The following is a 133,410-nucleotide window of genomic DNA, read 5'->3' on the forward strand; positions in this document are numbered from 1 at the left end:
AATTCCTGCCCTTCCCCTCACCCCTTACTTCCTGATACTGAGCCTTACTATTTCTGAAATTCTACTCTCCATGGGGCATGTCCAGCTGTTCTTACTCTAGCTACCCTTCCTCAGAGCTTAGCACTGGCCCCCTTCACACACCTCTGTGGTCTAACTGTTCTCTATGAGACCTGTTCACCAATATACTTTCTATACCCCACTGGTTTGTATCTATCACAGAGAAACTATTGTGAACTCAGACATGTGGACAACAGTTTCTGTAGAACTTTCAAAACAGAGTAATTGCTTCTTCATATGGTCAGCCCCAGCACCAATCAAATTCTCATGTCCTTACCCATTTTCAAAATAAATAAGATGGGAACCACTATACAAGCTCCCCAAGTACAAGGTCATCGGTGTATCCAAGGAGTCCAGCAGTTCTTAACAGAATCCTAAGACATTCCATCTTAGTTTGCCACACGATGAAAGCAAAGTTAAATTCCTGTTACACAGGCTCATAGTACAGAAGATTTCATTTTTCCCTCCCTTAACCCTCTAAGTCTCTCCTCTGGCAAACACAAGTATCTCCACTAGGTCAACCATACTCCTTTTTCCCAATCTATTTCTCCTGTTCCAGGCAACTGGCATGGTTTGAGTAAGTCGACATCAAAGTATGTGAGTTAAGTTTTCTGAATTAATTACAAATTTGGAGGGGCGCCTGGGTGGCGCAGTCGTTAAGCATCTGCCTTCAGCTCAGGGCGTGATCCCGGTGTTCTGGGATCGAGCCCCACATCAGGCTTCTCCACTGGGAGCCTGCTTCTTCCTCTCCCACTCCCCCTGCTTGTGTTCCCTCTCTCGCTGGCTGTCTCTGTCAAATAAATAAATAAAATCTTTTAAAAAAATAATTACAAATTTGGAGGCTACTCTGGCTCTAGTAAAAGCAATGATAACTTTGAATTACCCTCTCTGATTTTGGTGGCTGTGATTTGCTGGTTAGAAGCACAGGTCTAAAGATAAAGGGCTGGAAAGAAAGAACAAAGCTTGTAGTCATCTGGCTACTTGAACCTTTGGACCAATCACTACTAAAAATCAGATAAAGACCCATTTTTCTCCATTCTGGTCGGGTATCTGGCAGCCCCAGTCTCTTCAAGAACATACCATGACCCATAAATAAAAGTGTCTTTAAGAAAACAGTTGTCACAATGCCCATATGCTTGACACCATGTAAGAAACACCATATAAGAAACAGTAGGTCATTGGCCAGACAAATAAGACAGTAGCATAGTATAACTCAGGATACACTAATAATGGAAGGAAGAAGTGGCAGCTGACAGAGGAGTCCAAGCTATAATACAAACTAGTTTATCTCTGCTTTCTGATTCCATGAGAACAGTAACCTGCAACCCTTCAAATCTGGGTAAAAAGATCATAATTCAAGACCAAATTAATGAGTTTGTTTGTAGTGATGGCAGTGATTCAACAAGACTACATTTGATTCACAATGCCATTTAATAAAGATGTCCTAGAATCAAAGAATTTTGGCATTAGAAATTACTTCGGAGGTCTCCTTATTCCACCTTCTACCCAATACCAAAATCTTTCACAATATTGCTAGGAAATGACCATCCCACCTTTCACATCCAGTGAAAGAAAATTTAGAGACAATTCATTTAATTGTGTTAAATAATTGTACCTTGATACCACTCTGAGCCTTAGCACCATAAACAATACTACCTTCTTTGCAGGAGTTAGCATACTCCCCGGTTTACAGTAGATGCTTCCCTCCAATTGAGCCAGGATATGTATGCCTCTCTGCAACCTCCACCTACTGAAAATGCTTGCCTTCTGGTGCCAGAAAGAACCATTTCTCTTTTCTAGATGGTCCACAAATTGTATACATGTCTCTACCTTACGAATGACAACTATATACAGAGTCCTCAATACTTTTATATTCCTTAACTAAAACACCTATATCATCTTCACATAAACTTTTGTTAATTCAAGCTCTCCCCCACTGTGCAAGAGCAATAGGTTTTTAAAAAATGAAAGTCAGAATGTACTTTTTAACTCTTTTAAAACTTAATTTTCTTTATTTCATTCTATGAAGATGATCATGAATCTTGATTCAGTTACTCATTGTTTAAGAGTCAGGTTGGGTAAGTCTTTTTAATGTTTTATATTTATTTTTTTATTTTAAATATTTTAAAAAAGAGTTTATTTGAGAGAGAGAAAGAAAGAGATCGCGTACGCACACAAGTGGGGAGAGGGGCGGAAGGAGAAGCAGACTCCTCACTGAGCGTGGAACCTGATGCAGGGCTGGATCCCAGGACCCTGAGATCATGACCTGAGCCGAAGTCAGATACTTAACTGACTGAGCCACCCAGGCACCCCCAATTTTTTATATTTAGAATAAATGGACAAAAAAAGACAGAAAATCTTTTGAGGTGGAATGGCAGTATCATCTGAGTACCAGTAGAACTGTAATTCTAGATTGTGATAACCATTGTGATAGCTAAAGAATGTTTCCTGTTGGCATTTTAATCACACTGTTTCAATATTAAAATATTAATACTTAAAAGGTAAGTTTCTACCATCTATAAAATGCATTTATTTGAAATTTCATTTAGACAATGGCTTTAACTATATATTAAGGCTCATTCAATAATACTTCCCCTTCTGAAACCTGTCCTATTTGTTTGAACTAAATAAATATGTCCCTTTCTAGAAAAGGGAATATTTTTCTAGAAAAATATTCTCTAACACACAGCTGACCCACCATAAAAGATTGTTCTCATATACTGTTCAATCTTTAAGGGACTACCATATGCCAACAACTTTACATTTGATACTGTGTAGCAAGTACTATCATCACATCTGTTTTACAGACTACAAAACCAAGCTCAGAGAGGTTCACTAATATGCCCAAGGACATACAGTCAGTAAGAAATTGCTGAAGGACCAGTAGCAATGGAAGGAATGAGGACCTCAAAGCCTTGCTTTCAGAGGACCCAATGAGAGAAACTGATGCAGTTAGGCTGTGCCTGGGTTCCCTCACCTTCCAGGGGCCCTGACACAAAGACTTTGTCAGACAAGCACACAGAGGGGAAGGTTTTACTTTATTGTTACATCAATCTCACAAATAAACCCAACACAGCCAGAAACACTGAGCAGGTAAAAGTGCCAATGTAGAGGCCTGGCAACAGAAGGAGGAAAGAATCCAGTTCATCTCCTCCATGTCTCCAGCCTGGAAAGATATTTCTATTAAACAAAAGTCAGGGCAGCTGACACAATAAGCAATCCATTCTACAGACACTTTGAGCTAAGGAATAGAAAATCTTACCAGGTGGGTCTAGTCAGGGCAAGGAAATAGAAAAGTCAGAAAACATTTGTTTCTCATATAACTCAGGCACAGATATACCAAATAACAAAAACAATATTTTTCAGACTTCCTGTATTTGAGATGGACATCTAATAAGGAATGAGAGGGCTACTAGTTCTACAGGGTTACTTCCTGCTACTGCCTGTATTCAGAACACAGCATGGGTAGACACTTTCTTCCCACATCCTGAATCAGAGGTGCTGGAGAGAATTTTCTAAGATTCTGGGAAGAACTAACCTTACCTTTTCACCTCGCCAGCCCCTGAAAAGTAGATCACGTACTCCCTCATGAACATCAAGGAGATATGGGCTGTCAGAATAATCAACTTGGCAGCATTTAGAGATTAATGAAGCTCAAGACTTCCCATCCTTGTCTTCAGACATTTTTAGGTACCTCTATCAAGCCTGGGGTTTAAAGCACAATTATTTGCCTAGTGAACTCAAATGATCTGATTGCACTGAGTGAGATTATGATACCTTAAGCTCAGATCAACCCAACTGTTTCTATTCCAAAATTGGAAAGTCAGTGACTGATTCTCAGAGGCCAGAAAGATCACTAAAGGCCATCTGATCATCCCTCTGATGCCACAGAATCCTGAACTCAAAGGGCCAGAGCTGGTCACATCTTTTCAACACCTAAGAATTCCTGGCCTCACCTGGTCCACAGGGAATCCAAATAAGGATAAGCCAGGCCAAGGAACTTCCCACATGCCTCACTTGTGGCCTAGAGTCAAGGCTTGGAGTGGAATTTTCAACCCGGGGAGAAGGGGTGAAGTATTTTAGCTCAGTCTTAGGATAAGGAGCAGGCCAAAGTGGTGCCATGAAAGGTAGGGTAGGAGAGTGGAGAGGCCTCAATGGAAAGGCACAGATCCCCCCTGACCCACCCAGGCAAAAATGGGGTGCATTTGGAGGGGGCGCTGAAGGCTGATAAGCTGGGATCACCCCGCTAAAGTATAGACATGGCCTTTCCTGCTGTGGCTGTGCTTAGTTTTCCACCTTGCTTCCTCTAGAGAGGCTGATAAGGGGCTCTGGGGGCGACCCAGACTGCAGTATGGCTGCCTAGCTGTTCAAATGAGGGTCACTAAGTCCCTAGTCTTTAGGAAGTTTCTGTAAGCCTAAAAACATTCAGAGTTTTTGAGTTGTTTAATAGAGGTGGTAGCTGAACACTTGACGAGATTGTTGGTGGGACCTGGCAAAACTCAAAGTGGCATCTATTAAATGCTCTGGAAACTACTGCTATGAACCAAGGGTAGACTTGGATATCTCTTGAAAAGATATCCACAGCTGATTATTTTTCTGACTTCTCCATGTACTTCTATGACCAAATTGAAGGGGAGATTTCATTACAGGCATCTGCGTGCCTAGACTGATAGCCCAACAAAAAAGCTTCGAGACACCCCTGTGATCTCCAATATTTTCAGAAGGGTCGGGAGACATTATTGGGCAGCGGGAAGAAGCTGTCCTTAACACTGTCATCTCCTGTCCTGCCTCTTTCCTTGAAGCAGAACAAGGCTGAAGATTTCCCAACCTTCAGTTCCCTGTCTGGAAATTTCATTCCTGACCTCAACCCCAGAAAGGTTTCCATAGGTAGGACTTCCCACCAACTGATTCTACCCAGTACTTCCTTCTATTCTGGATCTGCTTGGATTTTTTTCATCTCCTTTCCCTATTTCTGATCCCTGCTACTTGAGTCCGCGGCGGACAAATAACAGGCTGGGCAGAAACACTGACTAGATCTTGGGGGTATTAATGTCTAATAATGATCCCTAGATTATTTACCAAAGCCTTCAATTCCATCTCAGAAAGTGATTAATGTTCTTCTGTCTGTTGTTCCTTCCCTCTTCTCCCCTCCAAGAAGTTCAAGGTGAGAGTCCATCTCACTCGTTTTTGTACCCTCATCTTTTAGGCACCAAAATAAGGTCCTAAGTGTGACGATTTGAGGCAGACACTTTTAGTAGACTTAGCACACGGGAGGAAGAGCTACCCAGATCCTCCTGGAATCCATCCCCAAAGCAGATTCTTCCCCTACCTTGCCTTTTTAAAACCCTTACCTCTTCATCCTCCTCTCAAGGCCTGAAGACAAAAGAACCAGCATGGGAGAATAAACATAGCCTTGGCTTCTCAAGTGTGAGTTCTAGGTTCCTCTGCCACTGACTTAGTATAACAGCTTAGACAATTCACTTGCCTCTCTGGACCTATAAATGAAAAAGTTGGACTAGATGATCTCTCTGGGTTCTTTCAGGTACACTTATTCTTGAGAAATCAATGAATGAATTAGAAGAAATTCTAATTCTGAGACATAGGTATCCTGCACCTCTTTGAAACAGCTGAAAGGAGGTAAAGGTCAGGTTCCTGTTTTTTATACATTTTAGCTATAGGAAAAGAAGCAAGTGTATCTATGGAGAAACAAACTTGACAGCCCCTATACTTGACTAATAAAAGCAAATTCCTGAAAGCAGCAGAGAAGTAGGCCACAGGTGAGACCTGGCAGTGTCAAAAGGTCTATAAATTAAGTGATCGGAAGAGTAAAAAACAATGGCTATAACCAGATAAGATCTCTAAGCACAGACTAAAGTCTAGAGAGGTCTGGGCTGGAAGGAGCCCCTGGAGCTTCTATTAGAGGGAAGGACTTGGTCCACAGCAAGTTGCTACTGCATTTGGTTCAAACCCAGTTTTCTCAATCTGTCAACCTGGTATGTGTGCATATGTGCAGACATGCTGCAGTCTGTAGTTATGCTTCTGAAGTGCTGAAATGAGAAAGAAATAGAAGAAATGATACCAAATTCAAAGAAGTTAGATTGAAGGCAAGTCCAATTTTAGTTTAAAAGCTTATTTTTCCCACCACTCTGTGCAGTATTATCACTTCTTATTCTGGAATGTGGGCTAGAGAGTTTTGTGGGATGGTGAACTCTAGGGGTTGGGGATGGGTGTACTTGTGGTAAGACTGAAGGATGAAGGCAGGACACAACCCAATATCCTGTGTGAGAACCCCTCCACTTAGAGACAAATGGATTTTACTTGACCTGACCCATTTGGGCACTTACTTGTCTTCATTCAAGGAAACTGTCTCCACAAAAGGGATTTCTTCTTTGTCTGTCTTCCCCATGATCAGCCGGTGCTTATCCAAATTTATGATGCACTAAAAACAAAGGAGAATCACTGGTCACTGTCAGTGACCCCAGTGTCAATGGTCCATGTAAGAGGACCTTGCCTCAGAGAATAAGAATCAAAGGGAAAGTAGAATCAATCCTACCTTAAGGGATCGGAGAGTCTGGAGACCAAGGGACAAGTTTTTCTCATTGTCCTCTAAAAAAAAATTAAGATCCAACTATTGCTATGCTGATTTATAAGTCAGCCATATCACCATCTAACCAACCTTCCTTCCTTCCTTCCTTCCTTCCTTCCTTCCATCCATCCATCCATCCATCCAATAAACATTTGTTGAGCATCTATTATATTAAGTAATTTTCCCAGATCATTATAGTTAAAAGGTAATAGAGCCAAGATTCAAACCTAGGTCTTTTAAACTCTAAAGAACAAAAGGCCTTTAGACAAAACCCAGGAATCTTGAGTAGTCCAGAGTAGTGTACATAAGGGAAAATATAGGAGATGGGGGGAAGTTATCAAGCGATTTATGGCAAAGGAATAAGGGGATCTTGCCCTCTATCTCCAACTAGCTCAGGGAAAGCTCTCAGGAGCCACTTTCACTGGCACACAGAAATGTTTCTTACCCCTTACTTTTTTTTTTTTTATCCTGAATTACATACTCCTTTGTTTTAGTGATTCTCAACAGGTCTTGAATCTAGTACTTCAGAGAGTAAAAATTGGGACAAGTCTATAGTACATAAAATGGAAACCTGGAATTTTGAAAAAGTATATATTTACAGGCATGAGATCTTATGAGGGTTTGGTGGAAGTAGGGAGGGGGTTTACAATAGGGGTCCATAGGGCCAGTTCTCAATTCTACTCACCAACCACAGCTGCTGGACAGTCCAGGCGGAGTGAGCCCAATGTGATCACCAGGTGCTCAATCTGGCCCACTACTTTCAGATGCCGGGGTAGAGAAAGCTTCTCTCCTTCATGCTTGTGAGATCTGACATGCTCCTTGAGTCTGCACCAGAGAGGGAGATATCAGAATCCCCTTGGCAGAGGTTTCTGATGTAATCTGACAATGTCTACCTTATGACCCCCTGTTGGACTTCTCCAGGGATTTCCTGGGATTAATTTACCAAAAAACGTGCTAGGCAGCCTACACTGCTTGTTTCAGAATTTTGTCCTGCATATGCCAGAGGATATAAAAAACGAAAGATTCAGCTCCTGTTCTCAAAAAGCTATGTCACTATCTGTACTGTTGAAAAATGAAAGTTGATACACTCAGAAAATCCTTTTCTGAATCCTAACATCCCCACCTATATGCAAGGCAATTTAGTTAACATGTCTTTTTACCCATCTGTGGGTAAAAGATGTCAAAAAAGGGCAGGAGTTTGTCCTAATTTTAGAAGATGCTTTTTGTTCAGCGTCTAATTTTCTCTTTGCCTTTCTTATTTCTATTTATCCTCATCAGTCTTCAGCTATAAGGTTCATGGAGGCTGGTACTTATTTGCTAGGTACATTGATATTGATATTGATATTGATATTGATATTGATATTGATATCATCAAGGAATATCATGGGGAAAGTCCTGATTAATTGAACTTTCTCTGCAGGGGAGAAAGGAAAGGAATAGCACCCAGGTTTCACACAGTTATATAAGTAGATTGGAACAGCCAGCACCCAAGCTATCATGGGTTGTTGGATAAAAACTTAATTATGGACTTTCTGTGCCAATACTTCTGCTTTACTCCATTGCCTCTCTTTTGGTGTTATAACTCATCCAAAAGCAAAATAATTGCAGTTGTACAGATGGTTATTAATTCTTCTGGAACTATGGCAGACTGCTGCCTAATTATGCACCAGGACATTATTAGTCTTTCTAGAACCATCATGTTACACTACATCTCGTCTCTTCACCACATAAAAAAGCTCAGGATTCTTCCCACAAGAGCACTTGTGTCCTGGACTCCTCCCACAAGCCTAAACAGCAGTGTACAAAACCCAGAGAGCCAGTGTCAAAGAGTCACAGCAGTGGTGAGGGGTGAGAACAGGGTAGAGATAAGAAGGAACAGATCAGGCAGCAGAGGTCACTAATTATACAAATCAAGCCTTGTTCAAGTCCTACCTAAAAGTATGAACATCTTGAAAGCAGCCTAGAATGAACCATTATATCTACCCTAGTGATTGTTTCAATACAGATATTAAACTAAGGAATGATTTGTTGTTCTTAGGGCTAGAAAAGTGGAAAAGGACATTGGGTTGATCCTTCCAATTCTGGGCTAGACCTTGGAGCCCATCTAGTACTTAGGAGAGAAGAGAAGGAAGAAGACATAAAAGTACCAATTGACTGAAAAGGAGGAAAAATACAAAATGGCTTTCTCTTACTAAAAGGGGAAGAACCCAATTCTAGCTGTTAAAGAACCAAAGACATTCAATATCTGCTTCACACCCAATCCCCAGCAGGGGCAGCGGTAAGATTTGATTTTACATGTTCTTTACAGAGAGGAAAGGCACTAAGAAACTATTAGTTACTCACACCTATGATGGTTCAGGCCCAGCAGCAATAGCAGTCCTATTCTAAGTTCTGACAGATGCTTCTTGGGACAGGCAGTGTGGCCTCCAGAAGGACCCTGAGTAAGCTGAGACCAACCACATCCCTGCTTTTACTCATCGGGGGTATACCAACAGGAGTGCTCCTTCTAATTTGTTGTCTTTGCAGGGCATGGCTAACAATGAGCCAAGGACCTCACACTCTCTCATTCCAGAGCCCAAAGGTCTTTGCTCAGAACTTAATAGGTGGGAGTTAATGGAAAATCCGATGCTTTCCTGGCTTGCTGATTTCTCCCAGGTGCCTGAGAATCCAGCTGATACTTGAACTCTGCATACTTCTCTTGGAACCTTGGTAGAGACCCTCACCATCTCTAACCTCAAATAGATTTAGGCAAAGAGTGCATTAGCACCTGACTCCCACCCGGCACAAGTGGCTACTTACCCCAGTCTATCCACACAGGCTGAAGAGATGAGATTATATTGACAACCTGTGTCAACCAAGGCTTTCACATCCTTTCCAGCACACTGTGTAAAGGAAACATACTGATCAGCAGGAACCAGAGAAGCAAAAGGGAAGGGAGCAAGCAGCAGATGTCATATGAAAGGCAGGGCTGGAGAGCGTCTCACAATTATGGGTTGGTCATGTCTCATCTTTAACCACTGCTGAGTCTCCTTTTAGGAGCCTTTTTCCGACTGAATCTAGAGCTGACAGAGGATCCCAAAGGACTTTCAGTATTTAATTCTACATACTAAGTAGCTCTTAATCGTGTGTGTGTGTGTGTGTGTGTGTGTGTGTATTACACACCCTTCTCCAAATCTGATGAAAGCTTTGGTCTTTATCTCCCATAAAGATGCACATGCATAAAAATATTACATATACTTCCTGTAAAATTCACTTATGAATTCTATGATAAGACCCATGCTCTATACACTTTGGAGGAGAGGGCCCCACTATGAGAATCACAATGGGCCCACATCCTACTCTCCAGAAAACCCTGGAAAAACTATTCTCAGAACATTACCTGGCAAGAAACCAAAATCATGTCATCATCGTCAGACTTCTTTAATCCCTCAAACTTAGCCTGATTCAGTTTGTTGGTCTTGGAGGACCAAGGGACACGACTACTTCGAAGTTTAGACAGGTTGGTTTCCATGAGGCGCCTCTGCAGAATGTTATGAGGTTGCTTGAGGAATAGAAAGCAGAAGATTCTTAGTGACAGGTCATTTCCCCCTTTTCCCATTGTCCCCCAGGTACTGCAGAAATAATAAAGAAGCCTCACATAACTGAGCTCTACCTTTGCTTCTTATTTATTTTTCCTTCAAGCAGAGACTTCATTGGTATTATCAGAACAGGTACTATAAATCAATTTGTAATAGGCCACCGTGAATGAAAGAAACAGCAAGGTGGGACACCGGAAAATGTGGCTAGGGCCAGTGAATATTCTATGGCTAAAGAGAACTGAGGAACCCCTGGGATTTGGATTACCTAGGCCTGCTGTCTTTCCTCCCCTTACAATGGCATTTCAGGAGAAAAGTGACCCTAGTCTAAGTGGAATAAATGTATCCTCCCAGGTAACTTATAGAAGAAGCAGTTTGTTCTCACAGGCCAAAGAAACCTACCCAGTACTGGCTGTCAGAAGCTCTGCCTACTTATATTTCAAGTTTTCCTCCCTTACAGCCTCATGTTTTGGACCTAGTCTGCATATACCTTGGTAGCCTGACTCTCCCGTGGGCTGAGTAACCCATGGGTTGGGGTGGGAAGAGAGGAATTCATACCTGCTGAGCAATCCTCTCAGGAGACATACTTTAGAACCTGGCAGAACCCACAGGAATAATCCCTACTAACATCCCCTGGACTTCAAGAAGCATAGTGCAACTCTTGCCATAGTCTTGTTATCCATTCTCCCTCTCTCCAATGGGCTAAAAAGTGGGAGTATAAATGGGGCAGAAACTGATCAAGAAACAGGAGACTTAATTAGACCTTATATCTACGTCAGGATACCTAATGTTAGGAGGCAGAATGAGGAATGTGAATTCAAGTCTGCTCTTTGACAGAACTTAGAGAGTTCATAAGGCAGCCATATCCATGCTCTGCTCTTTCTACCCAAAGTGGCCTCTAGAAAATATGTTACCTCATAATAAGGACTTATTTGATCCACAGAATTTCTATACACAGCATCTTATTCTCAGTTTACAATAATATTTAAAATCTCTCAAAGGAAAGACTCCAAGTTTCTATATAACACATACCAGATGCCTTTCAATTTTAGGGGGAAGAAAATCACTCTTAGAAGGTCAGAGCCTAGAATTTTCCCAGGAAAGGGGACAGAACTGGGTAAGGCCTTCATTATCCACCACCTTACAATTTCTGAGGAAGAATGGAGTCAGAGCCATGACTCACTGTAACCCTGGTAAGGCGAAGAAATGGATTCCCAAAATACACAGGTTCTTGGCAAAGCAGATTCTAAATTAGTATCCTTGAGAAAAGGAGAGAGAGAGGCACTTAAAATGAGAGCTTCTTAACTTGATAAGGAGCTAGAGGAAGTGCTAACTCTGTCAGATTTCCTTTGAGAATGATTTGCTCCTCAAAAGAAACAAAGTCTTCATTCTTACTCTCTCACTAATAAGCCTGAATTTCTAGATCAAGTCATATGAAAGCAGGGTGTTTGCTTCTGTCAAGTCCACACTCAGCAGAACCAACTGAATTTGTACAACTGTAAGCTGAATTTGTAGAACTGAAGATCAGAAAGGACTTCAAAGGCCAATAAAGGAAAGCCCTCCTCACTGAAAATTTGGGGCTTTCCTTCTACATCAGTCTTGCTGAACACAGCTTTATCTCACTACTCCTAATCTTTCAAAGGAGTCTAATCATCACTTGACAAATGAGGAAAAATCTGAAATTATTTTCCTCGAAGTCATCTCTCTTCTGAATTTTCCTCCTTCCCTCCTCCTCAGGTTATAAAACATGTTCAAAGTTCTCATACATTAGGGAGAAAACACATAACCTCAGATCCTTTCTCCTCAGCTCTACATCCTCCTCTAATTACACCCTTGTCTTAAATGGTCTATTTTTAAAGAAGCCAAAAACTTCCTGATATCCTTCACTGAGATTACTTCTGATCCCACAACATCAATAAAAATCTCCTCATTTCCAAATCTGGTGATATTTTTCAGCCTTCATTTTCCTTGACTTCTCTAGGGCATTTGACCCTGCTGACAATTCCTGTATTTGTTCTTTTCTTTAGTAACCAAAAAAGTTTCAAACATAATACATGCTCAGTGAAAAAATTCAAATATCTGAAGTATATAAAGTCAAAAGGGAAAGCCTCCCAACCTCTCAACCTTTTCTCAGTCCCACTCCCTACAAATAACCACCCTTAAATTTAGAAGAATATCCTTCCAAAACTTTTAGTACATTTACAAACATACATAAAAACAGGATCATACTATAACACTGTTCTAAAATTTTCTATTTTTGTTTAATATATGAAAGACATTTTTCTATGTCAGCACATGTAAGTCTCTTTGTTCATTTTCACAACTAAAAGTATTGATGGTATAGTTCAGGAATTGAAAATTCACAGCTGATAAATCCCTATGAACCTCAGGAATATTTTTCTGTGGTCATTTTATTATGCCTACATGTTTTAAATGACAGTGTAACTGCACATTTGCCTCTGCTCCCAACCAAGGTTTCACTAAAATCATAATCAAGGAACAAGAAAGACCTAAACATACAAGAGCAAAAAGAACAATAAAGGAAACAACAATAACAAAAAAGGAGAGACAAAAAGAGACAACATTTTGGAATCTGAGAAGCAAAAAGAAAAGTGGTAACTGACCTAAGAGTATAGAAAGCTAAGTGCTTCACACCATTCCACTTCACACAATGCTAGAGTGGCAAAGACTGCCAGTTGTTTACCAAATCCATGTTCTCCTATTCTTACTGTATAGATAACTAGATTGTTTCCCAGCCTTCTTTGCGGTTAGGCATGACCAGAGGACTGAGTTCTAGCATAGAGAATGTGAGGAGAAGTGACATACACCACTTCTAAACCTGACCCACAAAAATGTCCTGTGCACACTCCTCCATTCTTTTACTCTTCTCACTGGTTAGAATGGAGACGACCCTTGGGGTAACCTTCTTGGAGGTCACATGTTGAAGACAGAAAAGCCACTGTCAGCCTGGGTCCCTAAGTGACTCCGTGGAAGAGGGCTGTCTTGCTGACCTTTCTACTAGTAGTGTTACTTAAGAAAAAATAAACTATCATGTTTGAGCTATTATATATTTTGGGGTCTAGCTGTAAAAGCAGTTTTCCTATTCAAACTAAAACTCTGAAAAGGCTGAGAAGTTAGAGGTATTAGAACTTCTACGATTAGAGGGTGGGAAATACATTAGTATAAAGCCTGCATAAAACTCCCACTTGACCCACACAACTGGGAAGTACGCCAAAAGTTTATTCTTTTTGAAATAGTAACTCAAAAGACTCTGGTTGGTTAATAGTTTGTCTAAGCTTAGAAATTATGTACTGTCGGATTTCTAGAACAGCTAAGGGTGAGGATAGAGTGCCATACTAAGCCAGAGCTGAAGGATGTGGGTTTAAGGATTGAAAAAAACCCACATAGGTCCTCATATAATGAAAGAAAAAAGATCTACAACAAGATTTCACATCACTATGAATTTTTGGAATATTATGAGTGACACAGATTCCAAAAGCTTCCAAGAAGAAAAAGATGATCCAAATACAAAGGATTTGGACCCAGAATGGCATAGGACAATTCAACGGTAATAATGGAAGCTAAAAGACAATGTAATAATACTTTTTAAAAACCTGACAGTGCATAATTTCTTAACCAGCCAAACTATAAATCAAGACTTGGGAAAGTTAATTCCCAATCATCCTCAAGAAGCTACTGAAGGATATGCTCCACTGAAATGAGGGAAACCAATGAACAAGGAAAAAATCATAGGGTTCAAGAATAGAGGATCCAATAGAAAAGAGAGGCAAAGGACATTCTGAGAATGGCCCTGAAGGAAAAGTCTAGAATACAGGATATGTAGCAGGCCTTGAGAGCAACCAGTCCAAAACGAAAATTGGAGGATGGAGGGCTCCAGGAAGGACGTCTCCAAGAAAAAAGAGATGGACCTGCTAGATCATCTACAGTTTTAAGGTTCTTGGAGATTTAAATTTTACATAGAAAATAAAATGGGCAATTGGTAATTTTGAGAAAAAGAAATACTTGCATGAGAAAGGAAATATATAGTACATTATTTGACCCAGTTGCAAATAAAATGAACATAGTCACAATAACATAAGCAGTAAATGCTGATTGGACCCCAAACAGTTATTTAACAGAATATTAGTATAATAGAGAGGACATGACAAAGAGGTGTAAGAGAATTAAAGCCTTACCTATTTAGTAGAAAATCCGTAGATAACGGTAAAATCAATAGGTCAAGAAATAGTAGTTTCACCATTTACCTAGCTATATGGAGACCCCTAGCACAAGGAATAGTCTAAATTTTTTTAAAGTTTTAAATTACATACATGCATTTTTTATAAAAATAAACAATAAATGAAAAAATACACCCCATATATTAGGAAAGTATTCAGCCACAAGAAAAATCAACCTACAATGGCTTAAAATGGAGGTATATTTTTTCTCATATAACAAGAAGTCTGGAGGTAGGCAGATGCTGGCAATAATTCAGCAGTTTAATAGTTTCAGGGCTACCGTCTCTGTACTCTTGGATATCCCCTCATGATCATATGATGGCTGCCCCAGCTCCTAGTATTAAATCTACATATAGGAGGAAAGAGGAAGGGACTATGTGCCATCTATCCCTTTTATCAGGAAAGCAAAAACTTTCCCAGAAATTCCCTCAGTATTTTCCCTGTATCTTTCTTGGTCAGAATTCTCAAGGCCAGTCTTAAGTAAAAGGGGGTTGGGAGAGAATCCAGCTTTTCTAATCTCTATAGAGGAGTCAGGCAGGTAGAAAAGGGCTGAGAATGGGTGATGATTTAGCTATCCAACAGTGTCGGCCAAATCATGCAAAGACCAAAGTGTGTGTGTGTGTGTGTGTGTGTGTGTGTGTGTGTGTGTGAACATACAATGTAACTTAGGCAGGTATAATTCCAGCTCACTCTATAACTACCTTGGCACCTATTTTCTTACATCTGCCCTACTTTCTGCATTTTATTTTATTATCAAGTTTTTATTTAAATTCTAGTTACTTAACATATATGGTAAGATTGCTTTCAGGTGTAGAATTTAGTGATTCGTCACTTACATGTAACATACAAAGTTCATCACAACAGGTGCCCTCCTTAATACCTATCACCCATTTAGCCCCCTACTTTCTGCATTTTAAAACAGAACATCCTTACTGTATGGTGACTAACATAATAAAAAATTATTATAAAAAAATAAAAATAAGAAAAATAAAACAGCACATCCTCTGCAGACATTTGAGTTTGTGGTACAGTTACACCTCAACTTAACTATTTAACTACTAATGGACATTTAGATTGTTTCCACATGTCTGTCATTAGAAACAATGCTACAGTAAAACTCAACATTCCATTTTTCTAGACACTCTCCTCCACTGGCTTCTAAAAGCACTTTTCTGTCTATTCACCATCTTTTTTACTGGTTCCTTTAAATCATCACTCTGTCTTTTGTCCTTTTCTCACTGTACATATCCTTTCAAGGCAACCTTATCTACTTTCATTGCATAAATTACTACCTTTATGATGATGACTCTATCTCATGCCCAGACCTCACTGTTGAGTTTCAGTTGCAGATTCAACTGCCACTTTGAAATTCTACTTAGACATTCCACAGGTACTTTGAAACTTAACTTGTCCCACTGATCTTTCCCACAAAACCTGCACTTTCTCCCTTATTTCCTATCTCGGTGAATGAAAACTCCGCCTCTTTAACACCTTGTATTTCTCTCTCCATTTCTACTGTAATTGCTAAATTCAAGCAATCTCCTAAAAGATTTTCATGGTCTCCTTACCCTACAGTGGTTCTCTTGACAGCTATAACAAATACAAAATCTTCAACTTAACATTTAAGATCTTCCACTACCACTCATCTTCCTTCCCAATCTTATCTTTATTCCTCCATGAAGTCTTTCTACTTTTTTTTTTTAAGATTTTATTTATTTATTTGACAAAGAGAGAGAGAGCACACAAGCAGGAGAGAGGCAGAGGGAGAAGCATTCTCCCCACTGAGAGGGAGCCCGAAGTCTCTCTCCTTTCAGCAAAATGACCAGTTGTCACATATTACCTTGGGCAAATCGCTAATCTTGCTAGGCATTACTTTTCTCAAGCCTTGCTTTCTTCATCAGTAATCAAAGAAGTTTGAGCTCCAAGGTCCTGTTCACTTTTAATATTCTGGATCATTTCCTTCCCACCACCTTGTAAAATTACACCACCATACACACATCCGTTCTTTTTTTTTTTTTAAATAAGATTTTATTTATTTGTCAGAGAGAGAGAGAAAGCAAGTACAAGCAGGGGGAACAGCAGGCAGAGGGAGAAGCAGGCTCCCTGCTGAGCACGGAACCCGATGCCAGACTTGATCCCAGGACCCTGGGATCATGACCTGAGCTGAAGGCAGACCTTTAACCAACTGAGCCACCCAGGTGTCCCAACACCCATCCATTCTTGATTCTTTTCTTTCCCTAACCCTCCCTCCCAAAGTACTGTTGTTGCTTCCTCTAAAACGTATCTAGAATTGATCTTCTTCTCCCCATCTTTACCTCCAGTCTGATTGAAACCACCATCACTTTTTTCTTGTATACTTACAGAAGTTGTATACTTGTATACTTACAGAAGTTGTTAGACCTTAAAAATGCAATGTAGGGACCCCTGGGGGGCTCGCTTGGTTAAGCGGCTGCCTTCAGTTCAGGTCATGAACCCAGGACCTCCTGGGATCAAGTTCTGTGTCGGGCTCCCTGCTGGTCAGGGAGCCTGCTTCTTCCTCTCCCCACCGCCCCCCCAACGTGCTTTCTCTCAAATAAATAAATAAATAAAATCTTTAAAAAAATGCAATGTAACTTTAATTGTCCTCATCCTCTAAGTTTTATTTTAAATAATGCAATTTAAAAAAAAATTGAGGTATAATTACATTATACATACATTATATTAGTTATAGGTATATGACATAATAATTTCATATTTACATACACTGAAAAATGTTCACAATAAGTCTAGTTAACATCCATAACCATATATAGTTATAATTTTTTCTTTTTTTCTTATAATAAGGACTTTTAAGATCCACCCTCTTAGCAACTTTCAAATATGCAATACACTATAATTAACAATAGTCATCATGCTGTTTATGATATCCCCATGACTTATATTTTTATAACTAGATGTTTGTACAATTTGACCACCTTCCTCCATTCCACCCCCCTGCCCTCCAGCAACCACCAATCTGTTCTCCATATCAATGAGCTTGGTTGTTTTGTTTGTTTTGTTTTTTAGATTCCACATATAAATTAGATCATATGGTATTTGTCTTTCTCTGTCTGACTTATTTCACTTAGCTTATACCCTCATAGTCATCCATGTTGTCACAAATGGCAAGATTTAATTTTTTTATGGCTATATATATATATATCACATTTTCTTTGTCCGTTCATCCACAGATGGACACCTAGGTTGCTTCCATATATATACATATATTTCTTGGCTCATCATTTCTTATCTGAACTGCAAAAAACTCCTAACTTGTCTTCTGCCTCTTTTCACCCTTCTTCCAATTCATTCTCTACATAGCAACGAGGGTGAGTTTTTAAAAATATAAGTTAGATAATACATTCCCTTCAATGGCTTCCTATTGTTCTTTGAACAAAATTCAAACTTCTCACCACGGTCTATATGGTTCTGCATCATCTGATCCCTGTCCATTTCTCCAACCTCTATCTATATACCATATACATGCCACACTCCCTTTATTCATCCACACCTCCTTGCTCAAAAACTCCTTCCCATTCCAAAGCCTTTGCACTTGCTATTCCCTCTGTCTGAAATGTTCTCCCACTAACATTTCAAATAGTTAGCTTGCTCTCATCTTTCAAGTCTCAGCTCAAATGTCATTCCATCAAAGATATCCTCCCTGCCTGTACTATTTAAAGTGGATACCCCACCACTATAGTTATTAACACATTCCACTATTTCTTTCATAGTAATTATAAATTATTTTGCTTATTCACTTGTTTACTATTTCACTCCCCCACTAGATTGTTAATTCCACAAGGGCAGGGACCTTAATTTTCTAGATCACAGCTATATCCTTAGCTCTTGATATAGTACCGAACGAACAAATTTCTACTCTTTACTTCTTCAAAAAGCCTTTCTTAACATCATCTAGTTCTTTCTTTCAGAATCCCTTCAATACTTACACATTATGTAATTTGTACTACTTACTTTCCTACTCCTTGACTACTGCTTTGTAAATTTACTTAAGCGGTTTATTTTTATGTTTATTGAAATACTGGCTTTTCAAGAACTGTATCCTACTTTCCTGATGTCCGTCAAAATACACACTAGTAATTAACTAGAAAGGTGCTACAGGCACTCTGGTAACCTTCTGGACATAATTCTCTAGTCATCCTCCTGACATGGATCTTGCTTTATGCTTTACCTCAATAAGGTTAACTACTAATCTAAGCAGTCCCTCGTTCTCTACTGTTCTTGAAATGTGTTTGCTAAACCCTTACCAGGGTTTAGGCATCTAAACCTTAGCAGCAAGCTCAGATGTGCTGCCTTCATTAACATCAAGAGTTTCCGAAGGAAATGGGCTCTGTGGGCAGTGCTGTATTCTGGGAAGAAAGAGCTGAGGTTCCTCAATCTGGCACCCAATATGCTTAAATATCTCTTCTAATCAGGCTGTAGCGTGGGAAGATAAGTGAGGTGAGAGGAAGTAGATTATAATGCGAGAATGCCACAAAATCATGATTTGAGCAAGAACTTCTAAGGCCACTTTCTCAATCCCTTTACCTATCTGCACTGAACCCAGACAGAATCAAACTAATGGAATTTCGTGGTTCACAGAATAGACCAGACTGGAAAATAGGGGAAATGACATAAGTCTACCTTTTTTGTAGCATTTACTCCCAAGGTTTCTAACTAGAAATACAACCACAGCTAGAACCACTCAGAAATAGGGGTTAGCAAATACAGTCCACAAGCCAAATCCAGCCTGATGCCTATTTTTATATATAAAAGTTTATTGAAACACAACCAACTCCACTCATTTACTATCTATGGCTGCTTTTGCAGTACGATAGCAGAGCTAAGTAGCTGAAACAGAGACTGTTTGGACTGAAAAGCTGAAAATAGTTACTCTCTGGTCCTTTACAGAATAAGTTTGCCAATCCTTGCTTAGAGTAGTGTTTAAAATATATGCTTTACAACTAACATAACATAATAAAAAATTATTATAAAAATAAAATAAAATATATGCTTTACAGAATTAGACCTATAAATACAGAGAGCAAACTGATGGTTGCCAGAGGGAAGGGGGTGGGAGAGGTGTGAAAATTGGGTGAAGGGAAGTGAGAGATACAGACTTCCAGGTATGGAATGAATATGTCATGGGAAGAAAAGACAAAAAAAAATGATATTGGGGCATTTGTATGGTGACAGATGGTAGCTACACTTGTGGTCAGCATAGCATAACCTATAGAGAAGCTGAACCACTATGTTGTACACCTGATACCAATGTAACAATAGTGTCAACTATATTCAAATAAAAAATTAAAATTAAATAAGAAAAAAATAAAAATAAACTGTTGAGAGAAAAATCCACCAAACTCAAAATCTGTATCTGCCAAATTATCTGTCAAAAGTGAAGAAATAAAGACTGTCTCAGAAAAACAAAAATTGAGGAAATTTGTTGCTAGTGATGTGCCTTGCAAGAAATATTAGAGAAGCTTTTTAGAGAGAAGGCAAATAATATAAGTATGAAACCTGGATCTCTATAAAGACAGGAAGACCACTGTAAAATCAATAAGTGAAACTAAAATAAAACCTTTCCTTTTTCTTATTCTTAATTACTGTAACACAGAACAGTTTTTTCAAAATTATAACATCACTAATATACTTGATTACATATGCTTTTATATAATGCTTTTATACAGTATATGCTGATATATTCTTATGTATAGGTGAAATGAAATTAATAACAGCAATGACACAAGGGATGGGAGAAAGGAATTAGGATTATTTTGTTATTATAAAATGTTGAGGAAGATCATGGAAAAGACATGACCACTGGTTGACCCATAAGTTGGGACTGTACCATCCAAGACTTACCCCCACCCCTGTTCTTGGAATGTGAATTCCATTTGGATTTCCCACTCCCAGAGGCTGCTCCAGAACACAGCCTTGAGATAGTGCTATGGTGTTGAGAACACCTGCATGGTATGCGTAAGTGAACCTAGTCAGGCCTTCCAATAAACTTTTAAAATTTCGTGGGCAGGTGCAGAGATCAACTCATCTTAGTGATACCCAAGACAGGCCTCATATGTAAGTTCCCTTTGCTTATTTAACCTGTCACCTACCAATAAAATAAAATAAAATAAAAATAAAATAAAATAAAAATAAAAAAATGAAATATATTCTTTAGAGTCAGACAAAGTTGAGTTCAAGTTAGTAAGAACTTTGTAGTGCATCTGTAAGGATTAAATGAGATGTCCATATGGAGCACTTAACCCTGTGTCAGGTATACAGTAAGCACTCAAATGGTGCTAAGCATATGTTTGTGTATATGTGTATTTAAAATTCTCAAGCTCAGCCTAAAATTGAAGCTGATTACCATTCATCTTTTTTTTTCTAAAAGGGCATGAAATCATCCTATCCTATTTTAGTCTTTATTTAAAGTTTGTAGATAAACATGGACTCCTGACTGACTCTCATTTCAAGTCTAATATATGTCTATCAGGTCTTGGAAATCTAAAAAGCACCAGTATCTGTGCCTTCTCTTCTTTGTGTACTAGTTGAACATATAATATGTGACCCATTCTACCCCATGGGAACACAGACAGGTTGTTTTTGGGTTTACAGTTGCTCACAAGCACATGAGGATCTATCTAAGGCAGGCTGTCATATTGCCCTAGACCTTCTGTATGACCCCAAAACATGTAATTTCAAAGAGAAGAGCCTTATTCCTAATTGTTATCTGCTTTGTGGACTGGTCTGAGACAGTGGTTTCTCAGGTGCCCGTGGTGGACTGCATTTTTGTTAGGAAGGATTCACACATAGGCAGGGATTGGACCAGATAAACTGTAAAGTTCTTACTCTGAGGTTCTATAAGGCACACTCTGGCAGCAGCCTTCTCCCCATAACATCTCATAGTCAGTTGACTTACCATGAAATGATGAAACTGTAAGCAAATATTGATCTCCATCACTATTGTCACCTCAGGCCAGAGTAATCACTTCTTCCACTGAACTCCTCTAGTGCTTATTGACTGTAACACCTTGGCAACTAACATAGCTTCCTGGTGGTGTTATCTTCTTGTGAAACTGTCTACTCAACAGCTACACTTGATTAACTAAGAGCTATTCCAAACTTAAGTCATTCAAAAATTAAATTCCTGGTTCTTATTCCTTATCCCTAATCTGCTCTTCCTGTAGTCTTTACTCATTTCGGTAAATGGCAACTTTATTCTTCCAATTGCTAGATCAAAAACCTTAAGGTCATTTCTGACTACTCTTTCTTTCAGATCCTTAATCTCATCTATCAACTAAATTTGTCAGCTCTACCTCCAAAATACATCCAGGACCTGATGTTTCCTTGTCCCTTTCACAGCTATCACACTGCCCTGAGCCACCTTCATCTTTCACCTCGATTACCATATAACAGCCTCCAAATCAACCTCCTTGCTTCTACTCTTGCCCCTCTTCAGCCTAATCTACACAGTAGTCTGAGTAATCTTTTTATAAAATAAGTCATGTCATGTTACCCCTCTGCACAAAGTCTTCTACTGGTTTCCCATAACAGATTAAAAGCCAAATATATGTACAATGACCTATACGGTCCTGAGTAGTCTGACCTCCAACTACTTCTCTGGTGTTATCTCCTATCACCCTCCCACTTGCTCATTCTGCTCTGGCCACAATGACCTTCTTACAGTTTTTCAATCATATCAAGTACACTGACACTTCAGGCTTTTGCACTTTCGGTTCCTTCTGTCTAGAACATTCCTTCCCAAGATATTTGCTCTCTGACCTCCTTCAGTATCTCCTAAAATGTAATCTTATCAGACAGGCCTTCCCTGACCGTCTTATATAAAGTACAAGTTTCCACTCCTCTCTACCCTGGCCATGGTACTCTCTCTTCACCTTACCATGGTTCACCTTCTCCATAGCACTTATTGCTACTTGATATATTACATATTTACTTGTTTTTATTTTCTGCCTTCTCCCCCTCACAACAACAAGCTCCATTAGGACAGAAACTCCATTTTGGTTCACTATCATATCTTTAATGCCTAGAGTATTGACTGACATGTAATAATCATTCAATAAATATTTGTGGAATAAATTAATTAATCTATCCTGTCCCCCTGTCCCCCCTGTCCCCCTAACCTATATAAACTTCTTGTAGAAAGAAACTTTGCTATCTTCTTCGTGGTCTGAGCACCTAGCACTGCGTCCTGAACACAGCAAGTGTTCAAATAATGTCTCCTATGATTAGGATACAATCATGGCTCTGAAAATCTTCAGTTTGCACCAACTCCTGGTATTATATTGGTATTTCTTGCTCCTCTTCTAATGCTCCAAAGCTCTCTGATTCAAAACCTGTAGCATTATGGGTGTCTTGTGGCATTCTGATCAGGTAGATCAGATACTCAGAATATAGGGCTAGTCATTTCACGGTCAGTTTGCTTTGCTGTGTTCCACCATCCTTGCTCTGGCCTCTATTCCTAATTCTAGTGAGTATTTTAAAGAATTTGGCTATAAGCAGAATCAATCATAGATAGGAAAGAAAACACTCTTTCTATTGCTGGACAACTAAGGATACGGCTGGATGGTCAGTAACATTATCATATAGGAAAGACAGCATGTATTACCCCATGACAGGATGGGTTTATTTTTTGCTTTGTTTTTTGGTTTTTTTGGACAGGACTGTTGTTTTTTTTTTTTATAGCAGAAATACCATTTTTCACTTTTGCAAAACTTTTTCAATAATACTGTTCGATATTTATGAGGTAGAGGTGAAACCAGGAAGTGAGCCTCTCATGTTGCTGCTGGTGGGATATAAATTGACCCAATTCTATAGGAAAGCAGTTTGACAATGTTTCCAAAGTGATGGGACTGTTTTTAAAAATTAAAAAGTCCTTACCTCAATGAAAAGAACATTTATGAAACTAGTAGCTAAGACAAAGAAAAGACAAAGGGCAAAACTCTAAGAGTGGAGATTTTTTTTTTCTCCAGCTTCATCAACTTTTAAAAAAAATAGTAAATCACATAACATATTACTCATATCTCCGATTTTGGTTTTTAATATAATACATAAAAAATCACAAAATGAAAGGATGAACAAAATAAGATAACCAGACATAAGAAATAAGATTAATATCCACACTACACTTTGTAGCAGCCAACTACACACAAACAGGAATGGGACAAAGGCACTTCCCTGGGGCCAACAGAAGACCACACCTGATTGCCTATGGGTCACAGGCTGGTATCAAATAGTGAATGTTACGGAAACAACATGGTAAAAGGTAGATAATGCATAAAATTCAAAATTCATAGAAGTGTAATTCTAATATAGGTCACTAGTGTGAGGAAAACAACCCACAGTCTCCTCTACTGAGACTCAATTAAAACTAATTTGTCCTCTATTTCTGTACCATCAGCAACAACAAAAACCTAATTTGTCCTTTCCCCCATCTCCCTCTGGTGCCATCCCCTCCTTTTTTCCTCTTCTATTTAGTTTGTACTATAGACCTATTCAATCAGAATTTCACTTCAGTGAGAGAAAATTGAGTCAACACTGGTCTATACTACCAGATGTATCCATGAAGTGAAGTGATAGGGTACTTATAAGGTTATTTCTTAGATTGAACTGAGGCAGCAACATCAGTTCTAAGAGAGCTTAATCCTGCTACCTCACCCCAGTACCACAGCTTTCCTTTCCCTACCTCAATCCGCCTTGGTTTCTGTGACCTGTTCTAGATCTTCTGTGCAATCATTTGCACATTAAGGGTGTGAGAACAGTGAAAGTGGGATATCAAGTCCATGGCAAAGGTGGGGATGGAGGTAGGGGGCAGAGAAAGTGTGAACCCTAATTCACGGTCTCACAGTAAACTGCTGGGCATCATATCTATGGCAATAACTTACTTCTTAAGGATGCTTCCTTCCTACTGCCTATGTTTTATGTTATCAGCTCCTGTGTGGCTCAACTCACACGGACTGGAGTCAGAAAAGCAGATGGAATTCTTCCTACACAGGATTAAGTAATATAAGGAATGCTAAGCAGAGGGATAGAGTGGTAGTTTCTCAGGGACAGGGAATTCCGACAGCCCAGGACAACCAAATGTCAATCATTTTCTTAAATCCAGCATATGGGGAAGAAAAACATTCCACATTTTACTTCTTTTCCTAAATACTCTCTCTTTATTCATTCCTGAGGCTTCTAGGAACTAGGATTATTTTGGCCTAAAGGTAAGAAAGCTTAGACCTGGTTTGCTAAATGAATCTAGACTGCTTTAAATTGAAAGAAGAAAGAGAGTTCTCTTTTCTAGGAATGTATTTCAGTCACTCACCACTCTGAGTGAGCATAAATTAGATTGACTATTCTGTGGCTTTTGCAAGAAAACTATCTTAGAGGAAAAAAAAGAGCAAAATAACTGGGTAGTCATCCCCTGCTCAAAAATAACTAAAATTACTTTTTATCACAATGGGGGAGGGCAAATCGGATATTAGTATCTGTGTGTCATTAGAGATGTTTAAAAAAAAAAAGGAAGTGGATTCAGAAGTTCTTCATAGTCATCTGGGGCTTGAAATGGCAATTTCCGTGGACCAGCTGACTCTTTTCCTTCCCTGCCAAATTAATACTCCAAAATCTCAAAAAATACTTAAAAAATTGTACAGAGCACCTACCTCATTTAAAAGACATTTAACTAATGCTTCACAAGTTATTGCCCAGATGAATAAAGTGATTGTGAAATTCAAGAAAACATGTAAACTACAAGACTCCAAATAGGAGCACGTGGGTGGCTCAGGTGGTCAAGCAGCTGCCTCTTAATTTCAGCTCAGGTCATGATCTCAGGGTCCTGGAATGAAGCCTGTGTTGGGCTCCATGCTCAGCAGGGAGTCCGCTTGAGGATTCTCCCCCCCAGCCCCTACCCCCTGCTCTCGTGTGTGCTCTCTCTCTCTCTCTCTCAAATAAATAAATCTTTTTAAAAAAGAAAGAAAAAGAAAAGAAAACTTCAGATAAAACCACAAAGCTAAACATATATTTGGGCCAATACCACTATAGTGACTGAAGGATGAGAGTCAATACAGTTCTTTAAATTAGTGACCCTGAACCATCCACTCCCTCCTGTAGAGGACAGCATGGTCTTTGAACCCAGACCTCCAGTCCTGGAGTTTCTCCTTCTTAAGGCGAAGAACAACCCTGCCAGAAAAAGCCTGCACCAGCTCCAGCTCCAGCTCCAGACGTTAGCTGGTCAGTGAGATGGAGCAGCCTGGCTTCCTCTCTCCATCCACTCTTTGGGGGTAGGGGGAGCGTAGGGGGAGAGATGAGATTGACGAAGAGATGTCTGGGGTTCAAGAACCCTCCTTCACATTCGACCCTTTCTCTCTCTCCCCACTCAGGATGGAAGGTTAAGGTAGATAAGCCCAAAATCAAAAGGAGGAGATTTTGCACAGGGGGAAATGTATTTAACAAAATCATCTGGGTATGGTGACTGCCAAGAACCCCCTCGCACTTCTTCCTCTCCTTCCACTAGGAGTCACCTCTGTCCGGGTCACTGGACCGGCCAAGCAGCCCCGCCAGGCCAGGCTCAATCATGCAGCCAAATCAGGTACTAGGAGTAAGACTAACGGGAAGGAAAAGGCGACCAGAGGGCAGAAGGCAGGGCAGGGTCTCCGACGCGAGAGGAGAGAGGCACGAAGGGAAGAGGGCGAGCGGAAGGCAGCGCGAGCTGGTAAAGCCACGACGGAACCCCGAGGGAAAGCCGAGCAGGGAGATGCTGGATGAGAGGAGTTGGAAACAGCAAGAGCGAGACCGCGGACCGCGGCAGGAGGGGCGGGAGCGGGGGCCTGGCCGGTGACTCAGTGAAAGCGGCCAAGGCTGGGCCCCGGGAGCCGCGCGGCGCGAAGGTGACCGGCCGCCGCGCGCGGACATCCCGAGGCGGGCGCGGCCGCGGGGGCTCACCGTGTCCTTGGACGAGCCCAGCTTCTTGAGGCCGTCCAAGGGCAGCAGGTCGGCGGAGTCCTTATGAATGAACTGCACGGCCTGTTTCATCCGGCGCTGCTGCCGCAGCGACGCCGCCTCCCTCATGTCCGTCTCCTTGCGGCCGCCCTCGCTGAGGAGCCCTGAGTAAAACATCGCTGAGGCGCTCGCGGCCCAGCGTCCCCGGTCGCTCCCCGCTTCCCGGCCGCCCTCAGCCTCGAGCTCCTACACCGCCGCGAGAGCCGCGCGCCGAGCGTTTTATAGCCGAGCGTGACGTCACGGGGGAGCAGCCAGTGCGCGCGCGGAGGGGCGGGGCCAGCACGACACCCCCACCTAGCGCTCGGCTCCCCGGCGTCCGCGGCCGCTGTGGGCCTCCGCGCCGCCTCGGTGAAGGGAAGGACCCGCGAGGAAGGGTGACGCCGGCCGGACTGACTCACAGCGCCGAGGGTCTACCAGGACCGCTTTACCCAACCGCCCTTTCCCGCTGTGGGTGCCCTGCCTCCCCTGGAGCGGGATAGAGTGTAGGCGGCCCCAGGGTGCAGCAGCCTCTCCCACACCAGCCGCCGCCGTCCCCGACTCACGCTCACCTGGCCACGCCGTGGCCGACCCCGGGATTACCGCCAGCTGTGCCATGCCCCAAATCCCTCCGCCCGCGCAGCTGCTGGGCTGTGCAAAGTCCCACGTCCGCGCCCCTCCGGGAGCCCCAGCGTCCACAGCGCACTTCAGAGTTGGGAAGGCTCAGGATTTCTGCAACTTTAGGTCGGTCCCCACCCACCAGGCCACGTGACTGGGGAGGGGGCAGCCCCTGCGGGCTGGCTGGAGCCGGCTTTCCGCGGACAACCCCCCCCCCCCCCCCACTATTCTGGCTCTTGGCACCCTGTGTTCGGGGTCCTTGCATCCGCAGGTGCCAGCCGGGGCCGCAGGGGCGGCTGGATACCTGCGGGTCAGCCTAGCGCTGAGGAACGGCGATGATCCCCGCCTCCGTGCGACTGCACAGGACTGCGTGCCTCACACCTGCTCTTCGGAACACTGGGCAGAAAAGCACCTTTTTCTCAGCCGACACTTCGGGGTTGCCGTTGGGGAGGGTCTTTCTCTGTCCCCTCCAGCATGTTTCCAGGAGCGATGGGAACCCGGTTTTCTTTGAGTCTTTCCTACTCACTCTCAAGCCATTCTTTCTTCTTTTTCTTTTTTTTAATAATAACAATAGACTTTATTTTTTTCACTTTTTATTTAAATTCAATTTAAAAAATTTTTAAAAATTTTATTTATTTGAGAGAGAGAGGGAGAGAACAGAGGGAGAGTGAGAGGGAGAAGCACACTCCCTGCTGAGCAGGGAGCAGGATGTGGGACTTGATGCCAGGACACTGAGATCTTGACCTTGAGTTGAAGCCTGGCAGCCTAACCGACTGAGCCACCCTGCCGCTCTATTTAAATTCAGTTTAGTTAGCATAGAGTATAGTATTAGTTTCAGGGGTAGGATTTAGTGATTCATCAGTTGTATATAATACCCAGTGGTCATTACATCAAGTGCCATCCTTAATGCCTATCACCCGTTACCCCATTACCCCATCCTCCCACCCACTTTCCCTCCGGTAGCCCTGTTTTTTTTTCCTGTAGTTAAGAGTCTCTTATGGTTTGCCTCTCTCTTTGTTTTCATCTTATTTTATTTTTCCTTCCCTTCCTCTATGTTCATCTGTTTTGTTTCTTAAATTTCACATAAGTAAAATCATACGGTATTTGTCTTCCTCTGACTGACTTATTTCATTTAGCTTAATACTCTCTAGTTCCCTTAACGTGGTTGCAAATGGCAAGATTTCATTCTTTTCAATGGCTGAGTAATATTTCATTGTATATAAACACCATATCTTCTTTATCCATTCATCTGTGGGTGGACATCTGGGCTCTTTCCATATTTTGGCTGTTGTGGACATTGTTACTATAAACATTGGGGTGCATGTGCCCCTTTGAATCACTATTCTTGTATTCTTTGGATAAATACCTAGGAGTGCAATTGCTGGGTCTAGTGTAGCCCTATTTTTAACTTTTTGAGGGACCTCTATACTGTTTTCCAGAGTTTCTGTACCATTTTGCATTTAAGCCATTCTAATGGGTCCTTCAGGCTTCCTGGCTTCTGGCCTGTGTATTGTGACTTAATACAAACCACATTTCCACCACCACTGCCCTCTCCCACCCTGTCTCACAGGAGGAGACAGGAAGCAGAAAGATCCACTCTCTAAAGAGAACCAACAAAACTAACAATAACAACATTTACTGAGCCTTTACTATGTATCACATCCCGGCATAAACACTTAAAATGCCATATTTCATTGAATCCTGGCAATAGCTTATGAGACAGTATTATCCAAAAACCCTGTTTTACCCGCAAATACCTGAGACTTCCTAACTGGTCTCCTGAATGTTCCTTGGTTCCCTTCCAATCCATTGTTCTTTGCTGCCAAAGCAACCTTTTCAAACTACAAGTGTGATCATCTCACCTCTCAGTTTAGAGCACCACATATTGCTCTTAAGACCCACATTCTTGCATGGTCTACCCCACTTGGCTCTCCAATCTGTACTTCAGCCTCATGAGGCTTCTTCCAGTTCCTTGGAGGAGCCGTTCTTGCCAAATGGCCTACCTTGAATATCCTGTTCTCTCTGCATGGAATGTCCCTTCTACCTTGTTCACTAAACAGACCTCAGCTCCATTATAATTTATTAGGAAAGCCTTCTCTGACCTCCCAGAATGGGTGAATTTTCCCTAAATATATGCTCTGCAACTCTTCTGGACTTTTCACCATTTTTTTGGTGGTAATGGTGAGGGTGTTATCAGTTGATTAATATTTATCTCCTTCACTAACTGTAGCTCTAAGAAGGCATCTGAGTCTTATTTTTTGCTTACCATTAAATCCTTAGCACAGCACATACAAGGTGGTCAATAAATTCTAGTGTAAGGATGACAAGAAGTTAAGGTCTTGCCCAAGGAAGGCAAGTGGTACAGCTGGAATTTTAAAACCAGACTATCTGCCCCCAGAACCGGTGCTGGACTTCCCAGACCTGGAAGGACTGGGTTTCACCTCATGAACCTGCTCCTTGCCCTCCATTCCTGTCTTCAAGGCTTGCCCTAGATTCACAGCTCACAGACTGCTTGTGGGAAAATAAATCCAGAAGGCTGCTCACCTGGCTTCAAGAAAGCCCCCACCCAGCCCCATTCATGGAGGGCAGGATCTCTTAGAGGGGTCAAGAAGGAGGTGGGATTGCAGCTCACCTTCCAGTCCCTTGGCACGCTTCCAGCAGTGAACAGCAGTGGCTGCCCTGGCCCCTTCTGTCCTCTTGCCTGGATTCCTGCCTGGTCACTCCTCCAGGCATGAATCGCCCAGGGAACAGTGAAAGACAGCCTTGCCTTGTTTCTGTAGGACGGGTACCTCTGAGCTTGGAGGCTCCAGCAGCCAGAGCCCCTGGGGCTTACGCTGGGACAGCACTTTCCTCTGGGAGGAAGCCAGGCAGGCAGATTCCAGTTCCCCACTCCTCAGACAATTCAGCTCAGGCTCGCAGCCTTTTTTGCTGAGGATGACCCAATGGAAGAAAGGGGCTCTTTTTATAACAAGATTCCCCTCCCTCCGGGAACACCAGAACGCTGAATGTCTCTGATTGAACTGAATTCATCCGTATCAAGTGTGGCTGAAAAGTGAACAGGGCTTTGGCTGGAGCTATCTTTCTGTGGATGCAGGGCTCTTCGCTGTAGTGGGATTTGTGTTCTGCAGTTGGCTCTGCAGCCAAATGACAATTGGTTCCCTTATCTCTTAGAGATCTTTGTCAGCCAGACTGATGCCATCACTGCTCTCAAGCGGGGGCCAGTGTGGTGAGAGTAGCCTGCACATACACTGTGAGTTTTTGCAAACTCCAGCCTGGCCGCTCCGTTTAAGGAGCGTCACCTCTGCTCAGTTTATCCAGTTTGCCCAAATAACATGAGAAAGTCACTTCCTGCCTCTAAGCCTCAGCTGCCATATCTATAAAATGGATGCAGGGAGATTGCATATAAAATTGGGCTTTGTGAACTCTGGAGGGCTTTGCCATCGGAAAAGATCATTATTAATTCTCCATATAGCCAACCTTCCCTGCCCTATTGACCTATCTTGGAAGAAGCATAATATAGTTGTTAAAAGCACAGGCTTTGGAGTTTGACACATTAGGCCTGAGTCCCTGCGCTGCCACTTACCAGCTATGTGACTAGGAAGTTTCCTTTGCTACTGTGTTTTCGTTCCTCATCTAGGAAATGATGCCAGTAACATATGTACCTCTCAGGGTTGCTGTGAGGATTAAATAAAATGATACACGTAACACACGGCACAAGGTAGCTACCCTCTTCTCGCTTGAGACAGACTCGGGAGAACCTGTAGGTTGCTGAGTCTCAGAGCGGGCCCTGGCCTATGCCTGCTCCAAGCCTTTCTACAAAATTCCAGGCAATGCGAGTCAGACCTGAGCATCTTACCCCATCTCTGGAGCCAAGGCCTCCCGAGGCAGGGGCTGGCCAGCTCTCCTCCTGTCCCTGGTGCCTCTGGATTCTGAATGTACCATGTCATGTGGTTTCTATACTGAAGTTCTCTACATCCTTGGCTGTTATAGATGATCAGTCCTTGAAAATTGTTCTAGACAAGCTGATGCTGTTACAATCAGAATTTTATTTGTGTTGTTCTTATGATAAGTGACAGAAGCCCTGTTGCAAATGTCTTAAGCAGAAGTGTAAACTTTTTGGTCCTCTTATTTAAAAGTGCTCGGACTTCAGGCATGGCTGGATCCAAGGGCTCAAATGACATTATCACTGTAGGCACTGAGGTGATGCCGCTGTAGGCAGGCTCTTCCCGTCTCTTGGCTGTCAGCAGCTCCCAGCTTACAATCTCTTCTCCCAGGACTCCACCTTTCGGTCTTCAGCTAACAGGGAGACCTTTGAGAATGGGATATAGGATGAGTGCTGGGGCCAGGAGGCCAGGTGATTAGATGAGAAGAGCAGAGGGGAAGAGAGATGGCCAAGGAGTTTTTAATCCCCCTCCTCTCCTTTCCACCCACACATATTTTGTTCTGACTTTGCCCTTGGGCACCCTTGGAAGTAATGGCCCTGCCCCGATCCCCCTTTGCTCACCACCCCCATCCTTATAGCTGCAGAGTCTGCTTTCTCCTCTGGTGCCCTCCGTACCACGCCATCTCCCTCTGTCAGGAGGATTGTTCAAACAGCTGTCCCCTGCAGGTACCATATGTGTGCCGGGGTCTCTGGCTACACAGAGCCCATGACTTGGCACCCAGCCCTGAAGATTGTGTCTACTTTGGCAGGTCAAAGCAAAGACGAGATATTTCTATCTTCTTCCTTCGGAGTGATTCCCAGCGTCACCGAAGTCTCATAAAACAGGGCTGATGGCAGCCCTGCTGGTGTTTTCCAAAGTTGGCTGGGTCTTTTGGATTCATTCCTGTTAGCAATGATTTTGTTTCATTTCTTGGGATAAGGACAGGCTGTGACCTCAAATCAGAGAGCAAAGAGGAGAGAAAGAGGTGGGGGGAAATCATGGTATCTGAAGCAAGAGTACCTGGGGGAGAGAGGGGAGTCTAGGCTTGGCTTTGAATCTGGCTCTGCCCCTTGGTTGCTGTGGGACCTTGGCCAAATTACTGCAGCTCTCAGAGCCTCAGTTTACCCGCCTGGCAGGGCTCTGTGTGGTTTAAATAAAATGACGTAAAGCACAGTTCCTGGCACAAAGTGAGCCCTCAATAAATACGTGTCCTCTTCCCATCTCATTCCCCTCTCCAAGATAGCAGAGAACCTGGAGAAAGACCAGCCTTCCAGAGGCCAGGGGAGAGCTCTGCAGTCTGGAAACAGATCTCTGAAGATGGCAAGCCTCTCAGAACGCACTAGGCCTGAACATCCCGCTCCCAGCCAAAGGCAAGAAAGCTGCAGGGCAGCTCGCGCTGGTTACCTCTGTCTGCCTCCGGCACCCGGAGGGCTCCACCGCCTTTCCCCGCGGTGACTAAGCATGCCGCTTGGGTGTGACAGCGCGAGGTCAGCGGCCCCTGCTGGGCAAGCCTTTGGCCAAATGGGGCAAATAGCCACCTAGAGGCGAAGCGCCCTGTGAAACATGTGTGGGCACTTGGGTGTGCAGACGTCTATACACCACACACACTCACACCACATTCTCTCTGACCTATTTTCACACAGCTCTGCACTGCCCAGAGAGAAAAGTCATTTGTGATTATTTGCAAATTTTTATTTGGAAACAATTTCAAACTTACAAAAAGTTGCAAAGCCAAAAACAATCCAAAGAACAGCTGTCTACCCTTCAACCGGATTATTAACGTTTTACTCCCTCTGCTGTGTCATCTGCTTTTCCCCAACACAAACACATACACACACATTTTTTTCTGAACCATCTGAGGATGAGCTCCCTATATTGTGACGCTTTACCACTAATACTTCATTGTGTATTTTCTAAGAACAGGGAGCTTTCTCTTATGTAACCAGTGTATAGATAAAAACTCCATAAATTTACATTGATAAAAAACTTTAAACTACTGTTCATGTTTCAGTTTTGTCAGTTGACCCAATAATGTCCTTTGTGACGTATTCCTCCAACATAGGACCCAGGCTAGGGTCAGGTATTGCGTTTGGTTGTTGTGTTTCTTTAGCCTCCTTTCATCTGGAACATTTCCCCAGCTTTGTCTTTCATGACATCGATATTTTTGAAGAATATAGCCTTCCATATTTTAGAAAAAACTGTTTTATTGAGGTATAATTCGCATACCATACAATTCACCCACTTAAAAGTGCACAATTCGAAGATTTTTAATGTATTCACAGAACTGTGGAAACATCACTATGTCAAATTTTAGAACATTTTCATCCCTCCAAAAGACACTTTGTATCCTTTAGAAGTCATTGCCCGTTTCCTCCCAAATTCTCCCACCCCAGGCAGCCTGTACTCTAGGTTCTGTCTCTATGGATTGGCCCATTCCGACCCTTTCAGATAACCAGGATCATACAACATATGATCTTCTACGACTGGCTTTTTTCACTTAGCATGAGGTTTTCAAGGTTCATGTGTGCTGTAGACTTCATTTCTCCTCATGGCCAAATCATATTCCATTATTTGGAATAATAGTATTTCCAAAATTATCACATTTTGTTCACCCATTCATCCATTGATAGACTTTTGAGTATTTTAACTTTTGGCTATCATGATTACTGCTGCTCTGAGCTTTCGTTTAACAAATTTTTTGTGAGGACATATGTTTTCATTTCTCTTGGAGTAGAACTGCTGGGTCATATGGTAACTCTGTGTTTAACCTTTTGAGGAATGAACAGACTTCCAAAGTGGCTGCACCATTTTACATCCCTACCGGCCGTGTGTGAGGGGTCCAGTGTCTCCACATCCTGGCCAGCTGGCTACCTGACTCTTCAACCACAGCTCTCTCAGTGGGGGTGAAATGGCGTCTCATTGTGGTTCTGATTTGCATTTCCCTGATGGCTGATGACTGTGAGCATCTTGTCTTATGCTTCTTGGCCATTTGCTTATCTTCTTTAGAAAAATATCTGTTCATATCCTTTAGCTCACTTTTAAGTTATTCGTCTTTTTATTATTGAGCTGCAAGAGTTCTTTAAATATTCTAGCTACAAGTCTCTTGTAAGATAAACGATTTGCAAATTTTTTTCCCATTCTATGGGTTGCCTTTTCACTTTCCTGATTGTGATCTTTGAAAAGTTTTAAATTCTGTTGGTGTGCCAGTTATTTTTCAACTCCCCTCCCTTTTAAAAAGTAAAATATTCCTCACTTTGTTCGTATCTGAAGTTTCCTTATATTGAGATTGAGGCTTTGCCTTCTTGGCCTGAGTACCATATAGTTGATGTTATGTTCTTTCAGGGTATTTAGAGCCATGGGCTGTCCTTATGTCCTTTCCTGGAGATGATAATTCTGATAATCTGATCAAGGTATTGGCTGCTTTCTCTTCTGTATAATTACTAGATTTTTTTCTCCCCCATTCATGATTTTTGAAAAGATGAAATTCTCTCTTTTCTAGGCTATCTATACTCTATCAGCACATTTGAGTTCAGTGCTCTTCGAGGCACATGCTACATGGTGGGCCGACTCTGTGTCCTCATGTCTCATCAGGGACTTGGTCCCACTGACCATGAGGGCTTACGCAGTTTCCTCACTGTTTCCTTTTGGGCCCCAAGTTCACATCCTGGCTAAGCGAGTCTCTTTGTAGGCTTTTTTTGCCTGCAACCCTGAGTATTGCCTCTCTGGAGTCAGAAGATGGACCTCGCCATGTCGGAAACATCAAACTTGAGATAAACATTTCTGGGGAATGTGTTATTCTGGAGTCAGCAAGATGTGCTGATGTCCTCACACATCAGGGGCTGAAGGTTGGAAATAAGGAAAGATGAAGGATTGACAGGCCTCTGTGTGTGCGTGTGTGCGTGTGTGCACTACTCCTGAACTGAAACAGGCTTAAGAGATTGGAAAAGTGCATTTCACTTTCCCTTCTCAGGAACATAAGGGTTTTCAGAGGTCTTGTGTGAGAACCCAAATCAGGTATTATGACCTTTCTTTTCTGCTTCAAGCTCTACTTGCTCTGCTCCTAGAACACATCTCACCAGAAAGCCCGTGACTAAAGGACTTTCTGTGTCAGTGAAATGCGAGACACCAGCAGAGTATGAACTCATTTAAAAATATATCTTGAATTTAGGCTGACCCCTGGGGTGGCTGCAAGGCCCAGGACAACCTCAGTCAGGTGACCAACAGCAGACATCCCCACCCATCATGTCTCCTGAGGTGGGTGAGGCCCCTGGCCAGAGATTTGCTTGCGGACTCGACGTAAGTCTCTTTCTGCTGGCACTGACATGGCCAGAGCTCTAGGGCCCCGGCTCCCTCTGTGCACCCACTGAGCTGAGTGTCTCCTGGCTCTGGGAGGCACTCAGAGCTCCGACTGTCATGTCCATCCTCTCTCCTGTCAGTGTTTCTTGCCTTATCTTCTGAATATTAAAATAAACCCAGGAGATGTAAAAAAAAATGTATCTTGGATTTAACTTCTCAAGTCTGATGAAGTGGAAGAGAATAATGGTGATGATAATAGTTAACATTTATTGAGCGCTTACTGCATGCCAGACAGTGTTCCAAGAGTTTTCTATGAGAAACTCATTTAATCCTCACAACAACCCTATCCAGTTTATGTACCATATGAGGAAACTGAGGCACAGAGAGGTAAAGTGACTTGTGCAAGGTCACACAACTATGACGTGGCAGAGCTGGGATACAAATCCAGGTACCACAGAGGACATAAGGGGGGGTCTTGGAGAAGATGAGCATTATGAAACATACTCGTAGAGAAATCTTTCACTAAGACAAACAGAGAGAAGGTACATTAGGAATTTTGGCAGGTGGATATTGGATGACTGATGCTGCTTGAGTCGCCCCAGCTCCTCGTTGGAAAACCTGAGTGAGGGTTTACCAAGCCTCTGATACTTGCACCCACATCACCTCAAACTCCAGCTTTGGTACCTGTGTGGCTGCCGAAGGCTGCCTTCCTCAAGCCAAGTCACCTGGTCCTAACATCAGGGTTCCGGGCACATGTTCTTGCTTTATCACTGTTACCGTCTTGCTGCGTCATCCCGGCTGATATGATGGACAGGTGCCGTGCACACGCATTGGCAGTGTGTGCCGATGACCGGTGTGTGGTCACACAGCGAGCTGGCCACAGGCTGCAGAGGGCTGAGCACAGCAGGCCTGGCCAGAGCTCACCACAAACGCACACTCCAACTGCCATGCTGCCCCGCTGGCTGTGGTCACATCAGTCACACACTGCGGGGCTCTGTCCTGCCTGTGGCACAGGTCAGTTGCATTTCCTGCTCAATTTTCCTGCTTCATTTTTCTTCAACCACCAGGTGTGTATAATAAGGCAAAGCCAGCACCAAAGCTCAGATTTGAGGTAGGTTTGTGTGTCTGCTTTTTGCACTGTGTAGGGAAAAGGCAGAAAACTCCAAACTGCCTCCAAGTTATCCTTCAGTCGTAGAATAAACTGTAGGATCAGAGGATGGTCCGAGTCGGGGGTGTGGTAGCTCGTGGAGCTACACGTGCTGAAACATTTCACAAGATTACAGTTTGGGGACTCTCCCCTCATTCTTTCAACTCCTTTCCCCTCCTGTCTCAGCAATATAGAGCCAACCTAACAGGATGCCTAGACCATTACAATTACAATGAATGAATGAATGTACACGGTGTGTGGGGGGGATGTGTGGGTGTGTTTGGACATGATTCAGAGAACCGTTGATAATTTGAAAAGACCCAAATCAAGGACTTCCTGCCTGGTCATTAGTCATTAGGCCAGGCAGAGAGAAGGAAAAGATCTAAACATCCATTCTGAGGGCTGTCCTAAACAACATGCAATCAGTGTGTTGTCAAACCACAGCCCTGGTCCACCAATCTCACTGGTAACATTTCGCCTTGAATTGTGGCCATTTAAGCTCCAAAGCCGGGGGTGGGGGTGGGGGGGGTGGGGGGGGGTGGGGGGGGGTGGGGGGTGGGGGGGTGGGGTGGGGGGGTGGGGGGGAATATGTGACAGAGACACACGTCTATTTCATTTTACAACCACTAGGTGGCGCCTGTTCCAAGAACCGCAAAATGGCTTGTTCACAGCTTGGACCTCTGGTCAGCCTCGGGTGAGATGAAATGTCAAGTGCTAGCTGGGTGGGTAGAGGAGCTGGCCAAGGCCAGTGCTGCCAGGGTAGGTTTGAGGAGCCAGTGCCCCGGGAGAGGCCTGGATTCATGACTGTAACGATGAGCTCACCCTACCTAAAATAGCAACTCCCTCTCACCACTTCCTACTCATCCTCTATCATTTTGCCCTTTACTTTCTCTAAACAGGTATCACACTTGACTTTACAATTTCTGTTTATTTGTGGTTTTTTTTCCTGTCTCCCTCCATAAGAATCTATGCTCCACAAGAGCAAAGACTTTATTTTGCCCACTACAGCACCACTCACTCCTACAGTACCTAGCGCTTAGTAAGCCCTCAAGAAATATGTTGGATAAATGAATGAGTGAGCGAACACATAACAAAGAACTATTAGTAACCAAGATCTGTGGTTGCATTCCCCTAATGAGATACTCTGAAAACCCCGTAATGCTACGTTATTGTCATTGTTTGCAGTAGGTGAATTTGTGTCCCTTTCACTCAGCTAACACAACCTGCCTGAGAATTAGAGTGGTTTCATTTTCTGAATCTATTTGGATTCCGCTATGTTCTCTGGAAAGTGATCCCTGCTGAGTAGTTAGGTTTTTGTGGCTGTCTATCACAGGAGCAGCCTTGCTGGGCCATCAGACCCCTGAGGGTGGTCTCCTGCAGGCTGGTCAGGGTGGCCTGGAGAGAGAAGGAAGCAGGGAACCACAAATACTCAGGAAACTCAAGCTGGGTTCACAGTGCCCTGGAGTAGAAGATGCCACAGAAAGGACGCCTCACCAAGGCTTCTGATTGCCTATGGATGGGCCCCCAGTGGCTACGTCTAGGACCTGGATTCAGAGGATGGCTTGCCTAGCAAGAAGGCCATAGATAACAAGCCTCCCTGAACCTGGTGAGGAACCGCTTTACTCTTCATCTAATCCATTGGCCTCCCAAATACTGGCTAAGAGTTATGTGGACTTGGGTACGGCTCTCAGGACCCATGCTGCTGTGAGAAAGGAAGCAGAGATGCTCACAGCCCTAGTAAGAGGCATCCCTTCTAGACTGAGGAGAGGATCGAGGCTGGGCTTGGTGTGGGTGCCTGGGTTTCCCAGCGCGCAGGCCCCCCCAGCTGTCTAGCCTGCAGCAGGCAACACCCCTGGTGATGTCCCCATAAAGATCTGCCCGAGGGCAAGTGAGTCCTTGCTTTGTGCTGTTGCAGACACGATCTTTCCCAAATTACCACATGACAATTTTGAAGTCACCTGCAAACCTAAATCCAGCAAATGCCTACAGACAACACACTTAACAGCTCAGAGAATGATTCAGAGGAAGCAATTTTCCACAGTGAAGATAATCATCTGGTAGTGTGAAAAGGCAAACACTCTTTTATTAGCATTGGAAACTCAAGGGAAACGTTGCTAAATCCATAAACGCAGCACTTGAGTAAACGGCTCGAGAACAATCTCCACAGCTGGAGAGCAGGACTTGTACCGACTCCAGTTCCGCTCAGAGTCCTCCCACGGAACAAGCTCCCTTGGCGGGCAGGGGAAACTCAGCTCCGACCTCTTCCTGTTGACTTAACAATCCGCTCCTCGCGGGCTGGGCCCGTGCCGCACAGGGAATCCCAGGATCCAGAGCTCCCTGGGCGCTTTATGTGCCTACTGTGCCCGGGGGACCTCAGCTTTATGTCTCATGATTTTATTCTGTGACATTAAAATTCATATTCTAGCGCTGACCTCTTCTGGGACTTCATAAAATCAACTGCCTACCTGAACTCAGAGTTCGGATTCCCAAGCAGGTACCTCATACTTGAAACGGCCCGTCTCCTCCAGTGACCAGTTGGTCAGGCAACTAGGAGGCCTCCTCGGTGGCTGCTTTTCCTTCCCCTCCATCCAGTCCTCATGCAAGTGCTGGACTCTGCCCTAAAACAGGTCCAGAAACTTTCTGTTCTCTCGTCTCCACTCCACAACCTTAACCCAGACCACCTCATCTCCCACCTGGATGGCTGCTGGGTTGGTTGCCATAGTTAGCTAATGGCTCTCTGCCTCCATGCCTTTTTCTAAAATCTATTCATACAGTGACCAGAACTATCTCTTAAAAGCATAAATCAGACCATCCCACTCCTCTGCCTCAACCCTTCTGAAAGCTTTACAACATACTTACAATGAAACCCGAACCTCTCGTTCTCCATTCCAAAGCCTGATGTGCTCTGGCCCCTGTCCAGCCCCCTGGCCTGTCTTGTCCCACTGCCTTCTCACTGCACGGTGACCACACACACGCTGGCTCCTGCCTGCCAGCCTTTGCACTTGGCCTCCCTCTCCCTGGAGTGCTCTTTCTCTGCCTGTCCCAAGACTGGTTCCTTCTGGCCGTTTTCAGGTAGAAACGTCATTTCCCCAGAGCAGCCCTCCACAGCCTGTGATTCTAAAGCAGCAACGCAGTCATCTGTCACATCAGCCTACCGCATAACACGCTGCTAGCTGATACTTTCCGTGGTGATTGGTTTGTTCGTTGGCCATCTCCTCCCTCTAAAATGTAAGTGCCATGAGAGCAAGGGCCCTCTCTTGTCACCGTGCATCCCTGGGGCCTAGAACAGTGCCTGGCACAGAGCAGACGTTCAATACATCTTTACCGATTTAGTAGTAGCGACAGTAGCCGCAGGCAGCCAGTCCTTCACGGCATCTGCTAGGGCGGTTGGCGGGGATAGAGAGGGGGCTTAGGGAGGGCCGCAGCTGCGCAGGCTTGTACCAGGAGCACAGCTCCGGTGTGCGGGAGACCAGGTTTATGCGGCCTCCGTCCAGCCCCCAAGGCATTGCCATTCCTGGCCTTCCTGTGACACCAGCAATACAGACCCACACAACCACGAACACAAAGTTACCAATGTGCTTGGACAGGATGGCCCAGTTCTGCTCTCCCCACCCCCACATCCGGCAGGTCATTGACTCGGGTCATAGTACATTTGAATTTTCATTTTATGATTAGACTCAGAAATGTAGGCAAAGTTCTGATAGGACAAATTCCACAAGCTTATTTTGATGATTTTTAAAAATGAAGATGTTTCCATTTTTGAAAAGAAATTTGGAAATGGGTATTTAGGACCCATCCAAATAAAGAAGAAAAGTTTGATTCAGGATTTTTTTTTTTTTAAATCAATGTTGCGGATAGGTTAAAAAAAAACAACTGAAGTGAAAAGTGGGCTCAACAATAATGAAACAGCCTTTGTTTTCCTTAGAAACACTGGTTATAACCATTTTTGAGGCCTTTGTGTAGAGGGTTGTGCGTACAGAGTTAGTCTGCTACTGAAGTAACACAACACTGTAGTTGTGTGTCGTCAGTCCATCCAGGGAAATGGCAGCTTGTTGGAGAGGATTCTTTTTTTATTCACTGTAATGAGATTTTCGCCTGTGGATTTAGATCTGTAAAACTTAACTAATATTAAAAATTCCAGATTCTGTGGGGGAAAATGATTGTGAAGCCCCACCGTGCTGACCAAAGGTGACTCTGCAGGACCTGGAGGGCGGGATTTGCGTAGCTGCCCCTGGCCGTGGTGTGAAGATTAAGAGAACGAGCCCACCGCTGTGGTGCTGCTCGAGCTGAGCCAGCGTCTGACCTTGGACAGTGGGCAAGGCAGCAACATGGCGGCCTGGCCCGCGCCGGCTCCCACCTGGCCCCCGCACGCCCGTGGAGGCAAGCCCCCTGGACTCGGGGTCTGTGAGTCAGTCCTTTTCCTCCAGGTAGATGCTTCTCATCCCCCGCGGAGACCATGCCTGCCCTGAACTCTCCAGGCGCTACGCGGTGCCCAGCAGGCGTCAGAAGGACGGCCGAAGGCGCTAAAGCCAACACTGCATTTGCCGCCCCGTGGAAGCCGGCCCCGAGCTTCATGATTATGTCTGCGGAAGTGCTTAGTTTTTATCTTTTTATTTCTAATTCTTTCTGCTTTAAGTACTTTTTTTAATGACCACTGCCTGGAACCCAAGCCCCTGGCATCCAATTTAGGTCACACAGGCTGGAGAAGGCCATGGGGAAATGGTGGGTGCCTGGCGCCTGGAGGACTCTCCCTCCTTCCGTCCCTCCCTTCCTCCTTTCCTGTTCTGCCTGGTCACGGCCTGGGTGCAGAGGGCTCCCTCAGGGTGCGCTGGGCAGGAGGAAGCTGAAGGTTCAGCCGAGGCATCCCCTCCTGTGGCCTCTTTTCCACCACAGCCCCCTTGAGGAGGAGAACCAGGAAGGACAGGTGAGTCTCCCTTGAGCTGACTAGAGGCCCGCTCAGCCAGCGGGATGTACCCAAGACATCCGCCCACAGCAGTGAGACGCGGGGGCCCTCACTGCCATTCTCAGTCCACATCCACAATGCTGGGAAAGAAAAACCAAGTTCAATTTACCAAAATATCTGTATTACCTATAAAAATTGAACTCTAATGAGTCACTGCTATGGGAGGCAGCAATAGCCAACTATGTTGGCTACAGAGGCAGACGGCGGCGTCCCACCAGCCCACGGGCAGAACGTGGCACCGAGGGGCTCGAGGGCAGGCTCACTTGTATGGCCTCAAGAACCTGGACACTTTGGAACGGAGCAATCGGATGAAGGATCTTGGAAACATCTCCCGGGATTCCTGGGCTGTGTACTTGAAATAGTTCTGGGGGTGGGCCAGGACGTCAAACAGAGCCTTGATCAGTTTCTTATCCTAAAAAGAACACAGGTTTTGTTACTGGGCCAAAATACTGAAACATTCCAACATTTTGCCAATGGAACTATAACGCACCCAGCGTTGGACGGTAAGTTGATTAGCTGAGAGACACTTTGTGAAAATTGTTCCCTCTGATGTTTCTTTTCTCCAGTTTTTACTTTCCCTAATTATCTACTTTAAAAAACCATGTATTACTTTTATAAAGGAAAAGTGAATATATAAAAAAAACAACAGTTTTCTTTTTCTAAACCAGATGAGATGCGACGCTGGAATTTGGGGAGTATTTATAGGGTTAGTGATATGGCGAGTGTCCGGTGATTACTTATAAGTACCTAAAATTTGGGGAACTTCAGGCTTGAAGGATAAACAAGGAGCCAAAGATCTTCAACTATCTGGAGAGTGAACATGGAAACACGATCTGCCACAGGCTTGGATTTACGATAAGCAAGTTTCCCACTCTTCCTCCGCACATTTCCAAATGTAAAAAAAAAATACAACTTCACTTGACAACGCTGAAGACAGCCACCTGAATTTTTTTTTGATTAAGTCTAGTGAAGATATAAAACTGACCTCAGCCCAGAGCAGGCTCGGTGTCTGACAGGTGACAACATGCATCAAGAGGAAAAGCGGAGCCAGGAGCGCCGTGGGTGACAGGTGACTGCGGTGTCCGCCTTGGCTATGTACTCACCTTCAGTATTTCCTGATGGTTCTCAGATGCGTAGAGCCTGCCATCTCGAACTATGTCTTCGATGAGTTCCTGGTAGTCCTCTGTTGGAATAAAGGACATAATTGACATTCAGAGGTTTTCGTTCTTTCCAAACTCTCTTTCATTTTTAAATAAGGTTCTAAGGAATGTCCCTTCTGTAGCTGCTGTCAGAACAATGACCACTGTGCTACTGAGAAGGCTAGCAGAAGAGAACTTCCACAGACACCCACCACCACGTCCCCTCCCCTACCAGCCTCCGCACCCGTCTCTTCTGTTCCATCTTGCCTCAGATGAACCCTCTGTGTATCCCGTCAAGGCCCTTCCTCCACTTTGTCCACTGGCTTCATCTTCTCTCGCCAAGGCAAGGGCATTGTTCCAGTAATTCTGCCCTTTCTTTCCTACATGATGACATTTTCTCGCCCTACCGGGCCTTCCCAGCAGCATGTAAACATGCCATTATGTCTCCGATCCAGAAAAGTCCCTCTCGTGACCTCATGTCTCCCTCCAGCTTCCATCCTACATTTCTGCCTCCCTTATTGCAAAACTCCTCAAAAGAACTGTCAGCACTCCCTGTCTCTGGTCATTCCCCCTCCTGGATCCATTTCCTCACTCAGCTTCCAGGATACGACCCTCTTTGGTCTTCCTCCTCCCCCACTGGTCACTTCATCTGAGGCTCGTTTGCTTTTCTTCCTCCTCTCCCTGACCTCTTACTGTCGAAGGGACCCGGGGCTCAGTGCTTGGTTCTCATCTCTTCTGTCTATGCTCACTCCCTGCTGAGCTCATCCAGGCCTGTGGCTTTTCTCTCCTTCTCTACTTTTCTCCCTTCTACCTTCCTCCCTTTCTTCTCTCTGCCCTCGTATTATGCAAAACAATCGAGCTTCTTACCCACCAAGCAAGACTCTGCCTTCTTTTTTTTTTTTTTTTTGGATGGGGTGGGGGTGGGGAGAATTTGGCTGGTTGGAGAGGGAAGGAAGCTGTGTTCATTTTCTTAGCAATAATTTTTGGTCCTGACCCACACATTAAATGCAGTGCACATCACGTAAGCTGTCTCTGATTCTAAATCCTCACCTTTCAAAGTCTAGCCTATTTCCTACAGTCATAATTCAAACCAAGTGCATGCAAAACACAATCTTTCCAAATTCCAGGCTGAAAAGAATGCCTCTTTGTACGCGTATCATGTGCAACAAAGCCAAACACATCATAAGACCATCACTGCGATTGTGTGGAAGGGTTCTTGAGCAAGCTTCTCCCAGTCAAGGGCTGGTGAGTGGGAGTTCATTAGCTATTTATTAACCATTGTATAGTTCTGTCATTCCTGATTGAACACATGTGCAATCTCACTGGTACTCTATTCATGTGATATCTTCCTTTTTATTCTTTTATTCTAATGAATATAAAATATGAGTGAGCGTACTTGTTTATCTTGAGCTCCTCTCCTGCAGAGCATCTTCCTCGGAGAACTAGCTCCTTCGGCTGACGGGCGGTCACCACTAAGGGCACCACCTGCTGTGCTGTGCTCTGGTGCAGGGAGAGCGGAAGAGCTGTTTGCTGCTATACACCAAGTGCTTCTGGACCGCTGTCTTCTAAAATGATTCCCTCCATTACGGAGAACTACTGTGTTTCGTCACTTGCTACGACTGTCGTGGGAAAAGCAGTCAAGTGTTGGAGGTAAAAACTCGGGCCCTGGAGTCCCGAAGACCTCTGCAATGTTGTCCTCCTGTGACCTCCGGCCAGCTGTCTAAGTTAATCTCTATACCTGAGTGGCCTTGTCTGTAGAATCAGCAAAGAATAGTGTCTACCTCCTGGGCAACTGTGAGGAATATGCTGTGTCAGAGGCACTTAGCCATGCCTGGTACTCAGTGCACGTACTCAGTACCTGTTAGCCAGAAGAAACTCTCCCCATCCTGCAGGGGTCAGCGAACCAGTCTGTAGCAGCCTCACCTGCCCCCTCCCTTTTTCAAAGATCTATTTATGTATTTGAGAGACAGTACCAGCAGGAGGGGGAGGGCAGAGGGAGAGGGAGACAGAACCCTCAAGCGGACTCCCCTCTGAGCAAGGAGCCTAACGTGGGGCTCGATCCCAGGACCCTGAGATCATGACCTGAGCCAAAATCAAGAGTCAGCCGCTTAACTGACTGAGCCACCCAGATGCCCCAGCACCTGCCCCTTCTAAACGTGATTTGTATTCTTCTGGGCTTGGAAACCAGGTATCAAACTCGTCTGAAATACATGTTTAAAAAAAAAAAAAAGATTGACTAAGCTCTGAGTAACAACCTGCAACAGGTTTCAACTCTTTTCTTCTGTGTCACGTGTAAGACACATTCTCACGGGCCTGACCAGAGGTATGCATGATTTCCCTGGCACAAGCTGTAACTCTTAGAGAAAATGAAAACAAATCAAGAGGGTTTCGTGTGTCACAAAGGCGGAGTTAGGAACAGCCAGGCTGAAATACGTGAGTTTTAGTGATATTTATATTCTGGCGTCTCCATGTCTTTTCTGGGTCCCTCACTGATCCCAGCTAGGGGAGACTGCTGGGCGTCTGTTCTCAGGCAGGTGACGTGCTCTGTCTCTCTCTGCAGAGCCGTGTGGGAGGCACTGGTGTCCACTTAGGAGTCGGATCCTAAGAGCCCTTGTCTTGGGGGTTTGACATGGTTTCAGGCACAGACATGATAATCCTGGCGTTTGTAACATGTTCCAAATAAACTATGTGAAATGCTTTTATAAAATCCATAGAATAGTATCTTTCCAAAACACCTACTTTTGGCACTTGTCTGCCTAAAAACCTTGCACGGTTCAATGGCTCCCTGTGAGATTAGGAACACCCTTCTGAGTCTGGCACTCAGGACTCTTCACCACCTAAGTCCACACCCTTCTGATCTCGTCTCTCCCTGCTAAGCCCCATGCACCCTACCAAGTGACTCAGTCAAGCTATTAATTAGTGCCCACACATGTCAGGTACTCTACCCTGTGGCCCATATCATTCTCTCTTCCTAATGTTCTTCTCCCCGTTATAAAACAAAACATAACAAAACAATAACAACAAACAATGACTCATGTTCTTTGGAGATGCAAATCTCTTGAGATTCTGCTGTATTCTTTCCAAAAACCCATGCAAACTTAACCGGTACCCATTCTCTACTCTCACACAGAGCTCTGTACCTGGCACATTACAGTACCTATGAGCTGTGTCTCCTAGGTGACACAGCTTGCCCCATGCCTGGCACAGGAGACGCTCACTAAGTATTTGTTGGGATAGAAGGATAAATGAATAAGCTCATGAATGAACAGATGACTCGTCCCCACTGGATTATGAGGTCTTCCAGGACAAAGTCCAGTTCATTTTGTATTCCAAGTAAATGTTTGTCAACAAAGTCCCGGACTGGGAACGGCCCTAGGGCTCACATGGACCACCGCTTTACTTAACAAGAAGAAAATAAAACCAGAGAAGTCATCTGATTGGCCCCAAATCACCCAGCAAATTAGTAGCAGAGACAGGACCGGAACTTGAGTCTTTCTCCCCCTTCCTCAGGATTCCATATAATAAAAGCCACAGTCATAATTAGCTAGTATTTACTGAGCATTTACTATGTGTCAGGCACTGCACCAAGTCCTTTATGGACTATCTCACTGAACTCTCACGTTAGGTCTAATGATTATCCTCATTTACACATTAAGAAAATGAGGCTTAGATGGTGCAGCCACTCTGGAAAACAGTATGGAGGTTCCTGAAAATGTTAAAAATAGAGCTACCCTATGATCCAGCAATTGCACTGCTGGGTATTTACCCCAAAGACATAAATTTAGTGACCGAAGGGGCACCTGCACCCCAATGTTTATAGCAGCAACGTCCACAATAGCCAAGCTATGGAAACAGCCCAAATGTCATCAACAGATGAATGGATAAAGAAGATGTGGTATATATATTCAAAGGAATACTACTCAGCCATCAAAAAATGAAACCTTGCCATTTGCAACAACATGGATGGAACTAGAGTGTATTATGCTAAGCAAAACAAGTCAATCAGAGAAAGACAATTATCATATGATCTCACTCATACGTGGAATTTAAAAAAACAAAACAGGATCATAGGGGAAGAGAGGAAAAAATAAAAGAAGACGAAATCAGAGAGGGAGACAAACCAAAAGAGACTCTGAATCATAGGAAGCAAACTGAGGGTTGCTGGAGGGTGGGGGGTGCGGGGATGGGGTAACTGGGTGATGGGCATTAAGGAGGGCACGTGACGTAATGAGCTCCAGGTGTTATATGCAAATGATGAGTCACTGAACTCTACCTCTGAAACTAATAATACACTAAATGTTAATTAATTGAATTTAAAATTTTTAAATGTCAAAAAAAAAAAAAAAAACGAGAGAGAGAAAATGAGGCTTAGAGATGGTAATTAATTTACACAAAGTCACCGAAGACATTAGGCCAGGGCTGGCCCATGTTCTTACCCACCAAGCTATGCTCACTTGTATTTATTTTCTGAAAGATCTTTTCATCCCTGTAGACGGTGTCCCCAAATGCCTGTTTAAAATTTGGCACTTGTGAGTCAGCAGCGTCCTTTGTCCTCACCCCACCTGCCCTTTTGAGCACGTGCGCTTGTCAGCAATCCACCAGCTGGCCCAGAGGTGGGTTCAACTGAAAGCAGAGAAGCTCCTTGTACAGGATCCAGCCCGAGCCTCACAGTGCTTACCGTCGTATGTCACGTAAGGGACCTGGAAGCCTCTGGCACTATTCCCTTCGTTGGACTTGAACTGAATCCACAGCTTCTTTGATCTGGAGGTGAAGGCGATGGGCCGTTCGTAGGTCTGGCAGGTTTCATACGTTGTCACGGAATTGGATGAAGCTGCCAAGGGAAGTTGGGGGGGCTTCAAGACTCATCCTGAGAAGGCAGACAGCCACACTCCTCTTTTCGAATACACCCTACGAGTTATGCTCAGAGCTCTTCAGGCCCAGCTCTGCCATCACAGGGGCCAAAGCCCTGGAAATCGAGAGGACTCAGCTGGTGATTGCAGGCCCCTGGGGAAGGCTCACAGAAAGGCCCAGAGCTAGAAAAACAGCAGCAGCCTGGGCCCCAGTGCTCACTGCAGGAGCTGTGGAGGGGCCCTCCAACTCCAGAGCGACCTGCTGCCATCAAGAATCACCACCACTCCCGGTGGGCTTCCTAAGACCAAGGGGGTGGGGCGGGGCCGGGCTGCTTTATGCACCTTATCTCACTTCACCCTCCAGAACCACAGGAAGTTGTGTGGTTGTTAAGTCACAACACAAACCAGAGGGTTTAAGCATTTGCCCAGGTCACAGAGTCAGTACGTGGATAAGTTTGGATTCAACCCTACACCTGATTTCGGACACTGTAACCACTAATAAGAGTGCCAACCACATTCTGGCTCCGTGTGTCACTATCACTCCCAGTGCTTTATGAATCTGAACTCGTTTATTCCTCATGCTGACTCTGTGAGGTAGCAACTATTATTATACCCATTTTAACAGACAAAGAAGCTGAGTCACAGAAAGATCCAGAATGTATGTCCAAGATCACAGAACCAACAAGAGGTGAAACTGGGTTCAGATCCAGGCAGTCTAGCTGCTGGGCCCACTCACTACACTGCCTCGAAGTAGTGTTGATGGCATGTCTCTCAATGGACACTGGGTCACACGCCAAGATGGGAGGAGGGTCCCTCCTGGCTGGACTATGACCTGAGCCTTGGTTGGTCCCAAGCCACAGGTGGCTTCCCATGGTGAAGCAAGTGTGTGGGGCAGCCCTCCATGAGCTTCACTGACTCTCTGTGACATTGTGGAAGAGGGTCCCCAGTGAGCACAGAGGGAAAGGCTGGCCAGTAGAATCACTGTCTCTGGGGTTCAGCAAGAGGCCTCAAGGTGGGGTTTTGTCTAAATTTTTGTTTCTTGTCAAACGCTATAAACTCATGTCCCATCTCTGTTCTAATATGGACGTGACACCCTAGGCTTGCTGCCCACATTTATAGCTGGGGAGCATGCCAGCAGGCTTTCCCACTGGCCTTAGAAGGGGAGAGCATGGAGGGAGGGGACGCACAGGTTTTCCGCATCACCAGGTAGTCTCCACAGTCATCTTCTATGGGCAGGAAGATCTCAGGGACCACAATCAAGATTCGGCGCTTGGGTGGTGGGTTGATGGTCCATGTACACTCGGTGTTGGCCGGGTAATTGCCTGGGTAGTTTGGGGATTCGATGTATCCGGTGAAATCTCCCAGCTCCCCTCCACATCTTCTGTCTGGAAGGGCAAATGCCATGAGTCATGAAGGCACAACACTGTCGTCACTCCGTCATGGCCACCAGCAGCTCAGCTGATGAAAACTGCTGCATCCCTATTGCCACAGAGGCATGGGGCCTGCAGATGGCACCCTCGTGGAATTAGTGTGTCCTGTAATGTTGAGGGCCCCACGGGAGCCCAACTACACTAACTCCCCACACAGAGCTCACCCCACTGAGTTCCCCTCTGAGTTACCATCTTCTCATTAACTTGGAGGTGATCTTCAGCAGCCCTTAGTGAAACAAAGGACAATTTTAGTTTTCAATATTTTGTTTACAAAATCTAAGTGCCAGGGGAACCCACGACACAGAACTTCTAGGTCTGTCAAAACAGGAAGAACAGAGCTTATTGCTAAGTAGAGGATATTTGACCCGTTCCTAGAGACCTCTGATGAATTCATTATAGCCATATTCTTTCTCTTTCCTTTCTGGTCAACACCACATTTTATTTTTGGTGTGGAAGAGAATTCCAATAAGGTGTCAGCCAGTATGGGGCATGCGGGATACTCACCTCTGGGACCAAAGGCAAGGAGCGTGCACGTGCGTACACATATACGCGAGCGTGCACACACACACACACACAACCAGCTCACCCACATCTTCATTCATTGAATCTCCACTCACTCAACACATGTTAGCAAAAGCTCTGGGGGTTCAGAAATGAGAAAGACACAGTCCTTGCCCTCAAGTGGCTAACTGTTTCAAACTGTCAGGTGAATGTGTACAAGAGAGGATGTTGAAGGGACCATCCTTCTCCTCTCTAATTGTAACTGGGAATTATTATTCCCACCTAGAAAAAAATAAACAGGCTTTTCTTCTTGGAAGGGGGTCAAGTGGGCAGAGCCATGGAGCTCAGAAAACTGCCTTCAAGCCTGAAGGACCACTGAGGATCTGTGCCATGTGGCTCCCAGGGCCCAACCGGGGGCTGGGGATGGGAGGGCAAGGAAACATCTGGGTATAGGGAAGAATTTTCCAACACCGTGAACCCCAAATTCCTCCAGTGTGGGGAGAGCTCCTCACCCCTACACCAGTGTCCTACACTAGATTCGCTGCAGTGGACTTCTGACCTGAGTTTTACATGAGGATCAACCCCAACCCAACCACCCAGCCAACCGTGCAGCACGTCCTTGAATGATCTGCTTCCCTGTTCCTATAGAACGCAAAGCCAGCTCCTTTGTGCGGCACTCAAGGCTTCCCTTCCTGATCTGCCTCGGCTTCCCCTCAGACATTCCATGATCCAGGTCCAGGGGTCTCTTCCCAAAAAGCCTTTCACTTTTCCGAGTCTGCACTTCCTCACAGCTGTTGCCTTGGGTACAAAGCTCTTTCTCCTGCTCTCTCCCATGCGCTCCATCAAAACCTTCTCATGCCCTCCAGAAGCCTTTCCTCATCTCTCCAGACAGAACGAATTGCTCTTTCCTCTGCAATCCCACAGGGCCTTATTCTGCTTGCAGTGTCTAGCATGTTAACAGGTCCTCAAACAATGTTTGCTGAACTGAAATCCTGGGAGATGTCAGCAAGTATAGCCTACCAAGGCTCCTGGAGAAGCAGCCAGGATCAACACAGGCGAGTACCTGGGGGCCAAGCCTGGCTCTCCTTTAGCGCCGACCTGTGGAGCCCCGAGCTGGGCTAACAGTGTCTTCATGGTTCTCAGTGGATGTGGGACCCCTGCCCCACCCCCCACCCCCAGCCTCAGGGCGACCCAGGCACTTTGCGCTTGGTCAAGGCTGTGAAAGCCTTAGACCTACCTTTACATTGGGTTATGTTTGTGGAGCCATCAAAGTCAGTGGTGGTATTTCCTGGGCAAGAAACACAATTATTTTTTCCAAATTCAGGTTGATATGTTCCTGCCGGGCAACGAATACATCGGTGAGTGGTGGTGTTGTAGAAATGTCCGGGTGAACATTGAACTGTGGGCGGGGGGGAGGAGTGGAAAGAATGAAAAAAAAAATAAATAACAAAACTGTATTTTCATCATCGGTCACATAAAAGTTTTCACAGTTCGTGAAATAAATGTGTGTGCCCAAAGGAACTGCTTTCCTACTAATCTGGGACTAATCAACACTTAATTCCCTAAATAGCCAGCTTGGGTGGGACTTGTGACTCATGACACTGAGAAAAATACAAAGGGAACAAAGCACGGGTGTATCTTCAAAGCGTTTACAGTGCGTGCAGAGTCAGGCATAAATGAGCACGGCCCAGGTTTGGATGCAAAGCACGTTTGTGGGTTCTGAGGTTGCCAAACTGATGCCGGGCCTGGGGTTGGGCCCCTGGGAGAGGCGTCAGTGCGGCTCTGGGGACAGGTAGGACCTATACGAGAGGGGAGCTGCAGGGAAGGGTGCTGGGATGGGGGAAGGCTGGAAAGAAGGAGCTAAGAACTTATTGCACAAAACCTGCCCCCCCCCCCAGCTGAGACCAGTGAGCCCCGTCTGAAGGGGCCCAGGTGGCTGGGGCAGAACACATCTAGGGAGTTCCCATGCTCCCCGCACTTCCTGCAGGGGCGGATGGAGCTGGGACCTGACCTCCCTGCCACTGGGATACCACACCGGGCACCGCTGGACTGGGCTTGATGGGAGCTTCATCAGACTCCCGTGTTTCTCAAAAGGGAAATTCAGTTCTGGAAAAAAGGCAAGCTGCCCAGTCCTTACCTCTGGTTTCGCAGTCCTGGAAGGAAGTGGCTCCCAGGTGTTTGGTGGGAAGACCTCCCCCACAGGCGAAGCAGGAAGTACGGCCGGCCTCAGGCTGGAATGTGCCCAGGGCACAGCGCTGGCAGGGTGCAAAACCATCTGCAGAATATTCCCCAGGTTGGCACAGACCTGGGGAAACCAATGACCCGAAGTGAGCAAGGCCCCCAGGGCGGACCCCTTCCCATCTCTCTGGAGATGAGCTCAGAATTTGGTCAGATCCGTGGCGCTGTGCTGACCTGAGCTCCCACCTCAGCGAGAGAAGTCCTGTCCTGCCCCGCCACTGCTCCTGAGCAGATGACATGTGAGTGCCTGATGTTTACATGCAGGGCTACAAAGCATGCTGCCGGGATGGAAACGGAGGAGCCAAGCGCTAACTGCCTCACAGTAGACACCAGGCCTGGGTTTGCTTAAGGTTGAGGACTCCGCGGTGCCCAGCCAGCGCCTGCAATGCGGGAGCCCCCAGGCGGGGTCCTCTGCTCTGGAATCAATCTGGTAATTCAGCCCAGAAGTGCACCCTCACCCAGCCGACGACATCCTAGTGATGTCATGAAACAGTCTCCCTGTTGTACCAATTCTAGTTACTAAGTTACATCTCACAGTAAAATGTGTCCCGGCCTCCCTCTTCGAAATCCAACCAACCTGATCCACACTGATAGAGGGAGCCGGTAGCATTACTTCAAACACCTTACTTCGGTATTTTCTAAGTTGAGGACAAGAAGCACAGCCATAAACAAAAAGATTTCTAAAAGCACATGTTCCTTGGGAATGAGCTTGTCACTGCCAAGATGTTATGAAAATCTCTTATACTCTGATCATCTCTCCCTTATTAAATTTCATGGTCTTCTTTCTTCCCATAGGCTATAGATGTAATGGCATTTAATGAGCACACACCCAAGGGAACAGTCTGGAGTCTGTCAGACCTACGTGCTGATTCCAAATTCTCCACTCTTTGGCTGTGTGACCTTCCATGACTCACTTTAACCTCACAAAGTTGTTGTAGTGATACAACCACCACAGGAATAATTCATGTAATACACTTTGCATGATGCCTGGCATAGGTAAGTATTCAATAAATGTTAGCAATTTTTATGATTACTAGTACTATTACTATAAATATATGTTAATAAGGTCACATATGAGTGTAAATAGATGCCCCAAAGTGCCTTCTTATCAACCTTGCAGTTGGTGCGGGGGGGGGGGGGAAGGGAGGGGGCAGGGAGAGGGAGAGAGAATCTCCAGCAGACTCCCTGCTGAGTGTGGAGCCCACCGCAGGGCTCCCTCTCCCCACCCTGAGATCATGACTTGAGCCCAGATCAAGAGTTGGACACAGCCGACTGAGCCATGCATGACTTTTAACCTGTTTGAAAGGTGCTGCAATGGAGCCTAGAGTCGTGCAGGTGGGAACTAAAGCTGGCTCTGGGAGTCAGTGGGGGAGAGGCGGGGCCACAGGGCGTCCCGCGCTCCGGCCGCAGACATCACCTACAAACCGTGCTGTTAGACCACAGCTTCTATTTGAGCCCACAGAGCATCAACAGAGCTGGCCCTTCTTCCGTTTCATAAAAGGAAGACATTTATTAATAAAAAAAATAGGAACCACAAAACCTAAGTAAGCTTGGCTCCAGAGTTAACATTTTATAAGGGACAATAAAAACTCTTCACAGAGTTCTAACAAAATAACCAGATAGATATTCTTTAAAAATCAATAAGGTATGGATTTGAGACCAAAGTTGGAAAACTAATCACAACTACTTTCTCCACATTAGCACTTTCAGACAGCCCTACACGGGCAGGTCCCACAGGTCTCAAGGTGTATTTACTTACGGTGAGTAGAGGTGGCAAAGGCAACACTTACGCCCTTTCTTCTGCCAAGGTATTCTATCAGCTCTTCATTTATTTGCTTACGTGAGCACCGGCCCAGCATGTGCTGGGCACTGAGGCAGGCAAGGAGAGCCAAAGATGAAGCCAATACGGTCCCTGCCCGTGGGAAGCCCGCAGTGCCCTATGCACTGTTTGCACTGAAACGCTGCTTAACGCCTTCTAAGTAACACTGGAGACCGGAGGAAAAAGAAGGGGCAGGCGGAACCCTTACCTCCACATTCAGATACATTCCAAGCTTCTGGAGACTTCAGGGCTCCAGGATTTTCTGGTCTTGGGCAAGGTTCGCATGTGATTTGTCCTTCCTCGTTTTGGAAGGTTCCATTTGGACACAAAATGCAGCGTTCTTGTGCTCCATCATAATATGGCCCAGCCCTGCAACTGACTAGCCAAAGGGGGAAATGGTCTGGTCAGCGAGGGACAGAAGCAAGGAAGGATGACTTGAGTGCTAGAGATAAGGTAAGTAGCTGGCCTTGACCCCACGCTCCCCCACACAAACCCCTGAACACAGAATGTGTGTTACCTTTGGGTTTTCTGTGCGCACCCCTTGCTATGACCCCTGTCACCCACTCTCAGAGGTGTTCACGTGGTCCCTTGACCATGAGCTCCTCGGAAGCAGGGATCACAGCGTCCTAATCATTTTTGAGCACAAGCACTTGTGGACTTTTCCTATTTCATAAGGCTGTCAAAAGGATTATAAAGTATAAAGTATTATAAAGAGTCACTGAACATAGGCCTAGTGCTGAAAGAACAGAGAAGAGGGTGCTATCAATTCTGGCTGATGGCATCCCTGAAGGCTTCCTAGAGGAGGCCACATTTGTGTGGGACCTTAAAGGATGAATAGGATCTCCCCAAGAAGGAAAGGGGCAGGTCATAAAAAGTCATGCACAACACATAGGAGGAGAGGGAAGAAAGGAAGGTTGGGATAGGTTGTAAAAATTCTTGAACGCCCGGCATTTGGGTTTTCTTCTTCAGGTGGAGGAGACACTGAAAGAAAAGGAGTATGGCCAGAGCTGGGTTAGGAAAAGCTCACTCTCTGGTGGCCGTGGGGAGGGTAACCTCAAGAGTCTTACCAATAAGCTCTCCAGCACAACACGCTCCGTGTTTGTAATGAAGTTAATGTGTTATGAAGAGTAAACCATGGTAAATGTCTCCCAAAAGAATAAACTATAAGGAAATGAATAAACTGTGCTTCTGACTGTATTTCTGGTGTTGTTAGTTAAATGTAGATTTATATCTTGTTTTAGAATATCAATATATAAAGTAAATATGCTTAAGTGGGTTTTCTAGTATCACATGCCAACATGAACATAACCATCACAAGAACCTTTCTAATGGCAAACACTCGCCAAGTACTTACAGTCTCCCGTTCACCATGCCGAAGGCTTCCCACACATTATCTCAATTATCCCTTAAAACAACCCTAAGGAGTTACTAGATTATTATTAATCCCATTTTACAGAAACCAAGACTAAGGACGTTAAATAATTTGCCCAAGGTCCCACAGCTAGTCTATGAAATACACCTACGGTGAGATTCAGAGCTTTGAATTTACGGGGAAGAAAGGTCTCTAGCAAAAGTGTGGACTGAATCATAATTCAAGACCTTGCCGAAGATTCTCTCTGTGGCATTAGGGGAGTCTGACTGAATAAACACCTTCTATTTCATACTTAAGCTGCTGAGAAATAGAAAACAAAATATCACATGATAAAATTCGCTATTATATCTCTTCAATGTCTGTGAGGGGAAATACTATTTTCATGCTATCGTATCTCTTCAATGTCTGTGAGGGGAATACTGTTTTCATGCTATCATATCTCTTCAATGTCTGTGAGGGAAATACTGTTTTCATGCTATCCTACGAATGCAGTCTACATATACGCTTTCAGGGTTAAACATGGCAAAGTTCTCTACTGCCACCGATAAAAATGTCTTTTCATTATTCACTTCATAATCTAAAAAAAAAAAAAAAACCCAAAACAAGGCTTTTTCTAAATCATAATAAGCTAAAGTATACCATATTTCAAATATTAGGTCTACAATTATATGCAATCAATCAATCAAGTCTACTCTAAAATCTAAATTTTAATACTTTTTTATGTCGTTTGGATTGTCTTTTATAATATTCATGCATTGTTTTTATTTAATTTTATCATATTAATAAAAATTAGAAGTGAACCAAACCCTTGCTTTCTTGGCAAGCAACATTATAACGAGTCTGACGCATAGACGCGGGGCAGACAGAGTCGATCATTCCAGACCTAGTCTCTCAATGCAGCTCCACTGGATAGCGGTTTCCCTGATGACTCTGGCTTCAGCTCATCTCCCATGAAAAGCTGGGCTGAATTATGTACTAGGAATTCATGACTTTTTATCCTGTGTCCCACTTGGCTATCTTAGGGCCCACAGGCCGGGAGGGAGAGAATAACGTCCTCGTGGCTCTAAGGAGTCAGCTGTCACAGAGGCTGGCAGTACGTAAATAAAACCACGGCTGTCCGGAGCCCCTCCAGCCAAGCCATTTCCATTTTTGTAACATTCATTTGCCTAACGGGAACATGCCAGATGATGGCAATGATTTCACAGCCTCACTAACCATAACTTAGAGTCAGATCAGCACGGTCGTAGTTCCTCCGGCAGAAAGCGGATTCCCTCCACGCCCGTACGGGACCGGTTCTGGTTCTCCCTGGAAAGCGCAACTGGATGGGCTCCCGCTGCTCTGGGCAATTGCTCTTGTCCTTATACCCGACCCCCCCAAGTCTTCTCGAGGTTACATTTTGAGAAGCCTCACAATGTCCCACATCTGTTGCAATTTTCCAACTGAGCAAAGGGCTGAGCAATGCCCCTCGGGCGAGCCTGCAGAAGAGAGGACACCAGTTCTTTTTTTCTCCCAGTGAAAGGCCTGCTTCACATAAACAAACTCATATTATGGCTCACAGTTTCCATTTTCCTTCCAGAAAGACCTGCAGAAATAATTCCTGCCAAGCACCTTGCAAATTAATTTGTTTCTTTCACAAGGTAAAAATGAGCTAAACAGCAAAGAGTGATTCTGAATGTCAGGAAGAGATGCCTGAAAACTGCTTTTTGCAAACGTGCTGAAGATCCGGCCCGAAAAGACCTCAGTCACGCGTTCAGTTGGTTCTCTCTTCTCCTTGAGCAGCCAACTTGTTTTGCTGCTCCAGACAAAGGAGTCAATTGCCCCCAGAACACTTCAGGATCACAGCAAAGCTTTTGTGTGTCTTCAGTGACCATTAAAATCCCATTCTCAAATCCCACACAGCTGTTTTCTCCCCCTCTTTAAAAAAAAAAAAATACAAGAAAGCTTTTCTGATGCAAAAGGGAGAGACCAGCAGGGACCAGGATTAATGGCGACAAAGAGACCTGAAGGCTCACCCTCTTTTCAACACGATGGCCTTTGAGTATTTCGGGCCATGGACAAACACTATGGTCTCTCTGTGGCGAAGATGGTGAACCTAATAAAAGAGGTCACCCTCTAGCATCTGACTGTTTTCTTAAGAGTCACGCCTTGACTTCTGAAGGAAAGCCTCAAGCAGCCCACGCGGATTCCCAGGGTGCTGCAGACCTGCCACCTTGTCACAGCTCAGACGCTAGGACCATACGGTGGCCTTGGGATCCTGGTTTGAAACCCTTTTAAACGAGTGTTTCAGGATAACGGGAGAAAGCACCCCCTTGGCTCAGAGGTTGAGCTGTCATGCCTGCCCAGGTTTTGGTGTGTGTGTTCAGGTTTGCTGTTCGAAAACGTTCTTAGAGCTGGGACAGAGAGCTGAGTTCAGCTTCACGCCTTCCCGGCTGGGCTCTCCAGTGCATGCTATGTTCTCGTCATGTCTAGTTAACGGGGGCTGAGATGTCCCTTCCTTCAGAGTGCCTCTTTTGCCCTCAATTTAAATATTTCCCCAAAGATTTGCCCCTTTTCTCTTACTGTGGCTGGCTATCCTTGGGATTTCACCTGTTGTTCCTGTGAAAATTCATTAACTCACTTAAATACCTAGCACTGATTATGTGTGGGGTACTGTTCTAAACGGAGTGGGAGCTATCGCGCAGAAGACAGGCGTGGCCCTGCCCTGAAGGGACTCTCATTCTGGTGGAGAATGTGGACAATAAATATATAGAATGCTACCTAGAGATAAGTGTGATGAAGAAAAGCAAAACAGGGTAAGAAGGGAAGACAAGGGGTGGTGGGGGTGGAGTTGGTGTGTTTGCAGTGGTGTTTAAAGCTCCAGAAGTGAATGAGGTCAGGTAGGAGAGTGTGAAGGACTGAGCCCGGGGATACCTGGTGTTGCGAGATCAAAAATTAGGGGAGAACCAACATGGGAAATAACAAGGGAGCAGCCAGTGAGGTAGGAGGAGAACCAGAAGAGTGTGGTGTCTGAAACCCAGGAGAAGAGGGTGTTTCTGGGAGGAGGGAGGGGTCCCCAGTATCTGAATGAGAATTGGCAACTGGATTTGGCAACATAAAAGTGGTTAGAAATCTTGGGAAAAGCAGTTTCCATGGAGACGCTGGGAATAAAAACTCCAGACTGGCTGGAGCTGAGGAGAAAACGGGAGGGGAGGAAGCAAAGACAGAAAGCTTAGACAACTCTTTTAAGGACTTTTGCCCTGCAGGGAGTCAGAGAAATGAGGCAGTATCTGGAGAGAAGCATGAAGTCAAAGGAGGGTTCGTTTGGTTTTTGAGACAGGAGGTGGGTTGGTGTGCTGTTGGAAATGATCCAGTAAAGAGGAAGAGCGCTGAGATGACGGGGCACTGGGGACAACAACAGGAGCAATGTTCTTGAGAAGGGGAAAGCAAGTGGGCTCCAGAGCCCAAGTGGAGGAGCTGGCCTTGGTCCGAGAATGGGCTGTTGATCCACTTTAACAGGAAGCAAGTCGGAGTACGTGTGGACAGACGCAGGATAGGAGGGTTGGTCTGCACATGATAAGATAAAGTCATTTTCCTAGATTCCCAGAAGCCCATGGACATCACTGCCTGGAAGTCTTGTGGCAACTCAAATTCAGCGTGCTCAAGGGGAATGCTTCTCTTCCCTTCCCTGCCCAGTCCTTCCTACCCCTCAGGCTTTGCTCTTTATAAACAGCATCTCTGCTCCCCCACTCACCAAGCCTCCAACCCTTGCAATCCAGCCTGTGGTTACTATTCCAGACCTTTCCTCCCTGCCCCATCGGTCAGCCAGCTGCAGCATTCTGCCGCTGTGTTCCTTCGGTCCTCGGCTAATCTCCATCCCTGTGGTGCCAGCGTGCTTTGACCCTTGCCACCTCTAATCTAGATTCCTACAATAACCTTCCAACGACTCCCCCTTGCCTGTGTTCCTCCCTGTCTCAGCGCTGTTCCAGCCTACCATCAGACCCACCTTCCTAAAGTGCTTCTCTGACTGCTTCCCTCCCTGACTCCAAGCCTTCCTTGACTTGACTCTCCACACTCCTCTTAGTGTCTTTGATTCAGAACTCAGTCTTTAGTCTTCTTTTCTGCATCTGAATTTTCTTTCTTTCTCGGGCTCTCTCAAGAGCCTATTTTTTCCTGCTTTTCCTATAAATCTTTTCTGATTATTTCTTCCCCAGTGATCACATTCATCCAACCATTCAACCAATGCACAGGCTCTTTCTCCACGCCTCCTGCATATGAAACAGGGCCGGCTGAGATGAAGGACATGTGGGACACAGGGGGTGGATCAGAGGCCAGGTCAGAAACCTCTGAGCTCACCCCAACTCTTTCCCCTTCTCAGTCTCCAATCGAATTTATCACCAAATGCTGCTCACATTTCCTCCTAAATAGTTCTAGAATCCATTGCTTCTTTTCTAGCCTATCTAGGGCCTTCATGTTCTCAACATCTCTCATGCAAAGCATTCAAAACCTCCCAAGTTGGGTTTTCTGCCTCTGGTCCTAACCCTCAATTCAGTAAAAGAAATTTTGCTAGAATACAAATATGACCTGGACATTCCCTGATTAAACCCTCTAATGGCACCTTGTCATCTAGATATAAAGCCAAGGCTCCTCAGCAGCATATTCAAGGTCTCTCATGACCTACCGTGCTGTTCCCACGAGCCAAGCTACCCACTACGTCCCAACTTGTGCTCCAGGTTTAGTGATACTGAGGAATCAGTCGCCCCGTACACATCTTGCTGGGTCTCACTGCCCCAGGCTACTCCTGATGCATACTCCTCTCCATTGATGCACCTTCTGTGCACCCCTCAAAACTCAGCTTGGGCTTCTCTCTGGGGAAGTCTTCTCCAACTCTTCCCTGGGAGGACCACGTGTGACTTGAGGGATGGTGTCTTATTATGAAGGCCCCCTCAGCGCCCACCGCAGAGCTGGCCCATGGAGGGCGGGTGCTAACGGAGTTAGATAATCGTGGGGCACAGGCTGTACCCAGAAGTGAAAGCATTCCCATTGACAGAGTTGGGAACATAGGCTCTCGAGACAGATCTGGATCGGAAACCCTGGCACTGCCACTTACTTGCTGGTGACGCTGGGAAAACTCCTTACCTCTCTATGCCTTAGTTCCCTTATCTGTAAAAGAGGCACGATGCAAAGTAGACTTACAATGAGGACCAGATGAGGTAATATGTGTGAAGTGCTCAGCACACCGTAAGTGCTCAATAAATGTCAACATTTTACTAAATTATGGGGTTTTTTGTTGTGGTTTTTGTTTGTTTGTTTAGAAAGAAAGAGAGGAAAAGAGCAGGTGGGAGGGCAGGGGCAGAGGGAGAGGGAGAGAGAATCTTATGAAGCCTCCGTGCCCAGCACGGAGCCTGACGCAGGCCTTTGATCTCACAACCCTGAGATCGTGACCTGAGTCAGACACTTAACTGACTGAGCCACCCAAGCACCCCTAAATTATGTTTTAAAAACTCTTTGAGTCATAAGAATTTCCTACTAAGTCTGTGTGGTAAGTAATGGTCTAATATTGGTCTATATTGCTAATATAGACTGTATATTTTCCATTTAAAACAGAAAGGAAAATTTCTGCCTGTTCAATTGCAAATAATTTCTCAATTCTGAAAAGATTAAGAAGAAAATGCCTGGCTCATTCCTGCCTCAGGCCACTTGCACCCGCTCATCCCTCCTGTGCCAGAACACCCTCTGCCCCCATCAGAGCTTTACAGGGCCAGCTTCTTCTCACTGCTCTTAAAGCCTTCCTACACACCTGTGGGGAGTAATCCCTCCTCCCCTCAGACCCTCTCTGTATTTTTATCTTCATAATACTTGTAACTTCTGAAATTATCTTTTTTCTTTACTTTTTAATTGTCCGTGTCTTTCTGTAAGAATGTGAACTTTGTAAGAGCAAGCTCCTCACCCATTATGTTCTCACTGCTTCATCCCAAGCTCAGAGTGGCACAGAGTGATATCTGAATATATACTGGTTGAATTGATTTTTCTCAACTGCTGCAGAGGAAAGCTACTGCTCTTGAAAGTTGAATTAAACCTTCCCAGGCTCTCTCAGGAACCCAGGCACAAAATTCTTCCCAGTTTGCCAGTTGCCTGGATTGTGTCTTCTAAACATTTCAGCAAGCTTTAAGAATAATCGAATATAAAAATGTATATTTAAGCAAGTATATTCCTTAAATAATTCATCCTTTATGAAGGGATAAATAGCTATGAAAGAAAAATAGAAATCCATGTCATCATTAATTTTTCTTTAGGTATAAAAGACTTTAAGAATTACTATGGAGCTTAAGGAATTTGTTCCTCAGGGAATATAATCACTATTTTTTTTTTTTTTTGCCATCTTGCTAGAATTGATCACAGGTGGTACAAAGGTCACCTGCAGCAGGCTGTCCCCAAAGTCCTTAAATGCCAAATGAAATGATTATAATAAAGTGTTTAATTGGTCAGAAGTGATTATGTTCTTTGATGTGACTTGGGACTTTAAAATTTATTTTCTAAGTGATATTGGAAAAACAAACAATTCGGTGAAAAATAGGCAGAGAATATGGACATTCTCAGAAGAAGAAATCCAAATGGCCACAGGCCTATGACAGCATACTCAGTTTTACTAAATAATCTAAGAAAAACAAGTTAACATTTGACTATCATTTTTGCTTATGAGATCTGCAAAAATTAAAAAAAGCAATGGTAAACAACCCATGTGAGCAATGATGTGGGGCAATGAGCACAAAGCTGCAAGGCTGGAGGGAGTGTCTAGAGGCGTGGTCTTTTGGGAGGATAACTTGGCAGTGTCTATTCAAGTTTTAAGTCCGCATGTCTTTGACCCAATAAGTGGACTTCTACGACATTTCAAACATGTTGGCCACATGCACAAAAAAGAATCTTTCCTGCAACATTGCTTGGAGTTAAAAAATTAGGAATAACTTAATTAAATGTTCACCAACAGGGGTACAGTTAATAAATACTGGTATCTAAGAACAAGTACAGACTAGGAAGCTTTAAAATAAATAAGGTAGTTCCTCTATTAGCACGGAATGATGCTCATGACCCACTCTATCATTAGAAACACCCCAGCACTACTCAAGTTGTATTGATATAGTTTTTTAAGGTGGGGGAAGGGCAGAGGAAAGAGAGAGAGAATTCCAAGTAGTCTCCAGGCCCAGCTGGAGCCCACTGCAGGGCTCGATCTCAAAACCCTGAGATCATGATCTGAGCCGAAATCAAGGGTCAGACGCTTAACCGACTGGGCCACCCAGGCGCCCCATATATTGATATGTTTTTAAAATATGTTTTTCCCCCATACATAAGCCGACAGCTGCCAAAGTTATTCCTTTAAGACCTAAGTCAGAAACCCTGTTGCTCCTCCACTCGAAGCTTCTCACTGGCTTTGCTTCTCGCTCAGACTCCGTCAGTCCTCACCCTGCTTTCCGTCCCCATGTGATCTGGCCCCTGGCTACGGCTCAGACCTCCACCCTTCTCTCTCTCCCTCAGCTATCTTTCTGGCCTTCCTTCTTTTGCCTCAGCGTGTTTGGTACTTGCTGCGTCCTTCACCCCGACTCTTCCCCCAGATAGCCCCATAGCTTGCTTCCCTCCATCTTTCACATCTCGGTCCAAATGACTCTGCAGCAACCACAGTCCCCGACCATAGTCTACATTTAGGGGGCAGTATGTTCCTCCTCAGCCGTCCCCCTGCCCTGCTTACCCCTCCCCTACCCTTAGCACCATCTGCTACATGCCATACTTCCTTCCTTATTGGTTTGTGATCTGACTCCCTTCTCCTCAGATTTTTACCTTTTCGCTTCATTCCTGCATTCCCAGCACCTAGAATAGCATCTAGCACACAGTAGGTGCTCAATATTTACTGAATAAACAAATAAAATTTCATTTTTATTGTGCATGGAAACAGACGTAGAAAAATACATAGCTACCCACCAACAATGATTCTTCCCAAAGGGTAGGATTAGGAGAACTTTTACCCTTACTGCATATGTTTCTGTACCACTCGCAACATACACTATTCTGGTAATTAAAACTGAAATAAAAAATATTTTAAAGGAAAAATGTAATGGTTCCATCTGCCCTTCCAGTGACTCCAAATGCTTTTGGGCTTTCCTTTTGGCCAACACTGAAAATAATTTTCAAAAAGAACTATCCTAGGCATGTCTCCACTGTATGTACCATCCAGAGTTCAGAAAACACCAGTAAACTTGGTCTTTATGAAGTTGTAAGACCAGCAAATAGTCCAGGAATATAAGGACTATAAGACAGACTCCCCACCCCAGCACACGTACTCGCTCCCTAGCCCTAGCCCACACCATGTGTCCTCTGGGGAAAAAGCCTTTCTTTTTTTTTTTTTTCTCTGGGTAGAATGCAACTTTTTTTTTTTTAATTTAAATTCAATTGGCCAACATATAGTACATCATTAGTTTTTTTTTAATTTTAATGTTTTTTATTATATTATGTTAGTCACCATACAGTACCTCCCTGGTTTCTGATGTAAAGTTCGATGATTCATTAGTTGCGTATAACACCCAGTGCACCATGCAATACGTGCCCTCCTTACTATCCATCACTGGTCTATCCCATTCCCCCACCCCCCTCCCCTCTGAGGCCCTCAGTTTGTTTCTCAGAGTCCATAGTCTCCCATGCTTCATTCCCCCTTCAGATTACCCCCCCTTTCTTTATCCCTTTCTTCCCCTACCAATCTTCCTAGTTCTTTTGTTTCATAGATGAGAGAAATCATATAATTGTCTTTCTCTGCTTGACTTATTTCACTTAGCATTATCTCCTCCAGTGCCGTCCATGTTGCAGCAAATGTTGAGAACTCGTTCTTTCTGATAGCTGAGTAATATTCCATTGTATATATGGACCACAACTTCTTAATCCAGTCATCTGTTGAAGGGCATCTCGGTTCCTTCCACGATTTAGCTATTGTGGACAATGCTGCTGTGAACATTGGGGTGCATATGGCCCTTCTCTTCACTACGTCTGTATCTTTGGGGTAAATACCCAGTAGTGCAATGGCTGGGTCATAGGGTAGCTCCATTTTTAACTTTTTAAGGGACCTCCACACTGTTTTCCAGAGTGGCTGTGCCAACTTGCATTCCCACCAACAATGTAGGAGAGATCCCCTTTCTCCACATCCTCTCCAGCAATTGTTGTTTCTTGCCTTGTCAATTTCTGGGTTCTCTATTCTGTTTCAGTGGTCTATGTGTCTGTTTTTGTGCCAGTGCCATGCTGTCTTTGTGATCACAGCTTTGTAGTACAGCTTGAAATCCGACATTGTGATGCCCCCAGCTTTGTTTTTCCTTTTCAACATTTCCTTGGCGATTCGGGGCCTTTTCTGGTTCCACACAAATTTAAGGACTATTTGTTCCAGTTCTTTGAAAAATGTCATCGATATTTTGATCGGGATAGCATTGAAAGTGTAGATTGCTCTGGGTAGCATGGACATTTTAACTATGTTAATTCTTCCGATCCATGAGCATGGAATATTTTTCCATCTTTTTGTGTCTTCCTCAATGTCTTTCAAGAGTGATTTATAGTTTCTAGAATATAGGTCCTTTACGTCTCTGGTTAAGTTAATTCCAAGGTAACATATGGTTTTTGGTGCTATTGTAAATGGGATGGATTCCCTAATTTCTCTTTCTTCAGTCTCATTATTCATGTATAGAAATGCAACTGATTTCTGAGCATTGATTTTGTATCCCGCCACATTACTGAATTGCTCTATAACTTCTAATAGTTTGGGAGTGGATTCTTTTGGGTTTTCCATATAGAGTATCATGTCATCTGCGAAGAGAGACATTTTGACTTCTTCTTTGCCCATTTGGATACCTTTTATCCCTTTTTGTTGCCTGATTGCTGTTGCAAGGACTTCTAGTACTATGTTGAATAATAGTGGCAAGAGTGGGCATCCTTGTCGTGTTCCTGATCTTAAGGGAAAGGCTTCCAGCTTTTCCCCATTGAGAATGATATTTGATGTAGGCTTTTCATAGATGCTTTTTATGAGATTGAGGAATGTACCCTTTATCCCTACACTCTGAAGGGTTTGAATCAGGAAAGGATGCTGTATTTTGTCAAATGCTTTTTCTGCATCTATTGAGAGAATCATATGATTTTTGAATTTTTCCTTCTGGATAAAATCTAAGACACTGATAGATTTGCGAATGTTGAACCACGCTTGCATCCCAGGGATGAACTCCACTTGGTCATGATGGATAATCCTTTTAATGTACTGTTGGATTCTATTAACCAGGATCTTGTTGAAGATTTTGGCGTCCATATTCATTAGGGAAATCGGTCTGTAATTCTCCTTTTTGATGGGGTCTTTGCCTGGTTTGGGGATCAAGGTAATATTGGCCTCATAGAATGAGTTTGGTAGCTTTCCTTCTGTTTCTATTTTTTGAAATAGCTTTAGGAGAATAGGTATTATTTCTTCTTTGAATGTTTGGTAGAATTCCCAAAGAAAACCGTCCGGGCCTGGAGTTTTGTTTTTTGGAAGGTTGTTTATCACTGATTCAATCTCTTCATAATTAATTGGCCTGTTTACAAAATCAATTTCTTCCTGTTTCAGTCTTGGTAGTTTATAGGTTTCCAGGAAGGCCTCCATCTCTTCCAGATTGCTTAATTTATTGGCATAAAGCTGTTGATAAAAGTTTCTAATAATCCTTTCAATTTCATTGGTGTTGGTTGTGACCCCTCCTTTTTCATTCTTAATTTTATTAATTTGGGTCCTTTCTCTATTCTTTTGGATAAGTCTTGCCAGTGGTCTGTCAATTTTATTAATTCTCTCAAAGAACCAGCTTCTAGTCCTGTTGATCTGCTCTATTGTACTCCTGGTTTCTAATTCATTGATTTCTGCTCTAATCTTGGTCAACTGCTTCCTTGTGCGTGGATTAGGCCTGTCCCTCTGTTGCTGTTCCAGCTTCTTGAGGTGAGAATATAAAAACTGCATTTTAGATTTTTCTATTCTTTTGAGTGAGGCTTGGATGGCTATGTATTTCCCCCTTTGGACTGCCTTTGCAGTATCCCATAGGTTTTGGACCGTTGTGTTTTCATTCTCGCTGGTCTCCATAAACTGTTTAAATTGATTTTTGATTTCCTGGTTTATCGAATCATTCTTGAGCAGGATGGTTCTTAGTCTCCAAGTGTTTGAGTTTCTTCCAAATTTTTCCTTGTGGTTGAGTTCCAATTTCAAAGCATTTTGGTCTGAGAATATGCAGGGAATAATTTCAGTCTTTTGGTATCGGTTAAGACCTGTTTTGTGTCCCAGAACATGGTCTATTCTTGAGAATGTTCCATGGGCATTAGAATAGAATGAGTATTCTTTGGTTCTGAGGTGTAGTGTTCTATATATGTCTATGAGGTCCAACTCGTCGAGTATGGCATTCAAAGCTCTTGTTTCTTTGTTAATTTTCTGCATGGGTGCTCTATTTCTGATAGTGGAGTGTTGAGGTCCCCTACTATTAACGTATTTTTATCTATATGTCTCTTTATTCTGGCTTGTGTATCTTGCTGCTCCCCTGTTGGGGGCATATATATTTATAATTGTCATATCCACTTGTTGGATACATCCTTTAGGAATAATATAGTGCCCTTCTGCGTCTCTAACTATAGTCTCTAGTTTAAAATCCAATCTGTCTGATATGAGAATTGCTACCCCAGCTTTCTTTTGAGGTCCATTGGCGTGAAAGATGGTATTCCATCCCTTTACTTTCAGTCTGAATGTATTTTTAGGTTCAAAATGAGTCTCTTGTAGACAGCAAATGGATGGGTCATGTCTTTTTATCCAATCTGCAACCCTGTGACGGTTATGGGAGCATTTAGGCCATTTACATTGAGACTGATTATTGAGAGATATGATTTTGATGATGCCATGTTGCCAGTAAAGTCTTTGTTTCTATAGATTGTGACTTTCTGTTCTGTATCACTCTTGGGGCCTTTTTACCTTTATAGAACCCCCCTTAATATCTCCTGTAGGGCTGGTTTCGTGGTTACAAAATTGGTCAACGACTGGCAATTCTGGAAGGTCTTTATTTCTCCATCCATTCTGAATGACAGCCTTGCTGGATAAAGGATCCTTGGCTGCATGTTTTTCTCTGAAAGAACTTTAAAAATGCCCCCCCCCCCAACCCTTTCTCTCATTCCAGGTCTGTGTAGACAGGTCTGACGTAATTCTGATACCTTTGCCTTGGTACGTGAGAAATTTCTTTGCCCTGGCTGCTTTCAATACTGTATCCTTGAATCTAATATTTGCGACTTGCACTATGACGTGACATGGCATAGGTTTGTCATGGTTGAGCTTGGGAGGGGTCCTCTCTGCCTCTTGGACACGAATGTTTGTTTCCCTCGCTAGATTAGGGAAGTTTTCAGCTATAATTTGTTCAAATATCTCTTCTAGACCTCTGTTTTTCTCCACCCCCTCGGGGATGCTGATGATTCTGACATTGGAACGTTTCCTTGAGTCAGTAATCTCCCATAACCTACATTTCTGAGCGTGGATTTTTTTGAGTCCAGATTCTATTTTAGCTTTCTCTTCTACTAACCCATCCTCCAATTTGCTGATACGTTCTTCTGCCTCATTCACCCTGGCTGTCAGAGCTTCTAGTTTTGACTGCATTTGGCTCATAGAATTTTTAATTTCTGCCAGATTCGCTCTCATTTCCACCCTTAGAGATTCTATATTCTCATTAACATTTTCGTTAATACTTTTTTCAAGTCTACATGTCATCTTAACCATTGTTACTCTGAATTCCATTTCTGATAATTTGGTTATATCCATATCCATTAGTTCTGTGGCAGAGGCCACAGACTCATTGTCTTTTCTTTGCTGGGGGGGAACTTCTCCTTCTCGTCATTCTGATGAGGAGAGGTTGCGGGGTTGTCCAGAGCCCAAATTATTGACTGGGACCCAGGCCGTGTGCCCTTGTTTTATAGGGATCTTAGGGATGTGGGCTTCTTGATTTTTCAGCCTGCCTTCTGGGGGAGGGGCCTGCCCCGCCGATACTCAGGCAACCCTGTTTGGGTAGAGTCTCCGTGTCCCCTGCAAAGGGGGATGGGGTGGGCACCCTGTGAGCCGGTATTTCCAGGCTTTTGTTCTCTGGCGGCCTCCCTGGCGGTTTGCTGTGCCTCTTCTGAGAGTCAGTGCAGCAGTGGCCAAATCTCAGCCTCTGTCTCAGAACAGAGGGATTGCGGACCGTTCTCCACGGATGTTCTGGCCACTTTAAATCTGTTACTGTTGGTGCTGCTCAACCCTGCAGTGTCCCGGGATGTGCGCCCCACACCTGGCGTCTCAGCCCTCACTTCCAGGGCCGGCGCGTCTCTGTCCTTTGTGTTTCTAACGCCGCCAGCCAGCCGCCAGCCGCCCCAGCGCGCTCCTGGAGCTCCGGTCTCAGTCTGGTTCCAGTGAGCACATCGGAGTTCCATTTCTGGTCGCGTGGCCCCGGCTCACGGTCTCACGCTGCTCTCTTGCGGGTGCCGGTCCTCGAGTCTGCCCGCTCCCCCGTGCAAGTGGCTACCGCTTCCCGGCGCCCGAACGCAGCGGCTCCCTCCCCCTTCCGTTTATCTTCCGATATCTGTGCGCGGTTTCACGGCTCCCCGCTTCGTACCTCAATACTCAGTGCTGGAGATGTTCGTTTGTAGAGATCCAGATGCATCTTCCTGCGTCTCAGGCTGATTCCGTGGATGTTCAGGCTGGTCTCTTCCTCCTGTCGAGCTCCAGCTCTGGCAGCCCCCAACGGTGGTCGCCCTGTGCCTGCCTTCGCTCCACCTCTACCCCAAAGCTCAGGGGCGTGGGAGCGGTGTTCAAGCTCCGCCACATTAAAGCCCCCCATTAGTTCTTGACGTAGTGTTCAATGATTCATTGGTTGCGTATAACACCCAGTGCTCATCACATCATGTGCCCTCCCTGATGCCCATCACCCAGTTACCCCATCTCTCTAATTAACACATGCAACCCCTCCTTATACACACTTACTCCCTTCAGCAGTAGGGAGAAATTTCACTGGTAATTCTCTACGCTGTTTTGTCTACATGCTAAAATCTTCAACATTGCTGTCAGACAGGGTGAACCCGATTTGGTTCCTTGCAGGCTACAAAATTCATGCATTGCTAGAGGGAGCTCTTGAGACAAGACACATGGCCTCTCAGTAACAACCCAACCTAACTTAGCAGAACAAGCATCTCAGGACACGTTTACACCCACAACAGCTACCGTGTCTTTCATAAGCTGTCATGGTCATGAGGCCTCTGTAAAGAAACTCCTGACCCTCATTCCTGCGCCTTTTCCCCAGGAGCACAGTCATGGTAGCATTGGTAATACGCTAGTTTTGCCTGATTTCTTAACTGGCCACAGAGGCTCCCTGGCAAGGCTACACGGCCTCTCCGGATCAGGATAGCAAATGGGAAAAGGGGCTGCAGTTGAGCTCTGAGAGGCCAGCAGGAAGACTGGCCTGCCCGTCCCTGACAGTTTCTGCAGCTCACCCTGTAAAGTAGGTCAGCAACAGCCAACTCTCGTCACCCTTTTGGTATGGAAGCTGGAACTCTTAGAATTTTAAATGAGAACAAACCAACCAGCTGGGTCCTTTCTAACTTTTTTTTTCTTTTTAAGAGAGTCAGCGAGAATAAGTCAAGACTATTTGAGAACCAGCCCCTGGTGGACAATTACACTTGATTTTACACTTGATTTTTACTATGTTTTGGCAAAGCAATGGATTTGGGCTGGGGGATTATTGCTGACAATTCTCCTGAATGAGTGCCCTGGGCTCGGCTTTGCTTCTTCAGAAACACTGGCTTACTACTCCTTAGCTTGAACCTCACTTCTAGGGCCTTCTAATGACGCTTGAGAAAGGACGTCAATTTATTCTGGAGGGATCTTGTTATCGAAACGCACTTTCCTTGGGTTGGACCAGAGCACAGGCTTTGGAGTCAGACCACTAATGTGATCTAGAGCCGGAGAACCTGGCCCTCTGAGCTCCGCTTTGCTCATCTGTTAAGTGGAGATAATAACACCAACCTGGTAAGATGGCCGTTCAGGTTGAAGGATAATGCAGGTACTGTCTTAATGTTGTACTTGTGTCAGATGAAAACTCAAGAAATCACTACCATGATTATCATTAAGTGAGACTATAAAGGGATTACCTCCAAAGGTAGAATCTCCCATAAAAGCCCAGAACAGTTTCACCCAACAAACAAATCTCAAGAACTACCACCCTAGAAGCTCTTGCCCAGGTTCCTCTTGCCTAGAACTTCATGAATTGGTGTTGCTCAAATGCCGGGTCTCAAACTTAATTCTGAAACACACACACACACACCCATATATGGAACTGTCACTACAAGGAGTCTTGGGCTGAAGCTCAGGGATCTCATAAGGCTGCCAAGTGGCCCCCAAGACTTCCTCTGCATGAAACTATGGACAGGAGACTGTTTATCATCAGCTGGGCCAGAGGGAGATGATAGAAACTGACAGTGGGGTCTGCAGGAGGCTTATGGGTGCCTCATACCTATAGTCCTGCCCCTGCCCAGGGCCGCAGTGCTCTGAAGACCACCGCCCCTCAGACCCTTTAGGGTCAGCACTCTCTCTCCTCATCACCCTACCTCTTCCTTTCCATTCTTCAAATCAGCAAACATTTATTAAGTGCCCACCACAAGCCACTGTGCCAGGCGCTGGGGAGCTCCTGGTCCGGCAGACACAGCAGACCCCAACATGTAGCTTCCAAATGACAGTGGGTGTCCACAGTACTCTCTGGAGTAAGCTCAGCGAGGGAGAATGGCCACACTTTTGGTTACCCTGAGTCTTTACGGAGCTCAAGACAATTCTGTTAGCAGGAATGGCCCGGCCAGCAGGTCACTCACCACACTGGTTTCCTGCATGGCCCTGGCCCGCTCCACAGGACGGCACTCGGTGTTCGGATGTTCTGGGGGACTTCTTTGCCCCTTCCAGGTCCATGCCCGAGAGCTGCAGGTGAAACTGCTCCCTGTTGGCAGCCTTCCGGAGCGCGCGGATGGCCTTCCGGAGCCGCTTCTCTGTTCGCTTGACGCCGCATCTCAGGTCACAAGAAGCTACCGAGACAAGAGGGATCACCGTGGGGGGAGGGGGGAGGCTGCAGCGTGTAAGGATGTCCGGACCCACTGCGGGACCCACCAACACCCACAGTTCCCTGTGGACAGAATGGGGGGGGGGGACCTGGGCCTGGGTACCTCACGGGCTGGGCAGCATTTGATTCAAACAGAAATTTGTGGACCAAAATGGAATCTTTGAGTTTTTATGAAACAGATAAAAATGAGGTTCCAAACCAATTCAGTTTAGTTGGGGGTGAAAACAACAACAACAACAAACAGGAGATACTTCAGTGGTTGAATCCCCCCCCCCCCAAGAAGGACGAAAAGTGAAAAGCAAAGGAATAAGGAGCTAGCTGTGAGAAGCCTGGCACCAAAGACTGTTTTCAAACCAACCTGTCACCTCCTTTTGGTTAGTTTCAAGTTCAAACTCAACAGTGATAAACATTTCCTTAGTGGCGCTTGGGCGGCCAGGGGCTCCCGGGGCTTGCTTGCTGGAGGCGCATGTAATGTTTGCGTAGCGGAAGCTCTCTTTTACTGAGCTCTGCTTCTCTGTATGAAGAAACAAAATTATCGGAAGCCAGATCCTGGCAAAGCACTCAGCTGAACATTCGCTAGAGCTCAGTAAACATTTCATTAAAACAACTCTCAAGGGACTACGTGATTAACTCCAGATGCCAAGACGTTGCAAGCCTCAGCTTGGAGCACGATGACACTTTAATTTCAAAGAGCCTTAACAATTTCGCTCTTGACAATTATTTTCATGGATGAACGCTGGATGTGTATGACTGACCGGCCACATACGTGGAAGACAGGCACGGGGGTCGCCTTGCGGTCCTAACAGACGGTCTGCTAAGGTGTGCTCTTGTTCTCACGGTTGGTTTCCTTAGAGCCGACTGTGATGTACCAAGCAGGGGCTGAGGCTTCAAATAGGGAATGAAGCACAGGAGTGGAAAGGAAACCGACTCCTGCTTTCAGGCAGACTGAGCTTGGAGTAATTCCAACCCGGAGGGGAAGCTGGAAAGCACATTAACAGTGCTGTCTCATTTTGACATAACCAGGGGCAACACACAGCACCAAGCATCTCGAGAACCAAACAACATCATGAAGGCATCCAGGGTGGGAGGAAGCGCTGCGGAAGGCGGGGCTCTGCACACCCCGATTCCGGACTCTGGCCGTTCCTCTCCCCCCCCAACCCCCCCCCCCCCCCCGTGGCTTCCAGTGGATCTCTTAGCTAATGACTGCTAACTCGAACCAAAGAGCAGTTCCGTGTATCATCCACACAAGAGACTTGTCTCTAGTTTGAACTCTCACTTTATTCAACTGATGGATCATCTGTATCATATTCTTCTTTGACATTACGAGGGTGTTCAAAGCAGTGGGTCATCGGGAGCCAAAGGAAGGAGGAGGCAAACCAACCCCATTCCGTCCCCCCCTCCCATGGAAAATTCCCTCACCTTTTCAAAAGGCTAACTTCAAACCTCGAACTAAACATATTTTGAACCTTTCTCTCTTTCAATTTTCCCAAATCTATATTTTAAACTTTTTATTTTGAAATAAGTTTAGATTTGCAGAAAAGCTGCCTAGATAGAACCGAGAGTTCCCATATACTCTGTTAAATTTCCCCTGATGCTAACATCTTACATTATCCTGTATATTTATCAACACTGAGAAATTAACATAGTGTAATACCATTAAGGAGACTAAAGACCAAGACTATTTTTAAACAATGCTTTTTTCCTCTGATCCAAAAGGATAAATGTTAGGCCGCCTGGGTGATTCAGCTGGCTGAGCAGTTGACTCTTGATTGTGGCTTGATCATGAGGTCATGATCTCGGGGTCATGGGACTGAGGCCCACACTGGGCTCCATGCTCAGCAGGGTATCTGCTTGAGATTCTCTCTCCCTCTCCCTCTCCCCTCCCCGCCTCAAATAAATAAGTAAATAAATAATTCTTTTAAAAATAAAATAAAATAAAATAAGTATAAATGCTCACTGTGGAGAATTTGGAAAATACAGAAGAAAAAAATGAAAATTTCCTGTCATTCCCCCCCCCAGATATAATTACTACTAATGATATGGTGACTTTCCTTTCTTTTTCTTCTACTCACACTTTTTCTTACACAAAGATATATGTATTGTATTAGAGATATGAAATCTTACTCTCCCCTCTCTAAGCATCAAGAACATTTTCCTATGTCATTAAACATTCTTCAAAAACACATAATTAATAGCTGCATAATATTCCATCAAATGGAGGTACCAAAATTTACCTGTTTTTAAAATATGCAGCCAAAAGTGACCACAGTGGGCTTCCTGTTTATTTGTATGGTTTACGCGATGGCAAACTGGGGAAAGAAGCAACCCTAATACATGAGTCATGATTTTTCTAATCTCTGAAATTATTTTATGAACTAATACTGGAAATGTGAGCTGGTTCTGCTCTTCTCTACAAGGCCAGTCTTACTTGGATGGTGTTTGTTCTGCTGAAGCCAATGGAGTCACTGCCTCCAAAGACTTGATCCAGCAGGAAAGCTGGATATTACATCATTGCTCATCAGAGATTATCCTGAACCAAACCTTTCTCTTCTTTGTCTTATATTCCAAGCGAACTCTGAGATCTAGAAAATTTAACCCAATATAATCATAAATGCCAATACATCTTAAAGCCCTTACTGACTCCTGTGAACTCACAGGTTTCTCCAGAGCTCACCATGTGTGCCCAGCAAAGGAAGCCCTCAAGTAGCTCTGAACTCCAGGGCTATACAGGGGTGCTAGGCTAGGCTCCTCTTCCTCCTGTGGAGAGAGTCCTTAGAGATCCTGGACTGTTCAATTCCATCTGAAGGGCTTAGCATGTTCCAGGCCCCTTTCCCAACATGCAAGCAAGCTCCCTGCACCAGCCGTCTGATTCCATACCTGGTAGTGCTGCTCGCAGACCCTCGGGAAACAGCTCAGCCTTTTGCAAACTACACTTGCCTTCACTTAGTTTAAAGGTTACACTTGTCCTGACGGTGGCGACATCTTCAGAAAGAAACAAGTGAGAGGCGTTACCTTCAGAGGCAAAGGAATGGAAAGACCCAGTGGGTGATGGCGAGCTATCCCGAGGCTGGGTCCCACCACACACTGCACACCGTGAGCCCCTCTCTTCCCCTGAGACCACAAAAGATTTGGTTCATGACCCTGAGGCTAGAAACCCCAGGAGCCTCCTAAGAGTTACACTTATCCCTCCAGCTGAAATGAACCCAATGCTCAAATATAATAAAGAGAGGGCCCCAAATAACCTCAACGCTGAGATGAACTATGAGGTCACTTTTGTGCCTTCCTGACAAAGAAGACCAGAATCCCCTAGTTCAAATTTGGACACAACTGCTGAGGGAAATGGTGAGGGGCAGATTCTCCTGGAGAAGCCTTTCCTGGGAGGACAAAGTTGAGGGAGCAGAGAAGGATGGCACTCACCAAATGCGGCTAAGATGTTTGGGCTCTGGGGGCAGCAAAGGTCCCACTCTGAGGGCCTCGTGTGCAAAATTCTGCTCTCCCCCCACAATCAGTCTTAACCATATGTCAAGCTCTGGAGCCAAAGTCCAGGATTCATACTCTAGCTCTTTGACTCGTGATGAACCTAAGCAAGTTACTGAAACTCCCTAACCCTCAGTTTCCTCATCTGTAAAATAGACAAAATTGGGGTACTTACATTAAGGTGCCTACATTACCGTGAGGATTAAATGAGATGATGCAAAAAGAAAAAAAAGTTTAGCCTACTGTCTGGCACACAGTAAGAACTGAATAACTATTAACTGTCAGCTTGCCCATCCTGATTAAAATCCCAACTCCACAATTTTCTATCTGAGTTACTCTGGGTACATTACTTCACCTCTCCAGACCTCAGGTTCTGATTAATGAGAAGAATAGTAAAATTTCCCTGAGTACTTCAGTATGAATTCCATCAGCTCAGACATGTGATACAGCAGCTGGTATATTTTAGCTGCTCAATCAATATATTCTAGTACTATTATCATGCTTTGGGCCTCTAGCTCTGCTCATATATGTAAAATGGACATCAAGAATCATTTCCTTGGGGGCCTGGGTGGCTCAGTCATGAAGCGTCTGCCTTCAGCTCAGGTCATGATCCCAGAGTCCCAGGATCGAGCCCCACATCGGGCGCCCTGCTCAGGGGGGAGCCTGCTTCTCCCTCTGACGCTCACCCCGCCTGTGCTCACTCACTCTCTCTCTCTCTCAAATAAATAAATAAAATCTTATTAAAAAAAAAGAATCATTTCCTCATTCAGTCGTTCTGATGATGTAATCACGGAGATGTCTAACTCTGGGAGGATGAGGCTACTTAAAATCTTTAAATTTCATTCTTTGTCTTCTGACAAACTAGGAAGGGTTTGGGACTCTCTCTGGACAGAATCTTTGCCGCCAGTCACGCCTACGTCTATCTCCACCAACGTCATGTGCTCCAGGCACACACTGCCTGCCCGGCCTGTGAGGTACAGGGAGTTTGGGAGACCTGAGTCTCCTGACCCCAGAGCTCTGTGGGCCTCTGCCCAACATCATGACCCACCAGGGCTGACCACGGAGCCCCCCAGCGTAGTGGACACTCCGTAAGTACCTGTTACGTGGTGAGTCAGTTTTCAGGCACCAAGGCTGTGGGCAAGAACAGCCTGTAATGTGCTCACAGCACTGAGGAGATTGAGAGAAAAGAAAATAAAGCCAACGCCCAAGAACAGCACCCCAAGAACAGAGCCCATTTAACACAGTGAGCCCCAGAGAGAACACACAGATTTGGTAATTACCCCCAAAAGCAGAGTCATTTGATTTTTGCTGTTTGCTCCTGAGAGAAGAGGAAGAGCCGCAGGCGACAGAGTAGGCCTCTTGCAGTCCTGACAGACAGAATGTGGGTTGTCAGCATGTGGGCAAGGTTACAGTCTCTCCTGGTAGCAGCTAAACTCACTCCCCGCCCCCCATTCCACAGAAACCACTAGACAAATGCCCAGCATTTGGGGTCTCAAAGCATGGGCCTCCGGTGGCCAAGGGGCAGCCAGACAAAGACCTGGAAACCCTTTGAGGGCAACTAACACCGAATGGCCAGGAAGGCCTGGCCCTGGCACGAGGACTTGCCCCAGGGACTGGGACCCACTCACCTGAAGAGAGGTGAATGCCCGAGTGACATCTGAGGAAGCACCTGTCTCCTCCGCCACTCTTACCGCAATGCAGGGACACCTGGGGTGATACACTAGTGGGCAGGACCCCCTTCACTTCTAGACAGGACAAAAAAGCAGACACTTGCAGAAAGAGCAGGACACTCCCAGGTGAGTCCCAAATATCCAAGGCCCAAAGGAAAGAAGGTAGAGCTGATACCCAGCACAGAACACAAGACACAGGGCACTATTTCCCTCTAAGGTAAAGAAGCTACTTGTGTGCTATTTTTCTTCCATGCAGGAAAACAGACGTGAGTTCCAACCTACACAGAAGCACAGAAGGAAACACCGAAGAGCCTGTAAAGTATCTCCTGTTTTTGCACTATTTCAAGAATGGCTGCAGCCACTGAGGGGAGACACGCAGGGACGGGACGAGGGTGGGTGCACTCCGGGCCCCGTCGGGACAGAGCTGCCGCGCCAGTGTGAGCCCGCTGACTGTGAGACGCGGCACCCCTTACCCACGCAGTCTTTTTTATTCCAGTGGAGCTTGTATGCAGAGTGGCATCGGCATTCGTAGCTGCCCACTGTGTTCACACAGACCTGCTGGCAGCCCCCGTTGTTGACGCTGCACTCGTTGGTGTCTGCAGAAGGAAACAGTCTCCTGTCACAGCAGCCCACTGCGACCAGGCTGACACCGTCCCTCCCCTGAGCAAGGAGCAGAGGGAAGTCACAGGGTCGAAACTCACTAAACCAAGGGAAGGCGCTAACTGCCTTCGGGACGTGCGCTGGGCACCGGCTGACCCCACTCCCCCACCATGGGTTTCCTGGCACAGGCTTTGCCAGGATGGTCTCAAGTTCCGTTCTGGACCGAACATTTCCCCCACTAAGGATGCTCGAAGCAGGCACACTCTACTTTCACGTGTCCAAACGCAAACACTGCCCAGGCCTCCGATGGGAAACGCTACCATCCTGCTGGGCTACGTGCCAAGGGAGACAGAGTTCGGATGCCTCACTGAACAGTTCATATTCAGTAGCTGAAGTCTAGAGAACGAAAATGACTTCACTAATCCCCATCCACCCAAGACTGAGTCCAGGTGGGAAGGCAGCTCCACCTAAAACCCCACCTAAGACACATATCCGTACTCAGGGCATATGTCCTTGGGGTTTCTTGATGGCCTGGGAAAGGATGTATCTAGCCACGTCAGGGATGTACTGAAAAGGAGAACAGAGACAATGCTACCTATACCAAGTCACTACTATCCATTCTTCTTAAGCACAGGGCACAAGAATTGGGCAGGAAGTATGTAAGCCCGTGGTTCCCAAATATTCGGATACTCAGTATCCCCTTGGAAGCGCTAGCCGTTCCGAATCAGAATCTGAAGCTGTATTCTCAAAGATTGTTGAGTGACCTCATGATCAGGGGGGCAGGGTGGGAGTCATTTGATGTCAAATCTGATTTATGCCATCGTCTACGTAACAAATGACATCAGAACACAGGGCTACATGGGCACAGTGCAGAGAGATGGACTCGATGGTCCACTTCCAGCTCAAAGACCTGCTCAAAAACCAGCTCAGATCTCGAAACAGGCTTCTCAGCGAGTTCCTGGGCACAGCAAGGCTGTGGAAATGGCTGGTGCCCTGCCAAGTCTCTCTGAGGACTGTGACTTTACTATCTACTGGGAAGTTCCAACAGACAGGGTGTCAGCCCCTGAGAGTTGCTCCCACCATCTGAATACACTACACCCATAAAGTCAATAAAGAGTTCACAGCTGACGAGTCCAGTTCTCTCTGCTCCATAACGTAACATGCTGAAGGGATCCATGTGAATAGATTTCCCTTAGCAGATGCTTCCCTCGAGTCGACGAACTCACTACGACTACACTAAAATGCCCCATTCATTCCCCAATATTGGAAACTTGACCCTGACCTGGGGAAACTGTGGGAGGTAGGCCCGGCTTCCCTGCAGGCCCAACCTGCCCTTCTTCTCACCTCCGCAGTGGGTGAAGCCATAGAGCGTGTAGCCTTTGTTGCAAACACACGTGAAGGTGCCGGGGTGGTTGATGCAGGTGTGGTCACAGGTCCTATCCAAAGAGCATTCGTCCACATCTGTAATTGTCAAAGGGAGAGGGGAGCTGAAGCCAACTCTGAGGGGTGAGCGGAAAGAACAGGTTTATAACTCCACTTATTGACCAGCAATAAAAACAACATACACAGAATTTAAAAAGTATCCATCAGTTCTTCTGCTCACTTGTGTTAAAGAAAATGTTGAGCAGCCTGCAATAGGTATACTCACAATCAGAATCCTTATTTCCAAATTCTGTTGCAAATTGCACTTGCCTTTACGCTCAGTTGGTGTCTCTCTCTTTCCCATGCTTATTTGCAGGGCTGAGTAATTTAAAATATTTAAATGAAGCTAAATGAGATAACAAACCCTTAAAAGGGTTTGTAAACGGTAAGGTGCGATCCATGCACTACTGTTGTTCTATCACTGTTGGTAAGACAACAGTACAATTAGATAAGCTACAGCAAATGGAAAGGAGAAAACAGTTGGGTTGGAAATAAATCTGGTTCCTATCTTTCCAGAATTAGTCTTCTGGCCCCAAGAGGCCAATGGGGTTTTAATGTCCTCTGCACCGAAAGAATGCACGAATGCTAACATCCTCAGTGATTTTCTGTTGCAGATGCTAAAATTTGGTGGTTAAGCTCCAAACTGGATCCTCTCGGCCAATCCCTTGGCTTTGTTCTTCTGCCATATGGTTCAGCCCCACAGGGACCCTCCTGTCCTGGTTCAATGTGGAGGCATCGCTGGCTTCAGCTGAAATCCCGGAAACTAGCCTCAGGACACTGCCTTTGTCAATCTAATCATCTCTTCTACCCTGGTCTGGTGCTCACATCTTTCCCGTAGACTAGAGTTTCAGTGCTTTACTCCCTCAACTCTTTGGAGGGTTTTAACAGAGTTACGACTTGTGTCTCCAGATGGATAAACCAGGAACAGTGCAGAACTCAGTGGAAGCTAACTAGCCCACAGCTAGATCTCTTTTTCAACATCAAATGTGCCATAAGAAACTATGTTAATAAAAAACAAACAGTTGGAAGGAACTGGAGGAATGAAAAAAATGAAATTAAAGAGGGCAAATTCTTACAAAACCTCTTCATTACTAGCTTTTCCCAGAAATCCTGGCAATTTCTTCAGTAAATTTGTTCTGTGAAAATATTTCTTCTACCAAGGCCAATCAGTGAAAAATTTTTACAAAGTCCATTTCTTCCCTAGTAACTGATGTCGCTCTATGAATTCTGTTATTAATGTCAGCCAGTTGTTGAGAGAGTGGACTCGTTCAGTAGCTGGCTTCGGCTGCACATCATGGGCTGTTGCTTTGCCAAAAATAATGAGATCACTTTTCTAATTCCTTTTTAATGTGTTTACACAGCTTCAACAGTATTTCTTGCTCTATACATTATGAAACACTACGTGGGACATCAAATTTGCTTTCCAAGTCAAATGAAAGAAAGCCGTGCAACAGTCATCTAGAATGAACTTGTTGGATTTAAAAGGGCTATACTTGAACTGCCTAACAAATTATGTATTAAGAGACAAAAAGAAGAGAGAAACCTAATTCACACACCATAAGGTTAAAAAAAAAAAGGTTATATTACATTTTTATTACCTGAAGTGAAAGCAGATATTATTTTCTAATTTTGATTTAATTCTGGGATTTCTAACAAAATACGTTAGGCTGTTCTTGTTCTCAGAAATGGAACAAGACTACATGACAGCACATCTTTCCTTAGAGAGGCTTCCTGTATATCCAAAGGGCAGAAAAGGTGCTCATCTGAAAATATCAATGGTGCCCCTCATCCAACACAGCTTACCACCCCCCCCAAAGAGTTATTCATAACAACAACTGCAAGATGCTCCCTTGACACCCCTTGTGTGGGAGGAGTGCATCTAAAAGGGGGTCTGAAATCCTGCCTGAGGACTGACAGCCTTGCCTCCTCTCAATCCCCTCCCTCCCTCCCTCTCCACCGTCCCTCTCCCCAAGCCCCAAAGGCTGGTTGGTCATTAAAACAAGGGCTATAAGGAAGAGACCAAGTGGTGCATGACCTTGATTATGGGTTGACCCCCACTTTTCGCTAGGAAAAGGTAAGGTATATTAACTAAATCTACATATTTCTGCCACCAAGTTTTGTTATAAAATCCACACAATTAAAGGAAAATTTAGAAAAGAAAAATGATTCATAATCTCAACACCCTAATGCAACCTGTTTACGCTCTGTGATCCATGCCATTTCTAGCAGCGAGCTCTGCTATAATCACACCAGATGGATTCTTTGAGGTGTTCTCTAATCATTAACAGCTTAACGTCCAAAATACACCTGTGAGCTACATCACTGTTTTTATTCTACCCACAGATGAAATAAGTGAAGCATGGGTTGGAGGTTGGATGAATGACTCCATCGAGAACCCAACGAGCCAGTCCCTGCCAGGTGGGGTTTCACCTTCTCGGCTCCAGCCAGTGGGCACTGCACAGCACAGCTACGTTTCAGCACACACCTTGGCAAGACTTCTCATCTGTTAGTAATTTAAATCCCTTTTTGCAGCTGCAGTCAAAACTGCCCACGGTGTTTTTGCAGAAATGATCGCAACCTCCACGGCGGGTCTGGCACTCATCAATATCTGTAACGGGCAAGCATCGGCAAATCAGAGAGCAAAACTGGCCTGCTTTCCCACAAATCCCTCTCTGCAACGAAAACAGACCCGTGAAAGCAGGTAAGGATGTTTGCTGATGTGTTTAATCTTACACGTTCTTTTGTCTGGCCAAACCAGTTGGGAAAGACATGTGTCTCAGCCCCTTGAGAACTCCGACTGGTGCTACCCTTAGCTAGCATTCAGGAAACAAATTATGGGAAAGAATGGTGATGCCCTGTTATATTCCCACTCTTGCACTGCTCTCTCGAGATAAGATGGCTCCCTTCAGTATACTTTCCATTCCAGTTTAATGATTAAAGTTATTAGGAATTAGAACATTTGTTTTGGCAAATTACACGACGATCAAGTAGCCTCAATGCTTTTAAATGATTCCTGACACTCAAATTAATCTTCTCTTCTCTCACTTTCATCTGGTAACTGGTTATCTGTATTTATCTGTATTATTTGTATCATGTTAAAGAACTAAGCCTTTGTACTCTTGCCCATGAAATACTAGCAGGTCACTGAGGTCTCTATTCATCAGTAAACGTTAATTGTACAGCTATTCATTAAGTTCTCTGGATAAAAATCTTGCCTGTTATTTATATAATAATCTCTAGGCTGTTATTTATGATATGCTGATATTATCACCTGCAAATGAATGTTTTCTTGAATTTCTGCCTTTTTCTAATAAGGCTGCTGCCTGGGTTATCTGATGCTTGCAGAAGCTGACCTTCTCAACAGTTACTATAATTAAGTTGGTTCTAATTAAGCTTACTCAATTGTAATCTTCCACTAGGCCAGGGAAGAAAAGCTTCCACCAATATGAATCATAAGCTTTCTGGAGTCTCTCAGGAAGTACGGAGGGGAAGAGCTGCCTTTATCCCCACACAGTAGCAACTTAGAGAGACACAGGCTACCTTTACAGGTCTTCCCGTCCAACTGGAGAGTGAATCCAACAGGACAACTGCAATGAACACCTGTTGAAGTATCCTTACAGGTACGATCGCAGCCTCCATTGTTGACAGCACATGTTTCTGACAAGGAGGTAAGAAAAAGACAGTTAGCTCACTAAAGAAGTGCTGACCCAGCTGGGAGGAAAGGATACGGCTGAGGGATTAATACTCGACAAAGTTCACGAAAGCCAAGAAGCATGGTGGGGGTACTCACAGTTGTACCCCAAGTCTCTACTGCCTGCAGGTGAGATAAAGGGAGAGCAGGTGCAGTTCCTCTCACCCACCTAAATAAGTGACATCTCCCAGAGAAGCTTGATCGAGGGGTAAGGATGTCTCTCCAGCCTGCCGAGCCTCTCCCTGCTCCACTGGCAGATCTGAAGCCACTACACGTTCCTATTGAGTCACAGCCACTGACCTACTAAGAGTGGCCACAACTGGCAAACTAGATGTGAATGCAGAACAGGGCAAAGGGGGATGGTCCCTCCTTCATCCCGAACCCTCCCCCTTCAATATAAGTAATGGGCGAAGCAAGAGGGGGCAAGCTTCGCCTACCCCAACCGTTCCCTTGCTGCACACCAATGACTTCATCCTTGCAACTGCCAATTAACTCAGATTAGGAGTTTACCTTTCCCTGAAAGGAAAAAGAATGGTCATAAGTACATGAAAAATCAGCCACAGTTGTTAAGTCGCACCTAGAGAGAGGAGGAGCAATAAGCAAGTGTCCTCCTAGTTTCACTTACTGCTTCCACTTCCATAGCTCCCTCACCGTAGCGCCTCAGGGCAAAAGCTTAGTTCTAATTGAATATGCCACACAGAATAGGTATATCTCTGTTTCCTCTCAAAACCTCACATGAGAGTAAATAGATTTTTGAAAGTATAAATCCTTAAGAACTGGTACAGCCACCATGGAAAACAGTATGGATGTTCCTCAAAAAGTTAAAAACAGAGCGACTCTATGATCTGGTAATCAATCACACTCCTGGGTATTTACCTCCAAAATATGGAAACACTAATTCAAAGGTATGCATGCACCCCAATGTTTATAGAAGCATTATCTACAACAGCCAAAGTATGAAAACAGCCCAAGTATCTATCGACTGATGAATGGATAGAGAAGATGTGGTATATACACACAATGGAATATTACTCAGCCATCAAAAAGAATGAAATCTTGCCATTTGCAATGACACAGATGGAGCTAGAGAGTATAATGCTAAGCAAAATAAGTCAGAGAAAGACAAATACCATATGATTTCAGTCACATGTGGAATTTAAGAAACAAAACAAATGAGTGAAGGAAAAAAAGAGAGAGAAAAGCCAAGAAATAGACTCTTAACTACAAAGAACAAAGTGCTGGTCACCAAAGGGGAGGTGGGAGGGGAATGGGTGAAACAGGTGATGGGGATTACAGAGTGCACGTATGATGAGCACTGGGTAATGTACGGAAGTGTGACTCACTATACTGTACACCTGACAGCACTATAACACTGTACGCTAACTATACTGAAATTAACACTTTTAAAAAGTACAAATTCCTAAGGACAAAGAAAATGGAAGCAAAGACAATAGATGAAAGATGTCAAATATTCTGGAAGTGGCATGTCAAGGACGGGCAGTAATGGACAAAGCAGAAAGCTAAACCCTAGCGGTCTACAGAGGGGGAACCAACAAGTGGCAAGCTCAGGTGAGCAACAGAACCCCAGAAAGGCCCAGGAATTGGAGATACTAACTTACTCTAGAGGCAGAGGTGAGGAAGGAGTTAAAAATAGGAAGATTGATTGTAAGTCTACAGAACAAACAAATAAACCCTCAGATCCCCTCCTAAATGTCACAGCCAGGTGACTACCCCTTCCCTATTTGGGCCATAGCAGAGAAATATATCTTCTGGAGAAGTGGGACCAGAGAAGTGCTGGACTCGAGGATACCAGGAATAGCAGGAGGGAGGAGGAAACACTGTCAGGTGAAAGTCTATACCCTGAAAAGAGAGATCTCAAAGCCTCACCACCCTCCCCCTGCCCAGCTCCAGAATCACGGGCAGTCAAGTCCATGTCCCCTCAGCAGGAGACTGAAGGGTTCCTCTCCAGCTAAACTGGCCTGTCCAAGTGAAAAGACCTATAGATACCGGCATTGGAGGGTCTCCAAATGAAATGGCTAAGTCACTGCCTAGTCATCCAAGTTTAAAGCCTATCAGTTGATAGACTATCCAATTGACTTCTTAGTATTTCACTATTAAGGGTGAAAAGTCAGCCTAGAATCACCAGACATTTCAGGAAGGCCTTTAATATGAATTAGATGCACCAAATCAAATGAAAAGGGAACTTGGAAGAAACAAGGACAATACAGGGAACAAAAGAAAAGATTGTAAAAACCTCATAATTTCCCTAGAGAGATAAGGAAAGCAGTTGTGAAGTATGAATAGGTGCCTCCAAAAGACCAAAGTAAAATTCTGGAAAAATTAAAATACGAAAGCAGAAGTTTAAATTCTGTAGAGGGTTAGAAGAAAAAAAAATGAAAAATCTCTTAGGAAGTAGAACAAAAATTTAAGGAAAGAGAAGAAAATCAGAGGTGTTAAAACGGTCAGCTGACAGAAGTTTCAGAGAGAAAGAATAGGAATACGTAAAGAAAATTATCAAAGAAAAAATACAAGGAACTTTCTCAGAACTAGAGGGCTCAAATGTCCATACTGAAAAGGGCCAACCGAGAGTCTGGCACAACAGGTGGGGAAAAGTCTCATCACGAGGGTCGTTATTGTGAAATTTCAGACCACAAGGGACAAGGAAAAGACCCGAAAAACAACCAGAGAGAAGACTTCATGGGTTCCATTCAAAGGATCAAGAATAAAAATGACCTTAGACTTCTTGAAACAACACTGAATGCTTGAAAACAACAGAGCGCTCGCTGCCCACAACTCTGAATTCTATACTGAGCCAAATGCTCAATAAAGGTAGAGTAGAAAGGCATTTTCAGGGGCGCCTGGGTGGCACAGCGGTTAAGCGTCTGCCTTCGGCTCAGGACGTGATCCCGGCGTTCTGGGATCGAGCCCCACATCAGGCTCCTCCGCTGGGAGCCTGCTTCTTCCTCTCCCACTCCCCCTGCTTGTGTTCCCTCTCTCGCTGGCTGTCTCTATCTCTGTCGAATAAATAAATAAAATCTTTTAAAAAAAAAAAAAAAGAAAGGCATTTTCAGGCATGGGAGGTTTTTAAAAACCTATACCTACCCATGGGAACTAACAACAGAGAAGCCATGGGGTCCACCGACACAGGAGCAAGGTGAAGGGGATTCCCAGGCTGATGCTGGCGGGAAGACCCGGAGGAGAGGAGTGCAGCCAGCCTGGGGCTAGGCACCCCTAGAGCAGGGGAAGCCTCAGAAGACATTTAGAAAAAAAAATTTTTTTTTAATTTATTCATTTGAGAGAGAGAGCACGCATGAGTGAGAGAGTGAGAGAGTCAGAGAGTGAGAAAAAGCACGAGCAAGGGGGAGAGGCAGAGGGAGAAGCAGGCTCCCCGCTGAGCCGGGAGCCCAGGACCCTGAGATCACGCCCTGAGCCAAAGGCAGACGCTTAACTGACTGAGCCCCCCAGGTGTCCCCAGAAGACACTTTTTAAGAAGAAAACGGAATTAGGGGCTTCTTCCTCTCCCACTCCCCCTACTAGCATTCCCTCTCTCGCTGGCTGTCTCTCTCTCTGTTAAATAATAAAATCTTAAAAAAAAAAAAAAAAGAAAATGGAATTAATAAGTCGACTGCTGTATTTGAACACAGTGAAAGGGTTTTAGAACTCTGCTCAAAGTTTGCAAAAGAACTGGTAAAAGGTACTTAGAAACCTAGGCAAACAAAGAAAATAATAATCATAGCACACTACATGGTGCGGGTGACTCATATTTAGATACTTGTAGTCAAAATGATGTAAATACGTAATGTTGATTTCAGTAGCGATGGAACCGCAGTAAGGGAGTGGGAGAGGGAGGGTGTGTGCACGGGGGGAGGCAGCAGAAGAGAGCTAAAACCCAGTGTGCTCTGGAATAAGAAGTCACAGCTGATGTCTGAAACTGTCATATCAGGAAATAAGTGTATAATATAATAAAACAGGAAAAAGAGAAATACTTGTATACACTCTTCAGAAATATGGGGGGAAATGGAGTCACAAGAAGAAACAACTAGGAGAAATGGAAATTGTTGCCTCTGGCAAATGGGATGGGGGAAAGGGAAGTTTTGAGGCAAGGAAATGACGTTTCATGACAAGCTTAATAGCACTGATTTAGTTTTTAAGGGTTTTTTTGTATCATTCATATGCAGTATTTTAACTTAACACAATTAAAAATCACTTTAAAGAGCTCAGAAATGTCATGTGCCCAGTATATTGTGCCCTGCTCAATATATTGCCTGTTAAATCTAGAAACCATCCACAAGTCGGTTTTGTTTCGGTCAAGCCAAGCTTTCTCCAGAATAATAATGCGCCCAAGGACCTGACTGCCGCCCCCACAGCCACGGCCTTGGCTTCTGCTCCCATCGCCGGCCTTGCTGGCAGACCTCCCTACACCCCACAGCCAAGTGCCCATCAACGTGGGCTGAAGTCAGAGGGACGAGGACTCCACTGACAAAAACCCAGACAAATCGTCATGCTAAGCTAGGGACGGCGCAAAGTGCCTCGCTGGTCACAGCCACTCAGAAGGACTGGAGCCGACACTCACTGACCACCCACGAAGTCCCAGGCATTGGACTCCGGGCACTTTGCGCATTACCCTCCTAACTGAGCTTCCTGGTAACCCTAAGAGGTAGGTTCTATTACCTCCAGTTTAAAGGAAGCCCAGGCGACGGAGAGGCTCAGGGCCGCTCGCCCGAGTCTTACAGCCAGACAGGGGCAGCGCTAGGGCGCTAACCGGGTCATTCTGGTGGCCGGTGCCCTTCCCACAGCCGCCGGGTCCGTGGATGGGGACTAAGTAACAGCCGTGCAGGAAGAGCAGACACGACCTGGCTTGACAGGAGCTGCTGACCCTGGTCCAGCTGGCCTGAGGGGGTATGGGCCCCAGGTTCAGGCCTGAGATAGTAAATGGCGGAGGGACAGGGACAAGGACAGTGGCCTGGGAAGGGTGGGGGAGGCGCCTACCCATGAGCAGCCGCCGCTTCACCCGCTTATCGCCGTCCACCACCGACGTGGCATTGCTCTCTGTCACCTCCGGGGCAGTGTCCTCTCGCTCTGTAAGAGACGCCAAAGAGCACGGTCCTCAGACCGAAGGAGTCCGATGACTCACCCCCTGTACAACCACTTCTGCCGAAACCCCAGACACGAGAACAATCGAGGATACGCGACTGTGTTCGCTCGATAAAAACGTGTTGTAACGAGGCTCTGTGTGACACGGCCACGGAGCCTTAGTTAACACTGGAAACGGTTTTGAAGCGTACTGCGGTGACCAAAGAGACACCAGGGAATGCAAGCTTCAGAGTCACTCCAGTGCCCTCAGTCCAGGACAAATCTTCGGCCTGGGAAGCTCTAAGTGGAGCTAGCAAAGGCCGTGCCACGAAGTACGGGATGGGCGTCCTGACAGAAACACGCAACGCTGTCTTCTGCTGACTGTGACGGCCACTGCGTCATCACAAACGGCTAGCTTTAACCTCATGTCGCCCTGGCCCCTCAGGATGTAATGTCCGGTCTCCAGAATACCACCTTCAGGAGACCCCCTAGGCTAGGAGAGGAGAAAGGGCTTTCTGAGGCGGCACAGGGAGCAAGAGACCCCCTCCTGGGACTAACACACTCAGTCCCACTGTCACCTGTACGGCAGCACAGGACCCATGTGGAGACAAATAGACCAGAAGAATGGCGCTGGACACCATCCAGTCAGGGGTAGGGGTAGGGTCAGGGGTGGGCAGGCTGGGGCGGGCCCTCACCGAGCGTCGGGGTCACTCACCGAGGCAGCTTCTCCCGTCCGCATGCATCTCATACTGTGGATGGCAGCTACACTCCGGGCCTTCAGCGGTGTCCTCGCAGGAGTGCTGGCACCCACCGTTTCCATGGTTACAGGTCACTGAGAGGAAAAGGAATAACACATTGAGCACTGAGTTTTCCACAACCGGGGCTGTTTGCTTCGGAAGGTCTCTGATCTTCAGTCAGCAAGTATCTGGGCACCTAGTATGTGTCAGGCACTGAGCACAAAACAAGTAACTTGGACTCAGGCCGAGCCTGACGCTGTCTGTGTAAATACAGTCGCGGTATGAATTCAAGAAACGCCAAGTGACAGTTTTGAGCAATTATATAGGGAGATGGGACGGGCAGGCAGAGTTTCACTATTCAAGGGGAATTATACCAAAGATTCTAGACTACTGCTCTGGTCTATCAGGAGAAGTTTGCATATTAATGCAGCCACAATGGGCCTATAAAAAATGTTACAGCACTTTCTGGCTGGAAGAAACAGATAATACTCATTTGTACGCGTACGTTAGGATTTCTCTCATCTGATTCTATCTGGATTAGTTAGAAGGGAGGGTAATCAGAAGAAATTATGATTCCGCACACAATTAATGCAACATTACCCAAGAATTACAAAGACTGTGTATGAATTCATTGATAATCAGCCAAAAAAAAAAAAAAAAAAGCCAACTCAAAACGATGGATTCACCAAACTGAACTGTGGTTGCCCCCAGCAGGAGAAAGGGGGGAGGGAAGGGTGTGTTTTCTTTACACCCTTAGAACTGTTTGAATTCTGACACAGGCATTTGTAAGTTTTCCAGTTTAAAAGAACTAAATACAGATTCGTCATGTGAGGAAGAAACTGTTCTGCGATCGCACGAGGTAAACACTGTGCACGCATGAGAACAACTGAATAGGAATATGAGAAAAGGCAGGAAGGAAGAGCAAAACAAAGTGGAACGGCCGGTTATGTGGTAGAATTCTGCATCTTTTTTGCTTTTTGTTCTTTCCTCAAACGGGATTATAATATTATTTGAAAAGTAACCTCTTAAAAATATTTTAAAATTTTAAATTTTAAATTCCAGGTATTGTACTGGCCTCTGAAAAACTGAAATGCCCAGAGTCTCACTCCACAGGTGAGCCTCATCTGGAGACCTGGGTCCCCCTTGGGAAGGAAGATCCTGGGAGCCAAGAAGGCGATCTCCACTTTGCTCAGCCCCCTGGAAGCCCTCAGGGACAGCCTCACTTTAAGGGGCCCCACGTGGTGGTGGTGGTGGCACCAGCCCTGGCTTGGCAGGCTTCAGGGCTGCACTCTCTGTTTTGTGGTGGAGACAATGAAGAGAAGGCTCTCACCGAGAAACGACCTCCTCCTCTCTTAACCCCTGAGGTCGACTCGCCTTAAACAACCATCGCTAGCAAACTGCAGGGGATTACAGAAGGTCCATGGCTCTGGGAAGAGTTGCTAAAGGAAAACCGTCGGTGTTTCCTCTGGCATAAATAGTGGTTTAGGAACACCTTCAATGGCCGGCTGTTTCCTATGACCAGTTGGAGTTACATTCTTGTGTTTCATCATTGTGTGGCAGCTGTGTTCGGAGTGTGGACACCATTCATTCATTCATTCATTCATTCAGAAAACAGAAGTGTATTGAGCACATCTGTGCTGGGCACTGGGGGAAGACTGAGAGGCAAAAATAAGACGAGGTCCCTGACTGGGGGCACTCACCGTTGGGGGGATAGACACATAAATGCACAATTCAACCCGGATGTCACGTGCTATCATTGAGGAACCAACAGTGCTGTGGGAGCCAAAATACAAAATGGCTGGCTGGCCAGTGAGGGCAGGCTTCCGGGGACGTTTAGAAAGGTGCCCCAGCCTTACAGCGAGGAGGACCTACATCTGAACCCTAACTGGCCTCATGCTCCCTGTATGACCTTGTTGCTTTACCTTCTCCACAATTTTCTCAACTAAAAATGCGGATAATAACACTTGGCTTCGGGTGGTAAGATTAAGAATTCAATAGAATTGGTATATCTATGGACAAGCCTTTACACATAGTACACATGCCCTCAAAAGTAGCTATTCTCCTTCTCATTATTAGAAGTTAGGCAGAATATTACAGGTTGGATGAGAATTCACCAAGCCAGGGAGGGAGGAGCGCTTGGAGAAGGCTTGGAGGCCTGAAGGAACATGGGCTGTTCTCTGAAAGGAAAGAGGTCGGGTGTTTGGGAAAAGGAGGCAGATGAGGTTTGTACAAGAAGTAGGACCGGGGAGCAAAGAGCTGTGATTGCCAGATGACCAGATTTGATTTTATTCTGTGGGAACAGGGAGCCAGACCCCCAGTATTCACAGCCCTTACTTCTGAATCTTATTTCCTTCTGATTGGTTCATATTCCTTCCCTAGGGGAGACCAGCCCTTGTGCAGCGAACTTAGTCCTCAGGGGAGGTCAGTATCCTGCGAAGGCTCCCTCCCCTGACGGGCTGCTCTGCCACAAGGGGGCATTTCTGATGCTGGGCTGCAGAGGACAACGTCTGGGGTAGCATGGCTTCCAGCACAGGCATGTGCTGGTCCGTACTTACAGATGCAGTCTCTCTGGTTCTTGGCCAGCTCAAAGCCCGGCCTGCACTCACAGGCGACGCTGCCCCGCGGGGCCTCCTTGCAGATGTGACTACAGCCGTGATTCTGATTCATGCAGCTCAGACCCTCTGCAAAACAGCAGCACGCAGCCAGTGACCAGGCTGTGGGCACAATCCTGAGCCCCAGGGGCACTGCGAAGGGCTGGAGGGTGGGACCTGACTGCCGGGGTCTCCACCAGCCCCACATTTCAAGAGAACAGGTCGTTAAAATCCAGTCAGGTCAATTAACAGAGACAGGAAACATTTCCTCTGTCACCCAAGAGATACGATGTCTCAAGTCTCCTAAAGAGGAAGGAGCCTTCCTAATACTCGGAAAAGAAAGCGCCTGCCAGGGCTCTCCGGTGGGTCTGGAGCCACTGGAGTCTGCAGACCCCAGGAACCAGCACTTGGACCCTTACCTCCACCAGGTTGTTACCCATGCTGACCAAGGAGACAAAGAAAGAAGGAGAATCTCTCTAAGAAAATCTGCAGACAGATAAAGATGGCCAACTTTTTCACATACTCTTGAAGATGATTTTCTGAAAACATCAACCCTCTTCTCTCCCCCAACCAAATCCAAACCTTGGAGGTGACTGTGACTACTGTGTTTTGGCATCCGCACATGAACACCGGCCCAGGGGCCTCTCTTCTGTGACCCCTCTCAGTCCCTGGGGTGCCCCCAGCGGGCTCAGAGCACAGGAGCAACACAGCGGCAGAGGGAACCGAGAGCCCTCACGCGTGGGGTTTCCTTCGGCCGCTGCAAAATTCTCTCCAGGTAGACTATCATTTTCATTACGCTCCAATCTTGGGGTAACAGCGCGGGGAAGGGGGTTATTCCCCCGGCTGGTTTAACATGCCTTTAAATGACGGGGCTCATAACGGACTGTACGTCTGTGTGGTTTGCTGGAGTCCTAGGGACCCGCCACCTGCCAGCATCTGGAGGAGCTATCGCCACGCCCAAGAGCATTCTCGAGACCTCAGCTCGGCTCGCACCGCATTCCTGAGTACGTGCCGGTCTGACACTTCTTTCCATCTGCGCCATGACCATCTTGGAGAGTAGGTTTTTGTTCTCAGCTAACAAGGCACTCTCTAGCATGGGAAGTAGCGTTGTTTTAAACAGGAGTACAAGAAGTTTTCATTCAACTTCTCTGGGATCCTACACTGCTCTGTACTGTGTCCCTAAAACCTTAGCCAAGTGGTTCTAATTAAGTCAAAAGTCACTTCCCTCCAATTCTCACCACAGAGCCGTGGATCTATGCTTCACTGAGATAGCTGTTTTAATACAAACAGATGTCATTCCGATCCCAAAAGACTGCGTAACAGTTAATACATCCCACACTCTCTTAAAACCAGTTTGTTTTTTATCTGACAGTTACAAGCTGCTTGAACTCCCGCACCCCATCTGCGGGGACGGTGCTGAGAGCCGTTCGCCCACGCCAAGGCTGCTGTCAATCAACACAGAACGGGGCTGGCACCCGAGCGGACTGAAGCTCTCTTGCAGCTCTGGCTGGTGATCTGCGGGAACGTTGTCTGCTCCCAACCCTGAGACGGCACAGGAGGTGAGAGCTGCCGCCGGAAGCAACGTTCTGTCCTCCTAGGAAGGCCGGGCAAGAATTCCATTTGTCCTTGGGTCAGCAGGGCATTTGGGATCACAGATGCCAGCAGCACCTAGAGCTGAACCACCGTGCCCCAGAAAGGGGAGCAGCAACACCTGCAAAGCACAGCCTCCAAACAGGTCGGCTGCTGCCGCTTCTTCTCACTCTGTTTACGAGTCTGTGAAGACATTTGCAAAGTGACCTTTCCTGCCTCAGAGCAGCGGTTCATTTACCCAAGAAATATTTCATAAGAATTGACTGTTAAAAAAACCAAAAGCCTGACTGTGTGCCAGATGCCATGGGGATACACGAAACGTTGTCCCGTGATGTCCTATCACAGCAGAGTTAGACCTGAAGTTACCAGGAGATAACAGATGCTCAAATGGCTCTGGAAATGCTGGGAGCTCTTCAAAAGGTGCCCTGGAAGCTGTTCATAGTTCCCTGACTCAAAAAAAAGGCCACTGTGAGGGAGGCAGATGGGTCTAGTCCAAACTGGGAGGCCCCGCCATGGTTCTGGCTCCCCCTGCCCAAGAAATTGGGCTGGCAATCCATCCTGTTTAGGGTTCCTGGTTCACCAGGAGGGAGATAGCTCAAAACATTAGAAATATCTTACTGTGGTGGTGCCACTGAAGATTACTTCTGGAAACTGGAGAAAAATAGGCCTTGTGAGCAGAGTGAGAAACATTCTATAAAACACGGAAACAGGCCCTGCTGAGAGACAGCCCCTTCCTCACTACCCTGACACCTTCCCCCTACTCTGAAAAGGCAGTGGTGCAAACATCAAAAAATATTCTCAGAGCAGACAAAACCAAAGAGGAAAGCTCATTTTGAGAGCCTGAGCACCCATGAATAGGGACAAAGCCTGGCTGGGGCAGGATGTCTCTCTCCAGCCTACCGCCATTACATGGGTGAAAACACACAGTCTCTTTATCAGAGCTGTGGGGTCTCTAAGAATAAAAAAAAAAAATCAATAGCTTAAGCTTTCCCTCAGAATCATCTAGTATGATCCCCTGAATTGAAGGACATTTAGTAAATAATTATTAAAAAAACTTCAACACCAAAAAATACTAGCTTGCATATTACCTGCTGTTAACCAATTTTGGAGTATCAACAGGGGGTTCTAAAGTCCACTTTAATACAGTTTCTAAGGGTTTAATGTGCACATCAAGGAGGAAATCCTAAAGGAACACTGTTGTTTACAGACTGTTCTACTTGAAGAGTTTACACCGCGGGCTGCACGGGGTCTCAGTTACGGACCGCTATCATCTGCTGGCTCACGCTGCCGTGAATTCACCAAGAAATCAGGCTGCAACACCACAGAGAAATCAGAGAGCACTTCCAGACCACAACTCAAATTCTTGCGTTTTGGTTTTAGCTCCAGACAAGTACGTTCATTTTAAATACTCCTCAGGGAATCCAAGAATGTCTGAATTGTAGAAAATTTAGAAAACACAGATTGCAGAAAGGAACTGCTTTTGTATTTACTTGTGTTATAGGAAGAGCCTGTGTCTGTAATCAGTCTGGAGGTCCTGTCGGAGGGGAGAGAAGGGCCGAGCCACTGCTTTGGAAGTGCAAGGGTAAGAGGTGATCTTAATAGCTGTGAACTGCTTTGGGAGTGGCTGGAATCCATACGGTGTTTGAGCAACGGCAATGGCCTGACCTACAGGTTTCCCACTTCTGTCCGTGCGCCTGTAGGGAAGGCCTAGTGACTTCCCAGAAGGCAGCTTTGAGCAACGAAAGAGGAGGTACCCTGAGATCGCTCTTACTGCTGGCTTCTTAGTCCTGCCTCATCCCAGATGCGAGGCTCACAGAAAAGTCCAGAGAACCCACCAGGAATGTGAAACCCAACTGCTATTCTGTCGAGGGCCATGCCTGCATGAGAGAAGAGATCTGCCTGATGAGAGCCAGTGCGTGCGTCTCTCCTGCGCTAACACTGAGAAGGAGCGGGCTCGGGGTGACAAGGCCCAGCAAACCCACTGGCCTGGGACCCTTCTTCTTAGCACCCAAGCAGCCATTTCCAGTCAGGTAGAAAGAAGGACCCATCATTCTTGGAAAATGAGGCAAAAATCATCTTCCACAAAGACACCCTTGAAAAGTCACAAGAGGGGCACCTGGGTGGTTCAGTCAGTGAATCATCTGCCTTTGACTCAGGTCAGGATCCCAGGGTCCTGGGACTGAGCCCTGCATCAGGCTTCCTGCTCAGGGGGGCGTCTGCTTCTCCCTCTCCCATGGCCCCTCCCCCTCTGCTTGTGCTCTTTCACTTTCTCTCTTTCTCAAATAAACTTTTAAAAAAAAGTCACAAGAACCATGATTCAACACGAAATCTACAAATGTATGATTAAATAGCAGAAGAACTTAAAATCGCCTCATTCTCTAGTTATGAGCATGAACAAGCAGCGCATGCCAAGAGGAGTTAACAGTCTACTGTTCAAAGCACTTCCCACGCAAACACGCACAGGCAACCTGGGGACAACACAGCCACCAAAATGTGGTCCTTTGGCTTAAGAAAGAGCAGAGAATGAAAAACCTGCCGTTTGGTTGAAGTGGCTGATTGGCCACATGCCTTAACGTCTCTCCCCCTGAGAATCCACTGAACTGAGAGAGAATAAAAGAGGTATAGACCCAAAGGAAAGAGCACAAGAGGGAGGCCATCTGAAGAGCTGTCTACAAATTTCTGGAGGAACGGTAAGCGGCGGCACGAGGAAACCACAGCATTGAAAGCCCACGTCTGGGGAGGGGGTCCCTCCGCGCTGGAACCCCAGAGGCTCAGAGTTCAGCCATGAGAGGCAGAGGCAAGGCCGGATCTGGGCCTGCGAGTCCCTCTGAGCAGGCCCAGCCCTTCCCTCCCCACCCGGCGCCCCGAGCAGGCTCGCGCTTGGCACTGTGGTTTGCGGCACCTTTTTTGGAAAACTTGGCAGATTGTCCATTACATTTCTCCGGAGACATCTAGTCAGGTTTGAAATGTTCTCTATTTAAAGATTAGAATCAGGAATGTGAGAGTTTGAAGAGACCTCAGAGCTCACCCAGCCCAACCCACTCATTGCGCCAGGTGAGGAAGCGGGGGCTAGAAGAGCTCGCCCAGGGTTACCCACTGGCGGGGTGTGGACTCATCCTCAGGCCTCCAGATTTTCCCATACTCCGTGCTTCCCCTCGAAAATCACTGAAGGGGGGGAGGTTCTCAGAGGCGGCGACCCTGCCCACCCCCTCCCACCGACCCCTACCCGCCCACAGCAGAGCCGAGGCACCTTCCAAGCGGTGAATGCACGTGTGCTGATTGTCACTCAGGAAAAATCCCTCCTTGCAGCGGCACTCGTAGCTCCCCATGACGTTGACACAGGTGTGCTGGCAGCCGCCATTGTTCTCCAGGCACTCGTCCACGTCTGGAGGGAGAGGAGGATTAGCCTTTGCTTGGGGACTCTTTCAAATGTCCACCCCTCCCGGCAGCTCAGGGACACCTGCTGAGCAGAGATGAGGTCCCTCTTCCTTCCCTGCCTCACAGCAGCTCTCAGAATTGAAGTCAGCAGGGACCCCTTAACCAGGCCTTCCACACGAACGCAAGATAATCAATTCAGTAACTACTCATTGAACACCTTCTCTTCCCAAACTATGGGCTAGAGGAGACAGTAAAACACAGAGAAGTAGGATCAAATTCTTCTGCTCTAGGAGCCTGCCCTTCAGCAGAGGGAAGGAGACAAACATCGGAGTAATTGTGAGATACAGTAAAAGGTGGTGCGAAGGAAAAAGAGGTCACCTGGTTGTGGGGTATCAGGATGGGTTTTATGGAAAAGCTGATGAAAGATGGGCCCTACAGGATGTCTTCAGTTCTAAACCAGAAGGGATTCTAGGCAAACGAATGGGCATGATCACAGTGCAGGTGCTCAGAGCACAGAGTCTGTTCAGATAAGGGTGACCATGCAATTTGGCTGGAGCATACGTACACGCAGGGAAGTTACAGGAGATAAAGCTGGGAGGTCCTCAAATACCGGGCAAAGAAGTTTGGCCTGGATTTGGGAGGCAGTTGGGAACCACTGTAGCAAGGGTGGCGTGGTCAGACCCTTGAGTTGGGAAGAAGGTGGTAGCCCAGGAAGGGTGGGGTACAAGGAAGAAGAAGAATGGAAAGCCTGGGAGTCTGGCTTCACACGTGTCAGCTGGGACTAGTGGGGGATTGGACCTGGGGCCTGGCCATGGGGATGCCTAGGAAGGAAGAAATCGAAGAGGACCGTGGCAAGGTGCTGCAGGGTGGAAAACCACGTGGGCATTGGGTGGGGGTGCCGAGAAACATGAAGACCAGAGCCGGGTGGGGCATTAGGGCTGGAGATGTGGTCGGCCCCCACCACGGCAGGGAGGTGATGCGTGTGAGATGCGGGCCTTCAGGCCTTGGGCCAGTACATGGTGGGAAACCTGAGTCTGGTGTTGTGAAGACACCTCTGACAGCCGTTTACTTGTGGTGGAAGAAGACGAGAAAGCTGGAGGCTGGAGTGGGAAGGGAGAGAAGGGCTGCAGAGAGCACAGGGCCAGAGGCAGAATTCAGGAGAACACCAGGGGCAGGAGGACGTAGAGGAGACAGCAGAAGCCCCAGAGCAGGAGCCATCAGAAAGACAGAAAGGGAGGGAGTCCTCCTCCGCCTGTCTTCTGCCGCCCTCCGGGGTGGGGTTAAGGGACTTTCCTTCCACTGTGTTACATATTACTCTGTGAATGGCTCCATCAATACACTCACCATATCACGTTCTCAAAATCTCCCTTTTTAATTTGTATCTTTTGACCCCTCAAAACCTTTCACCTTTCCATCTCCACTGGACTGCAGACTCCTTGAGGACAGAGATTTTTGTTTTATTTAGCATGGCCTTGGAACTGCTGGTGCACATTATTCAATGCATGAACAAAAAAGCAGGAGAGCATAGCATCACCAGAGCCAAAGCAAAGGAAACTTCCAGAAAACCCTCAGACATGACAAAGCCTCAAGGAGAAGGCTAATATAAAAGCAATTTATTTTGGGGTGCCTGGGTGGCTCAGTCAGTTAAGCATCTGACTCTTGATCTTGGCTCAGGTCATGATCTCGGAGTTGCGGGATCGAGCCCCGCATCAGGCTCTGTGCTCAGCATGGAATCTGCTTGTCCCTCTCCCTTTGCCCCTCCCCCTGCTCGCTTATGCTCTTGCTCTCTCTCTCTCTCTCTCTTTCTCTCTCTAACAAAGAAATAAAATCTAAAAAAATTAAAAATAAAAATAAATAATAAAAGCAATTTACTTCTCCAGCCTGATTTCCCATGTGCCTAACACTAGCTTCTGGGCACAACCATAACAAGAAAATTCACATTTAAATATCTGTTATCTGGTTTCAAGCTTCAGATCTTACAGTCATGCATCCTCCCACACTACCAGGCAGATGTCTTTCTAAACAGATGGGACTCGAGCCATCCCCTCAAGCCGAACAAACTTGCCCTTCTCAATGCTAAAGGGTAAAGGGAGCACATTCCAAAGGACGAGCCGCGCCGGAACGCACCTGGCCAAGGTGTTCCATGATGAGCGCTCATGGTGAGCAGGAGAGATCTGTCTCCCTGATCACCAGACCCCGGACCGGTTTTGAGTACAGGTGTGCTCCCCTCCGACCTGCCACCCACCCACCCTACATTTAACCTACTATTCCTTTCTCCAAAGCCATTAGAAATGTGCCATTGACATAGGTGAATTAATACAAAAGTGTGTGTGTTCACATGCTCAAATAGGTCTTGCTGGCTTGCTGAGTTTCTCCAGACCAGAGGTGCTCACCCCTGGCTGCATGTTAGCACCCAGAAGCCTGGACCCCACTTCCGGAGACGCTGGCAGAACTCATCTTGGATGAGACCTCGGGAATGGGGTTATTTTAAACTTCTCGAATGATTCTAATGGGCAGCCAGAGTTGCAGAATTACTGCCACAACACCGAACAGCGAGGAAGCACGCCCAGACAACCAACGGACACTGAACTCAGGCAGGTGAGCTACACGGAAGAGCCGCATTTCGTTTTTCAGGCTCACGGGCCTTCAGGATCTTGGAGCACTCTGGGTTTGGTGCCAGAGCTCAGTGGTATTTGTACTGTGTATATTCTGGCTAATAGATTTGTGGCTAACGTGGGGTGAGGGGCCGAGGAGAGGTCGGCGGTCAGCCCAGGGAACGCAAGAAAGTGCGGCTCTGAAACATTTTGGCTCTGAGCTTCCCCGTCCAAAATGCTTCAGCCCGTTCGAGTCTAAATGGCACAGAAATCTGTCTCTGCCGGTCCTGCCCTTCTTACCACACCACCTCATTTTCCCACGGCTTCCTTTAAAGAACCCTTAGCCCCTTCAGATACTCTCAGTGGACACTCAGGACATTTCTGCTAGGCAGATCCTTGCTACCAAGGCCAGAAAGAGACCCCAAGGAGGGGAAATGGAGATGCTCTGCCGGAATATCTGTGTTAGCAGCCAAGGCAAGGAAAGACTTGGGGCCTCAGGATTTCTGAGCCGGCCTTGACTCGGAACCTCCCGACCCAAACCTGGCCCAGGTCCTTAAACCCTGAGTGGTTTGGCCTGATGCTCTTAGGAAGCTCACACGTTCCCCAGGCACAAATTGGGGTTTGAGCACAACTGTGATGACTGGATCTGCATCAGGCATAAACTCCCCCAAATGCCACTTTTGGCAAATCAAAAGGAAATGTGAGATTCACCCCCAGAAAATGGTAAAAACAAAACTCCCAAAACATACTGCATGCTAAATAATGAATCACGGAACATTGCATCAAAAACTGGGGATGGACTGTATGGTGACTAATATAACAAAATAAAAATTATTAAAAAAAACCCAAAAGCATACTGCATGCTTTCCCAAAAAAGTGACTTTGTTTTGTTTTGTTTGTTTAGTTTTTAATTAATCTCAATTGACTGCTGTTGTCAAGATTGGCTCTCTAGTGTCTTTTTGTGGTCCTGACTGCCCTAGGCAGTCTGCAAAGGGGTTAGTGAGCCCTCAGCCCTCAATCAAATCTTCCTGACAGTTGCAGGCTTGCAAGGCCAAGTGTTCTGACCCAAAGATTAACATCTTACACAGGGCACCAGCAGGAAGGGCTGGAATCTATATCAGGATGGGGTACCAGGGGACACTGAAATGGGATAAATGTCATACAAGGGTTGATTCCCAGATGAAAAGTCTCTCCTTCTCCACCACTCAAAAAAATGAGTTCTGTCAGTGCTTATCTAGTGACTTTTATGCTGAACTCAAAGCATTTAATCAGCCATTCCCCCTGTACCATAGTGGGGCAGGTCCTGGCTCAAGTTACTCCTTGGTCAGCCAAGCCGACCTCAGCAGGTTAACCACACAAAGGGTCGTCAGTGTCAAAGGACCCTGATGCCATCTGTCTCCCAGGATGTCCTTCTGTACAACTGATAGCGCCGGCCTTAAAACGCAAACAGACCACGAGTACCTGTCTGCCAGGTGTGCTGTATCCTCTAAGACTATTCAACACTCAGCCCACCTGGCCCCATCCAAATGCTTGCTGTTTCTGAATTCTGATTTATTCCTGGCATAAGCAACCAACATAAATAACGCTCTCTGCAGTCCCTAACTCAGGGACTGAAACTCCAACAGGTGTTCCTGTTGTGTGGAGTAATACGAGGATGTTAATGGAACGTTTCTGTTTGAACTTCTCTGTCTCTCAAGCAAAAAGGGGGTAGGTTTACCTGACTGAGATCCAATCACACATTTGGAATTTTCAGAATAAGTAGTTTTACCTAATTCTAGGATAGAGATACTTACGACATTAAAGAAATGGTTCTAAGTCTTTCAACTCAAGACCAAAGATCTTAAAGGGGACAAGCCAATGCTAGAAATAAGTAATAACAATGATGTCTGTCTCTTTAGACTAATGGAGAATTTATATCATGAATGATTACATAAACACTGAAATACTTTACCTGGTTTTCTGCAGGGAGTGTGATTTTTAGGAGGCCAGAAGACACAAGTCTCTGATCCCCTTTTTGTTTTAATGCGTATGTTTTCATCAAAGGAAACAAAAGGGTGGGGCACCAGAGGGTAAGTAAAGGAGCACTGCCACTTCCAACTGTTTTCCTTACCAAGACAATTATGACCATCATGAGCCAACTTGAAGCCATCAAAACAAGTGCAGCGATAATTGCCCGGAATATTCAAACAGTCATGGACACAGCCTCCGTTGAGTTCATTTTCACATTCATCAATGTCTGAGGAATAAAACAGAAGTCAGCCAGACAGGGACCACTTCTTTAGGATGGAGATACGCGTATTTACCTCCTAACCAGCCATCCCACGTCTAGGAGTCTAGCCTGAAGCCACATCTCCAACAACAGGGAAAACAATATGCACAAGGTTTTCACTGCAGTATTGTTTGTAATCACAAAATACTAGACACGACCTAAATGCCCACACATAGGAAAGTAGTTGAAAACTATGGCACATTTATTCAATGAAGTACTATATAGCTGTTGAGAGGGAAGAAAATGAGAAAGATCTCTAGGAACTGATTTGAGGTGATTTCTAGGATATACTACTAAGTTAAATCAAAATGCAAAAGAGTATGTGTAGTTTATTATCATGTAAAAAAAAATCAGGGAATACGAAAAATACACACATTCCAGCATGCTTTTTGGCAGAACTTGATAAGCTTATCCTAAAATGTATACAGAAATGCAAAAGACTCAGAAGAACCAAAATGATATTGAAAAAGTAGAACCTTCCTTTGATTTGGAGGACTTTCACTTACCAAAAAGCTACAGTTATCAAGACAGTGTGGTACAGGCACAAAGAAAAACATACAGATCAGTGGAACGGGATAGAGAGTCCAGAAAGAAACCATTATATTTATGGTCAGCTGATTGTAGACAAGAGTGCCAAGGCAATTTATTGGGAGAAATGATAGTCATTTCAACAAATGGTGCTGAGACAACTGAATATCTCTATGCAAAAAGATGAATTTAGACCCTCAACTCACACCTACACAAAAATCAACTCAAAATGGATTAGGGTCCTAAATGTAAGAGCTAAAACTATGAAACTTTAAAGAGAAAACATAAAGCTTTTATGAGAAAAATCTGAGAAGTTGGGTGAGGTAAAGATTTCTTAGATACAAGACCAAACACATAATTCGTAAATTTTTAAATGAATAAATTAGACTTTATAAAAATTTAAAACTTTTAAACTTTTAAGGGACACCTGGGAGGCTCAGTCAGTTAAGTGTCTGCCTTTGGCTCCGGTCATGATCCCAGGGTCCTGGGTTTGAGTCCCACATGGGGCTCCTTGCTCAGCGGGGAACGTGATTCTCCCTCTGCCTGCCACTGCCTCCCCCCCCTCAGCTTGTGTATGCTCTCTCTCTGTTTCTCTGACAGCTAAATAAATTAAATCTTAAAATACACACACACACACACTAAATCAATCAATCAATCAATCAATCAATAAAATGAAGACAAGCCACAGATTGGGTGGAAAATATTTGCAAATCACAGACCTCATAAAGGATTTACAAAGAACTCTCACAACAATAATAAGACAAACAACCCAATTTCAGAATGGGCAAACGATTTGAATAGACATTTCACCAAAGATGGTATAGAAACGGATAATAAGCATATGAAAAGATGGTCAACATCATTAGTTATTACAGGAATTCATATTAAAACCCACAATGAGATACCATTTCACACCTAGTAGACCAGTTTTGATAAAAAAAAAAAAAAAAAGACAATAACAAATGTTGAGGAGGATGTGGAGAAATGGGAACCTTCGTACATTGCTGATGGTAATGGAAGACTGCATAGCCATTTTGGAAACAGTGTAGCAGTTTCTTAAAAGGTTAAACATAAATTTCCCATGCAATCTAGAAATTTCTATATACTTCTAGGTATACATCCAAGAGAAATGAAAATTTATGTCCACACAAAGACTTCCAGGTAAATGTTCATAGCAACATTATTTATGATAGCCCAAAAGTAGAAACAACCCACCTATCCATCAACTGGTGAATGGATAAACCAAATATGGTATATCCATACAATAGAATACTAGTCAACAATAAAAAGGAATAAAATGCCAGTACAGGCTACAACATGGATGAACCTCAAAAACATGCTAGGGGAAGGAAGTCAAAAGCAAAAGACCACATATTGTTTGATTCTATTTGTATGAAATATGCAGAAAAGGCAAATCTGCAGAGACAGGCTGTAGACTAGTGGTTGTCCAGAGCTGGGGCCAGGCTGGGAATAAGGGATCTTACTGAGCCGAGGAAAATGTTTGAAACTATATTATGTGATAGCTGTACAACTCAGCTAATTAACTCAAAATCATTCATTTGTATATTTACGTTGAATTGGTGGATTTTATATTATAAAAATTACAAAGCACTTAAGTAGTTAAAAAGAAAATACACATTTATCAGGGCACCTGGGTGGCTCAGTCAGTTAACCGTCTTCACCTCTTGATTTCAGCTCAGTCACAACCTCAGGGTCATGAGATGAAGTCCCGCGTCAGGCTCCACACCGAGAGTGGAGCCTGCTTATGAGTCTGTTTCTTCCTTTCCCACTGCTCTCCCCCCACCCCAACTCACACTTGTTCTCTCTCTCTCTCTCTCTCACTCATTCTTGCTCCTAAAAAAAAAAAGGAAGAAAAGAAAATATACATTTATCTGCAAAAAAATCTAGGAAGCAGAAAGGGTAGACCTAGTTTATCCTCTAGACGCTAGAGAGACTGGTGATTCATGGCATAAGGGAAGAGGATGAACAGGAGGGATGAGGAACAGGAATACGGAGAGGGAGTTACAGTTCTCTGGGTGTGCCATTTTGTATAGTTCTGCTCTCAGAACCATAGTGACATATGCATGAATACATACATACATAAAGACATAAACATGTACTCATGTACATACATGGTATCAAACAGTATACAGAGGTGGGGACACAAAGAGAAACGAATGAACTTAGCTGTGTACCACACTGAAGGAAATGTGGAAGAAAAGTACCAGCCAAGTAACTCTGAAAAACATCTTGACTGAACGTTGTAAAGCTAAAAATAAAAAGAGCTGTATACAGATACTGTACTCTAATTAGTAAATCTGTTTTACTTGCAAGGCCTTGGAATAGTAGTTTTGTAAATTATTTATGCTTATACTTGGATTGAACAAACAGATAATTAACTATATTGCAGATAATGGAGCCACCTCTCTCACTGTTGGAGAAAGAAGTTATGAATAAGCAAAAAGGGAGATGGAGTAAATCTTGTGGCATTGCTTTGGAATCCAAAGCATCAGTGTAAGTCATTGCTTTTAATATATATGCAAATGGATATATATAAGGAATATAGATAAGTGTGTATGTGTGGGTTAGGATACATACATATATTTCCTAGATCTGTGCACTGAGAGAGCCTAGGAGCAATGACATCCCAGTAACAATGAGAACACCAAGCATCCAGATCTTGGTTTCTATGTACCGTTTTCCAATAAAAGGAACCAGCACTCCTTGGAGAAGTGCTTGGTTCTAGGGCTGGGGAAGGGAAAATCCAAGATGCGTCTGTGGCATCTTATGGTACCAGAAAACTAGGAATTTCTCAAAAAAGGATGAGAGCATGTCAAAAGGACACGGAAACAATGTGAAGGAGTTCCCAATGGCTTAAATTGGAATAATTTGAGCCCAAAATATACTATTATACATATAATTAAATACCCATGAGTCCATACTGGCATGAATACATAATTCGATGCATAAAATAGCAGGGGAGAAGCAAAAGATCTTCCTTACAGAAGAATCTCAGTTAACAGATGTATAAGGAACGAAGGAAATACAAAATTACCAGTTATTACATCATAGCAATAACTGTTGCAGGCAAAATCCACAGTTGGATGCTAAAATCAGTGGGCAAAGACTTGAGAAGAAACAGGATATTAGCATAGACTGAAAGTTCCTGCCCTAAGATGTGTGTTTATTACGAAAGGAAAAAAATAGTAACTTTGCAGTGGAGAAACCCACGATGTACCATCTTACCCAGGTGATCAAGGTTAATGTTGCCAGTAATGGGACATATTAACATCCTGTGCCCCCTCCCGCAAGCCCCGCACGGGCTGTGCTAAAAAGCACGCAGCAGCGCTTCTGTAGCAGCCTTGCCAAAAGCTTTGCTTTTTGTATCACTACAATGCATAATCTTCACTTTATTGTGAGAAAACAGGGACGTTCTCTTATTAGGTCAATCCCCACCATATCAATTCCTATCATGAAAAAACATAAGGTGAACAAAAGAACTGAGTGGTACCATCCAAGTGTTGAAGTCCCGAAACACTCGGAAAGACAAGAACTACCAAGATTGGAAGAGACAAAGGAGGCACAACAATTGATGTCCTGTGGGCCTCTGCATTGGAATGGCCTGGGGGGGGGAGTGTTGGGAAAAACTGGTGAAATCTGAACAAGGTCTATAATTTAGTTCGGAGTACTGCGCCGACGTTAATTTCCTGGTTTTGGTATCGTACTATAGTTATATAAGTTGTTAACATCCAGGTAAGATAAGCATAGGGCGTATGTGAATTCTGCACTACTTTTGCAACTTTCATGAAATTTAAAATCATTCCAAAATAAAGTGTATTTTTTTTAAAAAAACCGCTTCTCAATACAAAGGCCAAGTTCAGATTCATCCTTGTTAAATGTGATTCAGTTCCCTAGACTGAGATGTAAGAACCATACAATGAACACCGACCACTGAAACGCCCCATCCCCAAAGTCTGGGACATAAATGAAGTCCATTAAAATAAAACTTCATTTCTTCAAAGCCACTTTGGAATCATACGATTTTCAAAATACTTATTCAGGGCCGTATTTTCATTTCTCCAACATTTTGGCAGAAGAAACTATGGAGGATAAAGTTCCGGTCACGCTGGACAAACCCAGTTCCCATCCTTGTTCTTAAACAGCAGCAGTGAAGCTGACAATCAACACCACAGAAACGATCGCAGGGGTTGGACCCAAGAGGTTTAAACCAGTAAGCCAAGGAACACACAGAAAAGAGTTACATCTTCAAATATCTACGTCTTTGAATCCTTGCAATCTTCATTTTCTCTTTTCCTTTTTGGAAGAAAGCTGCTTCTTCTCAACTCTCACACCAAGAAATCTGAATTAAACAAGGACATCATTACTCACTAGCTTTATAGGTATTCTAAAGTATTACAAGTATGTAAAAGATCGTATCTCTCTGGAGTTTTAGTTTTAAATGACACTACAAAGAACAAATGGTCCCTGTTAACAGAGATTACCTGTGGATAAAGGAATAAGAGGGTCTTTAATTTTCTATTTCATACATTTTCTGTACCGTTTGACTTTTTATAACAATATATATTATTATTTTAAGGTCAATTTAAATATATAAAAGCAACACCAATCATTAGTTATTTTAAACTAAACAGTAGACTTTTGAACAATAAACTGTCACTGATTCCATTTCATGTGTCGTATGTCAAGCCCAACAGCTAAGAATAAGGAAATTCTTGCCGCCTGTCGTTCTACATCATTTGCTAATCGTGTGTACTTTATCTCAAAGAAACCATGGCACAGCTTCTGCCCCCCCCCCAGACAGTATACAGTGACTAGAAAACCAGTGAAAAGGTAAACAGTTTTTTCCCCAAGCAGGGTACGAACGTATGTGAGCTCCAGTTCTGTAAGTAGAATATTTAATACAGTGAGGATGTGGTGTAGAGGAATCGGCAGAGAGATGCTTCAGGGAGAGACAGCCTTTTGCCACCCTCCCCCCCCCCCCCCCCGCCCCATGTAAGACAGAGAGAGAGAGATGGCTGCCTGTCTCTGGGAGAACATGATCTTAGAGAAACACAAGGCTGTAAGGATGGACTACCAACTCCATTTGCTATGAACCTGACCAGGAGAATGCCTCCTCTGACAGGAGAAGCTAGTTTGGCTCCTCATGCACAAAGAAAAACATAAATATCAGAATTTCTCGCCCACCAAAGAAGGACACCAGGAGGCTGAGTGGAATACAAGAGATATGGGTCCAGGGACAGAGCTAGGGTGGACATCTGACTTTCTTCAACCTGCAGGTTAGCTGTGTGATTATGGCCCCAAGTCCCCTTCCCAATTCCCCCGGGCCTCAGTGTCTCACATCTGAGGAAGGGGAATGGCTCAGAGCCCCCTGAAAGAGAAGAGCCCTGCCAGCTTCAACATGCCACGATTCCACCCCCAGGAATAGCCTCCTCCCATGAGTGCCCGGTCTCTGGCCAGTTCTGAATTTCGGAGTTCATGACACTGGCTCAGAACACAAGATGGCAGAGTCCAGACTTGAGGCTCAAAGATCTAGAACTCTAAGAGCTTAAAATATCCCTCTGCACACCTTTCTGGGGTGAGCACGCAGCTCCAAATGAGGCAGGCCCTTGGTATAGCTCTAAAGCCTGGGAGGTCACAATGCCTAACAGCCCAAAGCCATGAACGAGATGGAGCCTCCAGAGCCCGCAAGGGAGGGCCGGACTTCTTCACTCAGACTCGCGGGCAAGGGTGTAAACCGCCACAGGGAGGGGCAGGATCAGCCCTTCTCTGGTAGGCATGCCTCTCCTGATCAATATGGCTGTTGACTTTCTGCCCCCAAACGGAGTGGGACCAAAAACACTAAGGCACCTCTTTTCCTTTTCACAAGCTAGACAAGACAACATTTTGGAACCACAAAAACTCTACAATCAGCTCTAGGGAAGACCTGATGTTCCCAGTGCTCTAAGGGTCTGAAATGTATTTCAGAAGGTGGGCCGTATGACCTGGGGGCAGTGGAGGAGCACTTTTACCAACACGAGTGGCCACTACAAGAGCCGAGGGGGCGGGCAGCTTCCCCGGCTGGCCCACTTGCCACTGGTCCCCAAGTCACTTACCCTCACACTGCCTGCCCTCCCCTTGGAAGCCAGGCTTGCAGGAGCACTTGTAGGAGGCGAGTGTGTTCTGACAGAGGGCATTGGTGTGGCAGTCATCTAGCCCTTGGGTGCACTCGTCCACATCTGCAAAAGAGCAGAGCGAGCTCCTGGTGCAGTGCCCCAAACCCTTGGTGATCTGGCCTCGGCCCTCCTCTAGCTTCACCTCCCACCAGCCCACCCACTTCGCTCTGCTGCTAAACTCCTCAGGAGCCCCCGGGAGGAAGCACCCACTCCCGGGCTCCCGTCTCCAGGCACAGCCCGCTCCCTGTCACCAGACTACTTGCCCACACACCCTTCCCACTCGCCTGCAAGACTCCGCTCCAATCTACCTTCTCCGGGAAGCCTACCGGGACCCCCAGTGCAGGTGGTGTCCCGCACAACCCGCGGCCATATTGATCTCCTCGCACAGCACGCATCACGCAGGGTTGTCACTGTTGCCCTGCGGCCCTCCCCTCTACGCGGTGCCTTGACTACAGACCGTGGCCGCGATGCCCAGCACAGCGCCTGGCACGTGAGCAGGCAGCAGTAAGTGCCTGGTGAAGGGAAAGACCAGGCTGGCAAAAACAAAACAAAACGAACAAACCCAAACCTGAAAACCAGGCGGTGTCCGCTTTCTCAGGGTTGGGGTGCGCGGGAACAGCTCGCCCGGGGCCCTGAGCGCACACCATCCTGAGCTTTCGGGTGGTGCCAAGTGGGAAGGTTTCCACGCCATCGCCCGCTGCCCACCCTCTCAACCTGGACACCGGCCTTGCGACACCACTGCGGGGCGTTAATTAAAAACTAAAGTTCGGAAGATTCTGCAAGTCCCCTTAAGGCAGAGCGCAGAGCACTTATGTCCGGCCGCCGGCAAAGCCCGGTGTGCTCCCGGATCCCGAACCGGCGCCTGTTCGCACACGGGGAACTCTCTGGAAGCCGACCCTGACGCCCACGGACGGCCCGGCTCCAGAGGAGGGGAGCAGCAAAGCCGCGCCGACCTCACGGACGTGCCGCGGCCGGGCTCTCCGCTTCCCCGTCTGCGCAGACGAGGAGCGCGGCCGGCCTGCCCAGCGGGCGGCGGGGCCGGCCGGCAACTGTCATCAGCCCGGGTCCGAGGCCGAGCCTCCCGCCCAAGCGGTCGTGGCGCCCTGGCCGGGCCGGCGGGTGAGGCCCCCGGGGCGCGGGGACCACGCGGAGCTCGGCAGCCAAGCCCCGGCCCGGCCCGCGCGGCGCGACCCCGCCGGGGGACCCCTGCCAGGTGCGCGCCGAGGCCCCGGGGCGCGGGCACTCACCCTCTGGCGGCCCCGGGGCGCGGCCCCGGCCGGGCGGGACGGCGGCGGTCAGCAGCAGCGGCAGCAGCAGCGGCAGCAGCAGCGGCAGCAGCGCCCGGGCCGTCCCGGGGCGGCCGCGGCCCAACACCCCCATGGATGGCGCGGCGGCTGCGGGCAGAGGCGGCGCGCGCGGCGGCGGCTCCGGGAGGTGTGTGCGGGCGCCCTGCCCGCCGCGCTCTGACACCCCCGGCCCGGCCCCGCCCGAGCCCCGAGCCCCGGCCTCATTTTCACACGGTCCTCCCCGGGCCGGGGCGGGCGGCGCGGGGGCAGTGCCGCCCCTCCCGGCCCCCTCCCTTCTCCCTCCGGGCGCTGGGCGGAGGGGGCGCGGCCGCGGTGGCCGGAGGGCGGCTGTCGGCCTGGCCCGGCGGGCCCGCGTCCCCAGGGCAGGCCCCCTCACCAACCCCGCTGCTCCCGCACCCCCGCCCCGCGCCAGCCCTCAGAGCCTCAGAGCCTCGCGCTCCGCCTGTTTGCAGGGTCCTACAACTTGACCCAGTCCGTCCTGCGAGCACAAACAGCACTCTGGCCTGAAATATTCCGACAGGAGACTCCCAGAAAGCGTCCTGTCTAGCTCGGAATCCTCCAGTCCCCAACCCTAAAGCCACCTGTGGGGCTTTCCCACCTCTCCACTTGGGACCGGTCATGTGGTTGGAGCGAGCAATTCCACATACTTTGACCCTCAGGAGACTCAGGGAAGAGGACAGCACCGGCTTGCTGCGGACGCGCACATACGCTCTGCACCTTTCTCCGTGCTGCCCAAGCCAGGCCTTCAGAGATCCTCAGGCCCAGGCAGGGGCCCACCTGTCCCACCACGCCGCATGCTGAGGCTGTTCCTGTCTGGTGCCATGCTGGGCCTTGAATCACTGCAGAAAATGTTCATCTCACTCAACCCAAGTTAAATGCATCCACAGGGCAGCCTAAAAGGTGAAGGGAACGGGGGCTAGCGGTCAAAGGTGAGCCAGCAGGGACAAGAGACAGCACCAATTTTGCCTGGGTCACAGGTGGTATCTATGACCCCCTGAACTCATGAACATCAGGTCTGGCCAGCTGCAAATACAGGCAGCGCCTGTCAGCTGGCCCTCCAAGCAAGACAGTCCTTACAAGGGGACATCTCCATACCTCCCCTTGCCGCTGATGATGGAGCCCACTATGCTCGGCAGGACCCCAGTGACCCCAGGAACAAATGCAGCAACAATTCCGAGATGCTGTTGTTGAACACCACCCCGAGGGGTTTTAATCAGAGCTTCTCTTTATTTATTACATTTTTCTCCTGTGCATACATATCAGACAGACAGACATGTCTGCCTGTGTACATGTATAGATATTTATGGCGAAATTTAATAATGAATATATATGAATAGTGAATACACACACACACACACCTTTGGTAATCAGAAAAAAATAAACATCACAAAAAATACCCACCTAGCTCGTGCACAAGAACATGTCTTCCTAGTGTCCATCCCCTTCCCGCTTTGTAGCACACCCCCCCACCCCCACCCCCATCTGCTGCCCCTGTCTTTCCCATGCCCGTGGGCCTAGGGGAAGAATGCCTCTTTGGGCCTTCACTGCTGGTGCTGCTGCCTGATGGAGAATCTGAGAAAATAACTTTTCTTGTGGTTGTTTTTCTTTTGACCTTTTCATCCCCGGTGAAGGCAGGCAGGTTGCACCCCTTTTTCTGTCTTTGCCCCTCCCTCCTATCCCCTTTTGTTTGGTACCGAGAGAGCCACTCAGCTATTTCTAGTCATAGGATGGTTTTTACACATTTGTAAATCTTCACTTGGTGAAACGTTCCCTCCGCCTTTGTCTTTGTGTCCTTAATGGTAGCCATAAATTACCGCTTTCTTTTCTCTGCACTGCATCAGGCTTCATTGCTTTTGAAATGATCAAAGTTATTTTCTTTTAAAATCCAACTAGAAACTGCCCATTGTGTGGCACAGACCTCTTTAGCTCCAGTCAAAGCATATAAATACATAAAGCTGCCCATTAAACTCGATGGGAGCCCCCTCCAGCCCCTTGCCTGGTAAAGAAATAAAGACATGTTTATGTTTCAGTAAGAACACAAATTAGTTATGATAAGACCCAGTGCTTTTTTGCCTAAGAGGGTCAGTTTTTGTCATGTTTCCTGGAAAAGTTCACCACTGGCACAAATCTCAAAAAATGTTCTGAATTCTATTTTGTTTGCCCCGACTTCCATACAAATGTGCTTTCAGCTGGTTGGCTCCCAGACTCCTGGGCAACCTTTCTGACACTTAGATTAAAGTCAGTATGGTTTACAACTGGAAATTTCCATAGGGGAAAGGCTCCAGGGGAAATTTGTGTTCAAATGTCAATGTTTTCAGTGTTTCAATGTCGGGAGGGACTTGGTGGGCCCTACACTAGCTGCCGTCTGCCCTCTATTGTCCAGCTGAGGTCCCCACAAACTTCTCTGAGAGGCCACAGCCACTGTTCCTGGACTGAGGCTGAATCTGCCTCTCCCTCTCCTCTCCTTTTCCACAGGCTGAGAGGCCAGTGAACAAGACCTGAGGGGAAAGAGGGCCCAAGCAGCCCCATCACACTGGTGTGGGCATCTGGCACCCAAGAGACTATAGAGGCAGAAGACCCTGGGTGCTCTGCACCATGGATGGCTAGCTTAAACTCTGCATTCAACAGACACCTTTCAATGCCCATCTTTTTTAACTCCTCAGCAGCTTTTGGAAACTCGTTTCGGAAACTCTCCCTCCCCTGGATTTTCATCACAGCAGGCAAGCTCCTGGTTTTCCTCCTACCTCTCAGGATATGCCTTCGCAATCATCTTCTTGGGGTCTTCTTTCTACACCTCCTCCCTGATGGTTCACTCATTCCCTTGCTTCCATAACAGAAATCTCCAGCTTGGACCTCTCCCCATAGCTTCAGTTCTATGTATCCAATTGCCTACTGGATACCTCCACCTTGATCTCACACAGGTCCCTCAGATTCAAGATGTTCAAAACAGAGCTCATCTTCTCCCTCAAACCTGCTCCTTCCCAAGTGCTCCCTCTCTCCAAAAAGGGCACAACCATTCTGCCAACACCAAGTCAGAGACCTGGCAGTCATCCTAGACTCCATTCTCTCCCTACTACATCCAAACAATCATGTCAACTCTACCTTCTTATCATCTCTCAAAGCCATCCTCTCCCTCCCTACGAGCTTCCGGAGCTCAGAGCCTCATCATCCCTCACCCACCCATCCCTCATCCCTCACCCTCACCCTGTAGCTCCTCGTCTGTGGTTCTTTACTGGTATCCCTGTCTCCAACCCCACCCGCCTTCAGTGCATCTTTCACAGTGGGGGCCAGACTCAGACATAAATTTCATCACACTACTCCCAGTCTTCCTCAGACTAAAGTCAAAACTCCCTTAATACAACCACTCTGAGGAACTTGGGAAGTACCTACTAAAACAAAACCATGCCTGTCCACTTCCAGGTATATACCCAAGAGAAATGAGTACATATGTTCACCAAAAGACATGTATGAGAATGTTCACAACAGCTATACTCACACTAGCACAAAACTGGAAATAACCCAAACGGCAGTCAACTAGAAAATGCATAAACAAGTTGCTGGATATTCATTCAATGGAATACTATGCAGCAAGAAAATGAACAAAGCCTCATAAATTCAACAACACAGAGACATCTCACGATCATTACAATGAGTAAAAGAAGCCAGATACAAAATGGTACAAATTCTGTAAGGCCACTTCTGTGAAGATTAAGAACAGACAGAACTAATTAATAGCAATTGAGGCCAGAACAGTCTTCCTGCTGGGGATGGGGATTGACTGGGAAAGGCGTGAAGGAATCTTCTGGAATGCTGGCAGTTTCAGATCTTGATCCGGGTGGTGATTACATGGAGGTATATACATATGTAAAAGTTCACGGAGATGTTGGCTTAAGCTTAATGCACTTCATTGTCTGTGTTTTACTTCAGTACCTAAGCTGAAACAAGAACTGCCGAGACAAAGACTATTATGATCTGATCCCAGTCTACTTTTTCAGCTTCTCTCGTATCGCACCCTCACAGGCTAGGCTCCAGAGACGTCAGACTACTCACACCAGAAGTTTATCATCTTCCCTCATACATCTTTTCTTTTGCCCACACTCCTCCCTTTGCCTAAAAGACATGAAGTGGGCGTCAGTAAATATTTAAATGAATGACATGATGTATCTTGATTATAAATATACCTCAAAGAAAAGGTGCTTGCTGAGATGTTTCCCCAAAAGCAATGAGGTATGGATGGAAGTTCTAGAGTCAGCGGTTAGCAGGTCCTGAGAACTAATGCTGGAAGGAAAACCAATCTGCTCTTGCTCACACATTAATTTCTCCTCCACGATGGCTTTCACATTTCCTGAAAAATTTGTTCAATATTTCTGAGCTGGATATGAGCTAGTAAGTTCTTCTAGTTGCTTACTCATCCTCATCTGCTCCTTTTTTCTTCCTAACATATATTCGTCCCTTCCCAAGGCAGGCCATGTTCCTAGGAGGGAAGCTGCCCCAACCTCAACCTCAGGCTGTGGACTTGGCTTAAGACAATCAGTATCTTTCATTCTGGGGCACCTGGGTGGTTCAGTCGGTTGAGGCTCAGTCGGTCAAAACTCCTGGTTTCGGCTCAGGTCATGATTTTGCCATTGTGGGATTGAGCCCCGTGTTGGGCTCTGTGCTCAGCGTGGAGTCTGCCTTAGATTCTCTCCCCCTCTCTCCCACTCATTCTCTCTCTCTCTCTCAAATAAATAAATAAAATCTTAAAAAATACATATCTTTCATTCTATTCCCCTTGCAACAGCCATGGGTTCAGGGATAAGCATATGACAGTATTCTAATTGGAGTGAATCTCAGTCCCCTTGCTTGAAAGGCTGGCATGCAAGTGTTCTCTTTTCTTCCTGTGATGTGGTTGTGGTGAGACACTGTAGTAGCCATCTTGGTACCAACCTGAGGAGAGTAAACTAAGAGAAACACTGAAGCCAACCGAGACGCAGTCCCCTACCTCAGGATCTCTGGTTAGATGTACCAGGGCATTTTCTTATTGTTTGCGCTGGGTTTGTTCTTATTTTTATTAAGATTTTATTTATCCATTTGAGAGAGAGAGAGAGTGAGCAAGAGCACAAGCAGGGGTGGGGGGCGCAGAGGGAGAGGGCGAAGCAGACTCCCCGCTGAGCAAGGAGCCCGATACGGCTCAATCCCAAGACCCCAAGATCACAACCTGAGTGGAAGGCAGATGCTTAACTGACTGAGCCACCCAGGCGCCCCTGTTTGTTTTTAAGTTGTGGTAAAATACATACAACATAAAATTAACCATTTTAAGTGTACAATTTAGTGGCACTGAGTACATTTACCTCATTGGGCAACCATCACCACCATCCATATCTAGATCTTCTTTTCATCCTGCAAAACTCTGTATGATTAAACAATAACTGCCCACTCCCCTGGCAACTACAGTCCCACTCTCTGTTTCTATGAATCTGACTACTCCAAGCACCTCATAGGAACGGAACCATGCGGTATTTGGGGCTGGCTGCTTTCACCTAGCGTAAAGTCTTCAAGGTTCATCTATACTGTAGCATGTGTCAGAATTTCCTCTTTTAGGGGTGCCTGGGGGGCTCAGTCGTTAGGTGACTGGGTGGCACAGCGGTTAAGCGTCTGCTTTCGGCTCAGGGCGTGATCCCGGCGTTATGGGATCGAGCCCCACATTGGGCTCTTCCGCTGTGAGCCTGCTTCTTCCTCTCCCACTCCCCCTGCTTGTGTTCCCTCTCTTGCTGGCTGTCTCTATCTCTGTCGAATAAATAAATAAAATCTTAAAAAAAAAAACACAAAAGCACACTATAGATCAATATCACTTCTGACCATCAATAAAAACTCTTCAGCAATCAGAATCTAGCATCTTAATTAAGCAGTATACATTTTAGAATGCAAATATGGTTTAATATTATACCATTTACATAACTAATCATAATAAAAGATTTTGAAGTAGAAAATCATACGATCACCTCTATAGATGTCAAAGTGCATTTTAAATATGTATTCTTGGGGTGCCTGGGTGGCTCAGTCGGTTAAGAGTGCGACTCTTGATTTCGGCTCAGGTCATGAACTCAGGGTCATTGGGCTCCACACTGGGCATGGAGCCTGCTTAAGATTCTTTCTCTCTGGGGCACCTGGGTGGCTCGGCCATTAAGCGTCTGCCTCTGGCTCAGGTCACCATCCCAGGGTCATGGTATCGAGCCCCGCATTGGGCTCCCTGCTTGGTGGGAAGCCTGCTTCTCCCTCTCACACTCCCCCTTGCTTGTGTTCTCTCTCTTGCTGTCTCTCTCTGTCAAATAAATAAATAAAATCTTTAAAAAAAAAAAATCTGTCTCTCCTTCTCCCTCTGCCCCTCCCCTCTCCTCTCTTAATAAATAAATAAGAAAGCATTCTTGATAAAAACATTCAATAAGATAGGGGTAGATATTTCTTTAACATGAAAAAAGATCTATCTTAGTCCAAAAGCCAACATCAAACTTAATGGGAAAACACTAAAAATACTTCTATTAGACTCTGAAACAAGACAAAGATGATCACTTGACTATTATTTAACACTTTACAAGACATATTAGTCAAATCAACTAGACAAAATAAATCAGAGGTGTGAAATTTGGAAGAGAGGCATGTTGCAGATGATACAATTGTAATCTAGAAAATCTAAGAAAATCAACTGCAAAACTACTACAAGTAATAAAAAAAACCACGGTAAACTCATAGAAAACAAAATCAACATACAGAAATCAGGTTTTCTCAATATAAATGATGTGATAGAAAAATACTTTATTTATAATAGCAATAACAACATAACAAGAAACATTCAAGGCCTATGTGAAGAAAAAATTAAACACTACTAGGCACTATCTAAAAGAAAACTTGAACAAGCAGAAATATAACATGCTCTTAAACATCACAAAAATGTCAGTTCTCCATAACTTCATTAAAATTTTTAATGTGAGTGACCCAACAGGCCTTTTTTTTCCAAACTAGATAAATTGATACTAAAGTTTACCTAGAAAAAGAAAGGGGCAAAAATAATGACAAAAAGTGTGAAAAAGCAGAGCAACGATGGGGGAGGTGGATCTGCACTAGCAGATACTAAAAGATGTTATGAAGCCTCAGTAAGCAGAACTGGTGTAATGTTGGCATAGACAGCTAATGAAGTAGGATACAATCTCCAAAAATAGTTGCAAAATCATACACAGACACAATATAATAAAGCTGACATCTCATCAGGGAAAATATGGATCACTAAATAAATGGTACTAGGACAAAGGAGGAGCCACTTAGACAAAAATTAAGTCAAATCCATTCCTCATGTCTCACTGGGTTAATTTCAAATGCATAAAAGACTTAACTTCTCTAAAACTTCAAAAATGCGAAAAGAAAAATGGGAAAATACCTTTCATCTTGTAGTGAGGAAAAGTCTATCACCCAAAATCCAGAAGCCATAAAGGATTAGTAAGTTCAATCATCCTAAAATATACTCTGATGTTTTAAAAACATAAGTTAAAAAAAAAAGAAATAATAAACTGGGAGATTATGTTTTCATATCAGAGCACGAAAGAATAATTTCCTTCATATATAAAGAGCCACTAGATATCAATAAGTAATGACCAGTAACCCAAAAGAAAATAGACAAAGGATATGAATTAAAAGAAATATAAATGAATCTTAAACATATGAAACAAAAATCCAAAGTCTGATAACACACTATCCTTGAAAGACTAGGGAAACAGGCATTTCAAACATTAGTGGTAGGAGTGTACATGGACATATCTGTTTAAACTAAATAAATACATATATTTTTAATATGAATTCACTTTCATGTCTGAAAAATGACATCTGAACAAAGCCATTCATCACAGTCTGTTTGTAGCAGCAAAAGATTAGAAAGCAACTCAAATGTTCATCAATAAGTGGGTAGAAATAGAAATTTTGTGGCATCCATAAAATAAAGCATTATGCAGCTGCAAAAAGGAATGAGGAAGCTCTATATGTTTTAATATGGGAAGATCTCCAAGAGACACTTTTTTGAGAGAGAAAGAGAGCAAGCAGCGAGAAGGGGGGGTAGATGGGGGCAGAGGGAGAGGGAGAGAGAGAGAATCTTCAGCAGGCTCCATGCTCAATGTGGAGCCCAATGCAGGGCTTGATCTCACAACCCTGAGGTCACGACCTGAACTGAAATCAAGAGTTGGATACTTAACTGAGCCACCCAGGTGCCCCTCCAAGATACACTTTTAAATGGGAAAAACAAAGTGCAGAACAGTGGATATTCTGTTACCTTCTGTGTAAAGAAGGGAGAAAACCAAACCTGTATTTGTATTTGTTTATATATACAAATATATATATACAAATATATATATATATATATTTGTTTATATATATGTATTTGTTTATATAAAGATTCTAGAAAGATATAAAAGAAATTAAGGAGGTGACTGGGTAGATGGAGGTAGAAAATGGGAGGGAGGTTTTCAGTGATTACTTCTTTATACATTTTAATTGTGGAGCCATGCAACTATATTGCCATTGAAGAGGAAGGAAGAGAAGAAGAACTAGAGTGGAGGTGGTCTTTATATCATGACCACCAAAGTAACTGAAAATGGAATGAAGTCTAGATCCCAACCATTTTTGAAAATCATGGAAATTTTCAGTGTTTGTTCATAGTTCGTCTTCAGCCATAAAGTATAAGTGAATTTCTCCTGCTGCCGTAGAATTGTTGACACCTGATTATGGTGAATTATTGTCCTGGACCAATTTAGGCTAAAGAGGCAACAAATAACATCTTTTTAATTCTTGTGGCAACATAGCTACCTATCGCCTAAAGTCTGTGGGAAGAGATGGACAATCAATGTACACACACACACCACACACACACAGGTCAGTCTTTAAAATCATCAAATAAGATTACTGATATTAGAGATGCCATTATCCTTTTAAATTAGCTCACAGAGCCTATTAATAAGATAACAAGTTAAGGTGTGACCTGTGATTCCTTGCAATTATCTGTTTAACCATTCTGCAATTTTCGTGCAACTAATGCCCTTTCATTTATTACCAGATCAACACAATCCAGTTTATCAGTTATTTCTTATTTCTAAAATATCGTTCATGTCAATGTTCAAGAAAAAAAGAAAATAGAAAAAGAAAAGGGAAAAAGAGAGTCCATATATCTTACATCAAAACCGGGCAGCGGGGCACCTGGGTGGCTCAGTCGGTTAAGCGTCTACCTTCTGCTCAGGTCATGATCTCAGGGTGCTGCGATCGAGTCCCGTGTAGGTCTCCCTATTCCACGGGGAGTCTGCTTCTCCTTCTCTCTGCTCCTGCTCTCTCTCTCAAATAAATAAATAAAATCTTTAAAAAATAGGGGCGCCTGGGGGCACAGCAGTTAAGCGTCTGCCTTCGGCTCAGGGCGTGATCCCGGCGTTATGGGATCGAGCCCCACATCAGGCTCCTCTGCTGTGAGCCTGCTTCTTCCTCTCCCACTCCCCCTGCTTGTGTTCCCTCTCTCGCTGGCTGTCTCTATCTCTGTCAAATAAATAAATAAAATCTTTAAAAAAAAACTTTAAAAAATAAAACTGGGCAGCATATGTAATAGAAGAAGCAGGGACTTTAGTGTTATGTAAATACATTTGTAGAAAAAGTAGCCCTTTGTTTCCATCTTGCTACCAAAGGGATGATGACAAAGTTTCTACAATGAACATGTATTACTTGTATTTTTTAAAAGATTACTTATTTATTTATTTGAGAGAGAAAGAGTTGGGGGGGCAGAGAGAGAGGGAGAGAATCTCAAGCAGATGCTCTGCTGAGTGTGGAGCCCCCATGCAGGGCTCAATCCCACCACCCTGAGACCATGACCGGAGCTGAAACCAAAAGTTGGACGGCTAACTGGCTGAGCCACTCAGGAGCCCTGACAGGTATTACTTTTATAATTAAGAAGAGAGGAGATTTTTTAATGTAAATGTGTATAAGCTGAGTGTGGAGACAGCCCCGAATGTTAACTCTAATCCTGTCATTTGTTATCTGTGAGATCTCGGTCAGAGCCTCAGTTTTCCCATCTGTAAACTGAGGGCAATCATACCCGCTTCGCAGGGTTGAAGTTAGACAGACGAGACTATGTGAAGAGCTGCGCACAGGCTCTGGCACAGAGTGGACACACAGAGAGAGATCCTCATCCCCACGCACCTGGTAGAGAGGAAGGACCCATGGAAGCCGAGCCTGGTTGGTGCCCTATTTCCTAAGTTCCTCTATCTGGGCTATTCCGTGGCTGCGCCAAAGCACGGGTACTTGCCCCTGCCTGTTGGGAGAAACCTGGTTATTAATCCATACCCGTGGCATGACTGTAATTAAGAAATCTGGAATTTCTGGAGATAAGCTAGCTCTGTTCAGATCCCAGAAGGGTGTTTCCCTTTTTATGCGAATGAGGTTTCAGCGCAGGAAACTGAAATGTCTCCAGAAGTATATAATACAGAGAACCGAGAACGGACAAAACGCTTGGAAGAGCAAGAAGGGTAGGCTGTAGGAAGACACCAGCCCTAATCTGCCGGGAAGCCACTACTTCTGCACAGCCAGGGCAAACCTCAAGAGCTCTCCAAGTAGCTGTGAGTTCACACACCTGAGCTTGAACTCGGTCACTTGTTATCTATGTAACCTTGGGCAAGTTACTTAACTTCTCAAGAATCAAGATAAGGAAGTTGCCACCACAGTAGCTGCTTCTCAACACCTGTGGAATTATTTCTACAATTTTGTTTATGAGCAAAAACAAAGCCAAAAGCAAATGGAAAATAGCCTCTGCCTCACTCCTACTTTTCAAATCTCACATGAGTACGTTTCACCTGCAGAATGTAGGTCACATCCAGGACCCTAGCTGCAAGGGAGCCTGGAAGAGCTGTTCATGCTGGTGTTTTAGCTTGTCAGACATGCAGGGCTGAAGGGGATACCACAGGGACCAGGAAGTCAGTGCTGACGACCAAATAAATGTATCACAGAAAGAGTTATTTAGTTCCTACTAAACTGGGGTGACTTCTGCCAACACCTTTTCTGCTGCAGGCACTCCAAACATAGTCAAGGTCAAAGCTTATTGTGCTCACTTGAAAATGTAGTGAGACATGTTTGGTTGCCTCTCACGCATCCCTTACCCATCATCTCCCCTAACAACGCACAGATCATAGATCTTCACTCATTCAGGTATCCATCCACCTCTCCCCTAAGCAACCCATACGCTTTGGAAAACTGACCCCCATTCCATTTCCAGGAGTGGGCCCTAATTTGTGTATATAAATTAGCACATTCCATCTTCTTAGCCATAGTCATTGGCACAAAGGCAAGTCTCCCCCTATAAGAAATGACTTAAATTTCACATTCCCTCTCTACACAGGATTCAAGTGGTGAGGGTATAATTTACAATTCATCTTTTTCAGCTCTCGTTCTTCTTCATCCATTCCTATACCCATTTCCTCTTGTTCTCTGTCTGCTGTTGCGTCTTCTGTATATACATATAAAATGAGAATATTATTCAGCCTTAAGAAACAAGGAGATCTTGCCATTTGTGATAACACTGATGAACCTGGAGGACATCATGCTAAGTGAAATAAGCCAGACACAGAAATAAAGATATTGTGTGATCTCACTCGTATGTAGAATCTAAAAAGTGGAAGACAAAGAAGCAGAGAGTAAAATGGTGGGTTACCAGAGGCAGGGAGGTGGGAGAAGTGGGGGGGTGGTTAAAGAGTAAAAGGTTACAGTTAAGTAGGATGAATAAGTCTAGAGGTCTAACATAGAGCATTGTGATTATAATTAATAACACTGTATTTTATACTGGAAATTTGCTAAAAGAGTCGAATTCAGGAGCTGTCACCACACACAAAACCCACTATTTTTCTATTTCTCAAAATTCACCATTAACAGAGCAAAGATAAACCACAAAAGGGAAGAAGATACTGCAATATCTATTAACAACTAATAGTCACATCCAGAATATATAAAGAACCATTAAAAGTCAGTAACAAAAAGACAAATCAATTTAAAAAATGAGCAAGCGGGGCACCTGGGTGGCACAGCGGTTAAGCATCTGCCTTCGGCTCAGGGCGTGATCCTGGCGTTCTGGGATCGAGCCCCACATCAGGCTCCTCCGCTATGAGCCTGCTTCTTCCTCTCCCACTCCCCCTGCTTGTGTTCCCTCTCTCGCTGGCTGTCTCTATCTCTGTCGAATAAATAAATAAAATATTTAAAAAAAAATGAGCAAGGAACTTGAATGAGCACTCCATCAGAAAGGATATCCAAGTAGCCAATACACGTATAAAAATGTACTCGATATCATCAGTCATCATAGGAATGCAAATTAAAACCACAATGAGATATCACTGCACTCCTACCAGAATGGCCAAAAATAAAAAGACTGACAATAGCAAGTATAGTGCAGGATGCAGAGAAAGGAGAGTACTCGCACCCTGCTGGTGGGAGTGAAAACTGATACAACCACTTTGGAAGAGTCTGACACATGCAGTGTGTACCAGCAATTCCCCTGCTGGTAATTATGTGTGTGTGTGTGTGTGTGTGTGTGTGTGTGTGTGTAGAAATACATGCACATTTCCCCCCAAAAGACTCTAAAGGAACTTTTTTCTTAGCACCATTGTTCATGTAATCAAATCCTGGGAATAGCCCAAATGACCACCAAGAGCAGAATGGATAAATAACTACATACTACGTGGTGTATTTTTACCATTCAGCAGTTAAAATGAATGAACTTCAGCTACATTAAAAAAAAAAAAGGATGACCCCAAAAGAAACCATATACAAGGGAGGACACACTGTAGGACTCCATGTATAATCAGGTAAAGAATAGGCCCACAGTTCTCAGCTGTCCCAGCCCAGTGGCATCAGCATCACCTGGAAACTTGTTAGGAGTGAAAATTCTCCACCTGAGACGGACAGAATCAGAAACTTTGAGGGGGAGCCCCAGAAATCTGTTTTAACAAATCTACCTGATTCTCGTGTGCACTCAAGTTTGAAAACCACTGGAAACAATAAAACTGATCTATGGTGTTAGAAGTTGGGATAGTGACTGTTTGAGGGTGTGGGGGCAGGGGTGTGCAAGGGTGGCAGAGTGGTAGTTATTAGGTTCCATTCCTTGGCCTGGGTGGGAGTCATGCAAGTGTTTCCAGTTTCAGTGGTGATAATTCGCTGATCTGAAGGCATGCTTGTGATTTCTGCATGTTGTTGTGTGCTATGTTTCATTTTAAAAACCCACTAGAAAAGAGCTATGTGATAAAACTGAGGAAATCTTCCCAAAGCAAAGACAAAAAGATGGGAAATGAGTGAGTGGTAAGATGAGGGAAACAGCATTCAGCATCTCAACAACAGACATCCCAGGAAAGGAAAACAGAAAAAGAATGGGAGGAAAACATCCAGGGAATAATTTAAGAAAATTTCCTGGAAATGAAGCCCATGAATTTCCAAATTAATTGAAAGGGCCTATTAAGTGCCTACAATGGATGAAAATACACACACTTAGGCAAAATTTCATCATCGGAAACAAAAAAAGAATCCCACAAGCTTCCAGGAAGAAAACACAGGTCTCATACAAAGGGTCAGACATCAGAGTGGCTTTAGACTTCTCGGTAGTGACACTGAAAACTAGAAGTCATAAGGCAATGCATTTAAAATTAAGAAAAAGTATTTCCGAGCTAGAAGTCTATATTTTTCCAAACTAGGAATCTGTAAGAACAGAATAACAACATTTTCATATATGTAAGATCTCAAAAATGTACAGCCCACTATTTCCTAGGGATGTTACTGGAAAATACATTTCACTAAAATAAGGGAATAAAGAAAAAGGAAGGCATGGGACCCAGGAAAACAGAATATTCAATACAGGAAAGTATAGTAACCACAACCTCTACACAGTGGGATGTCCTGCAGCCAGGGTGTTGGTAAGAGGAGACCCCAGGATGACAGTGGGCCCCAGGCAGCCACCAGTCCAGCCTGAAGCAGGCCCAAGGATCCAAGAGAGACTTCTTTAAGAGGATAGGAATACACTGAATGTCTGGTACAAACTAATGCATTAAGAGGAAATTTTTGACAACCAGCCAAGGGTGCGGGGTTAAATTTGTGATTAACTCAAGGAAACTAAACAAAGAATCTCCAAGGGGGCCACTCTGAAGGGCCACTCTAGCTCCAGAGCTCCATGGCATCAGTCAGGGCTGCGCCCATGCCTACACAGCAGCCTGGCTTCTCTCTCTCCCAAATCCCCACTCTCGTCTTCTTCCCCTCTATACACACGTGTTGATCCTAAGGGTACTCCCTAATAAATAACCTATACACTAAGCTCCACATCAGAGTTTGCTTTCTGGACACCCCAACCTGCAACACAAGATGACTCCAGAGAAAAGAAAATTTAGGGAGGGAAGGACAGCCCGTCATATATTACTACACCATGCAGCTATCAATAGCATTTACAAAGAACTCAAACTTCCACTCCCCGCAGATGACATGATACTCTATGTAGAAAACTCGAAAGACTCCACCAAAAATTGCTAGAACTGATACAGGAATTCAGCAAAGTCACAGGACATAAAATCAACATACAGAAACTGTGGAATTTCTATAAACTAATAATGAAGCAACAGAAAGAGAAATCAAGGAATCGATCCCATTTACAATTGTACCAAAAACCTAGGAATAAACCTAACCAAAGAGGTAAAAGATCTCTATGCTGAAAACTATAAAACACTTATGAAAGAAATTGAAGAAGACACAAAGAAATGGAAAAATGTCCCATGCTCATGGTTTGGAAGAACAAATACTGATAAAACGTCTATGCAACTGTGATCAAAATAACACCACCATTCCTCACGGACTAGAAAGAAACATCCCAAAATTTGTATGGAACCCAAATAGCCAAGGTAACACTGAAAGAGAAAACCAAAGCTGGGGGCATCACAATCCCAGACTTCACGCTGTACTGCAAAGCTGTAATCATCCAGACAGCATGGTACTGCACAACAACAGACACATGGATCAGTGGAACAGAATAGAGAACCCAGAAATGGACCCTCAACTCTTTGGTCAACTCATCTTCGACAAAGCAGGAAACAATATCCAATGGAAAAAAGACAGACTCTTCAACAAATGGTGTTGGGAAAATTGGACAGCCACAGGCAGAAGAATGAAACGGGACTGCTTTCTTACACCATACGCAAAAATAAATTCAAAATGGATGAAAGACCTAAATGTGAGACGGTAATGCCTCAAAATCCTAGAGGAGAACACAGGCAGCAACCACTTTGCCCTCGGACGCAGCAACTTCTTACTTGACACGTCTCCAGAGGCAAGGAAACAGAAGCAAAAATGAATTATCCTGGGACTTCATCAAGATAAAAAGCTTCTGCAGAGCAAAGGAAACAACCAACAAAACTTAAAGGCAACCCACGGAATGGAAGAAGATATTTGCAAATGACATCAGATAAAGGGCTACTATTCAAAATCTATAAAGAACTTCTCAAACTCAACACTCAAAAACCAAATAATCCAGTTGTTAAATGGGCAGAAGACATGAACAGACATTTCTCCAAAGAAGACCTATTAAAGGCTAACAGACACACGAAAAAATGCTCAACATCACTCAGCATCAGGGAAATCAAAACCACAATGAGATACCACCTCCCACTGGTCAGAATGGCTAAAAGTAACAACTCAGGAAACAACAGGTGTTGGCGAGGATGCAGAGAAAGGGAAACCCTCTTACACTGTTGCTGGGAATGAAAACTGGTGCAGCCGCTCTGGAAAACGGTATGGAAGTTCCTTAAAAATTTTAAAATAGAGCAATAGCTCTACGACTCAGCAATAGCACTACCGGGTATTTATCCAAAGAATACAAAAATGCTCATTCGAAGGGGCACATGCACCCCAATGTTTATAGCAGCACTATCCACAATAGCCAAATTTTGGAAAGATGTCCATCAACTGATGAATGGATAAAGATGTGTTATATATACACAATGGAGTACCACTCAGCCATCAAAAAGAATGAAATCTTGCCATTTGCAACAATGTGGATGGAACTAGAGTGTATTATGCTAAGTGAAATAAGTCAGTAAGAGAATGATAAATATATGATTTCACTCTTATATGGAATTTAAGAAACAAAACAGATGAACATAGGAAAAGGGAAGGAAGAATAAGATAAAAACAGGGAGGCAAACTGTAAGTGCCTCTTTTAACTATAGAGAACAAACTGACGGTTGCTGGAGGTAGATGGGCGGATAGGCAAATGCGTGATGGGTAGTAAGGAGGGCACCTGTTGTGATGAGCACTGGGTGTTACATGTAAGTGATGAATCATTAAAATCTACTCTTGAAACCAATACTACACTATATGTTAACTCGAATTTAAATTTTAAAAGATAGCATTTATATTACCATAATAACATAAATTCTATATTTTGATCTAACTAAAACTACCATATCATTTTATCAAGAGGATATAAGAATGGGGAGATGTGTATGTGTCCTGGGAGTATAGAGGGAAAGAGAAATCCTCAACTTCTGTATCAAGAAATCATAGCAACATATCAAGAAATAGCATCTAAGATGAGGGGGTGCCTGGGTGGCTCAGCCAGTGAAGTGTCAAACTCTTGATCTCAGCTCAGGTCTTGATCTCAGGGTCATGAGTTCAAGCCCACGCCCAGCACGGAGCCCACTTAAAAAGAAAATGCCTAAGATGAAAAATCAACAAGTAGCAATTGTAGGCAGTTATTTAGAGCCATAGGGGTAAATACCAAAATAATTAGCTAAAAAGGAGATGAAAGTGGTTACATTTGCTCCCAGGCAAAGAGGAAGAGTGGGTAAGGGATTGACTGCTGGTTTTCAGAGCAAATTTTACAGAATTAGTTGGCTCTTCAAACTATGGGCATGTCTAACTATCATAAAAACACAGCTAAAGGGGCGCCTGGGTGGCACAGCGGTTAAGCGTCTGCCTTCGGCTCAGGGCGTGATCCCGGCGTTGTGGGATCGATCCCCACATCAGGCTCCTCTGCTATGAGCCTGCTTCTTCCTCTCCCACTCCCCCTGCTTGTGTTCCCTCTCTCGCTGGCTGTCTCTATCTCTGTCGAATAAATAAATAAAATCTTAAAAAAAAAAAAAACACAGCTAAAATTGTGGAGGAAAAGGAACCCTTGTGTACCATTCTTGGGAATGCAAACTGGTGCAGCCACTGTGGAAAACAGTATGGAGGTTCCTCAAAAAATTAAAAACAGAATTACCACATGATCTATAATTCTACTACTGGGTATTTACCAAAAGGAAATGATAACACTAACCCAAAAGACGTGTGCACCCCTATGATTATTATAACATTTTTTACTATAGCCAAGATATGGAAGTAAACCAAGTGTTCATCCACAGATGAATGGGTAAAGAAGCGGTATACATATACAATGGAATAGAACTCAGTCACAAAAAGAATGAAATATTGCCATTTGTAACCACATAGACAGAGCTAGAGGATATAACGTTAAATGAAATAAGTCAGTCAGAGAAAGACAAGTACTGTATGATTTCATTCATTCGTGGAATTTAAGAAACAAAACAAAGAAAAAAGGGGCTAAACAAAAAAAACCCAAACTCTTAAATATAGAGAACGGGTGGATGCCAGAGGTGGGTGGGGGATGGGTGAAATAGGTGAAGGGGATTAAGAGTACATTTATAGTGATGAGCACTGAGTATGTACAGAAATGTTGAATCATTGTATTGTACACCTGAAAATATAAGACTATGTTAATTATGCTTGAATTTTAAAAAATTCTTGAATAAAATAAAACAAATAGATGCAAAAAAAAAAAAAATCCCACATGTAGCTAAAGTCAAAATAGTAAGACGTGGCCGTGAGATCAGGTGGGTTAACTATGGATTCTCCAGACGGATATTACACGGCCCTGGAAATGATGCCAAGGTGAGTGTTTACTGGAACGGAAGGACGCTAAATGGTAAAAGCAGACTTCAAGATGACCTGCCATCCTTGTAGCCCTAAGTCTTCTGGCCTCACAGGATCTCCCCTCAACATTTAAATAAAAATGGCTGAAATCTTCACCGTCTATGCTGAGGAAAAGAATACAGCAAATGTACTAATATGTAAACAAGTATTAAAGCAAATTCCAATGCCCTCCCCCAACAGTGGTGCAAATCTCCAGATGCCTAGTTCTCACATTTACTACAATTTCCTCTTCCTGCCACTCTTGTTCCCCTGGCATCCCGTTTTCTGCAGCTGTTCCCTTCTCTATGTCCCTAGTAAACACAAATATGGAACACTGTCCCTTTTCCTTGATTTCCCCAAAGACTATATTAACATGGGGCACTGCTGAGGGGGCTACAGTTGTACACGGCACAGGAGGCAACTTAAAATCAGAGGAGGATCCCTCTTCCTACATGTCCTGGCTGACCCTGCTTCTGGGGGTCACTGGACATTCTTCTTCCATCCCTGCCTTTCACCGAGTGGGTGGGCCCCTCTCTGGGTCCTCACTTGCTACCAAACTACCAAATCCTTCAAGTCCTTTGTTCTCTTATTGCAGGGTATGAGACCTCCCTCAAAGAACCTGCTTTTCCCAGCAGAAAAATCTTGAACTTTCATATGCAAAAGATGATCAAGAACCCTTTTAAGAGCCATTTTCTGCAAACTGAACAAGCAGCCAGAGCCAATTTTTCTGTTTGTCTTCCCATTACATATGTAATAATGGCCATGTATTGTTCTGTAATTAAATTATCTTCACTAAGAGAGACACCATGGAAGTCAGGAGTTTGGCCCATGAGTAAGTGCGATGTCAAGGGCGGTGACTGCAGCAGCTACCCACGAGCTCCTGCTCCATGCCAGGCTCAGGAGACGCTCCTTAAGGCAGTGTGGGATGTGCAGGCCAAGGCAGGTCCAGAGTTCTACAAAACTGCTGAGCTCAGCGTGGGCAGGTCAGCAGCAGAACTCTACAGAGACATGGGGCCAGTGCAAACAAGCTGAGACGTTGCCCCAGGGGACCAAAATGCCTTCCCCTTTCCTCTCGATTCATCTGCCCAGGCCTGGCTCAGGTGTTGACCCATCATCCCCCGGGAGCCTTCCCTGAAAGTCCGCTCACCAGCTCTGCTACTTATCAGCTGTGTGGCAAGTTAGTTCACCTCCCCCGTGCCCCAGTTTTCTCATCTGTGAAATGGGGATAATAATATTTCTAAGACTCAAACGAATAATATTCATAAAGTAGTTTGAACAGTGTTGGTTTCAACATCAGTACTCCATAATGCTAGTGATCGTCACCGTCATCACCATTATTATGGTCTCTATGTCCATAGACTGTCCTTGACCAAGACACCGTATATGAGGGAGTCTGTCCAGGGGAAGGCCTGGTACGATTTATTTCCGATCTCATCACAGACAGCACAGGGGCCAGCATGGAACTTGTGCTCAATGCCTACTTGATTAAAACTGTGCAGACATGGGGCGCCTGGCTGGTGCAATTGGTTAAGTGTCTGACTTGGTTTTGGCTCAGGTCATGATCTCAGGGTCCTGGGATCGAGCCCCACGTTGGGGTCCACGCTCAGCATGAAGTCTGCTAGAGATTCTCTCTCTCTCCCCCTGCCCCTCCCATTTATGCTCTCTCTAAAATAAAATTTTAAAAAACTTTGCAGAGAAGAAATAGGCCAGCTAAGAAACTACACATTACCTGCCCTAAAACCCAATTTGAGTTAAATTTTATATGTGATGCAAGGTAAGGGGTCCAATGTTATTCCTCTGCATGTTGATACCCAGTTGTCCCAACACCATTTGTTGAAAAGACTACGCTTTCCCCCATTGAATTATCTTAGCACTCTTGTCAAAAATCAGTTGACTGTAAATGTGAGCATTTATTTCTGGACTCAATTCTATTCCACTGATCTGTATGTCTGTTCTTATGTCAATACCACACTGTCTTGATTACTACAGCTTTGTAGTAAGTTTAAAAATTGGGAAATATGAGTTCTCCAACTTCATTCTTTTTCAAGCTCATTTTGGCTATTCTGGATCCCTTGAATTTCCATATCAATTTTAGAATCAGCTTATCAATTTCTGCAAAGTCAAATGGAGTGCTCATAGAAATTGCCGTGAACTATATGTCAATTTAGGGAGTACTGACATCTTACCAATATTAAATATTCTGATCCATGAACATGGATGTCATTCTATTTATTTACGTCTCCAGTAATTTCCTTTGGTGATGTTTGGTAGTTTTCAGAGTATGTGTTTTACACTTCTTTTGTTAAAGATTCCTAACTATTTTATTCTTTTTGATATTACTGTAAATAAAATTGTTTTCTTAACTTAATTATCAGTTTGTTTATTGCTCTTTATGGAAATACGATTTATATTTATATATTGATCCTGTATACTAAAACCTTACTAAGTTCATTTATTAGTTCTAATAGTTCTTGATAGACTCCTTAGGATTTTTTTTTTTAAAGATTTATTTATTTATTTGACAGAGAGAGAGACAGCCAGCGAGAGAGGGAACACAAGAAGGGGGAGTGGGAGAGGAGGAAGCAGGCTCCCAGAGGAGGAGGCCGATGTGGGACTCGATCCCAGAACGCCGGGATCACGCCCTGAGCCGAAGGCAGACGCTTAACGACTGCGCCACCCAGGCGCCACCCAGGCGCCCCCCTCCTTAGGATTTTCTAAATACAAGATCATGTCATCTACAGATAGTTTTACTTCTTCCTTTTCAATTTGGATGCATTTTACTTAGTCTTCTTGACTAATTGCTACTGACTTGTTTTTGAAAATCATTTATTCGCTAGGTCCTTTGATCTTCAGTACACACCAGTAACATGAGGCTAATGTGCTCATTTTACATATGAGGAAACTGAGAACAGGAAGTCACCCTACTCGAGTTTGTGGGACCCACAGTATTCTAAGACTGAAACCTCGCTGCTTCAGCTTCCCAGATTAAAGCCTGCATTTGGCATTTATTTATTCTAAATAAAGAACTACCCAAGAAAATCACCTTTGTGAATTTAGTAAATTGAAATATGTTGCAAACAAAACCAAGCATTAATTTTAATTAAAATTCTGATGGCTTTTTGCTACACAGTTGTATAAATCCATGTTGTCTCATTAGGCTATAGGGGTATGCTTAGCAAACTGCACAACAGGTGGGCTAAAATTTCAGCTCTCACCAGAGTTTCCTCCAATCCCCAAAACTGAAATAAAGGGGCAAACTTTTACAAAGTCTTACAAGATCTTGGTTAAAGGTTTCTTTATTAGAAGGCCTGTCCCTAATGTGTTCAATGTTTTGGGCTCTTAGTAGTAACATCAATGAGAACAGCAACATTTTGGAAAGTGCAACATAAAGATTCAAAGAGTTATCTGGCCCACAGCTGCCCCCAGAGGTAGGGAAGGTATTACCTGCCCCCAAAGCCAGAACTTACTAAAGATGGAGCAGGAGATCAGGAACCAAGAGTTGAACCAAAATGAAAGAAAAGTAACACACAGTTCGGTCCAGGGATGCTCTTGGCCCAGGTCTGGGGTCAGCAATCAAGCAATTGAAACCAAGCTCTCAGCAATTAATCCTGCAGTTCCGAGGTTGTTGCAACTGTCCCGCCTGTGCATCTCGAGTTAAAGGTCAGACCCTATAATAAGCCTCTTTCGGAAGTTGACATCACTGCGACCCCAGCCTGAGGGCCCAAGCAGAAATGTTCAGGGCCTGCCTCACCCCGGAGGAAACAGCAGGGTGAGGGACAGGCAGAAGGAACCTCAAGTTCCAAGGATTCTCGTGTGCTCAGCCAACCCCACCTCCCTTAGAATAAGTATGAGTAAAGGAAGTTCAGACAGCGTGAGGGTGTCCCACAGATGAGTGAGCCAGTAAGCACAGTTATACACACCGTCCTACACATTTTTGGCTATAAGCACAAGTCTGCAAACTGAACTTCAGTGCAGACTATGAGATATCCTTGGAGATACCCTTGACAACTCTTCCTCCTCAGCCCATACCCAATCCATCACCAGGTCCTGTCAAGTATTGCCTCTGAAGCAACTCTAGAACCCCTTCCCTTCAACTCCACCACCCCTGGTCCAAGCTGCTCTCATCTCCTCTTTGGCTACTAGTTGGGATGCTCACATCCCTTCCTCAAAATGAAAATCTGAGTATGTCACCCACCTTCAGGAAACCCTTGCATGACTTCTCAGGGCTCTATAGTAAAGATAAAACTCCCTCAGGTGATCTCCATGGCCCTGCACAGCTGGGCTCCAGCTCTCGCTCAGCTTCAGCCCCACCATCCTCTGTTCCAGCTGTGCAAACCAACCTTTGGGTCTGTGTGCTCTCTGCTCCTTCCCCACACAGACTCTTGGCATAATGTTGCTCCCTCTACATAAACACTCTTCCCTTCCTCCTCATTTGCCCAATTTCAACCTTCAACCTCAGGGAAGTCCCCCTGACCTCACTGACTAAGCCAAATCCCCGAGGTTCTCTTGGCATTGGGTGTCTCCACAGAACTTATCACAATTGCGACTTAACATCTGAGTGATTTTTTAAAAATTAGTATCTATCGCTGCATGAGACTGCAAACTCCATAAAACTCCATAAAGGCAAGAACCATATATATTTTTTAAATATTTAAAAATATTTTATTTATTTATTTTGAGAGAGAGGAAGAAAGAGTGTGCACACACGCAAGCGTGAGCCGGGGGGGGGGGGCAGCAGGAGAGGGAGAGAGAGAACCCCAAGTAGAGTCCACGCTGCGCACGGAGCCTGACGTGAAGGTCCATCTCATGACTGTGAGGTCATGCCCTGAACCACAATCAAGAGTTTGCCGCCCAACCGAGCCACCCAGGCACTCCTAAATCTTTTTAATATGAAAAATTAGGAACACCTGGGTGGCTCAGTTGGTTAAGCATCTGCCTTTGGCTTAGGTCATGATCCCAGAGTCCTGGGATCGAGCCCCACATCGGGCTCCTTGCTCAGAGGGGAACTTGCTTCTCCCTCTGCCTGCTGCTCCCCCGCTAGTATGCACACTCCCTTTCTCTCTCTGACAAATAAATAATCCTGAAAAGAAAAGAAAAGAAAAGAAAAGAAAAGAAAAGAAAAGAAAAGAAGAAGAATTAAGGAGCTTCCACGTACCTCACCCAGCTCCAATAACTGGAATCACAAAGCAGGCCCCTGGAATTCTGGAGCAAAACCATGCCATCTGCTACACAGATTTACATAGCTTTTGAGAAACAGCTCCTGGCCCAGGACTGGGCCCTGGTTTAGATGAAATGCTTGACCATAAGCATTAAGTGACAACACATCAAGAACTTCCCATGATGAACTGGGTTCTGCCAAACCATAAAGTCAGGAGCAGGCACCATTAGTTCACTGTAAAATGGAAGCGGTGACCAAGCTTGGTCTGCTGATGGCTCAGCTTGGTATGTGGATGGAAGACAGAAATGGACAGTGGCTGCATGACAGTCATTCAGGGACTGCCTTGAAAGATAGCGGGAAGCAAAGGAAAATCTTCCCAACGAGCAGAGCTGCGAATGGTTATGGAAGGGTAGCTACATACAGGACACAATGTTTACGTTCCTGAGCCGCGGCCAGTGGTCTAGCTGGCTCGTCAGGGGACTGGAAGAAAAAGGTCTAGAAGGTTGGAGACAAGGTCTGAGGTATAGGCACGTGGCTGGACATTTGGCAGTAGGCACAAAGTATGAAGATTTGTGTATCACACACTAGCACACACCAGAGAACATCCACCACCGAAAGGAACTGAAAACTAAGTTGATCAAATGACTCAGCCACTTTGTTACCGGCACAATCGGCATATGAATGGAGTTGGTCACAGCAGCAGAGACCGAGGCTACACATAGGCCCACACACCAAAACTAACCTAGCTACTGCTGCCTCTGAACGTCCAATCTGCCAGCAAGACACCAAGGCTCGGCCAGATTCAGCACTATTCCGTGAGAAGCCCAACCAGCCACTCGGTGGCAAATCAGCTCCATCAGGCCCCTCCCATCCCAGCAGTTGGTCCTCACAGGGACAGAGATCTCTTCCGGGAATAGGTTTGTTTTTTCTCCGCACAGAACCCCAGCGAGCACCCATGTCCGGAAGCTCAGAGAGCACCTGATCCTATGGTATGGAACTCCACCCAGCACAGCATCCAACCAGCACGCCCACTTCACAGCGCAGGAGGTTAGGCAGTGGGTCCCTAGCGTTAAGTCATACGTGCGCTACACCGTCCAGGAGCTACCAACCTCAAAGAGCACTGGAATGGCCCACTGAAGGCACAACTGAAGCACTGACTTCAAAAATCTGAAGCAGGAATCTGTAAGACTTGGTTGCCATCTTTTAGGATCTAGTCTTTGCCTTACATCAGAGACTTTTAGGTGGGGCTACGTCCCTAAGGAAGAATACATGGGTCTGGGAACCAAGAGGCAGCAGAAGGAGTGGCCACACTTACCATCACTTCTAAGCACCCGCTGAGGGACACGGGGCCTTGTACACCTGCAACTCGAAGTTCTGCAGAGCTGGAAGTGCTGGTTCCCAGAAGGGTCTCACCCTTGCCAGAGCTCCATTCTGTAGGTCCTAGTGCATTGAACCACAAGCGTCACCTGCTGCCAGCGTGCTTTGGACTTCTTATGTCTGAGGACCAGCGGACAAGAGTCGCCATCTTGGCAGAGATAACTGAGCCTGAACACCAGGACGTGGCAGGAATGCGTAAAACATATGCGGAACCCAGGGCTTCTTAGACAGATAGCTGATTCCAAGCCTGAGACAGAAAATGATGAGCCTGGGACATCTTGAAATTCCACGAAGCAACCACCAGGGTCATGTCGAGCAACTTGGGAGGCACTTTGAAGAGGCTCCCAACTGCCAAGATGGGACAATGAAGATAATAACTGCAACAGAATGAAACTCATCAAACACACGTGAAGTCTGTGAGCTCATAACAATGTTTTTAAACAAATAGCCACCTTCTGAGGATAACCGGGAACCAACCCCGTACAGTATCTTGAAAGTTAATGGAAGGAAGGGATTAAGCACTTACGCTGCCTTTCCTATAAACTCTACTGAGAAATTAAATACATGAAGGGCGGCATCTCCTTATAAAATTATTCCACCTAATAAATGAAACAAAATGATAGATTAGAATACCCCCATGTTGCAACCCCCCAGTGAATTACTTACAGGATGATAGCTGCTAACATCAAAAAAAGTTAACACCAGACATGACGTGCCTCGTGATAAGTGAGTACACCACCCCTAGAGTCCTCTCAAAGGGATCCGTCCGGAGGCCAATCAGGTCCCTGGATCTAGCTGCTGATGTACAGGGAATGCAGAGGATAAAGGAGCACACTGACCTGCACCACCAGCACGAAATTAGCGCAATCAGGGCTGTGGGAAACCACAGATCATAGATCCCAGATTCTTCGAGAGACGAACTGTAAGGAAAAGAA

At 45.2% G+C, this 133,410-nt stretch overlaps 2 protein-coding genes across 17 annotated transcripts; both read right to left on the reverse strand.

Annotated features, from left to right (window-relative positions):
- Positions 1-3,076: 3,076 nt before the first annotated feature.
- Positions 3,077-27,183, reverse strand: NRIP3 (nuclear receptor interacting protein 3). Of its 3 annotated transcripts, XM_026486062.4 has the most exons (8): positions 27,020-27,183; positions 26,415-26,575; positions 10,023-10,184; positions 9,443-9,525; positions 7,329-7,468; positions 6,611-6,663; positions 6,402-6,496; positions 3,077-6,104 (listed from the first exon to the last, which is right to left on the reverse strand). In XM_026486062.4, exons 1-8 carry the CDS (start codon positions 27,063-27,065, stop codon positions 6,089-6,091), a joined length of 756 nt encoding a protein of 251 aa, XP_026341847.1. In that variant the 5' UTR covers positions 27,066-27,183; the 3' UTR covers positions 3,077-6,088. The 3 variants fall into 3 exon arrangements, with proteins under 3 accessions (XP_026341847.1, XP_057172965.1, XP_026341848.1); XM_057316982.1 differs by lacking the exon at positions 10,023-10,184 and having other exon boundaries at positions 27,020-27,164; XM_026486063.4 differs by lacking the exon at positions 27,020-27,183 and having other exon boundaries at positions 26,415-26,667.
- Positions 27,184-41,493: 14,310 nt separating this feature from the next.
- SCUBE2 (signal peptide, CUB domain and EGF like domain containing 2) lies at positions 41,494-108,234 on the reverse strand. 14 transcript variants are annotated; one of them, XM_057316851.1, is made up of 23 exons: positions 107,899-108,230; positions 106,592-106,714; positions 99,792-99,917; positions 94,936-95,094; positions 90,084-90,209; positions 87,507-87,623; positions 86,708-86,797; positions 81,568-81,684; positions 80,513-80,635; positions 77,950-78,066; positions 76,479-76,601; positions 75,964-76,080; positions 75,616-75,702; positions 73,736-73,870; positions 71,217-71,372; positions 70,617-70,823; positions 53,580-53,750; positions 51,452-51,619; positions 50,552-50,713; positions 48,571-48,768; positions 47,212-47,364; positions 42,498-42,577; positions 41,494-41,806 (listed from the first exon to the last, which is right to left on the reverse strand). In XM_057316851.1, exons 1-23 carry the CDS (start codon positions 108,029-108,031, stop codon positions 41,654-41,656), a joined length of 3,141 nt encoding a protein of 1,046 aa, XP_057172834.1. In that variant the 5' UTR covers positions 108,032-108,230; the 3' UTR covers positions 41,494-41,653. The 14 variants fall into 14 exon arrangements, with proteins under 14 accessions (XP_057172834.1, XP_026341944.2, XP_057172835.1 ...); XM_026486159.3 differs by having other exon boundaries at positions 94,960-95,094; positions 107,899-108,227; XM_057316852.1 differs by having other exon boundaries at positions 73,736-73,840; positions 107,899-108,225.
- Between the last annotated feature and the right edge of the window lie 25,176 nt (positions 108,235-133,410).

Source organism: Ursus arctos, unplaced genomic scaffold (assembly GCF_023065955.2).
Source record: "Ursus arctos isolate Adak ecotype North America unplaced genomic scaffold, UrsArc2.0 scaffold_22, whole genome shotgun sequence".
Classification (NCBI taxonomy): domain Eukaryota; kingdom Metazoa; phylum Chordata; class Mammalia; order Carnivora; family Ursidae; genus Ursus; species Ursus arctos.

What these genes read in the sequence shown, in the direction of transcription:
- NRIP3 (XM_026486062.4), bottom strand. Translation starts at nt 27,065, where the DNA reads ATGGCACAGCTGGCGGTAATCCCGGGGTCGGCCACGGCGTGGCCAG. An exon ending in TGGGCTCGTCCAAGGACACG is followed by an intron (nt 10,185 to 26,414) that starts GTGAGCCCCCGC and finishes CTATTCCTCAAG; the next exon opens with CAACCTCATAACATTCTGCA. An exon ending in TGATTTTGGTTTCTTGCCAG is followed by an intron (nt 9,526 to 10,022) that starts GTAATGTTCTGA and finishes TCCTTTACACAG; the next exon opens with TGTGCTGGAAAGGATGTGAA.
- SCUBE2 (XM_057316851.1), bottom strand. Translation starts at nt 108,031, where the DNA reads ATGGGGGTGTTGGGCCGCGGCCGCCCCGGGACGGCCCGGGCGCTGCTG. An exon ending in GGACGGGAGAAGCTGCCTCG is followed by an intron (nt 86,798 to 87,506) that starts GTGAGTGACCCC and finishes CGTCTCTTACAG; the next exon opens with AGCGAGAGGACACTGCCCCG. An exon ending in GGACGGGAAGACCTGTAAAG is followed by an intron (nt 80,636 to 81,567) that starts GTAGCCTGTGTC and finishes TGCCCGTTACAG; the next exon opens with ATATTGATGAGTGCCAGACC.